The sequence below is a fragment of the Dermacentor variabilis genome, chromosome 1 (genome assembly GCF_050947875.1).
Source record: "Dermacentor variabilis isolate Ectoservices chromosome 1, ASM5094787v1, whole genome shotgun sequence".
Taxonomy (NCBI): domain Eukaryota; kingdom Metazoa; phylum Arthropoda; class Arachnida; order Ixodida; family Ixodidae; genus Dermacentor; species Dermacentor variabilis.
In genome coordinates this window covers 73,841,006-73,983,234 of record NC_134568.1, presented here as the reverse complement: position 1 = coordinate 73,983,234, position 142,229 = coordinate 73,841,006, and the positions used below count along the sequence as shown (strand labels likewise).

Below are 142,229 nucleotides of genomic sequence, written 5' to 3'. Positions count from 1 at the left end.
TGCGATAAAAGGGCAAAAAACGTGCAGTATTTATTCATTTCGCGTGACAAAAGTCTGTTATTTTCGTTTGATGCCGCAGCAGCCTAGCAACGACGACAAACTGCCTTAAGCTCAGCTAACACTCGCATGAGGCTGACGTATAATGTGCAGCTTCTGGCACTGTCGGGCCTGAATCGCCCGTGCTGTCGCTTTCTGTGTCGTGCTCATCACTGTCATTAGGCGACACTCTGGCAATAACAGAGGCAACAATAGCGAAAAGATTATCCTCGAAAAGTTGCACCTCGTAGCCGACATCTTTTCGCAGTTCCAGCAGCACTGCCAAGCATCTTCTTCTTTGCATTCGAAATGCCACACACCGTTGTCAAGAGCAGATTCCTCGTGCGTGCCAGCACCGATATTGTGCCACGCAAACGATTTATAATTTTTCTTTTATGCTGAGTGCCCGGGGTGTGTCTGAGCTCCGTGAGCTCCGGCAGGACGTGAGTTGTAGCTTGCACGACACCACAACACAGGCCACCACTAGCCATCCGCAACGCTCTCTGGCTCGGCACCGAAATGATGTTGTTGTTACGGTGGCTTCACCCTCCCAGGCGCCTTCTGCGTTTGTGCTTGGAGGCCGTTCTGATCTCTGAGGCTTGTTCTGCTTGGCTGACCTACTGCCGTGATTGTGCTACAAGTGCAAATACTACGTGTTAACCGATACATATGCAATAAGCTGGTACGGTTTATGCAAATACAAAACGCATCATCTTCAATAACCACTGAGTTTCGGACTTGACTTTACTACATTTAAAACGATACTGCTGTTTAAGCGGGTACAGGTTAACAAGGTTTTACTTTATCTGCATCAATATAAAATGCTTGTTCCAATAAAGAAACGTCAGTTGATACTCAGTGCACAGTGCTGTAGCTCCGTGTCTCCCCTTCATCTTCGTATTTTGCGCTTTAAAACTATGAATCAATACCTATTATTCCATTCACTATTCTGTGGCACTTATCTTGTCCCCAAGCAATAATCCTCATCCATCTTGCATGCATTTCCTCTCTTTAACACTGCTCATTATCCTTTCAACAATGCTACCGCTTGTTAATAGGCACTTGACGTTCCTGACCTGAAAGTAAAGGGCACACAACATTAAAAAAAGCCAAGCAAGGTAGACGGCATTTATTGGTTTGGGACAAGATAAGCCCCAAAGAGTGCTGACTTTTAGAGTGCAGTCACTGTTCCACATTTTTTTCAGAATCAGAATCTTTAAATTCGTTGTAAAATTTCAAGGTTATAGTATGGGTAGTAACATACAGACAGTGTAGGATTGATTATGAATAATGCGAACCTCATGAGACCTCTTGTTGTTTGTAATGCACATTGCCTGTAATACTTCTCAAAGTTAGCTCGGAAGAGATGTGGCATATTCGTCCAGGATATAAAGTCTGGCGCTTGCGCAACTGTGTGAAAGTGGTTCGAGCTCATTTGTGCCATCAGCTTTCCTAAAAATTGGCACTAGCTTGATCTATACCATTGCGTAGGCAGAAATGACAAAAAGCACCCATGAAGAATGTTTCAAATACCGCGAGTTGACGAGGGAAGCCATGGTGTTGAATGTTCATCTTTGTTTAAGCAGAGAAAAGCAGCTTTTACGACAAGAACATGAATTGACAGTCATTTCGTTATGTCTTGTATAGTGGACGATATAACAGTGGACTTTGTTAACGGAGGTTAACTGGGTTTATTAAGCATGTAGTGTACAGGAATTGATGTAGTTACATGGAGGTACAGAGAGAGTGTTTTGAGACGGGGCCGCCAACCAGCAGGAGAGGAGCGGGAGTGCCAGACGCAACTTAATATGTCGTCTGCTCAGAGTTCATGCAGGAGGAGGGCTGCCGTGACAATGGGAGCGGAGGTTACAGAAGGGGCGCGTGGCCAGTGTGCAACACTGCACTTGCAGGATGGTGGCACCATCTCTCGAGCCTTGTAACAAGAGTTACTTTCTCCGTGTGCGTGGAGATGCTGCGATCAGCATCTAACTGTGGTAATTAAACTAAAAAATGGGTTTTTCACGTTGCTAACACAGCAGTCAGTAAGAACCGAACTTGTGAAGCAATTAAACAGCTCACTTGTCTTTTAGTCTAAGGAGGATATGGTGTCCACGGCAAAGGAAAGTACCTCCTCGCCTGTCCTCATGCATTCGCTAATATTTTTTAATGTTGTGTTTCAGTAAGCGGCCCATCACTACCCTCGGGTCCTGCCACTGGCAATGTAAGTGGTAGGACAAGTGACTTTTGACCTCTGGGCACAATATTTTATTTTACAACATACAGATGGTTTGTAAAACAGACAGGGGACGAGGCAGTCAGAACACCAAAATGGAATAACAGCATACACTGGAATTTTGATATGTTAAAGAATGAGATGCTAGAAAGACGCATTTACAGCGTGCAAAATATGGATGAGAAATTTGAAAACTAGCGTGGAAAGCTCCTGCACTAGCATGTGCGAACAAGGACATGGACAAGAAAAAACATGAATTTACTTTGTCGTAGTGCATACTCATGCAAAAAAAAAAATTTAGAATAATGAGGAACAAAAATAAGTGTTCAGTTTTCTTTGTTCGTGTTTGTGTTACTGTTCTTATGCTTGCATAAGAAATGAGAAAAAAAATTATTTAAAATAAGGAGGAACAAGAATAAGTGTTCAGTCTTGTTTCTTCGTGTTTGTGTTGCTGTTCTTACGTTGGCGTAAGAGTCATGAAACTTCACCTACTAGCCTAGTTTCAAGTATCGCTGAAAGTTAACATGGTACGAGGCAGTAATGTATGTTTAAAAATGTTTGTTTTGGCACTAAAAAGAATCTAATGGTTAAGAGTGATTATTACCGATTGATTTTACTGTAAGGCTTTTATGATGGCGCTGTTAGGTCTTTCACAATTGGTTATTATTAATGAAAACGAAAGTAGAATTTCATTTTCTTGCTATCAGCACAAAGTGAAGTGGAAATGGGAACACCCTGATCACAATGCATGGTATACATCACTGCTCAGAGCTGTAGCCGATTTGTAAGCATGTATGTGCACGTTGGAACACAAGAAAAGTCATTGTTACTAATAGACTCTTTTGAACCTTGTTGAAAAATATTGCTCCTATTTTTATCGAATCTCGTTCTTGCCAAGTCTTATGTTCGGTTACTGCAACCACACAGCAAGATTTGCATGCTCAAGTTGTGTTAGGAAGCTATGGTCTAGGCCACGCATGGAAGACACATGTTGCTTTTTTCATCTGCTTCCCGTAAGCAGAGGCTGAGAGCCATGTATGACTACTTGCCACTGTGCTCGTACTTTGCTATGGTGTAATAGACTCTAACTGACGAGACAATATTGACATGAGCAATATTGATAAGAGCAATGTTGCATGTCCTATGATATTGGTTGTCACTGTTGTAACAGTGACAGCCATATGTGGATGGTACTATGACTGTTTTTGGGAGGAGAGGAAGGGTTCTTAAAGCATCACAAAACTGTAGTTGCAAAACCGTGGTACGTAGTTACAAATGTCACATCCTGCTATGCCAGTAGTTTGGCAGAACAGTGAACCTCAGTAGCACAGCATGCCAGCATAGCAGAGGTGAGGTGGACTGGTGGGACCACGAAAAGGGGCGTTACAGACAAAAGGCAAACATACACATCTGGCTTCAAAGGAAATTTGCAGATCCAATCCAGTGTTTGAACCTAAGTGTTGCAAACCTTGTTTGAGTTGGAGAAGTAGCAGCGGCGGTGAATGACACACATACAGCCTCAATATATATAGAGACATTTAGCGTGTCCACTATTCCGGCAAATGGGGGTGGTTTGGGTGGATTGCCGATAGATGAGGGCATACGCTTGAGGGGCCTGAGCGGTGCAGCCACCTGGTGGCATAGAGCTTAACGAGACAAACATAGAGCTAAAATTGCAGTAACTTACTATGTTCGGCTTTGCTGCTGGTGAAAATTTTTGACACCGGCGCAATCGTGAACACGATTACTGTTACGAGCTGTTAGCTTTTTGTGTCAAAGCATGTGTTGATAAGGGTCGTATGCACGGAGGAATATAACAGATATGCATGTAAATACATTTAAGGCTTCTGCGCCCCTTGCGTCACAGTGGCACATGTCCATTCTGGGGGATTGGCGAAGAATGGGCAACATACCCCATGGCACATATCCAGTTACCCAAGTTGTGTACTTGGCAAGGAAGCACCTGTAGTGTGGAAGAAATAGAGAAAGAAAACTGTAATTTAAAACTGATTGCTTTTCTTCACGGTTAATCTTGTTTCACAGTTCCTGTTCCATGTACGTCAAAATGCAAACACATGTTTTGCAGGCTACCATGAATGGGAAATCCACTGCAGCTGGGCCCCCCCTGGAGCCTAGTCTATGTCTTCTCGGGCAGAAAGGACACACTGGTGCAAGTCTTTGACTCTTCCGCCATGGTGGAAGCCAGAGAGGGGCAGACTATCTGGGAGGTGACGGTCGTTGTGGACTGCTTCTACAGGGACGGCAGGACGGCCGTGAGCAAACTCAACCAAGTTCTCCACAAGGGGGACATTGTCAACATCGACTACAGCCTAACGTTGATATATCGAACAACACAGTGACTGCGAAATAGTTTGTACGTAGCCCGAATTATATTTATAAAATCATGTAAAAACGCATAAGGAACTTGCACAAATCAATCAATGAAGTAATCGTGACACAGTAATACTTGCTTGAAACTTGACACAAAGTATTTGTTTCTTTGGCTGAAGTACTGCAGCACTGTAGCTTGCTTCTTACTGGTAGCGACGTGCTTAACCATGGCATCCACAACGTAGTCTGAACGATCCACAAGCAATAGGCCGGTGCCTTCTATTGTGCCGCAGTAGTGACGTAAAAGGGCCAAGGCAGCTACAGCCTCAGTTGAAGTGGGGAGCAGGCCAATATCAGCGCTTGCATGATCAACCTCAGCAACGTCTTCGTTTGGCTGCTACTTCTGCTGAGATCTCCACGTCCCGAGTGAAACGCCCCCCTCTACACCGCGCCACATCCTCGAACACCAGAGAGAGGACCGGAGGCAATATGATCACCCGCACCCAAATTTAAACAGTCAACAGGCGAGGAGTTGGCGCTGACTTCAAACACACACGCACTTAAACCTACATACACTTAACTGTATTCACCACACACAATACACTGATGAATGCCCGTGGCGCGGTGACAGCCCAAATTTACTGCACATCACTTGGATGTGCCCAAACAGAGCGACAGATATAAATTCCACACAACTGAAAACACAAGATTTTAACACGCAGTGGGACGCGTGGCTTACGGACAAGGATCAGGATAGCCAACTGGCTCTTCTAGACCAAGTCTAGCGAGCCGCTAAAGCAAGTGGAGCCCTGGACTAGGGGCCCCACGGAGCTACTCTACTAACTCTAGAGGACACGCTACCGATAGGGCCCATGCACTGAAATCGCCGTAGCCTCCTCGATAAACTTTCTGCCTGTCAAGACGCCAAGACAACAATTGAGAGGAGCTGTGGGCAGAGCTGCGAACTGCCGCCGCTCATTTCACCGAGTGCCACCGATGTAAAGTGCCTCCGCAACTCTTGTCTGTGTGGTGGCCGCAATTTCGGCTGTTTTTAATTGCTGCGATGGTAGAACACCAATCCACTATTTGACAAGAGCCTCGTTTATAACGCTGCAGAGTACTATAGTAGTGTTTCGAATGCAGTCTCTGCAGGGTCGGGCGCGTTTGCAGCAACTGTAGCGTGAAAGTGGGTTGTGCTTTGCACGTACATAGCAGAGACAAAAACATGAAAGTTTATTTACTGCTGTTGTAGCGTTTGCAGTGAATAATTCATTGGTTACCGTAGGAAAGTGCAGAAAACATGGAAGTCGGCAAGTGTTCTTACAGACGTGATATTTTGCCAAAAAATGCTTGCCAGGATGCTCTATATAAAGCTGGAATTTCTTAGTGTGAGCCGGCCTTCTGTGCACTGTGATAGCATACTATTTTTACGACTTTCAGACGAGTTTTCTCCAGTTCTTTTGCATCAGACGAGTGCTGTGGCCTATGTAAATATTCATACCCAGAAAGCTTTGGACCTTCTACCATGTCCGTGTGGCTTGGTGACCAGGAAATATAGAAACAATTATTTAATGACCAAGAAAATACCGCATGCCTTGAATGAGCGAGATGCGAGTAAATATCTTATTGCAAACACTTCATTGATACAGTTCAGACCTACAAAGTACTGAGGGCTCGTTTTCAATTTAACATATTTATCATTCTTGTTGGTGGCTGCACTAGCATAGTTCACAAACAGTGGTTTGATAAATTTGAAACACACAAACTCAACTACGGTAAGTCCTTGTGGTGCTGGCTGTGAGTGGTCCTGCACTGCAGAAGGCCTCATTTAATTACTGCTGGTACTGCCACATTCAGCAGAGTCTTCAAGGGCTTGTCCAGTGTTGGATGTTCCCGCAAGGCAATATCCACAAACATTCTCAACATCTCGAGAACATATAAATCAGACTGGTACAAAAGCCCACCTCTGTACTGATGTTTAAATGATATTGCGCGACATAAAAACGACACGGACGTGAAAGAAGACGACACACCAAGCGCAAACTTGGTGTGGAAAGTTTGCGCTTGGTGTGTCGTCTTCTTTCACGTCCGTGTCGTTTTTATGTCGCGCAATATCATTTAAGCAATGGATTACCAACTTGCCCGGAATGCTGCTCTCATTATGTACTGATGTCTTTGAATTGACAGGCTTTATCGTCGGAGAGCAACAGTCCTTTAACTCCACTTGTTCTCCGACCACGCGGGCTGCGTACGCGCCGACGTACACAGTTGCTGACACCTGTAGGCTTTGATATATGGGCACTGCATTTTGCTTCATGTGGTATGGCTCTTTTACAGCAATCTCTGTTCACTCCAAAGACTGCATGGGTAGTGAGGCTATTGGAGCTGGCAGTGCATCGACATGACCAAGCTCCTGCTTGTGCAAATCATTGGCGTTCTCCGAAGGAGTCGCAATTCCAGTCTTGTGGAGCTTTTTCAGCTCTGAAATGGCTGAACGCCCATCCAACTGGTCATCGCAACCAAGTAACCTTCTCAATGTCACAATCGCTCAATAGGGTCACTGCTGAACTTTTGTGTTAGCACAAAGCAGAAATCCTCTGAGCCAAGGAAGTAGTGTATGCACGCTACAGTGTAATATGTGGTGAGCAACAATGCTTCACAAATTTAATTTTTTAGGAACTGACAGGGTGAAGTAGAATTTTTCTTGAGCTCCTCGATGTACAATGGCAAAGTTACCTCCAACCATTCGAGAGGACTGTTATCAGCATCATCGTAGTGCCTAACATCGGGGCAGTCCTGGTGAGTGTACTGATGTCGGTAAATGTTCTTCATGAACAAAATTGATGGCCCTGCAGCAGCGAAGTAAGGGTGGCAGCCGTGACCTGCTTGCTCCTACAGGAAATCAAGAGCTGATGTCAGATCTGGAGCCAGCACTTCAACAGCTCACTTCACATTCATTTATTTTATATTGCTTGGAAACACATTTTTCCTGCTCAAATTTCTCACAGGCTTTACTATCCACGCCTTCTGCATCTTGTAGAGCTTCTTTAAATCAAATGATGAAATTTCATCATTTTTCCCAAAATCTCTTGGCAGAAAATGGGATCTTACGTTTTTCGATATGTGACAATAATCAAAGCTTAAAAACAGAAGCGTGTCACTGTCATTTGGATGTTCAATGCGGTACCTTAAAAAACTACTACACAAGACTCATTGCACTCACATTAAACTTGTGGTTGTCGGTTAACAAATAAACAACTTTGAAACGGGTGTCTTTAACCTCCTTCATAACATAGCAAACCAGTTCTGACAGCTGGAGGCCATTTGACTCTTGGTAAAAGAAGTAAGAAACTGGTATTCTGTATGCTGTAGAAGGTCCATTGATCAAAAAACAAAGCAAGGAATTTGCCAGTACAGGCTCACTTGGACTTCATTCTAATTCATGTCTACTTGGTAAACAAAGCAGCCTTCCAAGTTTATTATACTGTAGCTTTAGCTTAATCCTCATCTCGTCAACAATTACAGAGCAAACCCGGGACTGTGGTGCTTCAAGCTTATCACTCTCTGCCTTTTAACCGTGCTTTTATGAAGTCATTGAAGCCGGCATTTCCACAACTGCTCTCTGTGAAGTTCTGTAGTGTGTTTCTGCTGGGTAATTTAAGTAGCTTTTCTAGTCTAGCATGCTCGTAAGCTTTGCTTGACAGATGTCGACGCACTATGCAGTGTCTCACATCTTCTGTCCATGTTGGATTCTTGCGCTGAAAATTTGTAATTTGGTCTCGTAGGAAGACGTACGTGAGATATTTTTGCTTTGCTTGCTCTCTGACATAGGTGACGTCATTAAAATTGCAGTCTTGCATAACTTTACAGACTACACCATTACATCCCTGAGGTCTACGACAAGTCTTATTGCACCAATTGCAATAGATCCCTTAACGTATATCATCTACTCTGGCTGTGCTCGCAAGCTCACATAAACTACGAGCAAGACAAGCGCAAGTTTGAAGAAACAATCCGGAGCAAAGAACTTGCTCCCCAACTCTGGGCTGTCCAGCAGGTCCACGACGCCGCCAGGAAACTCAACCTCCCGGTTCCGTCGTGGGAGACGCCCACTGCAGGGGAGCCCAAAGCTCTCGTGGCCTGCAGGACCTCGAATAAAATTTATTTCCTTCCTTCCTTCCTTGCATAACTTTCTTTAGTTCCTTTTAATAGGAGTCTACTGTCTTATGGAGTCCTGTTCACTTCTTCAGGTCCCTGTGTTTTTGTCGTTACTGTATTTTGCCCTCTCTGTTGTAAGGAGGCTAACACGATGTTGCAACTTGTGTATCCTGGTCTGCAACTATTGCATGGTGATGAAATAATTCCTTGTGTGGAATGTGACTTCTCCACAATGCAAATTCTTGTTCAACCTCAAGAGGTGGACTGCCTTCATTTCCACGTGGTGGCTCTTCTGCTGACATAGGCTCCTGAGAATCTTGCGTACCAAGAACTAGGGTCGACGGTACTGCTCATGCGTAGACGTAGGGTTCTGCGCATGCGCATTACCATTGCCTCTAGTTCTTGTGTACGCAAGCCGCTTGCGTCCCCTAATCTAAAACTCTCTATTGTTGAATACAACTCAAGTCTCCAGTGAAGCCCCACCCACGTCTTCATAACCGCGTAGTACTGTTTCTTGGAGAGGCTTAGTTCGTACTTTGAATTTTCCCTGTTACCTAAATAAGGTAGTAACCACAAAAATTATAAGCGCGCAATTTTACACGTTTTCACCCGTCTAATATAGTGGAATGGTGAAAGCCTAATTTATTGAACTGAAATAAAATGCTTACTTTGCTGCAACTCTTTATTGTCAAGTTTCATGAGCAAAACGGGCTCAGCAGTGAAATGAACTGTACGGCAGACGGTTCAAGAAGGAAATGCTCCGTCTCCATACACTTTACCCATGTCTGTTGCATACCTGATCGCTTCCACCGATGAAAAGACTCTTCAAGGACAGCAGGCGCTCCGGAGGTATCAAGTATGAAGCCATTTGAAAAAATCGGATGACTACGTACGGCTTGTATGCTTCTGTGATTGGCTGGCAGAGTAGCACAAATCCGCGTAGTCCGTGTACCTTGGTTGCCAAGTGCGTTTTTAAAACAATTTTTGTCCCACTATAGACACATAGATTTGAAAATTTAGGCTTGTTGGTTCGTGATCATCGGGTTGTATAGCGCACAGGCTACAACCACAAAAAGAAGGAGAAGACGACGCACACAGCCTAAACTAGGCACTCATTGCCCTCGAGATGCGGCGGCATGTTGCCCAATCTCGGAGACGACAAGACTAAGGTGGTTTTGTCGGAATCCGCCATGAGCTGAGGCTTGAGTGTACACCTGTGCACATGTTGTGGTGTTAGCTGTGCCACTTGCAGCCATATTCTGAAACGATGCACTTTGGCGATAGTTCACACTCAGGTGCACGCTGATTGGTTGTTTTAGCCGAAGTGGATCGGTTAAGAATACGGCCCCCCTGCACTCTAGTATGGTGGTACGTAGTGGCACTATTAAAACCAAGGATCGAAACAGTTCATTGATCGAAACACCTTAACCGAGTGTGCCATACCTTTTCCTACTGTACAGATTTCCCTTCCTCCTTTTTGGTACTTTAAGAACCAACTTGAAGAAGAAAATCATCCCACCTGCGACTTCCATTCCCCAGACCTACCGGGATCTCAGTCAAGCAAGCATGAAACAGCAGCCGATCGCGTGTGGTCAGCCTAATAAGGAAGGAATCCCTGACCCAAGCCAACCTCCAGGTGACCTACATTGCCTTCAGAAGCTAAGCGCAGCGCTTATCGTGCCTTCATTCTTTAAGACTACATGCGTGGGCACACCACGAAGCCTTAACAAGAGCACTGCAAAAGGAAGCCTGGCTGGGGCTCTGTCTCTAATGGTGCTAGTCATCGACAGAAAATCATCACAAGCTGTCAGAAAGCAAACAACACAGTTGGCGAGACATGGAGATGAGTTCTCACACAAGCATATTTAAGATGGCAGTGGGAAGGGCTAGAAACGATTTTTGTAACAACCGTAGGGAAGGAAATGCGCGCAGAAAACTGTGCAATTTATCAAATACAGTGAGCCTTACCAGTGAGATAAAGGCTGAAGATGGTGCCCCATTGAGACGATCGGTAGCAAACACAACCAAGTGTAGTGCCCTGTGATAGAAAAGGATCATACGTAATACCAGCCAGCGATGGTGTGTACTACAGCACCAGATTCAACCGCATCTTCACCAACCAAGCCTGCAAAAGAAGCGTGTCAGACTGAGACGTATTTATTCAAGCAGTCTATTCCTCATTGTGTTGACCCACTGTCCTCAGCAGCACCACTATCTGGAAGTAGGCAGGCTCCCAAGCCCTGCAGCAACCTTGACAGACGAACACATCTGAACGCCTTCAGAGCAAAATCCCATGCAGCCAGCCCATGGTTCCTGAACTAACTGAACTGCCTACAAAAAAGCAAGTAGAGACAAGAATGCTAGCAAGTTCTACAGTATCCTTCTCAACTACACCCAAGACTGCACTGCAGAAGCCTTTAATTGAGCATGAACAATCGAGGCTTGATTCACTAAGGGAACAACTTTGTGTTAATTGGACCCTTGATTTAACAGGGATAGGCGCGCGCTAGTTGGTGATCGATATTGGAATGCATCATGTAACCGCACAAACAACAAGGGACAAAGAAGGAAGCTTACTGTATAAAAATGCAATCTGGCAGCTGCGTAATTAGCAGCTCTTCAGTGTCATTGAGCGATAAAGAGTTCAAATATTTACATGGAAATTTGTGCGCCACTCACGCCCGCATGCCAACGTCGGGTGATGGTTGTCTGATGATTAGCAAGTGTGATTATGATACATGTATAAATGTGGGATTTCCCGGAGTAAATCTCAGTTGAAGATCCGCGCCTGTCTTGTGTGTTTCCTTCTTTGTCCCTAATTGTTGTTTGCGCAGTTACATGATGCATTCCAAAATTTGGACCCTTGAGCGAGTGCACAGAAAATAGATTGGTGGGAAGCATGTATACAAGTCCAGCTGCATATTTGCATTCAGCAGCAGAGTCTACCAAGCCTTCAAAAAAGCTTTGGTGAAACCAGGCCAGCTCCGCTTTGATGCTTTCCGGCAGCGCGTTAACCTTGACTTCCTTGAGAAGCCGGATGGCAGTCTGCAGTGCCTTTGCAATTTGTACTTCGTGTTTGTTGACGTTTAGCGCGTCGTTATCATCGTGACATAGCATTCTCGACAGGAAGGTTACGAGTGCAGTGTTTTCGAGAAATCAAACGCGGGCAAGACAGATGACGATTATCGTTGTGGGAGTCCAAGATCAGCCCCCAAAGGGTGCAAACTTTTTTAAGAGTGTAGGCACGTGTAGTTGTCTGCGTATTTCTTTGTAGTCTCCGCCTGACGACATCGTCTCCCCTTGGAAAACCGAAGCCTCTTGTTAAAGCGAAAAGGCTTAGGTGGGTTAGGTTTTGAAACCGAAACCAGTACTCGTCGCAAATAACCTATCAGCATCGTCGTTGTGCACGCGCGCGGACGCACGCGCTTCAAGCGGGCCTGGGCCTGGGTCCACGCATTCCGTCTTCCGTGCCCTGCTGTTCGGACGCTGTTTCAGAGCTGTGTGCATCGCCGAGGGGCATTCATATATTGGTAAGCTAATCTTTTATTTCACACGCCTCTTGCACTTAGAGTGCTGCAGCTCTCCCCCCCTCCATGAAGTTAATCTAGGAAGTTCTGCTATTACCGCGAAACTTGAATTTATGGAAGCAGTGACAGTTTTGATTCTTTGTTCCTTCCGTGATCGATCGCCGGTGCCATGCTGAAGTATGATCCAGGGTATCGCCTTTGCCTTAAATTTACATATCTAGATGGTGTCATTCAGTGAGTGTAATTTTTCGCGATCGCACATGAATGTAATCTCCTGGCGAATGTGTAGTTTCGTGGTGTCTCTGACGCCGCGGTCTTAGTGTGCGTGTGCTGTCCACGCACGCGCACTTTGTTAAGGCGTAAACTGTCTGCGAAACGTTTTAGTCGCTTCAGTTCTCGGAAGGGTTTTAGTAGACATTCCAATCCGCCTAGCTGGCGCTAAATCGTCACCGCGTTGGGCAAAAAATATCCCTATATATTACTTGGGCAGATTGGCACTGGAACGCGTTCCTAAAGATGGCGTACGCTCTTTTGAGCACGATCTCAAAAGCTTCTTTCTCGTATTTGCCCGACCTTTGTGCGCATATGCGAGAGAAAAATATGGAGCCTCGGTGTATTTTCCTTCTTGATGCTTGATTGTGCGCGATCGAGCACGATCGGTGTTCCCTATCTCGGTCTCGATTGGGTCCTTTGCGCAAGCTCGAGCCATTGCTATCCAGGAATTCGAACGCGCTCGATCGAAAGTGCCTCTTATATCACTGGTGTGTAATTTGCACAGACGCAACACTTATCGAATGTATATATCTGTTGCGTCTCTAGATGCCGTGGTTGGCTGCCGACGATTTAATAGACTCAAGGAACAAGGAACATATTAACAGACAGGCGTTCAGGCGTCGGGGCGAGCGCTGGCGGAGGCGTTCGATCCGTGAGGCGAGTTCGTGCCAAAAGCGCCAGTGCCTTCGCGCGCGCACTTTCTTTCTTTACTTTTTTTCTTCTTTTATTCCGTTAGCTCGCCTTACAGCATCAAAAGGAAGTGCGCACCTCATCGTTGTCTTCTTCTGGCGACTTATCATTAACATAATCAACATTTAGATGCGTATCTTCTGGGAAAAAAAAAACCGAGGGCACCTAAGCATGCACTTATGACAGAAATGTGAATGTGAAGGCATTCATGTCCAGTTAAATGCCGCTGAGTGGTCCTTTGAGTTATGAACTCCTCGTGGGCAAGTGAAGACATTGAGGCACTTGGCCAATGGCTCCTAGCTTGGCAAAAGGCTGGTGTGCTTCGAACTGTGACATAATATGCAACCTTGCCCAACTGCCATAGAATCTAATGGGAATCTTGGGTTGGCACGTTATGATTTGGCCTTATAAACTGAGGCCATGCCGAGGCACAGTTAGAACGCAAGCGATAGCCAGCGTGGAGAAGGAACACGCGGATAACACAGGCGTCCAAGAGCAAGGGTGATGGGGCGTCGCGACGATGCCCTCTTCCCTCGCGCAACACCTGGCGCATTAATGTAGAAGCAGGTGTTCCCATGCCCGCTCTGATCCGCCGAGGTGCGCTCGTGATGAGGCATCATAGCCAGTGAGAATTTAGGTGCCGTTTTAACACATCGCATTAAGAGCCCCTTGTCGCAAGAAATCCGGTGCGTGCGTCAGACAGTGTTTTGCGAAAAATCATTCCGAACCACAACCATGTAGGCCCTCTGCATGGCTCGGAGGCGTTACTGTACTAATTGAATGCCTCAAAGTAAAGAGTCAGAAAAATCAAAAAGTGCAACCTAAACACAACCTACAGACATGATAGCGTCAGATTGTAATTTGAATATACCAGAAAACATAACTATGTTACGAGGAAACTCAAACACAAACCCCTTTTCCAGCATTTCTACCATTCATAGAGCAGTGCGGCCCGCTTGGTTCCTTGCAACAACACCATCCAGATGTCACTCACCTCCACGCATCCGCAAGAAATTTGTGGTTGCTGGGAAGTGTGACAAGCAGTCAGGGATCTTTGAGTGCTATCGCATACCACTCTTAAAGGCGAAGCTTAAAGGGCCCTGGAAACGGTTCGGAAAAATTTTGTAGATGCGTAGGATACAGCTAAAGTTAATTATTTGCACCACAATTCGTGTGAAGAGTCTCATATTAAGAGAGCTACGGACGATTACAAGTTACCTTCCACCATAGCCATGCATTTTGTACTCAACTCGTTCGCCTAGCGACCGGGGCTAAGCTCTGCCTTCACTGGCTCTGCATCGTGATGGCACGTCGTGTCGTCTACTTCCTGTTCTCTAGGAGTGAGTGCGTCAAGCCTCTCCAACCTCTCCACCAGTTGCTTGACAGTTGACCCCAAACGACAGCTATCAAAGCAGCGTGCATTACGAGGATTCTGTTGAAGTGCCGAACGTGTCTGGTATTCCGGTAACCACAGGCGAGCTGGGCGTTTCGATGGAACAGTGGAGGTATAAACTCAAGCTGGTGAAGGAACTTTAGCGTAGACGTACGTGAGCTGCCTGATCGGTCTCCACGGTCTAGCCACCCATTGGCGCAGAGCTGAACCAGCCAATTGAACAAAGCGTTTATATTGCTCTAACCAAGTGTAAAACATTTTAAACATTTACAAGAACAATGTGTTAATGATTACGCTCCTGCAAAAAATTTACACCAGCAGCAATGAAGAATGCGCTTCGTTACTACTACAGTGTTTGGTAGAGCTCTGTGCCACCAGGTGGCTGCACCATGCAGACCATTCATGTTTGCGCTTCTACTCATCTCGTGAAACAGCACGGTCAAATGGCCAGGCCCTGTCCCCTTGCTGTTGCGTTTACCCGAATACCGGACTCGCGAAACGCTGTTGTGGTAGTAATCTTCCGGTGTAAATTGACGGCCGCAAACGCGCAAATCCTGGCACCGATCAGGTAGCGACAGTACGATGCGCTGCAGCCACTGCGCTCGTCTGCTGCCTTGTAGAGGGACACGATGTCGCAGCTTGACATATTGCCAGTTGCTACGTTTGCAGCCCACAACGCAACAAAGTCGAATCATGGTGCTCGCGAAAAGACTGAGACCGACTCTGGTCGCGGAGCTCTTTTCAAAATGGAGCACGTTGTAACACAAGCAGACGATGCTTGCTGTGTGCCGGAAGCGCTTAAGTGTAGTGAGAAATTGTTCTTGTGCATTCTCTTTGTTATTTTCCTTTTATAGAAACATTAACTAACGTTCAAACTATTACAAACAACATTTGTTCACCATAAAGTTGGAAAAATTATTGATGACGCGCCCTGGGAAACCAGTCGGATATCTCGCCCTACTAATGTCATTAGGGAAAAGGACATCAAATGGGTAGGGGTGGCTTAAAATTCAGCAGAGTGATGTGCTGCGATCGGCAGCGATGTACATTTTTAAAATCTTATAATAAATTACATGCTTTTTGCGGAGCACTTAGATGCATCAATTAATGATCAGAAGGACCTACTCTAACAACTTCGTACATTTGTACAATATTGTCAAAATCGTTTCAGGGTCCCTTTTAGCGCCCTCCAAATTTTTTCGCTTGTCCAGACAGCAGACGCCGGCTTTTTCGCTCAAAGGGTCATTTGATGCTTTCGAATAAAAGAGAAAAAAAAATGCATGTACACATGCATTATTTAGTAGGCCAACTTTAATTGGAACTTGAATGGCCTCTATGAAATTATCTTACCTAATCCCCCCCCCCCCCCCCCCATTGGATTCGTTTAGAATCATGGCAAGTGCCTGGTTCATATGTGTTTGTTTGTGAAGTTATGGAGATATAGCTTCCCCGCGTGAAAGTTTTCAACTCCCTGCAGCGGGCCTTTCGTGCTCTTTCTTTAGATGTACCCCAATTTGTAGCAGAAAGTTATGAGTGCCATCTCGTCTAATTCGCCATCAGGCCCTTCCTGCACGATAATTTCGTATTTCCTCTCTCAGTGGCTCCCGTATATGTGTAATATGGTTGTGTGTTAAATGGATGTATTCATTTTGAATTTGATTTGATCATTGAAGTGCACCAAGTACCTAGAATTGAGAGAAAAATTACCATATTTACTCGATTATAACGAGCCTTCGATTATAATGTGCACGTTAAGTTTTCAGACTGAAATTGAATATTTAATGTGCTCTTGATTGTAATGTGCACGCAGGTTTTCGTATAATAGTACAAAGAAAAAAGTACCAACTGTAGTACCCTTAAATTGTTCTCCCGCAATATATTTTCATGGTAAGAGAGAAATAGTGATTTGTTGGCACTCAAAATAATTTTATTTCATTTTTGCCACAGGCACCTTTCGTCAACGCTGAGGTGGGGTTAACGCTGTTCGAGGTGCGATTTGAGATTTGGATCCACCACACGTTTCAGTTTTTGTTCATGCTAGATTTCAATGTGCACATAATGTTAGCTAATTTTTCTGAAAAAAGTGTGCTTTAGAATGGTGTAAAAAGGGTAGTTTGTGCAGATCGAATGCTTGTCAAATTTTTATGCTGTACATTGACTTCCTGGTACAGGCTACAGGGTGCATGTTTTTTTTATGCTATAAAGAATTTTTACTAATCAACTGTGGCAGATAACACAATTCTAGTCCTTGAGCTGAACTACTCAAAGAAATTACTTGCACAAGAAATCAAAATCTATAATCGGTTAAGAAAATTGAACTAATTAGGTTTTTATCTAATTACTTCAATACACGTATTTCAGTTTGCAAATTGTAGCCAGTGAGTTTGCAAAGTGTATCCACTTGGAACGAATTTTCGGGATGACACCAGTTTTGAGATATTAATTCCCAAAAATGTACAACAAAAAACATGAGTGTTCCATTTATTTTTGTGCTTCAGTGCATAAATGGCATGTTCCTTAAAAAGTGGGACAACAGTGCATTTTTCTGCAAGTTTGATGGTATGTGTATCTAAACCAATGCCATCCTCAGAATTATTTCCTAGCGGATATGCCTTGCAAACTCGCTACAATTCGTAAATTGCAATGCGCCATAATGTAATTAGTTCAAAACTTAAATTAGAGATGGTTTTTAATTGGTCAGTTATACATCTCAATGTTTCGTGCAAGCAGTGTTCACCTCAAGTAACCCAGCTCAATGACTAGAATTATTCTGTTGCCACAGATGTTTTCTAAAGAATTCTGTATAATTTAAAAAAAATGGCATCCTGTATACTTACCCATTGCGAAAAGTACTATCTGACATCTTTATTGCATATTACTTTATTAGTTTTTGTTCTGTCTCAGTAGTTACTTCCTTTTTTTTTACAATATTGCTATATCTTTCCTTTCTCTCTATTTCATTGCGCTGCACTTTTTTCACAGTTATTAGACATTTGAGGTGCTCCCAGGAAAGCGAGGAAGTTGCTATGTATGCGGCATTTTCATTCCCCCTTTGGTCCTCCTTTATTTATACAATAAATTGTGACTACTATGCTCTGCCTTTTACTTTCAGTTGTTTTCAAACTTGTAATGGCAAGAAGAAATGAATGGAAAAGCTGTTTGACGCACTATATATAATTAGCCTTTTTAAACTTTATAGCACTACTATTTTATTGTTTTATTCGATAATTGCTGGTCACGTTGCAACATTATGGTGCTGGATTTCCTTCAACATGCGACAAATCTTTGGTTATTATGAACTTTTTTGATGCAAACAGTTCAAAACGTGCCAAATGCAAGAGGAAAAAAACAAGACCATAGGAACGATGAGACACGAAGAAGAACAATCAATCAGTCCAGTCAACCAAGTTTATTCCACACAAGATTTTCATCATTCCTATCTAACTATCCATCCTAGCTGTCACCAAATGGAGCTTGGCTTCTTGGCGTAGGGAGTGGTTACGAGGGTTCCTTTACATGGTCACGAAAGTAAGGAGAGGAAGGGCGTCACAAACGGCTTTCACATTTGCCGGTCAGCCTGGTATACAATTGTTGCGAGTCACGCAGTGACCGTCTCACCGAAAGCTGGATGAGCAGCGCACCTGTCGTTCTTTCTGGTTTTACTCTGCGCTTCTCCACATTTGACACTGGGAGCTTGGTCCGGTCCTCTGCTGTTGCTTGTCTCGGAACATACCGCGACCTTCTCTCCTCTATTAACTCCTCTATTATCATGTAAAGCTTTTGGTGAGATGATCAAATTGCTGCTTTGATCTCCACACCCCCTCATTTTCGTATGGGACGGAACCCTTGTAAACACACTCTACGCCGAGAAGCAATGTTCCATTTAGCTTGCGCTTTAATTTATTTGCATTAAAAGTTTTTGTAACTTATGATTTCTTCTGAATCCGGGAAATTTATGCCTGATATACTATGATTGTGGACACTAACTACTAATAAAGCAAAGAATAAATAAATAAATAAATAAAAAGAAGTGCAAGACAAGTTGTTGCAGTTCCACTGTAAGGCTCAGTGACCACTCAATAAATTCTTCTGACTTTGATAACTACAGCTGAAGATAATGAAACTTTTAAAGAATATACTACCTAGTGGATCATCTGGATGCATATTTTTTATTGTTGGCATTGGTTGCATGATTGTAAAAAATTCTTCCTGCTGCAGTGTTCACCTGAAACCTCCTGCCAGCTGCCATGTCCACACAGGATGATGACACTGTGTTGGGCACTATGTGTGAGCACCTCAACGACGCCACGAGAGCCGACAAAGGCACACCTCTCACCAGGATCCAAGGCATTCTTTCCCAACTTCCACCATCAGTCCGGGGCCGGTTAGGTGCAACAACTGAAACCATACGGTTGGTCAAAAGTCCGCCAGGCCACAGAGCCAAGTATCAGGCCACTTGTATAGAACTACTAAGAGAAATGGCAAATACGAGCGATCCCACGCCAAAGGAGGCAGTGTACCGACCAGGTAGTGACGGCATAGGAAATGGACTTCGTGGTACAATCCAAGCCATCAATCTAAGCCATGCATATATATTATTCGGTGAAGGCAATGAAGAGCATGCCTACTTTTTTATTGATAACGTTGACATGTCCCTGCTTCAGCCAGAAAAGAGCCTGAATGACCTGTTTAGTGTCGGGGACAAGGTTCACTTTGATGCCCAGCCAAATCCAAAGCCGACCAGCTACACCAAGTGGTGGGCCACCAATGTCAACAAAGTGCAATGTGCCGAACTTGTCCAGGTCAGCGACAGCAGAAACGAGGCTTTTCTATCCAACAACGATATCGCCGAGCTTCTGCTTGACCCAAAGGAGTTCTTTGCGCGGAGGAAGCTGTTCGGCATCAAAGGCGCATTCTTCCCGAACTCCAAGATTACGGGTCTGGTGTCTGCTGTTGAACCCAACGTCATGGTGCTAATGCCAAACACAGCAGCATACTCCAACGGAAGGAAGATAAGGTCATTGAGTGAGCTGTTCAAGGAGAGTGCTGTCCTAGAAGATGTAGATGCCTTTGTAGACGCCATCGCAGTAGAATGCGACATGTGGGTAGCTATGTTCACGTGGACTGGTGAACGGCCCGAGCACTTCCCTGTCGAGCAGAGCGAAAGCGCGTTTCACAACGGCCTCGCTCTTGCCATGAGCGAAATGCCCACAGGCACTGGTGACCTGGAAGCGGGAGATCTCGGCATCTTCAACACACCTCCCAAGTTCTGCTCCGCTCCCAACATTGCCCATTCGATCGGGGTTTACCCGCACAGCAACCTCAAAGCTGTGAACGACAACAGCGCAATGTGCGAGGTGCAGGAGCCGGAGGGATGCAGGAATGTGGAGTTCTTCACATTCTACAAGAACGTGCACGTGCCCCTCCTAGGTAATTTCAAGAATATCCTCCGAGAAAACGACATCATTCGAATTGACATGGTCGGTACGGTTGGCGGGAAGGTAGAGGTGTGCTGCCGCTTTGTGTTGCAGGGCGAAAGGCCTTCAAACGTGCATCAAACGAGTCCCTCAGAGTCTGGCCCGCTGCTGAAGGCCAGGGTGGTGCAGCAAGTCATCCCTGTAGCACCTGGCAAGCTCAGCGCACTGCCGTAAGTTGTGGAAAGGTTGAATGTGTGGTTCAAACTGCATTTCTGTCGCCATTTTAAGTTATGTGAACCTAGTCTACTTGCACAAACCACGACCGAATGCTAAGCACAGCAGAGCACATTTCACACATAGCAGGCGAACGCTATGAAGGCTAGAGCAACTTGTCTCACTGCTCTATTCGTGACCAAAAAATAGTGCATCACACACGAAATAATTGATAAATATGATGCTACTATGTGACGTGGGTAGCATCGTAGATCGGAACCTCTTTAGCACCGCAGCGTTGCCTGCTAGGTGTGAACGTAGCATACCGAACATTTAACGTTTCATTTCTGCCGTTAGCATCTGACATGAAAATGCCTCGAATTGTCTGCACAGGCTATACCTTTGTCCTTCACCCCATGCATACGCAGTACATGGCTGGATGAACTGCAGTCATCGGAGAGCTTTAGCTGTGTTTTATGTGGCCTGTGAGGCAGGTTCTCTGGTGTGGGTGCTGTAATACAGGCCTAACATTTTGTTGTCTTTTCTGATATATCTAAACATCTTTGACTGAAATCTGTCTGTGAAATCTGAGTCTGTCTGTGAATATGTTCGGTGTGTGTTGAATCTGAAGGTGAGCTGTGAATCTGAGCGACAGAACCTATTTGAGTGAGACAATAATGGAGAAATATCTCCATCCAATTTCTAAAATCAGAGTCCTGTTGCGATGGCAATTCAGCTTCTTTCTCAGAAGCCAAATCGGCCTCGAGATATCGTAACTCTGATTTTTGAAACATGGATAGAGGCTTTGCTTGTGTTGTGTTACCTTTTTGCATACCCCCCTTTCCCTCTTTTTATTAAAATGTGCAATCGATCAGCACAGCAGGCCCACAGGTATAGAATTACGTAAACGGAATGAATAAAGTTGCATCTTTACATATAGCTGACTACACACAACCAAAAGCAGCTAGCTGCAATGCATATTTCTTTATTTGGGGCATGGCTGTATACGGTGAACCACTGTCTCACGGCTATGGACAAGGAGGGTTAGGCAGTATTCCAAGCTGCAACCTTGCTGACATCCAGAAATCGAAAGCTAGCAGTCTGCCTCCAGGACTCAGTTGCTCCAAATGGCCGTCGGCAGATTCGCTTGGAGAGAGATTGGTTGACAAGGAAGATGATGAGCTTGGCGTGTGTTTTGATTGGTGACATACTGTAGGGGTACATGAAAAAAATGCATGCTCTCTGGGGCGTCATAATTATTTCAGTGCAAAATATGAAGATGAAGGCAAGAAATGAACTGAGAGGACTATGCACTGGCTATTGACTGATGCTTTATTGAAAGAAGCATTTTATAAAGATGCCAAGCACCTTCTCACACATGCTCACCATAATGACACGCTATCACACCACTATATATCTAACAAACATACAGTGAAACCTCGTTAAACCGTAATTGGCCGGAGCTTGGAAAAAGTATGCATTAAACGGTAGTACTGCGTAACCGAAATAGCCTGAGATCGCCCTGTTACCTGCGAGAAACGAAACTCAGAGGGAGTGCGATAAAAGGGCAAAAAACGTGCAGTATTTATTCATTTCGCGTGACAAAAGTCTGTTATTTTCGTTTGATGCCGCAGCAGCCTAGCAACGACGACAAACTGCCTTAAGCTCAGCTAACACTCGCATGAGGCTGACGTATAATGTGCAGCTTCTGGCACTGTCGGGCCTGAATCGCCCGTGCTGTCGCTTTCTGTGTCGTGCTCATCACTGTCATTAGGCGACACTCTGGCAATAACAGAGGCAACAATAGCGAAAAGATTATCCTCGAAAAGTTGCACCTCGTAGCCGACATCTTTTCGCAGTTCCAGCAGCACTGCCAAGCATCTTCTTCTTTGCATTCGAAATGCCACACACCGTTGTCAAGAGCAGATTCCTCGTGCGTGCCAGCACCGATATTGTGCCACGCAAACGATTTATAATTTTTCTTTTATGCTGAGTGCCCGGGGTGTGTCTGAGCTCCGTGAGCTCCGGCAGGACGTGAGTTGTAGCTTGCACGACACCACAACACAGGCCACCACTAGCCATCCGCAACGCTCTCTGGCTCGGCACCGAAATGATGTTGTTGTTACGGTGGCTTCACCCTCCCAGGCGCCTTCTGCGTTTGTGCTTGGAGGCCGTTCTGATCTCTGAGGCTTGTTCTGCTTGGCTGACCTACTGCCGTGATTGTGCTACAAGTGCAAATACTACGTGTTAACCGATACATATGCAATAAGCTGGTACGGTTTATGCAAATACAAAACGCATCATCTTCAATAACCACTGAGTTTCGGACTTGACTTTACTACATTTAAAACGATACTGCTGTTTAAGCGGGTACAGGTTAACAAGGTTTTACTTTATCTGCATCAATATAAAATGCTTGTTCCAATAAAGAAACGTCAGTTGATACTCAGTGCACAGTGCTGTAGCTCCGTGTCTCCCCTTCATCTTCGTATTTTGCGCTTTAAAACTATGAATCAATACCTATTATTCCATTCACTATTCTGTGGCACTTATCTTGTCCCCAAGCAATAATCCTCATCCATCTTGCATGCATTTCCTCTCTTTTAACACTGCTCATTATCCTTTCAACAATGCTACCATAGGCACTTGACGTTCCTGACCTGAAAGTAAAGGGCACACAACATTAAAAAAAGCCAAGCAAGGTAGACGGCATTTATTGGTTTGGGACAAGATAAGCCCCAAAGAGTGCTGACTTTTAGAGTGCAGTCACTGTTCCACATTTTTTTCAGAATCAGAATCTTTAAATTCGTTGTAAAATTTCAAGGTTATAGTATAGGTAGTAACATACAGACAGTGTAGGATTGATTATGAATAATGCGAACCTCATGAGACCTCTTGTTGTTTGTAATGCACATTGCCTGTAATACTTCTCAAAGTTAGCTCGGAAGAGATGTGGCATATTCGTCCAGGATATAAAGTCTGGCGCTTGCGCAACTGTGTGAAAGTGGTTCGAGCTCATTTGTGCCATCAGCTTTCCTAAAAATTGGCACTAGCTTGATCTATACCATTGCGTAGGCAGAAATGACAAAAAGCACCCATGAAGAATGTTTCAAATACCGCGAGTTGACGAGGGAAGCCATGGTGTTGAATGTTCATCTTTGTTTAAGCAGAGAAAAGCAGCTTTTACGACAAGAACATGAATTGACAGTCATTTCGTTATGTCTTGTATAGTGGACGATATAACAGTGGACTTTGTTAACGGAGGTTAACTGGGTTTATTAAGCATGTAGTGTACATGAATTGATGTAGTTACATGGAGGTACAGAGAGAGTGTTTTGAGACGGGGCCGCCAACCAGCAGGAGAGGAGCGGGAGTGCCAGACGCAACTTAATATGTCGTCTGCTCAGAGTTCATGCAGGAGGAGGGCTGCCGTGACAATGGGAGCGGAGGTTACAGAAGGGGCGCGTGGCCAGTGTGCAACACTGCACTTGCAGGATGGTGGCACCTTCTCTCGAGCCTTGTAACAAGAGTTACTTTCTCCGTGTGCGTGGAGATGCTGCGATCAGCATCTAACTGTGGTAATTAAACTAAAAAATGGGTTTTTCACATTGCTAACACAGCAGTCAGTAAGAACCGAACTTGTGAAGCAATTAAACAGCTCACTTGTCTTTTAGTCTAAGGAGGATATGGTGTCCACGGCAAAGGAAAGTACCTCCTCGCCTGTCCTCATGCATTCTCTAATATTTTTTAATGTTGTGTTTCAGTAAGCGGCCCATCACTACCCTCGGGTCCTGCCACTGGCAATGTAAGTGGTAGGACAAGTGACTTTTGACCTCTGGGCACAATATTTTATTTTACAACATACAGATGGTTTGTAAAACAGACAGGGGACGAGGCAGTCAGAACACCAAAATGGAATAACAGCATACACTGGAATTTTGATATGTTAAAGAATGAGATGCTAGAAAGACGCATTTACAGCGTGCAAAATATGGATGAGAAATTTGAAAACTAGCGTGGAAAGCTCCTGCACTAGCATGTGCGAACAAGGACATGGACAAGAAAAAACATGAATTTACTTTGTCGTAGTGCATACTCATGCAAAAAAAAAAATTTAGAATAATGAGGAACAAAAATAAGTGTTCAGTTTTCTTTGTTCGTGTTTGTGTTGCTGTTCTTATGCTTGCATAAGAAATGAGAAAAAAAAATTATTTAAAATAAGGAGGAACAAGAATAAGTGTTCAGTCTTGTTTCTTCGTGTTTGTGTTGCTGTTCTTACGTTGGCGTAAGAGTCATGAAACTTCACCTACTAGCCTAGTTTCAAGTATCGCTGAAAGTTAACATGGTATGAGGCAGTAATGTATGTTTAAAAATGTTTGTTTTGGCACTAAAAAGAATCTAATGGTTAAGAGTGATTATTACCGATTGATTTTACTGTAAGGCTTTTATGATGGCGCTGTTAGGTCTTTCACAATTGGTTATTATTAATGAAAACGAAAGTAGAATTTCATTTTCTTGCTATCAGCACAAAGTGAAGTGGAAATGGGAACACCCTGATCACAATGCATGGTATACATCACTGCTCAGAGCTGTAGCCGATTTGTAAGCATGTATGTGCACGTTGGAACACAAGAAAAGTCATTGTTACTAATAGACTCTTTTGAACCTTGTTGAAAAATATTGCTCCTATTTTTATCGAATCTCGTTCTTGCCAAGTCTTATGTTCGGTTACTGCAACCACACAGCAAGATTTGCATGCTCAAGTTGTGTTAGGAAGCTATGGTCTAGGCCACGCATGGAAGACACATGTTGCTTTTTTCATCTGCTTCCCGTAAGCAGAGGCTGAGAGCCATGTATGACTACTTGCCACTGTGCTCGTACTTTGCTATGGTGTAATAGACTCTAACTGACGAGACAATATTGACATGAGCAATATTGATAAGAGCAATGTTGCATGTCCTATGATATTGGTTGTCACTGTTGTAACAGTGACAGCCATATGTGGATGGTACTATGACTGTTTTTGGGAGGAGAGGAAGGGTTCTTAAAGCATCACAAAACTGTAGTTGCAAAACCGTGGTACGTAGTTACAAATGTCACATCCTGCTATGCCAGTAGTTTGGCAGAACAGTGAACCTCAGTAGCACAGCATGCCAGCATAGCAGAGGTGAGGTGGACTGGTGGGACCACGAAAAGGGGCGTTACAGACAAAAGGCAAACATACACATCTGGCTTCAAAGGAAATTTGCAGATCCAATCCAGTGTTTGAACCTAAGTGTTGCAAACCTTGTTTGAGTTGGAGAAGTAGCAGCGGCGGTGAATGACACACATACAGCCTCAATATATATAGAGACATTTAGCGTGTCCACTATTCCGGCAAATGGGGGTGGTTTGGGTGGATTGCCGATAGATGAGGGCATAAGCTTGAGGGGCCTGAGCGGTGCAGCCACCTGGTGGCATAGAGCTTAACGAGACAAACATAGAGCTAAAATTGCAGTAACTTACTATGTTCGGCTTTGCTGCTGGTGAAAATTTTTGACACCGGCGCAATCGTGAACACGATTACTGTTACGAGCTGTTAGCTTTTTGTGTCAAAGCATGTGTTGATAAGGGTCGTATGCACGGAGGAATATAACAGATATGCATGTAAATACATTTAAGGCTTCTGCGCCCCTTGCGTCACAGTGGCACATGTCCATTCTGGGGGATTGGCGAAGAATGGGCAACATACCCCATGGCACATATCCAGTTACCCAAGTTGTGTACTTGGCAAGGAAGCACCTGTAGTGTGGAAGAAATAGAGAAAGAAAACTGTAATTTAAAACTGATTGCTTTTCTTCACGGTTAATCTTGTTTCACAGTTCCTGTTCCATGTACGTCAAAATGCAAACACATGTTTTGCAGGCTACCATGAATGGGAAATCCACTGCAGCTGGGCCCCCCCTGGAGCCTAGTCTATGTCTTCTCGGGCAGAAAGGACACACTGGTGCAAGTCTTTGACTCTTCCGCCATGGTGGAAGCCAGAGAGGGGCAGACTATCTGGGAGGTGACGGTCGTTGTGGACTGCTTCTACAGGGACGGCAGGACGGCCGTGAGCAAACTCAACCAAGTTCTCCACAAGGGGGACATTGTCAACATCGACTACAGCCTAACGTTGATATATCGAACAACACAGTGACTGCGAAATAGTTTGTACGTAGCCCGAATTATATTTATAAAATCATGTAAAAACGCATAAGGAACTTGCACAAATCAATCAATGAAGTAATCGTGACACAGTAATACTTGCTTGAAACTTGACACAAAGTATTTGTTTCTTTGGCTGAAGTACTGCAGCACTGTAGCTTGCTTCTTACTGGTAGCGACGTGCTTAACCATGGCATCCACAACGTAGTCTGAACGATCCACAAGCAATAGGCCGGTGCCTTCTATTGTGCCGCAGTAGTGACGTAAAAGGGCCAAGGCAGCTACAGCCTCAGTTGAAGTGGGGAGCAGGCCAATATCAGCGCTTGCATGATCAACCTCAGCAACGTCTTCGTTTGGCTGCTACTTCTGCTGAGATCTCCACGTCCCGAGTGAAACGCCCCCCTCTACACCGCGCCACATCCTCGAACACCAGAGAGAGGACCGGAGGCAATATGATCACCCGCACCCAAATTTAAACAGTCAACAGGCGAGGAGTTGGCGCTGACTTCAAACACACACGCACTTAAACCTACATACACTTAACTGTATTCACCACACACAATACACTGATGAATGCCCGTGGTGCGGTGACAGCCCAAATTTACTGCACATCACTTGGATGTGCCCAAACAGAGCGACAGATATAAATTCCACACAACTGAAAACACAAGATTTTAACACGCAGTGGGACGCGTGGCTTACGGACAAGGATCAGGATAGCCAACTGGCTCTTCTAGACCAAGTCTAGCGAGCCGCTAAAGCAAGTGGAGCCCTGGACTAGGGGCCCCACGGAGCTACTCTACTAACTCTAGAGGACACGCTACCGATAGGGCCCATGCACTGAAATCGCCGTAGCCTCCTCGATAAACTTTCTGCCTGTCAAGACGCCAAGACAACAATTGAGAGGAGCTGTGGGCAGAGCTGCGAACTGCCGCCGCTCATTTCACCGAGTGCCACCGATGTAAAGTGCCTCCGCAACTCTTGTCTGTGTGGTGGCCGCAATTGCGGCTGTTTTTAATTGCTGCGATGGTAGAACACCAATCCACTATTTGACAAGAGCCTCGTTTATAACGCTGCAGAGTACTATAGTAGTGTTTCGAATGCAGTCTCTGCAGGGTCGGGCGCGTTTGCAGCAACTGTAGCGTGAAAGTGGGTTGTGCTTTGCACGTACATAGCAGAGACAAAAACATGAAAGTTTATTTACTGCTGTTGTAGCGTTTGCAGTGAATAATTCATTGGTTACCGTAGGAAAGTGCAGAAAATATGGAAGTCGGCAAGTGTTCTTACAGACGTGATATTTTGCCAAAAAATGCTTGCCAGGATGCTCTATATAAAGCTGGAATTTCTTAGTGTGAGCCGGCCTTCTGTGCACTGTGATAGCATACTATTTTTACGACTTTCAGACGAGTTTTCTCCAGTTCTTTTGCATCAGACGAGTGCTGTGGCCTATGTAAATATTCATACCCAGAAAGCTTTGGACCTTCTACCATGTCCGTGTGGCTTGGTGACCAGGAAATATAGAAACAATTATTTAATGACCAAGAAAATACCGCATGCCTTGAATGAGCAAGATGCGAGTAAATATCTTATTGCAAACACTTCATTGATACAGTTCAGACCTACAAAGTACTGAGGGCTCGTTTTCAATTTAACATATTTATCATTCTTGTTGGTGGCTGCACTAGCATAGTTCACAAACAGTGGTTTGATAAATTTGAAACACACAAACTCAACTACGGTAAGTCCTTGTGGTGCTGGCTGTGAGTGGTCCTGCACTGCAGAAGGCCTCATTTAATTACTGCTGGTACTGCCACATTCAGCAGAGTCTTCAAGGGCTTGTCCAGTGTTGGATGTTCCCGCAAGGCAATATCCACAAACATTCTCAACATCTCGAGAACATATAAATCAGACTGGTACAAAAGCCCACCTCTGTACTGATGTTTAAATGATATTGCGCGACATAAAAACGACACGGACGTGAAAGAAGACGACACACCAAGCGCAAACTTGGTGTGGAAAGTTTGCGCTTGGTGTGTCGTCTTCTTTCACGTCCGTGTCGTTTTTATGTCGCGCAATATCATTTAAGCAATGGATTACCAACTTACCCGGAATGCTGCTCTCATTATGTACTGATGTCTTTGAATTGACAGGCTTTATCGTCGGAGAGCAACAGTCCTTTAACTCCACTTGTTCTCCGACCACGCGGGCTGCGTACGCGCCGACGTACACAGTTGCTGACACCTGTAGGCTTTGATATATGGGCACTGCATTTTGCTTCATGTGGTATGGCTCTTTTACAGCAATCTCTGTTCACTCCAAAGACTGCATGGGTAGTGAGGCTATTGGAGCTGGCAGTGCATCGACATGACCAAGCTCCTGCTTGTGCAAATCATTGGCGTTCTCCGAAGGAGTCGCAATTCCAGTCTTGTGGAGCTTTTTCAGCTCTGAAATGGCTGAACGCCCATCCAACTGGTCATCGCAACCAAGTAACCTTCTCAATGTCACAATCGCTCAATAGGGTCACTGCTGAACTTTTGTGTTAGCACAAAGCAGAAATCCTCTGAGCCAAGGAAGTAGTGTATGCACGCTACAGTGTAATATGTGGTGAGCAACAATGCTTCACAAATTTAATTTTTTAGGAACTGACAGGGTGAAGTAGAATTTTTCTTGAGCTCCTCGATGTACAATGGCAAAGTTACCTCCAACCATTCGAGAGGACTGTTATCAGCATCATCGTAGTGCCTAACATCGGGGCAGTCCTGGTGAGTGTACTGATGTCGGTAAATGTTCTTCATGAACAAAATTGATGGCCCTGCAGCAGCGAAGTAAGGGTGGCAGCCGTGACCTGCTTGCTCCTACAGGAAATCAAGAGCTGATGTCAGATCTGGAGCCAGCACTTCAACAGCTCACTTCACATTCATTTATTTTATATTGCTTGGAAACACATTTTTCCTGCTCAAATTTCTCACAGGCTTTACTATCCACGCCTTCTGCATCTTGTAGAGCTTCTTTAAATCAAATGATGAAATTTCATCATTTTTCCCAAAATCTCTTGGCAGAAAATGGGATCTTACGTTTTTCGATATGTGACAATAATCAAAGCTTAAAAACAGAAGCGTGTCACTGTCATTTGGATGTTCAATGCGGTACCTTAAAAAACTACTACACAAGACTCATTGCACTCACATTAAACTTGTGGTTGTCGGTTAACAAATAAACAACTTTGAAACGGGTGTCTTTAACCTCCTTCATAACATAGCAAACCAGTTCTGACAGCTGGAGGCCATTTGACTCTTGGTAAAAGAAGTAAGAAACTGGTATTCTGTATGCTGTAGAAGGTCCATTGATCAAAAAACAAAGCAAGGAATTTGCCAGTACAGGCTCACTTGGACTTCATTCTAATTCATGTCTACTTGGTAAACAAAGCAGCCTTCCAAGTTTATTATACTGTAGCTTTAGCTTAATCCTCATCTCGTCAACAATTACAGAGCAAACCCGGGACTGTGGTGCTTCAAGCTTATCACTCTCTGCCTTTTAACCGTGCTTTTATGAAGTCATTGAAGCCGGCATTTCCACAACTGCTCTCTGTGAAGTTCTGTAGTGTGTTTCTGCTGGGTAATTTAAGTAGCTTTTCTAGTCTAGCATGCTCGTAAGCTTTGCTTGACAGATGTCGACGCACTATGCAGTGTCTCACATCTTCTGTCCATGTTGGATTCTTGCGCTGAAAATTTGTAATTTGGTCTCGTAGGAAGACGTACGTGAGATATTTTTGCTTTGCTTGCTCTCTGACATAGGTGACGTCATTAAAATTGCAGTCTTGCATAACTTTACAGACTACACCATTACATCCCTGAGGTCTACGACAAGTCTTATTGCACCAATTGCAATAGATCCCTTAACGTATATCATCTACTCTGGCTGTGCTCGCAAGCTCACATAAACTACGAGCAAGACAAGCGCAAGTTTGAAGAAACAATCCGGAGCAAAGAACTTGCTCCCCAACTCTGGGCTGTCCAGCAGGTCCACGACGCCGCCAGGAAACTCAACCTCCCGGTTCCGTCGTGGGAGACGCCCACTGCAGGGGAGCCCAAAGCTCTCGTGGCCTGCAGGACCTCGAATAAAATTTATTTCCTTCCTTCCTTCCTTGCATAACTTTCTTTAGTTCCTTTTAATAGGAGTCTACTGTCTTATGGAGTCCTGTTCACTTCTTCAGGTCCCTGTGTTTTTGTCGTTACTGTATTTTGCCCTCTCTGTTGTAAGGAGGCTAACACGATGTTGCAACTTGTGTATCCTGGTCTGCAACTATTGCATGGTGATGAAATAATTCCATGTGTGGAATGTGACTTCTCCACAATGCAAATTCTTGTTCAACCTCAAGAGGTGGACTGCCTTCATTTCCACGTGGTGGCTCTTCTGCTGACATAGGCTCCTGAGAATCTTGCGTACCAAGAACTAGGGTCGACGGTACTGCTCATGCGTAGACGTAGGGTTCTGCGCATGCGCATTACCATTGCCTCTAGTTCTTGTGTACGCAAGCCGCTTGCGTCCCCTAATCTAAAACTCTCTATTGTTGAATACAACTCAAGTCTCCAGTGAAGCCCCACCCACGTCTTCATAACCGCGTAGTACTGTTTCTTGGAGAGGCTTAGTTCGTACTTTGAATTTTCCCTGTTACCTAAATAAGGTAGTAACCACAAAAATTATAAGCGCGCAATTTTACACGTTTTCACCCGTCTAATATAGTGGAATGGTGAAAGCCTAATTTATTGAACTGAAATAAAATGCTTACTTTGCTGCAACTCTTTATTGTCAAGTTTCATGAGCAAAACGGGCTCAGCAGTGAAATGAACTGTACGGCAGACGGTTCAAGAAGGAAATGCTCCGTCTCCATACACTTTACCCATGTCTGTTGCATACCTGATCGCTTCCACCGATGAAAAGACTCTTCAAGGACAGCAGGCGCTCCGGAGGTATCAAGTATGAAGCCATTTGAAAAAATCGGATGACTACGTACGGCTTGTATGCTTCTGTGATTGGCTGGCAGAGTAGCACAAATCCGCGTAGTCCGTGTACCTTGGTTGCCAAGTGCGTTTTTAAAACAATTTTTGTCCCACTATAGACACATAGATTTGAAAATTTAGGCTTGTTGGTTCGTGATCATCGGGTTGTATAGCGCACAGGCTACAACCACAAAAAGAAGGAGAAGACGACGCACACAGCCTAAACTAGGCACTCATTGCCCTCGAGATGCGGCGGCATGTTGCCCAATCTCGGAGACGACAAGACTAAGGTGGTTTTGTCGGAATCCGCCATGAGCTGAGGCTTGAGTGTACACCTGTGCACATGTTGTGGTGTTAGCTGTGCCACTTGCAGCCATATTCTGAAACGATGCACTTTGGCGATAGTTCGCACTCAGGTGCACGCTGATTGGTTGTTTTAGCCGAAGTGGATCGGTTAAGAATACGGCCCCCCTGCACTCTAGTATGGTGGTACGTAGTGGCACTATTAAAACCAAGGATCGAAACAGTTCATTGATCGAAACACCTTAACCGAGTGTGCCATACCTTTTCCTACTGTACAGATTTCCCTTCCTCCTTTTTGGTACTTTAAGAACCAACTTGAAGAAGAAAATCATCCCACCTGCGACTTCCATTCCCCAGACCTACCGGGATCTCAGTCAAGCAAGCATGAAACAGCAGCCGATCGCGTGTGGTCAGCCTAATAAGGAAGGAATCCCTGACCCAAGCCAACCTCCAGGTGACCTACATTGCCTTCAGAAGCTAAGCGCAGCGCTTATCGTGCCTTCATTCTTTAAGACTACATGCGTGGGCACACCACGAAGCCTTAACAAGAGCACTGCAAAAGGAAGCCTGGCTGGGGCTCTGTCTCTAATGGTGCTAGTCATCGACAGAAAATCATCACAAGCTGTCAGAAAGCAAACAACACAGTTGGCGAGACATGGAGATGAGTTCTCACACAAGCATATTTAAGATGGCAGTGGGAAGGGCTAGAAACGATTTTTGTAACAACCGTAGGGAAGGAAATGCGCGCAGAAAACTGTGCAATTTATCAAATACAGTGAGCCTTACCAGTGAGATAAAGGCTGAAGATGGTGCCCCATTGAGACGATCGGTAGCAAACACAACCAAGTGTAGTGCCCTGTGATAGAAAAGGATCATACGTAATACCAGCGATGGTGTGTACTACAGCACCAGATTCAACCGCATCTTCACCAACCAAGCCTGCAAAAGAAGCGTGTCAGACTGAGACGTATTTATTCAAGCAGTCTATTCCTCATTGTGTTGACCCACTGTCCTCAGCAGCACCACTATCTGGAAGTAGGCAGGCTCCCAAGCCCTGCAGCAACCTTGACAGACGAACACATCTGAACGCCTTCAGAGCAAAATCCCATGCAGCCAGCCCATGGTTCCTGAACTAACTGAACTGCCTACAAAAAAGCAAGTAGAGACAAGAATGCTAGCAAGTTCTACAGTATCCTTCTCAACTACACCCAAGACTGCACTGCAGAAGCCTTTAATTGAGCATGAACAATCGAGGCTTGATTCACTAAGGGAACAACTTTGTGTTAATTGGACCCTTGATTTAACAGGGATAGGCGCGCGCTAGTTGGTGATCGATATTGGAATGCATCATGTAACCGCACAAACAACAAGGGACAAAGAAGGAAGCTTACTGTATAAAAATGCAATCTGGCAGCTGCGTAATTAGCAGCTCTTCAGTGTCATTGAGCGATAAAGAGTTCAAATATTTACATGGAAATTTGTGCGCCACTCACGCCCGCATGCCAACGTCGGGTGATGGTTGTCTGATGATTAGCAAGTGTGATTATGATACATGTATAAATGTGGGATTTCCCGGAGTAAATCTCAGTTGAAGATCCGCGCCTGTCTTGTGTGTTTCCTTCTTTGTCCCTAATTGTTGTTTGCGCAGTTACATGATGCATTCCAAAATTTGGACCCTTGAGCGAGTGCACAGAAAATAGATTGGTGGGAAGCATGTATACAAGTCCAGCTGCATATTTGCATTCAGCAGCAGAGTCTACCAAGCCTTCAAAAAAGCTTTGGTGAAACCAGGCCAGCTCCGCTTTGATGCTTTCCGGCAGCGCGTTAACCTTGACTTCCTTGAGAAGCCGGATGGCAGTCTGCAGTGCCTTTGCAATTTGTACTTCGTGTTTGTTGACGTTTAGCGCGTCGTTATCATCGTGACATAGCATTCTCGACAGGAAGGTTACGAGTGCAGTGTTTTCGAGAAATCAAACGCGGGCAAGACAGATGACGATTATCGTTGTGGGAGTCCAAGATCAGCCCCCAAAGGGTGCAAACTTTTTTAAGAGTGTAGGCACGTGTAGTTGTCTGCGTATTTCTTTGTAGTCTCCGCCTGACGACATCGTCTCCCCTTGGAAAACCGAAGCCTCTTGTTAAAGCGAAAAGGCTTAGGTGGGTTAGGTTTTGAAACCGAAACCAGTACTCGTCGCAAATAACCTATCAGCATCGTCGTTGTGCACGCGCGCGGACGCACGCGCTTCAAGCGGGCCTGGGCCTGGGTCCACGCATTCCGTCTTCCGTGCCCTGCTGTTCGGACGCTGTTTCAGAGCTGTGTGCATCGCCGAGGGGCATTCATATATTGGTAAGCTAATCTTTTATTTCACACGCCTCTTGCACTTAGAGTGCTGCAGCTCTCCCCCCCTCCATGAAGTTAATCTAGGAAGTTCTGCTATTACCGCGAAACTTGAATTTATGGAAGCAGTGACAGTTTTGATTCTTTGTTCCTTCCGTGATCGATCGCCGGTGCCATGCTGAAGTATGATCCAGGGTATCGCCTTTGCCTTAAATTTACATATCTAGATGGTGTCATTCAGTGAGTGTAATTTTTCGCGATCGCACATGAATGTAATCTCCTGGCGAATGTGTAGTTTCGTGGTGTCTCTGACGCCGCGGTCTTAGTGTGCGTGTGCTGTCCACGCACGCGCACTTTGTTAAGGCGTAAACTGTCTGCGAAACGTTTTAGTCGCTTCAGTTCTCGGAAGGGTTTTAGTAGACATTCCAATCCGCCTAGCTGGCGCTAAATCGTCACCGCGTTGGGCAAAAAATATCCCTATATATTACTTGGGCAGATTGGCACTGGAACGCGTTCCTAAAGATGGCGTACGCTCTTTTGAGCACGATCTCAAAAGCTTCTTTCTCGTATTTGCCCGACCTTTGTGCGCATATGCGAGAGAAAAATATGGAGCCTCGGTGTATTTTCCTTCTTGATGCTTGATTGTGCGCGATCGAGCACGATCGGTGTTCCCTATCTCGGTCTCGATTGGGTCCTTTGCGCAAGCTCGAGCCATTGCTATCCAGGAATTCGAACGCGCTCGATCGAAAGTGCCTCTTATATCACTGGTGTGTAATTTGCACAGACGCAACACTTATCGAATGTATATATCTGTTGCGTCTCTAGATGCCGTGGTTGGCTGCCGACGATTTAATAGACTCAAGGAACAAGGAACATATTAACAGACAGGCGTTCAGGCGTCGGGGCGAGCGCTGGCGGAGGCGTTCGATCCGTGAGGCGAGTTCGTGCCAAAAGCGCCAGTGCCTTCGCGCGCGCACTTTCTTTCTTTACTTTTTTTCTTCTTTTATTCCGTTAGCTCGCCTTACAGCATCAAAAGGAAGTGCGCACCTCATCGTTGTCTTCTTCTGGCGACTTATCATTAACATAATCAACATTTAGATGCGTATCTTCTGGGAAAAAAAAAACCGAGGGCACCTAAGCATGCACTTATGACAGAAATGTGAATGTGAAGGCATTCATGTCCAGTTAAATGCCGCTGAGTGGTCCTTTGAGTTATGAACTCCTCGTGGGCAAGTGAAGACATTGAGGCACTTGGCCAATGGCTCCTAGCTTGGCAAAAGGCTGGTGTGCTTCGAACTGTGACATAATATGCAACCTTGCCCAACTGCCATAGAATCTAATGGGAATCTTGGGTTGGCACGTTATGATTTGGCCTTATAAACTGAGGCCATGCCGAGGCACAGTTAGAACGCAAGCGATAGCCAGCGTGGAGAAGGAACACGCGGATAACACAGGCGTCCAAGAGCAAGGGTGATGGGGCGTCGCGACGATGCCCTCTTCCCTCGCGCAACACCTGGCGCATTAATGTAGAAGCAGGTGTTCCCATGCCCGCTCTGATCCGCCGAGGTGCGCTCGTGATGAGGCATCATAGCCAGTGAGAATTTAGGTGCCGTTTTAACACATCGCATTAAGAGCCCCTTGTCGCAAGAAATCCGGTGCGTGCGTCAGACAGTGTTTTGCGAAAAATCATTCCGAACCACAACCATGTAGGCCCTCTGCATGGCTCGGAGGCGTTACTGTACTAATTGAATGCCTCAAAGTAAAGAGTCAGAAAAATCAAAAAGTGCAACCTAAACACAACCTACAGACATGATAGCGTCAGATTGTAATTTGAATATACCAGAAAACATAACTATGTTACGAGGAAACTCAAACACAAACCCCTTTTCCAGCATTTCTACCATTCATAGAGCAGTGCGGCCCGCTTGGTTCCTTGCAACAACACCATCCAGATGTCACTCACCTCCACGCATCCGCAAGAAATTTGTGGTTGCTGGGAAGTGTGACAAGCAGTCAGGGATCTTTGAGTGCTATCGCATACCACTCTTAAAGGCGAAGCTTAAAGGGCCCTGGAAACGGTTCGGAAAAATTTTGTAGATGCGTAGGATACAGCTAAAGTTAATTATTTGCACCACAATTCGTGTGAAGAGTCTCATATTAAGAGAGCTACGGACGATTACAAGTTACCTTCCACCATAGCCATGCATTTTGTACTCAACTCGTTCGCCTAGCGACCGGGGCTAAGCTCTGCCTTCACTGGCTCTGCATCGTGATGGCACGTCGTGTCGTCTACTTCCTGTTCTCTAGGAGTGAGTGCGTCAAGCCTCTCCAACCTCTCCACCAGTTGCTTGACAGTTGACCCCAAACGACAGCTATCAAAGCAGCGTGCATTACGAGGATTCTGTTGAAGTGCCGAACGTGTCTGGTATTCCGGTAACCACAGGCGAGCTGGGCGTTTCGATGGAACAGTGGAGGTATAAACTCAAGCTGGTGAAGGAACTTTAGCGTAGACGTACGTGAGCTGCCTGATCGGTCTCCACGGTCTAGCCACCCATTGGCGCAGAGCTGAACCAGCCAATTGAACAAAGCGTTTATATTGCTCTAACCAAGTGTAAAACATTTTAAACATTTACAAGAACAATGTGTTAATGATTACGCTCCTGCAAAAAATTTACACCAGCAGCAATGAAGAATGCGCTTCGTTACTACTACAGTGTTTGGTAGAGCTCTGTGCCACCAGGTGGCTGCACCATGCAGACCATTCATGTTTGCGCTTCTACTCATCTCGTGAAACAGCACGGTCAGATGGCCAGGCCCTGTCCCCTTGCTGTTGCGTTTACCCGAATACCGGACTCGCGAAACGCTGTTGTGGTAGTAATCTTCCGGTGTAAATTGACGGCCGCAAACGCGCAAATCCTGGCACCGATCAGGTAGCGACAGTACGATGCGCTGCAGCCACTGCGCTCGTCTGCTGCCTTGTAGAGGGACACGATGTCGCAGCTTGACATATTGCCAGTTGCTACGTTTGCAGCCCACAACGCAACAAAGTCGAATCATGGTGCTCGCGAAAAGACTGAGACCGACTCTGGTCGCGGAGCTCTTTTCAAAATGGAGCACGTTGTAACACAAGCAGACGATGCTTGCTGTGTGCCGGAAGCGCTTAAGTGTAGTGAGAAATTGTTCTTGTGCATTCTCTTTGTTATTTTCCTTTTATAGAAACATTAACTAACGTTCAAACTATTACAAACAACATTTGTTCACCATAAAGTTGGAAAAATTATTGATGACGCGCCCTGGGAAACCAGTCGGATATCTCGCCCTACTAATGTCATTAGGGAAAAGGACATCAAATGGGTAGGGGTGGCTTAAAATTCAGCAGAGTGATGTGCTGCGATCGGCAGCGATGTACATTTTTAAAATCTTATAATAAATTACATGCTTTTTGCGGAGCACTTAGATGCATCAATTAATGATCAGAAGGACCTACTCTAACAACTTCGTACATTTGTACAATATTGTCAAAATCGTTTCAGGGTCCCTTTTAGCGCCCTCCAAATTTTTTCGCTTGTCCAGACAGCAGACGCCGGCTTTTTCGCTCAAAGGGTCATTTGATGCTTTCGAATAAAAGAGAAAAAAAAAATGCATGTACACATGCATTATTTAGTAGGCCAACTTTAATTGGAACTTGAATGGCCTCTATGAAATTATCTTACCTAATCCCCCCCCCCCCCCCCCCCATTGGATTCGTTTAGAATCATGGCAAGTGCCTGGTTCATATGTGTTTGTTTGTGAAGTTATGGAGATATAGCTTCCCCGCGTGAAAGTTTTCAACTCCCTGCAGCGGGCCTTTCGTGCTCTTTCTTTAGATGTACCCCAATTTGTAGCAGAAAGTTATGAGTGCCATCTCGTCTAATTCGCCATCAGGCCCTTCCTGCACGATAATTTCGTATTTCCTCTCTCAGTGGCTCCCGTATATGTGTAATATGGTTGTGTGTTAAATGGATGTATTCATTTTGAATTTGATTTGATCATTGAAGTGCACCAAGTACCTAGAATTGAGAGAAAAATTACCATATTTACTCGATTATAACGAGCCTTCGATTATAATGTGCACGTTAAGTTTTCAGACTGAAATTGAATATTTAATGTGCTCTTGATTGTAATGTGCACGCAGGTTTTCGTATAATAGTACAAAGAAAAAAGTACCAACTGTAGTACCCTTAAATTGTTCTCCCGCAATATATTTTCATGGTAAGAGAGAAATAGTGATTTGTTGGCACTCAAAATAATTTTATTTCATTTTTGCCACAGGCACCTTTCGTCAACGCTGAGGTGGGGTTAACGCTGTTCGAGGTGCGATTTGAGATTTGGATCCACCACACGTTTCAGTTTTTGTTCATGCTAGATTTCAATGTGCACATAATGTTAGCTAATTTTTCTGAAAAAAGTGTGCTTTAGAATGGTGTAAAAAGGGTAGTTTGTGCAGATCGAATGCTTGTCAAATTTTTATGCTGTACATTGACTTCCTGGTACAGGCTACAGGGTGCATGTTTTTTTTATGCTATAAAGAATTTTTACTAATCAACTGTGGCAGATAACACAATTCTAGTCCTTGAGCTGAACTACTCAAAGAAATTACTTGCACAAGAAATCAAAATCTATAATCGGTTAAGAAAATTGAACTAATTAGGTTTTTATCTAATTACTTCAATACACGTATTTCAGTTTGCAAATTGTAGCCAGTGAGTTTGCAAAGTGTATCCACTTGGAACGAATTTTCGGGATGACACCAGTTTTGAGATATTAATTCCCAAAAATGTACAACAAAAAACATGAGTGTTCCATTTATTTTTGTGCTTCAGTGCATAAATGGCATGTTCCTTAAAAAGTGGGACAACAGTGCATTTTTACTGCAAGTTTGATGGTATGTGTATCTAAACCAATGCCATCCTCAGAATTATTTCCTAGCGGATATGCCTTGCAAACTCGCTACAATTCGTAAATTGCAATGCGCCATAATGTAATTAGTTCAAAACTTAAATTAGAGATGGTTTTTAATTGGTCAGTTATACATCTCAATGTTTCGTGCAAGCAGTGTTCACCTCAAGTAACCCAGCTCAATGACTAGAATTATTCTGTTGCCACAGATGTTTTCTAAAAAATTCTGTATAATTTAAAAAAAATGGCATCCTGTATACTTACCCATTGCGAAAAGTACTATCTGACATCTTTATTGCATATTACTTTATTAGTTTTTGTTCGGTCTCAGTAGTTACTTCCTATTTTTTTTACAATATTGCTATATCTTTCCTTTCTCTCTATTTCATTGCGCTGCACTTTTTTCACAGTTATTAGACATTTGAGGTGCTCCCAGGAAAGCGAGGAAGTTGCTATGTATGCGGCATTTTCATTCCCCCTTTGGTCCTCCTTTATTTATACAATAAATTGTGACTACTATGCTCTGCCTTTTACTTTCAGTTGTTTTCAAACTTGTAATGGCAAGAAGAAATGAATGGAAAAGCTGTTTGACGCACTATATATAAGTAGCCTTTTTAAACTTTATAGCACTACTATTTTATTGTTTTATTCGATAATTGCTGGTCACGTTGCAACATTATGGTGCTGGATTTCCTTCAACATGCGACAAATCTTTGGTTATTATGAACTTTTTTGATGCAAACAGTTCAAAACGTGCCAAATGCAAGAGGAAAAAAACAAGACCATAGGAACGATGAGACACGAAGAAGAACAATCAATCAGTCCAGTCAACCAAGTTTATTCCACACAAGATTTTCATCATTCCTATCTAACTATCCATCCTAGCTGTCACCAAATGGAGCTTGGCTTCTTGGCGTAGGGAGTGGTTACGAGGGTTCCTTTACATGGTCACGAAAGTAAGGAGAGGAAGGGCGTCACAAACGGCTTTCACATTTGCCGGTCAGCCTGGTATACAATTGTTGCGAGTCACGCAGTGACCGTCTCACCGAAAGCTGGATGAGCAGCGCACCTGTCGTTCTTTCTGGTTTTACTCTGCGCTTCTCCACATTTGACACTGGGAGCTTGGTCCGGTCCTCTGCTGTTGCTTGTCTCGGAACATACCGCGACCTTCTCTCCTCTATTAACTCCTCTATTATCATGTAAAGCTTTTGGTGAGATGATCAAATTGCTGCTTTGATCTCCACACCCCCTCATTTTCGTATGGGACGGAACCCTTGTAAACACACTCTACGCCGAGAAGCAATGTTCCATTTAGCTTGCGCTTTAATTTATTTGCATTAAAAGTTTTTGTAACTTATGATTTCTTCTGAATCCGGGAAATTTATGCCTGATATACTATGATTGTGGACACTAACTACTAATAAAGCAAAGAATAAATAAATAAATAAATAAAAAGAAGTGCAAGACAAGTTGTTGCAGTTCCACTGTAAGGCTCAGTGACCACTCAATAAATTCTTCTGACTTTGATAACTACAGCTGAAGATAATGAAACTTTTAAAGAATATACTACCTAGTGGATCATCTGGATGCATATTTTTTATTGTTGGCATTGGTTGCATGATTGTAAAAAATTCTTCCTGCTGCAGTGTTCACCTGAAACCTCCTGCCAGCTGCCATGTCCACACAGGATGATGACACTGTGTTGGGCACTATGTGTGAGCACCTCAACGACGCCACGAGAGCCGACAAAGGCACACCTCTCACCAGGATCCAAGGCATTCTTTCCCAACTTCCACCATCAGTCCGGGGCCGGTTAGGTGCAACAACTGAAACCATACGGTTGGTCAAAAGTCCGCCAGGCCACAGAGCCAAGTATCAGGCCACTTGTATAGAACTACTAAGAGAAATGGCAAATACGAGCGATCCCACGCCAAAGGAGGCAGTGTACCGACTAGGTAGTGACGGCATAGGAAATGGACTTCGTGGTACAATCCAAGCCATCAATCTAAGCCATGCATATATATTATTCGGTGAAGGCAATGAAGAGCATGCCAACTTTTTTATTGATAACGTTGACATGTCCCTGCTTCAGCCAGAAAAGAGCCTGAATGACCTGTTTAGTGTCGGGGACAAGGTTCACTTTGATGCCCAGCCAAATCCAAAGCCGACCAGCTACACCAAGTGGTGGGCCACCAATGTCAACAAAGTGCAATGTGCCGAACTTGTCCAGGTCAGCGACAGCAGAAACGAGGCTTTTCTATCCAACAACGATATCGCCGAGCTTCTGCTTGACCCAAAGGAGTTCTTTGCGCGGAGGAAGCTGTTTGGCATCAAAGGCGCATTCTTCCCGAACTCCAAGATTACGGGTCTGGTGTCTGCTGTTGAACCCAACGTCATGGTGCTAATGCCAAACACAGCAGCATACTCCAACAGAAGGAAGATAAGGTCATTGAGTGAGCTGTTCAAGGAGAGTGCTGTCCTAGAAGATGTAGATGCCTTTGTAGACGCCATCGCAGTAGAATGCGACATGTGGGTAGCTATGTTCACGTGGACTGGTGAACGGCCCGAGCACTTCCCTGTCGAGCAGAGCGAAAGCGCGTTTCACAACGGCCTCGCTCTTGCCATGAGCGAAATGCCCACAGGCACTGATGACCTGGAAGCGGGAGATCTCGGCATCTTCAACACACCTCCCAAGTTCTGCTCCGCTCCCAACATTGCCCATTCGATCGGGGTTTACCCGCACAGCAACCTCAAAGCTGTGAACGACAACAGCGCAATGTGCGAGGTGCAGGAGCCGGAGGGATGCAGGAATGTGGAGTTCTTCACATTCTACAAGAACGTGCACGTGCCCCTCCTAGGTAATTTCAAGAATATCCTCCGAGAAAACGACATCATTCGAATTGACATGGTCTGTACGGTTGGCGGGAAGGTAGAGGTGTGCTGCCGCTTTGTGTTGCAGGGCGAAAGGCCTTCAAACGTGCATCAAACGAGTCCCTCAGAGTCTGGCCCGCTGCTGAAGGCCAGGGTGGTGCAGCAAGTCATCCCTGTAGCACCTGGCAAGCTCAGCGCACTGCCGTAAGTTGTGGAAAGGTTGAATGTGTGGTTCAAACTGCATTTCTGTCGCCATTTTAAGTTATGTGAACCTAGTCTACTTGCACAAACCACGACCGAATGCTAAGCACAGCAGAGCACATTTCACACATAGCAGGCGAACGCTATGAAGGCTAGAGCAACTTGTCTCACTGCTCTATTCGTGACCAAAAAATAGTGCATCACACACGAAATAATTGATAAATATGATGCTACTATGTGACGTGGGTAGCATCGTAGATCGGAACCTCTTTAGCACCGCAGCGTTGCCTGCTAGGTGTGAACGTAGCATACCGAACATTTAACGTTTCATTTCTGCCGTTAGCATCTGACATGAAAATGCCTCGAATTGTCTGCACAGGCTATACCTTTGTCCTTCACCCCATGCATACGCAGTACATGGCTGGATGAACTGCAGTCATCGGAGAGCTTTAGCTGTGTTTTATGTGGCCTGTGAGGCAGGTTCTCTGGTGTGGGTGCTGTAATACAGGCCTAACATTTTGTTGTCTTTTCTGATATATCTAAACATCTTTGACTGAAATCTGTCTGTGAAATCTGAGTCTGTCTGTGAATATGTTCGGTGTGTGTTGAATCTGAAGGTGAGCTGTGAATCTGAGCGACAGAACCTATTTGAGTGAGACAATAATGGAGAAATATCTCCATCCAATTTTTAAAATCAGAGTCCTGTTGCGATGGCAATTCAGCTTCTTTCTCAGAAGCCAAATCGGCCTCGAGATATCGTAACTCTGATTTTTGAAACATGGATAGAGGCTTTGCTTGTGTTGTGTTACCTTTTTGCATACCCCCCTTTCCCTCTTTTTATTAAAATGTGCAATCGATCAGCACAGCAGGCCCACAGGTATAGAATTACGTAAACGGAATGAATAAAGTTGCATCTTTACATATAGCTGACTACACACAACCAAAAGCAGCTAGCTGCAATGCATATTTCTTTATTTGGGGCATGGCTGTATACGGTGAACCACTGTCTCACGGCTATGGACAAGGAGGGTTAGGCAGTATTCCAAGCTGCAACCTTGCTGACATCCAGAAATCGAAAGCTAGCAGTCTGCCTCCAGGACTCAGTTGCTCCAAATGGCCGTCGGCAGATTCGCTTGGAGAGAGATTGGTTGACAAGGAAGATGATGAGCTTGGCGTGTGTTTTGATTGGTGACATACTGTAGGGGTACATGAAAAAAATGCATGCTCTCTGGGGCGTCATAATTATTTCAGTGCAAAATATGAAGATGAAGGCAAGAAATGAACTGAGAGGACTATGCACTGGCTATTGACTGATGCTTTATTGAAAGAAGCATTTTATAAAGATGCCAAGCACCTTCTCACACATGCTCACCATAATGACACGCTATCACACCACTATATATCTAACAAACATACAGTGAAACCTCGTTAAACCGTAATTGGCCGGAGCTTGGAAAAAGTATGCATTAAACGGTAGTACTGCGTAACCGAAATAGCCTGAGATCGCCCTGTTACCTGCGAGAAACGAAACTCAGAGGGAGTGCGATAAAAGGGCAAAAAACGTGCAGTATTTATTCATTTCGCGTGACAAAAGTCTGTTATTTTCGTTTGATGCCGCAGCAGCCTAGCAACGACGACAAACTGCCTTAAGCTCAGCTAACACTCGCATGAGGCTGACGTATAATGTGCAGCTTCTGGCACTGTCGGGCCTGAATCGCCCGTGCTGTCGCTTTCTGTGTCGTGCTCATCACTGTCATTAGGCGACACTCTGGCAATAACAGAGGCAACAATAGCGAAAAGATTATCCTCGAAAAGTTGCACCTCGTAGCCGACATCTTTTCGCAGTTCCAGCAGCACTGCCAAGCATCTTCTTCTTTGCATTCGAAATGCCACACACCGTTGTCAAGAGCAGATTCCTCGTGCGTGCCAGCACCGATATTGTGCCACGCAAACGATTTATAATTTTTCTTTTATGCTGAGTGCCCGGGGTGTGTCTGAGCTCCGTGAGCTCCGGCAGGACGTGAGTTGTAGCTTGCACGACACCACAACACAGGCCACCACTAGCCATCCGCAACGCTCTCTGGCTCGGCACCGAAATGATGTTGTTGTTACGGTGGCTTCACCCTCCCAGGCGCCTTCTGCGTTTGTGCTTGGAGGCCGTTCTGATCTCTGAGGCTTGTTCTGCTTGGCTGACCTACTGCCGTGATTGTGCTACAAGTGCAAATACTACGTGTTAACCGATACATATGCAATAAGCTGGTACGGTTTATGCAAATACAAAACGCATCATCTTCAATAACCACTGAGTTTCGGACTTGACTTTACTACATTTAAATCGATACTGCTGTTTAAGCGGGTACAGGTTAACAAGGTTTTACTTTATCTGCATCAATATAAAATGCTTGTTCCAATAAAGAAACGTCAGTTGATACTCAGTGCACAGTGCTGTAGCTCCGTGTCTCCCCTTCATCTTCGTATTTTGCGCTTTAAAACTATGAATCAATACCTATTATTCCATTCACTATTCTGTGGCACTTATCTTGTCCCCAAGCAATAATCCTCATCCATCTTGCATGCATTTCCTCTCTTTTAACACTGCTCATTATCCTTTCAACAATGCTACCATAGGCACTTGACGTTCCTGACCTGAAAGTAAAGGGCACACAACATTAAAAAAAGCCAAGCAAGGTAGACGGCATTTATTGGTTTGGGACAAGATAAGCCCCAAAGAGTGCTGACTTTTAGAGTGCAGTCACTGTTCCACATTTTTTTCAGAATCAGAATCTTTAAATTCGTTGTAAAATTTCAAGGTTATAGTATAGGTAGTAACATACAGACAGTGTAGGATTGATTATGAATAATGCGAACCTCATGAGACCTCTTGTTGTTTGTAATGCACATTGCCTGTAATACTTCTCAAAGTTAGCTCGGAAGAGATGTGGCATATTCGTCCAGGATATAAAGTCTGGCGCTTGCGCAACTGTGTGAAAGTGGTTCGAGCTCATTTGTGCCATCAGCTTTCCTAAAAATTGGCACTAGCTTGATCTATACCATTGCGTAGGCAGAAATGACAAAAAGCACCCATGAAGAATGTTTCAAATACCGCGAGTTGACGAGGGAAGCCATGGTGTTGAATGTTCATCTTTGTTTAAGCAGAGAAAAGCAGCTTTTACGACAAGAACATGAATTGACAGTCATTTCGTTATGTCTTGTATAGTGGACGATATAACAGTGGACTTTGTTAACGGAGGTTAACTGGGTTTATTAAGCATGTAGTGTACATGAATTGATGTAGTTACATGGAGGTACAGAGAGAGTGTTTTGAGACGGGGCCGCCAACCAGCAGGAGAGGAGCGGGAGTGCCAGACGCAACTTAATATGTCGTCTGCTCAGAGTTCATGCAGGAGGAGGGCTGCCGTGACAATGGGAGCGGAGGTTACAGAAGGGGCGCGTGGCCAGTGTGCAACACTGCACTTGCAGGATGGTGGCACCATCTCTCGAGCCTTGTAACAAGAGTTACTTTCTCCGTGTGCGTGGAGATGCTGCGATCAGCATCTAACTGTGGTAATTAAACTAAAAAATGGGTTTTTCACGTTGCTAACACAGCAGTCAGTAAGAACCGAACTTGTGAAGCAATTAAACAGCTCACTTGTCTTTTAGTCTAAGGAGGATATGGTGTCCACGGCAAAGGAAAGTACCTCCTCGCCTGTCCTCATGCATTCTCTAATATTTTTTAATGTTGTGTTTCAGTAAGCGGCCCATCACTACCCTCGGGTCCTGCCACTGGCAATGTAAGTGGTAGGACAAGTGACTTTTGACCTCTGGGCACAATATTTTATTTTACAACATACAGATGGTTTGTAAAACAGACAGGGGACGAGGCAGTCAGAACACCAAAATGGAATAACAGCATACACTGGAATTTTGATATGTTAAAGAATGAGATGCTAGAAAGACGCATTTACAGCGTGCAAAATATGGATGAGAAATTTGAAAACTAGCGTGGAAAGCTCCTGCACTAGCATGTGCGAACAAGGACATGGACAAGAAAAAACATGAATTTACTTTGTCGTAGTGCATACTCATGCAAAAAAAAAAATTTAGAATAATGAGGAACAAAAATAAGTGTTCAGTTTTCTTTGTTCGTGTTTGTGTTGCTGTTCTTATGCTTGCATAAGAAATGAGAAAAAAAATTATTTAAAATAAGGAGGAACAAGAATAAGTGTTCAGTCTTGTTTCTTCGTGTTTGTGTTGCTGTTCTTACGTTGGCGTAAGAGTCATGAAACTTCACCTACTAGCCTAGTTTCAAGTATCGCTGAAAGTTAACATGGTATGAGGCAGTAATGTATGTTTAAAAATGTTTGTTTTGGCACTAAAAAGAATCTAATGGTTAAGAGTGATTATTACCGATTGATTTTACTGTAAGGCTTTTATGATGGCGCTGTTAGGTCTTTCACAATTGGTTATTATTAATGAAAACGAAAGTAGAATTTCATTTTCTTGCTATCAGCACAAAGTGAAGTGGAAATGGGAACACCCTGATCACAATGCATGGTATACATCACTGCTCAGAGCTGTAGCCGATTTGTAAGCATGTATGTGCACGTTGGAACACAAGAAAAGTCATTGTTACTAATAGACTCTTTTGAACCTTGTTGAAAAATATTGCTCCTATTTTTATCGAATCTCGTTCTTGCCAAGTCTTATGTTCGGTTACTGCAACCACACAGCAAGATTTGCATGCTCAAGTTGTGTTAGGAAGCTATGGTCTAGGCCACGCATGGAAGACACATGTTGCTTTTTTCATCTGCTTCCCGTAAGCAGAGGCTGAGAGCCATGTATGACTACTTGCCACTGTGCTCGTACTTTGCTATGGTGTAATAGACTCTAACTGACGAGACAATATTGACATGAGCAATATTGATAAGAGCAATGTTGCATGTCCTATGATATTGGTTGTCACTGTTGTAACAGTGACAGCCATATGTGGATGGTACTATGACTGTTTTTGGGAGGAGAGGAAGGGTTCTTAAAGCATCACAAAACTGTAGTTGCAAAACCGTGGTACGTAGTTACAAATGTCACATCCTGCTATGCCAGTAGTTTGGCAGAACAGTGAACCTCAGTAGCACAGCATGCCAGCATAGCAGAGGTGAGGTGGACTGGTGGGACCACGAAAAGGGGCGTTACAGACAAAAGGCAAACATACACATCTGGCTTCAAAGGAAATTTGCAGATCCAATCCAGTGTTTGAACCTAAGTGTTGCAAACCTTGTTTGAGTTGGAGAAGTAGCAGCGGCGGTGAATGACACACATACAGCCTCAATATATATAGAGACATTTAGCGTGTCCACTATTCCGGCAAATGGGGGTGGTTTGGGTGGATTGCCGATAGATGAGGGCATAAGCTTGAGGGGCCTGAGCGGTGCAGCCACCTGGTGGCATAGAGCTTAACGAGACAAACATAGAGCTAAAGTTGCAGTAACTTACTATGTTCGGCTTTGCTGCTGGTGAAAAATTTTGACACCGGCGCAATCGTGAACACGATTACTGTTACGAGCTGTTAGCTTTTTGTGTCAAAGCATGTGTTGATAAGGGTCGTATGCACGGAGGAATATAACAGATATGCATGTAAATACATTTAAGGCTTCTGCGCCCCTTGCGTCACAGTGGCACATGTCCATTCTGGGGGATTGGCGAAGAATGGGCAACATACCCCATGGCACATATCCAGTTACCCAAGTTGTGTACTTGGCAAGGAAGCACCTGTAGTGTGGAAGAAATAGAGAAAGAAAACTGTAATTTAAAACTGATTGCTTTTCTTCACGGTTAATCTTGTTTCACAGTTCCTGTTCCATGTACGTCAAAATGCAAACACATGTTTTGCAGGCTACCATGAATGGGAAATCCACTGCAGCTGGGCCCCCCCTGGAGCCTAGTCTATGTCTTCTCGGGCAGAAAGGACACACTGGTGCAAGTCTTTGACTCTTCCGCCATGGTGGAAGCCAGAGAGGGGCAGACTATCTGGGAGGTGACGGTCGTTGTGGACTGCTTCTACAGGGACGGCAGGACGGCCGTGAGCAAACTCAACCAAGTTCTCCACAAGGGGGACATTGTCAACATCGACTACAGCCTAACGTTGATATATCGAACAACACAGTGACTGCGAAATAGTTTGTACGTAGCCCGAATTATATTTATAAAATCATGTAAAAACGCATAAGGAACTTGCACAAATCAATCAATGAAGTAATCGTGACACAGTAATACTTGCTTGAAACTTGACACAAAGTATTTGTTTCTTTGGCTGAAGTACTGCAGCACTGTAGCTTGCTTCTTACTGGTAGCGACGTGCTTAACCATGGCATCCACAACGTAGTCTGAACGATCCACAAGCAATAGGCCGGTGCCTTCTATTGTGCCGCAGTAGTGACGTAAAAGGGCCAAGGCAGCTACAGCCTCAGTTGAAGTGGGGAGCAGGCCAATATCAGCGCTTGCATGATCAACCTCAGCAACGTCTTCGTTTGGCTGCTACTTCTGCTGAGATCTCCACGTCCCGAGTGAAACGCCCCCCTCTACACCGCGCCACATCCTCGAACACCAGAGAGAGGACCGGAGGCAATATGATCACCCGCACCCAAATTTAAACAGTCAACAGGCGAGGAGTTGGCGCTGACTTCAAACACACACGCACTTAAACCTACATACACTTAACTGTATTCACCACACACAATACACTGATGAATGCCCGTGGTGCGGTGACAGCCCAAATTTACTGCACATCACTTGGATGTGCCCAAACAGAGCGACAGATATAAATTCCACACAACTGAAAACACAAGATTTTAACACTCAGTGGGACGCGTGGCTTACGGACAAGGATCAGGATAGCCAACTGGCTCTTCTAGACCAAGTCTAGCGAGCCGCTAAAGCAAGTGGAGCCCTGGACTAGGGGCCCCACGGAGCTACTCTACTAACTCTAGAGGACACGCTACCGATAGGGCCCATGCACTGAAATCGCCGTAGCCTCCTCGATAAACTTTCTGCCTGTCAAGACGCCAAGACAACAATTGAGAGGAGCTGTGGGCAGAGCTGCGAACTGCCGCCGCTCATTTCACCGAGTGCCACCGATGTAAAGTGCCTCCGCAACTCTTGTCTGTGTGGTGGCCGCAATTTCGGCTGTTTTTAATTGCTGCGATGGTAGAACACCAATCCACTATTTGACAAGAGCCTCGTTTATAACGCTGCAGAGTACTATAGTAGTGTTTCGAATGCAGTCTCTGCAGGGTCGGGCGCGTTTGCAGCAACTGTAGCGTGAAAGTGGGTTGTGCTTTGCACGTACATAGCAGAGACAAAAACATGAAAGTTTATTTACTGCTGTTGTAGCGTTTGCAGTGAATAATTCATTGGTTACCGTAGGAAAGTGCAGAAAATATGGAAGTCGGCAAGTGTTCTTACAGACGTGATATTTTGCCAAAAAATGCTTGCCAGGATGCTCTATATAAAGCTGGAATTTCTTAGTGTGAGCCGGCCTTCTGTGCACTGTGATAGCATACTATTTTTACGACTTTCAGACGAGTTTTCTCCAGTTCTTTTGCATCAGACGAGTGCTGTGGCCTATGTAAATATTCATACCCAGAAAGCTTTGGACCTTCTACCATGTCCGTGTGGCTTGGTGACCAGGAAATATAGAAACAATTATTTAATGACCAAGAAAATACCGCATGCCTTGAATGAGCGAGATGCGAGTAAATATCTTATTGCAAACACTTCATTGATACAGTTCAGACCTACAAAGTACTGAGGGCTCGTTTTCAATTTAACATATTTATCATTCTTGTTGGTGGCTGCACTAGCATAGTTCACAAACAGTGGTTTGATAAATTTGAAACACACAAACTCAACTACGGTAAGTCCTTGTGGTGCTGGCTGTGAGTGGTCCTGCACTGCAGAAGGCCTCATTTAATTACTGCTGGTACTGCCACATTCAGCAGAGTCTTCAAGGGCTTGTCCAGTGTTGGATGTTCCCGCAAGGCAATATCCACAAACATTCTCAACATCTCGAGAACATATAAATCAGACTGGTACAAAAGCCCACCTCTGTACTGATGTTTAAATGATATTGCGCGACATAAAAACGACACGGACGTGAAAGAAGACGACACACCAAGCGCAAACTTGGTGTGGAAAGTTTGCGCTTGGTGTGTCGTCTTCTTTCACGTCCGTGTCGTTTTTATGTCGCGCAATATCATTTAAGCAATGGATTACCAACTTGCCCGGAATGCTGCTCTCATTATGTACTGATGTCTTTGAATTGACAGGCTTTATCGTCGGAGAGCAACAGTCCTTTAACTCCACTTGTTCTCCGACCACGCGGGCTGCGTACGCGCCGACGTACACAGTTGCTGACACCTGTAGGCTTTGATATATGGGCACTGCATTTTGCTTCATGTGGTATGGCTCTTTTACAGCAATCTCTGTTCACTCCAAAGACTGCATGGGTAGTGAGGCTATTGGAGCTGGCAGTGCATCGACATGACCAAGCTCCTGCTTGTGCAAATCATTGGCGTTCTCCGAAGGAGTCGCAATTCCAGTCTTGTGGAGCTTTTTCAGCTCTGAAATGGCTGAACGCCCATCCAACTGGTCATCGCAACCAAGTAACCTTCTCAATGTCACAATCGCTCAATAGGGTCACTGCTGAACTTTTGTGTTAGCACAAAGCAGAAATCCTCTGAGCCAAGGAAGTAGTGTATGCACGCTACAGTGTAATATGTGGTGAGCAACAATGCTTCACAAATTTAATTTTTTAGGAACTGACAGGGTGAAGTAGAATTTTTCTTGAGCTCCTCGATGTACAATGGCAAAGTTACCTCCAACCATTCGAGAGGACTGTTATCAGCATCATCGTAGTGCCTAACATCGGGGCAGTCCTGGTGAGTGTACTGATGTCGGTAAATGTTCTTCATGAACAAAATTGATGGCCCTGCAGCAGCGAAGTAAGGGTGGCAGCCGTGACCTGCTTGCTCCTACAGGAAATCAAGAGCTGATGTCAGATCTGGAGCCAGCACTTCAACAGCTCACTTCACATTCATTTATTTTATATTGCTTGGAAACACATTTTTCCTGCTCAAATTTCTCACAGGCTTTACTATCCACGCCTTCTGCATCTTGTAGAGCTTCTTTAAATCAAATGATGAAATTTCATCATTTTTCCCAAAATCTCTTGGCAGAAAATGGGATCTTACGTTTTTCGATATGTGACAATAATCAAAGCTTAAAAACAGAAGCGTGTCACTGTCATTTGGATGTTCAATGCGGTACCTTAAAAAACTACTACACAAGACTCATTGCACTCACATTAAACTTGTGGTTGTCGGTTAACAAATAAACAACTTTGAAACGGGTGTCTTTAACCTCCTTCATAACATAGCAAACCAGTTCTGACAGCTGGAGGCCATTTGACTCTTGGTAAAAGAAGTAAGAAACTGGTATTCTGTATGCTGTAGAAGGTCCATTGATCAAAAAACAAAGCAAGGAATTTGCCAGTACAGGCTCACTTGGACTTCATTCTAATTCATGTCTACTTGGTAAACAAAGCAGCCTTCCAAGTTTATTATACTGTAGCTTTAGCTTAATCCTCATCTCGTCAACAATTACAGAGCAAACCCGGGACTGTGGTGCTTGACAGATGTCGACGCACTATGCAGTGTCTCACATCTTCTGTCCATGTTGGATTCTTGCGCTGAAAATTTGTAATTTGGTCTCGTAGGAAGACGTACGTGAGATATTTTTGCTTTGCTTGCTCTCTGACATAGGTGACGTCATTAAAATTGCAGTCTTGCATAACTTTACAGACTACACCATTACATCCCTGAGGTCTACGACAAGTCTTATTGCACCAATTGCAATAGATCCCTTAACGTATATCATCTACTCTGGCTGTGCTCGCAAGCTCACATAAACTACGAGCAAGACAAGCGCAAGTTTGAAGAAACAATCCGGAGCAAAGAACTTGCTCCCCAACTCTGGGCTGTCCAGCAGGTCCACGACGCCGCCAGGAAACTCAACCTCCCGGTTCCGTCGTGGGAGACGCCCACTGCAGGGGAGCCCAAAGCTCTCGTGGCCTGCAGGACCTCGAATAAAATTTATTTCCTTCCTTCCTTCCTTGCATAACTTTCTTTAGTTCCTTTTAATAGGAGTCTACTGTCTTATGGAGTCCTGTTCACTTCTTCAGGTCCCTGTGTTTTTGTCGTTACTGTATTTTGCCCTCTCTGTTGTAAGGAGGCTAACACGATGTTGCAACTTGTGTATCCTGGTCTGCAACTATTGCATGGTGATGAAATAATTCCTTGTGTGGAATGTGACTTCTCCACAATGCAAATTCTTGTTCAACCTCAAGAGGTGGACTGCCTTCATTTCCACGTGGTGGCTCTTCTGCTGACATAGGCTCCTGAGAATCTTGCGTACCAAGAACTAGGGTCGACGGTACTGCTCATGCGTAGACGTAGGGTTCTGCGCATGCGCATTACCATTGCCTCTAGTTCTTGTGTACGCAAGCCGCTTGCGTCCCCTAATCTAAAACTCTCTATTGTTGAATACAACTCAAGTCTCCAGTGAAGCCCCACCCACGTCTTCATAACCGCGTAGTACTGTTTCTTGGAGAGGCTTAGTTCGTACTTTGAATTTTCCCTGTTACCTAAATAAGGTAGTAACCACAAAAATTATAAGCGCGCAATTTTACACGTTTTCACCCGTCTAATATAGTGGAATGGTGAAAGCCTAATTTATTGAACTGAAATAAAATGCTTACTTTGCTGCAACTCTTTATTGTCAAGTTTCATGAGCAAAACGGGCTCAGCAGTGAAATGAACTGTACGGCAGACGGTTCAAGAAGGAAATGCTCCGTCTCCATACACTTTACCCATGTCTGTTGCATACCTGATCGCTTCCACCGATGAAAAGACTCTTCAAGGACAGCAGGCGCTCCGGAGGTATCAAGTATGAAGCCATTTGAAAAAATCGGATGACTACGTACGGCTTGTATGCTTCTGTGATTGGCTGGCAGAGTAGCACAAATCCGCGTAGTCCGTGTACCTTGGTTGCCAAGTGCGTTTTTAAAAAAATTTTTGTCCCACTATAGACACATAGATTTGAAAATTTAGGCTTGTTGGTTCGTGATCATCGGGTTGTATAGCGCACAGGCTACAACCACAAAAAGAAGGAGAAGACGACGCACACAGCCTAAACTAGGCACTCATTGCCCTCGAGATGCGGCGGCATGTTGCCCAATCTCGGAGACGACAAGACTAAGGTGGTTTTGTCGGAATCCGCCATGAGCTGAGGCTTGAGTGTACACCTGTGCACATGTTGTGGTGTTAGCTGTGCCACTTGCAGCCATATTCTGAAACGATGCACTTTGGCGATAGTTCGCACTCAGGTGCACGCTGATTGGTTGTTTTAGCCGAAGTGGATCGGTTAAGAATACGGCCCCCCTGCACTCTAGTATGGTGGTACGTAGTGGCACTATTAAAACCAAGGATCGAAACAGTTCATTGATCGAAACACCTTAACCGAGTGTGCCATACCTTTTCCTACTGTACAGATTTCCCTTCCTCCTTTTTGGTACTTTAAGAACCAACTTGAAGAAGAAAATCATCCCACCTGCGACTTCCATTCCCCAGACCTACCGGGATCTCAGTCAAGCAAGCATGAAACAGCAGCCGATCGCGTGTGGTCAGCCTAATAAGGAAGGAATCCCTGACCCAAGCCAACCTCCAGGTGACCTACATTGCCTTCAGAAGCTAAGCGCAGCGCTTATCGTGCCTTCATTCTTTAAGACTACATGCGTGGGCACACCACGAAGCCTTAACAAGAGCACTGCAAAAGGAAGCCTGGCTGGGGCTCTGTCTCTAATGGTGCTAGTCATCGACAGAAAATCATCACAAGCTGTCAGAAAGCAAACAACACAGTTGGCGAGACATGGAGATGAGTTCTCACACAAGCATATTTAAGATGGCAGTGGGAAGGGCTAGAAACGATTTTTGTAACAACCGTAGGGAAGGAAATGCGCGCAGAAAACTGTGCAATTTATCAAATACAGTGAGCCTTACCAGTGAGATAAAGGCTGAAGATGGTGCCCCATTGAGACGATCGGTAGCAAACACAACCAAGTGTAGTGCCCTGTGATAGAAAAGGATCATACGTAATACCAGCGATGGTGTGTACTACAGCACCAGATTCAACCGCATCTTCACCAACCAAGCCTGCAAAAGAAGCGTGTCAGACTGAGACGTATTTATTCAAGCAGTCTATTCCTCATTGTGTTGACCCACTGTCCTCAGCAGCACCACTATCTGGAAGTAGGCAGGCTCCCAAGCCCTGCAGCAACCTTGACAGACGAACACATCTGAACGCCTTCAGAGCAAAATCCCATGCAGCCAGCCCATGGTTCCTGAACTAACTGAACTGCCTACAAAAAAGCAAGTAGAGACAAGAATGCTAGCAAGTTCTACAGTATCCTTCTCAACTACACCCAAGACTGCACTGCAGAAGCCTTTAATTGAGCATGAACAATCGAGGCTTGATTCACTAAGGGAACAACTTTGTGTTAATTGGACCCTTGATTTAACAGGGATAGGCGCGCGCTAGTTGGTGATCGATATTGGAATGCATCATGTAACCGCACAAACAACAAGGGACAAAGAAGGAAGCTTACTGTATAAAAATGCAATCTGGCAGCTGCGTAATTAGCAGCTCTTCAGTGTCATTGAGCGATAAAGAGTTCAAATATTTACATGGAAATTTGTGCGCCACTCACGCCCGCATGCCAACGTCGGGTGATGGTTGTCTGATGATTAGCAAGTGTGATTATGATACATGTATAAATGTGGGATTTCCCGGAGTAAATCTCAGTTGAAGATCCGCGCCTGTCTTGTGTGTTTCCTTCTTTGTCCCTAATTGTTGTTTGCGCAGTTACATGATGCATTCCAAAATTTGGACCCTTGAGCGAGTGCACAGAAAATAGATTGGTGGGAAGCATGTATACAAGTCCAGCTGCATATTTGCATTCAGCAGCAGAGTCTACCAAGCCTTCAAAAAAGCTTTGGTGAAACCAGGCCAGCTCCGCTTTGATGCTTTCCGGCAGCGCGTTAACCTTGACTTCCTTGAGAAGCCGGATGGCAGTCTGCAGTGCCTTTGCAATTTGTACTTCGTGTTTGTTGACGTTTAGCGCGTCGTTATCATCGTGACATAGCATTCTCGACAGGAAGGTTACGAGTGCAGTGTTTTCGAGAAATCAAACGCGGGCAAGACAGATGACGATTATCGTTGTGGGAGTCCAAGATCAGCCCCCAAAGGGTGCAAACTTTTTTAAGAGTGTAGGCACGTGTAGTTGTCTGCGTATTTCTTTGTAGTCTCCGCCTGACGACATCGTCTCCCCTTGGAAAACCGAAGCCTCTTGTTAAAGCGAAAAGGCTTAGGTGGGTTAGGTTTTGAAACCGAAACCAGTACTCGTCGCAAATAACCTATCAGCATCGTCGTTGTGCACGCGCGCGGACGCACGCGCTTCAAGCGGGCCTGGGCCTGGGTCCACGCATTCCGTCTTCCGTGCCCTGCTGTTCGGACGCTGTTTCAGAGCTGTGTGCATCGCCGAGGGGCATTCATATATTGGTAAGCTAATCTTTTATTTCACACGCCTCTTGCACTTAGAGTGCTGCAGCTCTCCCCCCCTCCATGAAGTTAATCTAGGAAGTTCTGCTATTACCGCGAAACTTGAATTTATGGAAGCAGTGACAGTTTTGATTCTTTGTTCCTTCCGTGATCGATCGCCGGTGCCATGCTGAAGTATGATCCAGGGTATCGCCTTTGCCTTAAATTTACATATCTAGATGGTGTCATTCAGTGAGTGTAATTTTTCGCGATCGCACATGAATGTAATCTCCTGGCGAATGTGTAGTTTCGTGGTGTCTCTGACGCCGCGGTCTTAGTGTGCGTGTGCTGTCCACGCACGCGCACTTTGTTAAGGCGTAAACTGTCTGCGAAACGTTTTAGTCGCTTCAGTTCTCGGAAGGGTTTTAGTAGACATTCCAATCCGCCTAGCTGGCGCTAAATCGTCACCGCGTTGGGCAAAAAATATCCCTATATATTACTTGGGCAGATTGGCACTGGAACGCGTTCCTAAAGATGGCGTACGCTCTTTTGAGCACGATCTCAAAAGCTTCTTTCTCGTATTTGCCCGACCTTTGTGCGCATATGCGAGAGAAAAATATGGAGCCTCGGTGTATTTTCCTTCTTGATGCTTGATTGTGCGCGATCGAGCACGATCGGTGTTCCCTATCTCGGTCTCGATTGGGTCCTTTGCGCAAGCTCGAGCCATTGCTATCCAGGAATTCCCCAGACCTACCGGGATCTCAGTCAAGCAAGCATGAAACAGCAGCCGATCGCGTGTGGTCAGCCTAATAAGGAAGGAATCCCTGACCCAAGCCAACCTCCAGGTGACCTACATTGCCTTCAGAAGCTAAGCGCAGCGCTTATCGTGCCTTCATTCTTTAAGACTACATGCGTGGGCACACCACGAAGCCTTAACAAGAGCACTGCAAAAGGAAGCCTGGCTGGGGCTCTGTCTCTAATGGTGCTAGTCATCGACAGAAAATCATCACAAGCTGTCAGAAAGCAAACAACACAGTTGGCGAGACATGGAGATGAGTTCTCACACAAGCATATTTAAGATGGCAGTGGGAAGGGCTAGAAACGATTTTTGTAACAACCGTAGGGAAGGAAATGCGCGCAGAAAACTGTGCAATTTATCAAATACAGTGAGCCTTACCAGTGAGATAAAGGCTGAAGATGGTGCCCCATTGAGACGATCGGTAGCAAACACAACCAAGTGTAGTGCCCTGTGATAGAAAAGGATCATACGTAATACCAGCGATGGTGTGTACTACAGCACCAGATTCAACCGCATCTTCACCAACCAAGCCTGCAAAAGAAGCGTGTCAGACTGAGACGTATTTATTCAAGCAGTCTATTCCTCATTGTGTTGACCCACTGTCCTCAGCAGCACCACTATCTGGAAGTAGGCAGGCTCCCAAGCCCTGCAGCAACCTTGACAGACGAACACATCTGAACGCCTTCAGAGCAAAATCCCATGCAGCCAGCCCATGGTTCCTGAACTAACTGAACTGCCTACAAAAAAGCAAGTAGAGACAAGAATGCTAGCAAGTTCTACAGTATCCTTCTCAACTACACCCAAGACTGCACTGCAGAAGCCTTTAATTGAGCATGAACAATCGAGGCTTGATTCACTAAGGGAACAACTTTGTGTTAATTGGACCCTTGATTTAACAGGGATAGGCGCGCGCTAGTTGGTGATCGATATTGGAATGCATCATGTAACCGCACAAACAACAAGGGACAAAGAAGGAAGCTTACTGTATAAAAATGCAATCTGGCAGCTGCGTAATTAGCAGCTCTTCAGTGTCATTGAGCGATAAAGAGTTCAAATATTTACATGGAAATTTGTGCGCCACTCACGCCCGCATGCCAACGTCGGGTGATGGTTGTCTGATGATTAGCAAGTGTGATTATGATACATGTATAAATGTGGGATTTCCCGGAGTAAATCTCAGTTGAAGATCCGCGCCTGTCTTGTGTGTTTCCTTCTTTGTCCCTAATTGTTGTTTGCGCAGTTACATGATGCATTCCAAAATTTGGACCCTTGAGCGAGTGCACAGAAAATAGATTGGTGGGAAGCATGTATACAAGTCCAGCTGCATATTTGCATTCAGCAGCAGAGTCTACCAAGCCTTCAAAAAAGCTTTGGTGAAACCAGGCCAGCTCCGCTTTGATGCTTTCCGGCAGCGCGTTAACCTTGACTTCCTTGAGAAGCCGGATGGCAGTCTGCAGTGCCTTTGCAATTTGTACTTCGTGTTTGTTGACGTTTAGCGCGTCGTTATCATCGTGACATAGCATTCTCGACAGGAAGGTTACGAGTGCAGTGTTTTCGAGAAATCAAACGCGGGCAAGACAGATGACGATTATCGTTGTGGGAGTCCAAGATCAGCCCCCAAAGGGTGCAAACTTTTTTAAGAGTGTAGGCACGTGTAGTTGTCTGCGTATTTCTTTGTAGTCTCCGCCTGACGACATCGTCTCCCCTTGGAAAACCGAAGCCTCTTGTTAAAGCGAAAAGGCTTAGGTGGGTTAGGTTTTGAAACCGAAACCAGTACTCGTCGCAAATAACCTATCAGCATCGTCGTTGTGCACGCGCGCGGACGCACGCGCTTCAAGCGGGCCTGGGCCTGGGTCCACGCATTCCGTCTTCCGTGCCCTGCTGTTCGGACGCTGTTTCAGAGCTGTGTGCATCGCCGAGGGGCATTCATATATTGGTAAGCTAATCTTTTATTTCACACGCCTCTTGCACTTAGAGTGCTGCAGCTCTCCCCCCCTCCATGAAGTTAATCTAGGAAGTTCTGCTATTACCGCGAAACTTGAATTTATGGAAGCAGTGACAGTTTTGATTCTTTGTTCCTTCCGTGATCGATCGCCGGTGCCATGCTGAAGTATGATCCAGGGTATCGCCTTTGCCTTAAATTTACATATCTAGATGGTGTCATTCAGTGAGTGTAATTTTTCGCGATCGCACATGAATGTAATCTCCTGGCGAATGTGTAGTTTCGTGGTGTCTCTGACGCCGCGGTCTTAGTGTGCGTGTGCTGTCCACGCACGCGCACTTTGTTAAGGCGTAAACTGTCTGCGAAACGTTTTAGTCGCTTCAGTTCTCGGAAGGGTTTTAGTAGACATTCCAATCCGCCTAGCTGGCGCTAAATCGTCACCGCGTTGGGCAAAAAATATCCCTATATATTACTTGGGCAGATTGGCACTGGAACGCGTTCCTAAAGATGGCGTACGCTCTTTTGAGCACGATCTCAAAAGCTTCTTTCTCGTATTTGCCCGACCTTTGTGCGCATATGCGAGAGAAAAATATGGAGCCTCGGTGTATTTTCCTTCTTGATGCTTGATTGTGCGCGATCGAGCACGATCGGTGTTCCCTATCTCGGTCTCGATTGGGTCCTTTGCGCAAGCTCGAGCCATTGCTATCCAGGAATTCGAACGCGCTCGATCGAAAGTGCCTCTTATATCACTGGTGTGTAATTTGCACAGACGCAACACTTATCGAATGTATATATCTGTTGCGTCTCTAGATGCCGTGGTTGGCTGCCGACGATTTAATAGACTCAAGGAACAAGGAACATATTAACAGACAGGCGTTCAGGCGTCGGGGCGAGCGCTGGCGGAGGCGTTCGATCCGTGAGGCGAGTTCGTGCCAAAAGCGCCAGTGCCTTCGCGCGCGCACTTTCTTTCTTTACTTTTTTTCTTCTTTTATTCCGTTAGCTCGCCTTACAGCATCAAAAGGAAGTGCGCACCTCATCGTTGTCTTCTTCTGGCGACTTATCATTAACATAATCAACATTTAGATGCGTATCTTCTGGGAAAAAAAAAACCGAGGGCACCTAAGCATGCACTTATGACAGAAATGTGAATGTGAAGGCATTCATGTCCAGTTAAATGCCGCTGAGTGGTCCTTTGAGTTATGAACTCCTCGTGGGCAAGTGAAGACATTGAGGCACTTGGCCAATGGCTCCTAGCTTGGCAAAAGGCTGGTGTGCTTCGAACTGTGACATAATATGCAACCTTGCCCAACTGCCATAGAATCTAATGGGAATCTTGGGTTGGCACGTTATGATTTGGCCTTATAAACTGAGGCCATGCCGAGGCACAGTTAGAACGCAAGCGATAGCCAGCGTGGAGAAGGAACACGCGGATAACACAGGCGTCCAAGAGCAAGGGTGATGGGGCGTCGCGACGATGCCCTCTTCCCTCGCGCAACACCTGGCGCATTAATGTAGAAGCAGGTGTTCCCATGCCCGCTCTGATCCGCCGAGGTGCGCTCGTGATGAGGCATCATAGCCAGTGAGAATTTAGGTGCCGTTTTAACACATCGCATTAAGAGCCCCTTGTCGCAAGAAATCCGGTGCCTGCGTCAGACAGTGTTTTGCGAAAAATCATTCCGAACCACAACCATGTAGGCCCTCTGCATGGCTCGGAGGCGTTACTGTACTAATTGAATGCCTCAAAGTAAAGAGTCAGAAAAATCAAAAAGTGCAACCTAAACACAACCTACAGACATGATAGCGTCAGATTGTAATTTGAATATACCAGAAAACATAACTATGTTACGAGGAAACTCAAACACAAACCCCTTTTCCAGCATTTCTACCATTCATAGAGCAGTGCGGCCCGCTTGGTTCCTTGCAACAACACCATCCAGATGTCACTCACCTCCACGCATCCGCAAGAAATTTGTGGTTGCTGGGAAGTGTGACAAGCAGTCAGGGATCTTTGAGTGCTATCGCATACCACTCTTAAAGGCGAAGCTTAAAGGGCCCTGGAAACGGTTCGGAAAAATTTTGTAGATGCGTAGGATACAGCTAAAGTTAATTATTTGCACCACAATTCGTGTGAAGAGTCTCATATTAAGAGAGCTACGGACGATTACAAGTTACCTTCCACCATAGCCATGCATTTTGTACTCAACTCGTTCGCCTAGCGACCGGGGCTAAGCTCTGCCTTCACTGGCTCTGCATCGTGATGGCACGTCGTGTCGTCTACTTCCTGTTCTCTAGGAGTGAGTGCGTCAAGCCTCTCCAACCTCTCCACCAGTTGCTTGACAGTTGACCCCAAACGACAGCTATCAAAGCAGCGTGCATTACGAGGATTCTGTTGAAGTGCCGAACGTGTCTGGTATTCCGGTAACCACAGGCGAGCTGGGCGTTTCGATGGAACAGTGGAGGTATAAACTCAAGCTGGTGAAGGAACTTTAGCGTAGACGTACGTGAGCTGCCTGATCGGTCTCCACGGTCTAGCCACCCATTGGCGCAGAGCTGAACCAGCCAATTGAACAAAGCGTTTATATTGCTCTAACCAAGTGTAAAACATTTTAAACATTTACAAGAACAATGTGTTAATGATTACGCTCCTGCAAAAAATTTACACCAGCAGCAATGAAGAATGCGCTTCGTTACTACTACAGTGTTTGGTAGAGCTCTGTGCCACCAGGTGGCTGCACCATGCAGACCATTCATGTTTGCGCTTCTACTCATCTCGTGAAACAGCACGGTCAGATGGCCAGGCCCTGTCCCCTTGCTGTTGCGTTTACCCGAATACCGGACTCGCGAAACGCTGTTGTGGTAGTAATCTTCCGGTGTAAATTGACGGCCGCAAACGCGCAAATCCTGGCACCGATCAGGTAGCGACAGTACGATGCGCTGCAGCCACTGCGCTCGTCTGCTGCCTTGTAGAGGGACACGATGTCGCAGCTTGACATATTGCCAGTTGCTACGTTTGCAGCCCACAACGCAACAAAGTCGAATCATGGTGCTCGCGAAAAGACTGAGACCGACTCTGGTCGTGGAGCTCTTTTCAAAATGGAGCACGTTGTAACACAAGCAGACGATGCTTGCTGTGTGCCGGAAGCGCTTAAGTGTAGTGAGAAATTGTTCTTGTGCATTCTCTTTGTTATTTTCCTTTTATAGAAACATTAACTAACGTTCAAACTATTACAAACAACATTTGTTCACCATAAAGTTGGAAAAATTATTGATGACGCGCCCTGGGAAACCAGTCGGATATCTCGCCCTACTAATGTCATTAGGGAAAAGGACATCAAATGGGTAGGGGTGGCTTAAAATTCAGCAGAGTGATGTGCTGCGATCGGCAGCGATGTACATTTTTAAAATCTTATAATAAATTACATGCTTTTTGCGGAGCACTTAGATGCATCAATTAATGATCAGAAGGACCTACTCTAACAACTTCGTACATTTGTACAATATTGTCAAAATCGTTTCAGGGTCCCTTTTAGCGCCCTCCAAATTTTTTCGCTTGTCCAGACAGCAGACGCCGGCTTTTTCGCTCAAAGGGTCATTTGATGCTTTCGAATAAAAGAGAAAAAAAAATGCATGTACACATGCATTATTTAGTAGGCCAACTTTAATTGGAACTTGAATGGCCTCTATGAAATTATCTTACCTAATCCCCCCCCCCCCCCCCCCCATTGGATTCGTTTAGAATCATGGCAAGTGCCTGGTTCATATGTGTTTGTTTGTGAAGTTATGGAGATATAGCTTCCCCGCGTGAAAGTTTTCAACTCCCTGCAGCGGGCCTTTCGTGCTCTTTCTTTAGATGTACCCCAATTTGTAGCAGAAAGTTATGAGTGCCATCTCGTCTAATTCGCCATCAGGCCCTTCCTGCACGATAATTTCGTATTTCCTCTCTCAGTGGCTCCCGTATATGTGTAATATGGTTGTGTGTTAAATGGATGTATTCATTTTGAATTTGATTTGATCATTGAAGTGCACCAAGTACCTAGAATTGAGAGAAAAATTACCATATTTACTCGATTATAACGAGCCTTCGATTATAATGTGCACGTTAAGTTTTCAGACTGAAATTGAATATTTAATGTGCTCTTGATTGTAATGTGCACGCAGGTTTTCGTATAATAGTACAAAGAAAAAAGTACCAACTGTAGTACCCTTAAATTGTTCTCCCGCAATATATTTTCATGGTAAGAGAGAAATAGTGATTTGTTGGCACTCAAAATAATTTTATTTCATTTTTGCCACAGGCACCTTTCGTCAACGCTGAGGTGGGGTTAACGCTGTTCGAGGTGCGATTTGAGATTTGGATCCACCACACGTTTCAGTTTTTGTTCATGCTAGATTTCAATGTGCACATAATGTTAGCTAATTTTTCTGAAAAAAGTGTGCTTTAGAATGGTGTAAAAAGGGTAGTTTGTGCAGATCGAATGCTTGTCAAATTTTTATGCTGTACATTGACTTCCTGGTACAGGCTACAGGGTGCATGTTTTTTTTATGCTATAAAGAATTTTTACTAATCAACTGTGGCAGATAACACAATTCTAGTCCTTGAGCTGAACTACTCAAAGAAATTACTTGCACAAGAAATCAAAATCTATAATCGGTTAAGAAAATTGAACTAATTAGGTTTTTATCTAATTACTTCAATACACGTATTTCAGTTTGCAAATTGTAGCCAGTGAGTTTGCAAAGTGTATCCACTTGGAACGAATTTTCGGGATGACACCAGTTTTGAGATATTAATTCCCAAAAATGTACAACAAAAAACATGAGTGTTCCATTTATTTTTGTGCTTCAGTGCATAAATGGCATGTTCCTTAAAAAGTGGGACAACAGTGCATTTTTCTGCAAGTTTGATGGTATGTGTATCTAAACCAATGCCATCCTCAGAATTATTTCCTAGCGGATATGCCTTGCAAACTCGCTACAATTCGTAAATTGCAATGCGCCATAATGTAATTAGTTCAAAACTTAAATTAGAGATGGTTTTTAATTGGTCAGTTATACATCTCAATGTTTCGTGCAAGCAGTGTTCACCTCAAGTAACCCAGCTCAATGACTAGAATTATTCTGTTGCCACAGATGTTTTCTAAAAAATTCTGTATAATTTAAAAAAAATGGCATCCTGTATACTTACCCATTGCGAAAAGTACTATCTGACATCTTTATTGCATATTACTTTATTAGTTTTTGTTCTGTCTCAGTAGTTACTTCCTTTTTTTTTTACAATATTGCTATATCTTTCCTTTCTCTCTATTTCATTGCGCTGCACTTTTTTCACAGTTATTAGACATTTGAGGTGCTCCCAGGAAAGCGAGGAAGTTGCTATGTATGCGGCATTTTCATTCCCCCTTTGGTCCTCCTTTATTTATACAATAAATTGTGACTACTATGCTCTGCCTTTTACTTTCAGTTGTTTTCAAACTTGTAATGGCAAGAAGAAATGAATGGAAAAGCTGTTTGACGCACTATATATAAGTAGCCTTTTTAAACTTTATAGCACTACTATTTTATTGTGTTATTCGATAATTGCTGGTCACGTCGCAACATTATGGTGCTGGATTTCCTTCAACATGCGACAAATCTTTGGTTATTATGAACTTTTTTTATGCAAACAGTTCAAAACGTGCCAAATGCAAGAGGAAAAAAACAAGACCATAGGAACGATGAGACACGAAGAAGAACAATCAATCAGTCCAGTCAACCAAGTTTATTCCACACAAGATTGTCATCATTCCTATCTAACTATCCATCCTAGCTGTCACCAAATGGAGCTTGGCTTCTTGGCGTAGGGAGTGGTTACGAGGGTTCCTTTACATGGTCACGAAAGTAAGGAGAGGAAGGGCGTCACAAACGGCTTTCACATTTGCCGGTCAGCCTGGTATACAATTGTTGCGAGTCACGCAGTGACCGTCTCACCGAAAGCTGGATGAGCAGCGCACCTGTCGTTCTTTCTGGTTTTACTCTGCGCTTCTCCACATTTGACACTGGGAGCTTGGTCCGGTCCTCTGCTGTTGCTTGTCTCGGAACATACCGCGACCTTCTCTCCTCTATTAACTCCCCTATTATCATGTAAAGCTTTTGGTGAGATGATCAAATTGCTGCTTTGATCTCCACACCCCCTCATTTTCGTATGGGACGGAACCCTTGTAAACACACTCTACGCCGAGAAGCAATGTTCCATTTAGCTTGCGCTTTAATTTATTTGCATTAAAAGTTTTTGTAACTTATGATTTCTTCTGAATCCGGGAAATTTATGCCTGATATACTATGATTGTGGACACTAACTACTAATAAAGCAAAGAATAAATAAATAAATAAATAAAAAGAAGTGCAAGACAAGTTGTTGCAGTTCCACTGTAAGGCTCAGTGACCACTCAATAAATTCTTCTGACTTTGATAACTACAGCTGAAGATAATGAAACTTTTAAAGAATATACTACCTAGTGGATCATCTGGATGCATATTTTTTATTGTTGGCATTGGTTGCATGATTGTAAAAAATTCTTCCTGCTGCAGTGTTCACCTGAAACCTCCTGCCAGCTGCCATGTCCACACAGGATGATGACACTGTGTTGGGCACTATGTGTGAGCACCTCAACGACGCCACGAGAGCCGACAAAGGCACACCTCTCACCAGGATCCAAGGCATTCTTTCCCAACTTCCACCATCAGTCCGGGGCCGGTTAGGTGCAACAACTGAAACCATACGGTTGGTCAAAAGTCCGCCAGGCCACAGAGCCAAGTATCAGGCCACTTGTATAGAACTACTAAGAGAAATGGCAAATACGAGCGATCCCACGCCAAAGGAGGCAGTGTACCGACCAGGTAGTGACGGCATAGGAAATGGACTTCGTGGTACAATCCAAGCCATCAATCTAAGCCATGCATATATATTATTCGGTGAAGGCAATGAAGAGCATGCCTACTTTTTTATTGATAACGTTGACATGTCCCTGCTTCAGCCAGAAAAGAGCCTGAATGACCTGTTTAGTGTCGGGGACAAGGTTCACTTTGATGCCCAGCCAAATCCAAAGCCGACCAGCTACACCAAGTGGTGGGCCACCAATGTCAACAAAGTGCAATGTGCCGAACTTGTCCAGGTCAGCGACAGCAGAAACGAGGCTTTTCTATCCAACAACGATATCGCCGAGCTTCTGCTTGACCCAAAGGAGTTCTTTGCGCGGAGGAAGCTGTTTGGCATCAAAGGCGCATTCTTCCCGAACTCCAAGATTACGGGTCTGGTGTCTGCTGTTGAACCCAACGTCATGGTGCTAATGCCAAACACAGCAGCATACTCCAACGGAAGGAAGATAAGGTCATTGAGTGAGCTGTTCAAGGAGAGTGCTGTCCTAGAAGATGTAGATGCCTTTGTAGACGCCATCGCAGTAGAATGCGACATGTGGGTAGCTATGTTCACGTGGACTGGTGAACGGCCCGAGCACTTCCCTGTCGAGCAGAGCGAAAGCGCGTTTCACAACGGCCTCGCTCTTGCCATGAGCGAAATGCCCACAGGCACTGATGACCTGGAAGCGGGAGATCTCGGCATCTTCAACACACCTCCCAAGTTCTGCTCCGCTCCCAACATTGCCCATTCGATCGGGGTTTACCCGCACAGCAACCTCAAAGCTGTGAACGACAACAGCGCAATGTGCGAGGTGCAGGAGCCGGAGGGATGCAGGAATGTGGAGTTCTTCACATTCTACAAGAACGTGCACGTGCCCCTCCTAGGTAATTTCAAGAATATCCTCCGAGAAAACGACATCATTCGAATTGACATGGTCTGTACGGTTGGCGGGAAGGTAGAGGTGTGCTGCCGCTTTGTGTTGCAGGGCGAAAGGCCTTCAAACGTGCATCAAACGAGTCCCTCAGAGTCTGGCCCGCTGCTGAAGGCCAGGGTGGTGCAGCAAGTCATCCCTGTAGCACCTGGCAAGCTCAGCGCACTGCCGTAAGTTGTGGAAAGGTTGAATGTGTGGTTCAAACTGCATTTCTGTCGCCATTTTAAGTTATGTGAACCTAGTCTACTTGCACAAACCACAACCGAATGCTAAGCACAGCAGAGCACATTTCACACATAGCAGGCGAACGCTATGAAGGCTAGAGCAACTTGTCTCACTGCTCTATTCGTGACCAAAAAATAGTGCATCACACACGAAATAATTGATAAATATGATGCTACTATGTGACGTGGGTAGCATCGTAGATCGGAACCTCTTTAGCACCGCAGCGTTGCCTGCTAGGTGTGAACGTAGCATACCGAACATTTAACGTTTCATTTCTGCCGTTAGCATCTGACATGAAAATGCCTCGAATTGTCTGCACAGGCTATACCTTTGTCCTTCACCCCATGCATACGCAGTACATGGCTGGATGAACTGCAGTCATCGGAGAGCTTTAGCTGTGTTTTATGTGGCCTGTGAGGCAGGTTCACTGGTGTGGGTGCTGTAATACAGGCCTAACATTTTGTTGTCTTTTCTGATATATCTAAACATCTTTGACTGAAATCTGTCTGTGAAATCTGAGTCTGTCTGTGAATATGTTCGGTGTGTGTTGAATCTGAAGGTGAGCTGTGAATCTGAGCGACAGAACCTATTTGAGTGAGACAATAATGGAGAAATATCTCCATCCAATTTCTAAAATCAGAGTCCTGTTGCGATGGCAATTCAGCTTCTTTCTCAAAAGCCAAATCGGCCTCGAGATATCGTAACTCTGATTTTTGAAACATGGATAGAGGCTTTGCTTGTGTTGTGTTACCTTTTTGCATACCCCCCTTTCCCTCTTTTTATTAAAATGTGCAATCGATCAGCACAGCAGGCCCACAGGTATAGAATTACGTAAACGGAATGAATAAAGTTGCATCTTTACATATAGCTGACTACACACAACCAAAAGCAGCTAGCTGCAATGCATATTTCTTTATTTGGGGCATGGCTGTATACGGTGAACCACTGTCTCACGGCTATGGACAAGGAGGGTTAGGCAGTATTCCAAGCTGCAACCTTGCTGACATCCAGAAATCGAAAGCTAGCAGTCTGCCTCCAGGACTCAGTTGCTCCAAATGGCCGTCGGCAGATTCGCTTGGAGAGAGATTGGTTGACAAGGAAGATGATGAGCTTGGCGTGTGTTTTGATTGGTGACATACTGTAGGGGTACATGAAAAAAATGCATGCTCTCTGGGGCGTCATAATTATTTCAGTGCAAAATATGAAGATGAAGGCAAGAAATGAACTGAGAGGACTATGCACTGGCTATTGACTGATGCTTTATTGAAAGAAGCATTTTATAAAGATGCCAAGCACCTTCTCACACATGCTCACCATAATGACATGCTATCACACCACTATATATCTAACAAACATACAGTGAAACCTCGTTAAACCGTAATTGGCCGGAGCTTGGAAAAAGTATGCATTAAACGGTAGTACTGCGTAACCGAAATAGCCTGAGATCGCCCTGTTACCTGCGAGAAACGAAACTCAGAGGGAGTGCGATAAAAGGGCAAAAAACGTGCAGTATTTATTCATTTCGCGTGACAAAAGTCTGTTATTTTCGTTTGATGCCGCAGCAGCCTAGCAACGACGACAAACTGCCTTAAGCTCAGCTAACACTCGCATGAGGCTGACGTATAATGTGCAGCTTCTGGCACTGTCGGGCCTGAATCGCCCGTGCTGTCGCTTTCTGTGTCGTGCTCATCACTGTCATTAGGCGACACTCTGGCAATAACAGAGGCAACAATAGCGAAAAGATTATCCTCGAAAAGTTGAACCTCGTAGCCGACATCTTTTCGCAGTTCCAGCAGCACTGCCAAGCATCTTCTTCTTTGCATTCGAAATGCCACACACCGTAGTCAAGAGCAGATTCCTCGTGCGTGCCAGCACCGATATTGTGCCACGCAAACGATTTATAATTTTTCTTTTATGCTGAGTGCCCGGGGTGTGTCTGAGCTCCGTGAGCTCCGGCAGGACGTGAGTTGTAGCTTGCACGACACCACAACACAGGCCACCACTAGCCATCCGCAACGCTCTCTGGCTCGGCACCGAAATGATGTTGTTGTTACGGTGGCTTCACCCTCCCAGGCGCCTTCTGCGTTTGTGCTTGGAGGCCGTTCTGATCTCTGAGGCTTGTTCTGCTTGGCTGACCTACTGCCGTGATTGTGCTACAAGTGCAAATACTACGTGTTAACCGATACATATGCAATAAGCTGGTACGGTTTATGCAAATACAAAACGCATCATCTTCAATAACCACTGAGTTTCGGACTTGACTTTACTACATTTAAAACGATACTGCTGTTTAAGCGGGTACAGGTTAACAAGGTTTTACTTTATCTGCATCAATATAAAATGCTTGTTCCAATAAAGAAACGTCAGTTGATACTCAGTGCACAGTGCTGTAGCTCCGTGTCTCCCCTTCATCTTCGTATTTTGCGCTTTAAAACTATGAATCAATACCTATTATTCCATTCATTATTCTGTGGCACTTATCTTGTCCCCAAGCAATAATCCTCATCCATCTTGCATGCATTTCCTCTCTTTAACACTGCTCATTATCCTTTCAACAATGCTACCGCTTGTTAATAGGCACTTGACGTTCCTGACCTGAAAGTAAAGGGCACACAACATTAAAAAAAGCCAAGCAAGGTAGACGGCATTTATTGGTTTGGGACAAGATAAGCCCCAAAGAGTGCTGACTTTTAGAGTGCAGTCACTGTTCCACATTTTTTTCAGAATCAGAATCTTTAAATTCGTTGTAAAATTTCAAGGTTATAGTATAGGTAGTAACATACAGACAGTGTAGGATTGATTATGAATAATGCGAACCTCATGAGACCTCTTGTTGTTTGTAATGCACATTGCCTGTAATACTTCTCAAAGTTAGCTCGGAAGAGATGTGGCATATTCGTCCAGGATATAAAGTCTGGCGCTTGCGCAACTGTGTGAAAGTGGTTCGAGCTCATTTGTGCCATCAGCTTTCCTAAAAATTGGCACTAGCTTGATCTATACCATTGCGTAGGCAGAAATGACAAAAAGCACCCATGAAGAATGTTTCAAATACCGCGAGTTGACGAGGGAAGCCATGGTGTTGAATGTTCATCTTTGTTTAAGCAGAGAAAAGCAGCTTTTACGACAAGAACATGAATTGACAGTCATTTCGTTATGTCTTGTATAGTGGACGATATAACAGTGGACTTTGTTAACGGAGGTTAACTGGGTTTATTAAGCATGTAGTGTACATGAATTGATGTAGTTACATGGAGGTACAGAGAGAGTGTTTTGAGACGGGGCCGCCAACCAGCAGGAGAGGAGCGGGAGTGCCAGACGCAACTTAATATGTCGTCTGCTCAGAGTTCATGCAGGAGGAGGGCTGCCGTGACAATGGGAGCGGAGGTTACAGAAGGGGCGCGTGGCCAGTGTGCAACACTGCACTTGCAGGATGGTGGCACCATCTCTCGAGCCTTGTAACAAGAGTTACTTTCTCCGTGTGCGTGGAGATGCTGCGATCAGCATCTAACTGTGGTAATTAAACTAAAAAATGGGTTTTTCACGTTGCTAACACAGCAGTCAGTAAGAACCGAACTTGTGAAGCAATTAAACAGCTCACTTGTCTTTTAGTCTAAGGAGGATATGGTGTCCACGGCAAAGGAAAGTACCTCCTCGCCTGTCCTCATGCATTCGCTAATATTTTTTAATGTTGTGTTTCAGTAAGCGGCCCATCACTACCCTCGGGTCCTGCCACTGGCAATGTAAGTGGTAGGACAAGTGACTTTTGACCTCTGGGCACAATATTTTATTTTACAACATACAGATGGTTTGTAAAACAGACAGGGGACGAGGCAGTCAGAACACCAAAATGGAATAACAGCATACACTGGAATTTTGATATGTTAAAGAATGAGATGCTAGAAAGACGCATTTACAGCGTGCAAAATATGGATGAGAAATTTGAAAACTAGCATGGAAAGCTCCTGCACTAGCATGTGCGAACAAGGACATGGACAAGAAAAAACATGAATTTACTTTGTCGTAGTGCATACTCATGCAAAAAAAAAAATTTAGAATAATGAGGAACAAAAATAAGTGTTCAGTTTTCTTTGTTCGTGTTTGTGTTGCTGTTCTTATGCTTGCATAAGAAATGAGAAAAAAAATTATTTAAAATAAGGAGGAACAAGAATAAGTGTTCAGTCTTGTTTCTTCGTGTTTGTGTTGCTGTTCTTACGTTGGCGTAAGAGTCATGAAACTTCACCTACTAGCCTAGTTTCAAGTATCGCTGAAAGTTAACATGGTATGAGGCAGTAATGTATGTTTAAAAATGTTTGTTTTGGCACTAAAAAGAATCTAATGGTTAAGAGTGATTATTACCGATTGATTTTACTGTAAGGCTTTTATGATGGCGCTGTTAGGTCTTTCACAATTGGTTATTATTAATGAAAACGAAAGTAGAATTTCATTTTCTTGCTATCAGCACAAAGTGAAGTGGAAATGGGAACACCCTGATCACAATGCATGGTATACATCACTGCTCAGAGCTGTAGCCGATTTGTAAGCATGTATGTGCACGTTGGAACACAAGAAAAGTCATTGTTACTAATAGACTCTTTTGAACCTTGTTGAAAAATATTGCTCCTATTTTTATCGAATCTCGTTCTTGCCAAGTCTTATGTTCGGTTACTGCAACCACACAGCAAGATTTGCATGCTCAAGTTGTGTTAGGAAGCTATGGTCTAGGCCACGCATGGAAGACACATGTTGCTTTTTTCATCTGCTTCCCGTAAGCAGAGGCTGAGAGCCATGTATGACTACTTGCCACTGTGCTCGTACTTTGCTATGGTGTAATAGACTCTAACTGACGAGACAATATTGACATGAGCAATATTGATAAGAGCAATGTTGCATGTCCTATGATATTGGTTGTCACTGTTGTAACAGTGACAGCCATATGTGGATGGTACTATGACTGTTTTTGGGAGGAGAGGAAGGGTTCTTAAAGCATCACAAAACTGTAGTTGCAAAACCGTGGTACGTAGTTACAAATGTCACATCCTGCTATGCCAGTAGTTTGGCAGAACAGTGAACCTCAGTAGCACAGCATGCCAGCATAGCAGAGGTGAGGTGGACTGGTGGGACCACGAAAAGGGGCGTTACAGACAAAAGGCAAACATACACATCTGGCTTCAAAGGAAATTTGCAGATCCAATCCAGTGTTTGAACCTAAGTGTTGCAAACCTTGTTTGAGTTGGAGAAGTAGCAGCGGCGGTGAATGACACACATACAGCCTCAATATATATAGAGACATTTAGCGTGTCCACTATTCCGGCAAATGGGGGTGGTTTGGGTGGATTGCCGATAGATGAGGGCATAAGCTTGAGGGGCCTGAGCGGTGCAGCCACCTGGTGGCATAGAGCTTAACGAGACAAACATAGAGCTAAAATTGCAGTAACTTACTATGTTCGGCTTTGCTGCTGGTGAAAATTTTTGACACCGGCGCAATCGTGAACACGATTACTGTTACGAGCTGTTAGCTTTTTGTGTCAAAGCATGTGTTGATAAGGGTCGTATGCACGGAGGAATATAACAGATATGCATGTAAATACATTTAAGGCTTCTGCGCCCCTTGCGTCACAGTGGCACATGTCCATTCTGGGGGATTGGCGAAGAATGGGCAACATACCCCATGGCACATATCCAGTTACCCAAGTTGTGTACTTGGCAAGGAAGCACCTGTAGTGTGGAAGAAATAGAGAAAGAAAACTGTAATTTAAAACTGATTGCTTTTCTTCACGGTTAATCTTGTTTCACAGTTCCTGTTCCATGTACGTCAAAATGCAAACACATGTTTTGCAGGCTACCATGAATGGGAAATCCACTGCAGCTGGGCCCCCCCTGGAGCCTAGTCTATGTCTTCTCGGGCAGAAAGGACACACTGGTGCAAGTCTTTGACTCTTCCGCCATGGTGGAAGCCAGAGAGGGGCAGACTATCTGGGAGGTGACGGTCGTTGTGGACTGCTTCTACAGGGACGGCAGGACGGCCGTGAGCAAACTCAACCAAGTTCTCCACAAGGGGGACATTGTCAACATCGACTACAGCCTAACGTTGATATATCGAACAACACAGTGACTGCGAAATAGTTTGTACGTAGCCCGAATTATATTTATAAAATCATGTAAAAACGCATAAGGAACTTGCACAAATCAATCAATGAAGTAATCGTGACACAGTAATACTTGCTTGAAACTTGACACAAAGTATTTGTTTCTTTGGCTGAAGTACTGCAGCACTGTAGCTTGCTTCTTACTGGTAGCGACGTGCTTAACCATGGCATCCACAACGTAGTCTGAACGATCCACAAGCAATAGGCCGGTGCCTTCTATTGTGCCGCAGTAGTGACGTAAAAGGGCCAAGGCAGCTACAGCCTCAGTTGAAGTGGGGAGCAGGCCAATATCAGCGCTTGCATGATCAACCTCAGCAACGTCTTCGTTTGGCTGCTACTTCTGCTGAGATCTCCACGTCCCGAGTGAAACGCCCCCCTCTACACCGCGCCACATCCTCGAACACCAGAGAGAGGACCGGAGGCAATATGATCACCCGCACCCAAATTTAAACAGTCAACAGGCGAGGAGTTGGCGCTGACTTCAAACACACACGCACTTAAACCTACATACACTTAACTGTATTCACCACACACAATACACTGATGAATGCCCGTGGTGCGGTGACAGCCCAAATTTACTGCACATCACTTGGATGTGCCCAAACAGAGCGACAGATATAAATTCCACACAACTGAAAACACAAGATTTTAACACTCAGTGGGACGCGTGGCTTACGGACAAGGATCAGGATAGCCAACTGGCTCTTCTAGACCAAGTCTAGCGAGCCGCTAAAGCAAGTGGAGCCCTGGACTAGGGGCCCCACGGAGCTACTCTACTAACTCTAGAGGACACGCTACCGATAGGGCCCATGCACTGAAATCGCCGTAGCCTCCTCGATAAACTTTCTGCCTGTCAAGACGCCAAGACAACAATTGAGAGGAGCTGTGGGCAGAGCTGCGAACTGCCGCCGCTCATTTCACCGAGTGCCACCGATGTAAAGTGCCTCCGCAACTCTTGTCTGTGTGGTGGCCGCAATTTCGGCTGTTTTTAATTGCTGCGATGGTAGAACACCAATCCACTATTTGACAAGAGCCTCGTTTATAACGCTGCAGAGTACTATAGTAGTGTTTCGAATGCAGTCTCTGCAGGGTCGGGCGCGTTTGCAGCAACTGTAGCGTGAAAGTGGGTTGTGCTTTGCACGTACATAGCAGAGACAAAAACATGAAAGTTTATTTACTGCTGTTGTAGCGTTTGCAGTGAATAATTCATTGGTTACCGTAGGAAAGTGCAGAAAATATGGAAGTCGGCAAGTGTTCTTACAGACGTGATATTTTGCCAAAAAATGCTTGCCAGGATGCTCTATATAAAGCTGGAATTTCTTAGTGTGAGCTGGCCTTCTGTGCACTGTGATAGCATACTATTTTTACGACTTTCAGACGAGTTTTCTCCAGTTCTTTTGCATCAGACGAGTGCTGTGGCCTATGTAAATATTCATACCCAGAAAGCTTTGGACCTTCTACCATGTCCGTGTGGCTTGGTGACCAGGAAATATAGAAACAATTATTTAATGACCAAGAAAATACCGCATGCCTTGAATGAGCAAGATGCGAGTAAATATCTTATTGCAAACACTTCATTGATACAGTTCAGACCTACAAAGTACTGAGGGCTCGTTTTCAATTTAACATATTTATCATTCTTGTTGGTGGCTGCACTAGCATAGTTCACAAACAGTGGTTTGATAAATTTGAAACACACAAACTCAACTACGGTAAGTCCTTGTGGTGCTGGCTGTGAGTGGTCCTGCACTGCAGAAGGCCTCATTTAATTACTGCTGGTACTGCCACATTCAGCAGAGTCTTCAAGGGCTTGTCCAGTGTTGGATGTTCCCGCAAGGCAATATCCACAAACATTCTCAACATCTCGAGAACATATAAATCAGACTGGTACAAAAGCCCACCTCTGTACTGATGTTTAAATGATATTGCGCGACATAAAAACGACACGGACGTGAAAGAAGACGACACACCAAGCGCAAACTTGGTGTGGAAAGTTTGCGCTTGGTGTGTCGTCTTCTTTCACGTCCGTGTCGTTTTTATGTCGCGCAATATCATTTAAGCAATGGATTACCAACTTGCCCGGAATGCTGCTCTCATTATGTACTGATGTCTTTGAATTGACAGGCTTTATCGTCGGAGAGCAACAGTCCTTTAACTCCACTTGTTCTCCGACCACGCGGGCTGCGTACGCGCCGACGTACACAGTTGCTGACACCTGTAGGCTTTGATATATGGGCACTGCATTTTGCTTCATGTGGTATGGCTCTTTTACAGCAATCTCTGTTCACTCCAAAGACTGCATGGGTAGTGAGGCTATTGGAGCTGGCAGTGCATCGACATGACCAAGCTCCTGCTTGTGCAAATCATTGGCGTTCTCCGAAGGAGTCGCAATTCCAGTCTTGTGGAGCTTTTTCAGCTCTGAAATGGCTGAACGCCCATCCAACTGGTCATCGCAACCAAGTAACCTTCTCAATGTCACAATCGCTCAATAGGGTCACTGCTGAACTTTTGTGTTAGCACAAAGCAGAAATCCTCTGAGCCAAGGAAGTAGTGTATGCACGCTACAGTGTAATATGTGGTGAGCAACAATGCTTCACAAATTTAATTTTTTAGGAACTGACAGGGTGAAGTAGAATTTTTCTTGAGCTCCTCGATGTACAATGGCAAAGTTACCTCCAACCATTCGAGAGGACTGTTATCAGCATCATCGTAGTGCCTAACAACGGGGCAGTCCTGGTGAGTGTACTGATGTCGGTAAATGTTCTTCATGAACAAAATTGATGGCCCTGCAGCAGCGAAGTAAGGGTGGCAGCCGTGACCTGCTTGCTCCTACAGGAAATCAAGAGCTGATGTCAGATCTGGAGCCAGCACTTCAACAGCTCACTTCACATTCATTTATTTTATATTGCTTGGAAACACATTTTTCCTGCTCAAATTTCTCACAGGCTTTACTATCCACGCCTTCTGCATCTTGTAGAGCTTCTTTAAATAAAATGATGAAATTTCATCATTTTTCCCAAAATCTCTTGGCAGAAAATGGGATCTTACGTTTTTCGATATGTGACAATAATCAAAGCTTAAAAACAGAAGCGTGTCACTGTCATTTGGATGTTCAATGCGGTACCTTAAAAAACTACACAAGACTCATTGCACTCACATTAAACTTGTGGTTGTCGGTTAACAAATAAACAACTTTGAAACGGGTGTCTTTAACCTCCTTCATAACATAGCAAACCAGTTCTGACAGTTGGAGGCCATTTGACTCTTGGTAAAAGAAGTAAGAAACTGGTATTCTGTATGCTGTAGAAGGTCCATTGATCAAAAAACAAAGCAAGGAATTTGCCAGTACAGGCTCACTTGGACTTCATTCTAATTCATGTCTACTTGGTAAACAAAGCAGCCTTCCAAGTTTATTATACTGTAGCTTTAGCTTAATCCTCATCTCGTCAACAATTACAGAGCAAACCCGGGACTGTGGTGCTTCAAGCTTATCACTCTCTGCCTTTTAACCGTGCTTTTATGAAGTCATTGAAGCCGGCATTTCCACAACTGCTCTCTGTGAAGTTCTGTAGTGTGTTTCTGCTGGGTAATTTAAGTAGCTTTTCTAGTCTAGCATGCTCGTAAGCTTTGCTTGACAGATGTCGACGCACTATGCAGTGTCTCACATCTTCTGTCCATGTTGGATTCTTGCGCTGAAAATTTGTAATTTGGTCTCGTAGGAAGACGTACGTGAAATATTTTTGCTTTGCTTGCTCTCTGACATAGGTGACGTCATTAAAATTGCAGTCTTGCATAACTTTACAGACTACACCATTACATCCCTGAGGTCTACGACAAGTCTTATTGCACCAATTGCAATAGATCCCTTAACGTATATCATCTACTCTGGCTGTGCTCGCAAGCTCACATAAACTACGAGCAAGACAAGCGCAAGTTTGAAGAAACAATCCGGAGCAAAGAACTTGCTCCCCAACTCTGGGCTGTCCAGCAGGTCCACGACGCCGCCAGGAAACTCAACCTCCCGGTTCCGTCGTGGGAGACGCCCACTGCAGGGGAGCCCAAAGCTCTCGTGGCCTGCAGGACCTCGAATAAAATTTATTTCCTTCCTTCCTTCCTTGCATAACTTTCTTTAGTTCCTTTTAATAGGAGTCTACTGTCTTATGGAGTCCTGTTCACTTCTTCAGGTCCCTGTGTTTTTGTCGTTACTGTATTTTGCCCTCTCTGTTGTAAGGAGGCTAACACGATGTTGCAACTTGTGTATCCTGGTCTGCAACTATTGCATGGTGATGAAATAATTCCTTGTGTGGAATGTGACTTCTCCACAATGCAAATTCTTGTTCAACCTCAAGAGGTGGACTGCCTTCATTTCCACGTGGTGGCTCTTCTGCTGACATAGGCTCCTGAGAATCTTGCGTACCAAGAACTAGGGTCGACGGTACTGCTCATGCGTAGACGTAGGGTTCTGCGCATGCGCATTACCATTGCCTCTAGTTCTTGTGTACGCAAGCCGCTTGCGTCCCCTAATCTAAAACTCTCTATTGTTGAATACAACTCAAGTCTCCAGTGAAGCCCCACCCACGTCTTCATAACCGCGTAGTACTGTTTCTTGGAGAGGCTTAGTTCGTACTTTGAATTTTCCCTGTTACCTAAATAAGGTAGTAACCACAAAAATTATAAGCGCGCAATTTTACACGTTTTCACCCGTCTAATATAGTGGAATGGTGAAAGCCTAATTTATTGAACTGAAATAAAATGCTTACTTTGCTGCAACTCTTTATTGTCAAGTTTCATGAGCAAAACGGGCTCAGCAGTGAAATGAACTGTACGGCAGACGGTTCAAGAAGGAAATGCTCCGTCTCCATACACTTTACCCATGTCTGTTGCATACCTGATCGCTTCCACCGATGAAAAGACTCTTCAAGGACAGCAGGCGCTCCGGAGGTATCAAGTATGAAGCCATTTGAAAAAATCGGATGACTACGTACGGCTTGTATGCTTCTGTGATTGGCTGGCAGAGTAGCACAAATCCGCGTAGTCCGTGTACCTTGGTTGCCAAGTGCGTTTTTAAAAAAATTTTTGTCCCACTATAGACACATAGATTTGAAAATTTAGGCTTGTTGGTTCGTGATCATCGGGTTGTATAGCGCACAGGCTACAACCACAAAAAGAAGGAGAAGACGACGCACACAGCCTAAACTAGGCACTCATTGCCCTCGAGATGCGGCGGCATGTTGCCCAATCTCGGAGACGACAAGACTAAGGTGGTTTTGTCGGAATCCGCCATGAGCTGAGGCTTGAGTGTACACCTGTGCACATGTTGTGGTGTTAGCTGTGCCACTTGCAGCCATATTCTGAAACGATGCACTTTGGCGATAGTTCGCACTCAGGTGCACGCTGATTGGTTGTTTTAGCCGAAGTGGATCGGTTAAGAATACGGCCCCCCTGCACTCTAGTATGGTGGTACGTAGTGGCACTATTAAAACCAAGGATCGAAACAGTTCATTGATCGAAACACCTTAACCGAGTGTGCCATACCTTTTCCTACTGTACAGATTTCCCTTCCTCCTTTTTGGTACTTTAAGAACCAACTTGAAGAAGAAAATCATCCCACCTGCGACTTCCATTCCCCAGACCTACCGGGATCTCAGTCAAGCAAGCATGAAACAGCAGCCGATCGCGTGTGGTCAGCCTAATAAGGAAGGAATCCCTGACCCAAGCCAACCTCCAGGTGACCTACATTGCCTTCAGAAGCTAAGCGCAGCGCTTATCGTGCCTTCATTCTTTAAGACTACATGCGTGGGCACACCACGAAGCCTTAACAAGAGCACTGCAAAAGGAAGCCTGGCTGGGGCTCTGTCTCTAATGGTGCTAGTCATCGACAGAAAATCATCACAAGCTGTCAGAAAGCAAACAACACAGTTGGCGAGACATGGAGATGAGTTCTCACACAAGCATATTTAAGATGGCAGTGGGAAGGGCTAGAAACGATTTTTGTAACAACCGTAGGGAAGGAAATGCGCGCAGAAAACTGTGCAATTTATCAAATACAGTGAGCCTTACCAGTGAGATAAAGGCTGAAGATGGTGCCCCATTGAGACGATCGGTAGCAAACACAACCAAGTGTAGTGCCCTGTGATAGAAAAGGATCATACGTAATACCAGCGATGGTGTGTACTACAGCACCAGATTCAACCGCATCTTCACCAACCAAGCCTGCAAAAGAAGCGTGTCAGACTGAGACGTATTTATTCAAGCAGTCTATTCCTCATTGTGTTGACCCACTGTCCTCAGCAGCACCACTATCTGGAAGTAGGCAGGCTCCCAAGCCCTGCAGCAACCTTGACAGACGAACACATCTGAACGCCTTCAGAGCAAAATCCCATGCAGCCAGCCCATGGTTCCTGAACTAACTGAACTGCCTACAAAAAAGCAAGTAGAGACAAGAATGCTAGCAAGTTCTACAGTATCCTTCTCAACTACACCCAAGACTGCACTGCAGAAGCCTTTAATTGAGCATGAACAATCGAGGCTTGATTCACTAAGGGAACAACTTTGTGTTAATTGGACCCTTGATTTAACAGGGATAGGCGCGCGCTAGTTGGTGATCGATATTGGAATGCATCATGTAACCGCACAAACAACAAGGGACAAAGAAGGAAGCTTACTGTATAAAAATGCAATCTGGCAGCTGCGTAATTAGCAGCTCTTCAGTGTCATTGAGCGATAAAGAGTTCAAATATTTACATGGAAATTTGTGCGCCACTCACGCCCGCATGCCAACGTCGGGTGATGGTTGTCTGATGATTAGCAAGTGTGATTATGATACATGTATAAATGTGGGATTTCCCGGAGTAAATCTCAGTTGAAGATCCGCGCCTGTCTTGTGTGTTTCCTTCTTTGTCCCTAATTGTTGTTTGCGCAGTTACATGATGCATTCCAAAATTTGGACCCTTGAGCGAGTGCACAGAAAATAGATTGGTGGGAAGCATGTATACAAGTCCAGCTGCATATTTGCATTCAGCAGCAGAGTCTACCAAGCCTTCAAAAAAGCTTTGGTGAAACCAGGCCAGCTCCGCTTTGATGCTTTCCGGCAGCGCGTTAACCTTGACTTCCTTGAGAAGCCGGATGGCAGTCTGCAGTGCCTTTGCAATTTGTACTTCGTGTTTGTTGACGTTTAGCGCGTCGTTATCATCGTGACATAGCATTCTCGACAGGAAGGTTACGAGTGCAGTGTTTTCGAGAAATCAAACGCGGGCAAGACAGATGACGATTATCGTTGTGGGAGTCCAAGATCAGCCCCCAAAGGGTGCAAACTTTTTTAAGAGTGTAGGCACGTGTAGTTGTCTGCGTATTTCTTTGTAGTCTCCGCCTGACGACATCGTCTCCCCTTGGAAAACCGAAGCCTCTTGTTAAAGCGAAAAGGCTTAGGTGGGTTAGGTTTTGAAACCGAAACCAGTACTCGTCGCAAATAACCTATCAGCATCGTCGTTGTGCACGCGCGCGGACGCACGCGCTTCAAGCGGGCCTGGGCCTGGGTCCACGCATTCCGTCTTCCGTGCCCTGCTGTTCGGACGCTGTTTCAGAGCTGTGTGCATCGCCGAGGGGCATTCATATATTGGTAAGCTAATCTTTTATTTCACACGCCTCTTGCACTTAGAGTGCTGCAGCTCTCCCCCCCTCCATGAAGTTAATCTAGGAAGTTCTGCTATTACCGCGAAACTTGAATTTATGGAAGCAGTGACAGTTTTGATTCTTTGTTCCTTCCGTGATCGATCGCCGGTGCCATGCTGAAGTATGATCCAGGGTATCGCCTTTGCCTTAAATTTACATATCTAGATGGTGTCATTCAGTGAGTGTAATTTTTCGCGATCGCACATGAATGTAATCTCCTGGCGAATGTGTAGTTTCGTGGTGTCTCTGACGCCGCGGTCTTAGTGTGCGTGTGCTGTCCACGCACGCGCACTTTGTTAAGGCGTAAACTGTCTGCGAAACGTTTTAGTCGCTTCAGTTCTCGGAAGGGTTTTAGTAGACATTCCAATCCGCCTAGCTGGCGCTAAATCGTCACCGCGTTGGGCAAAAAATATCCCTATATATTACTTGGGCAGATTGGCACTGGAACGCGTTCCTAAAGATGGCGTACGCTCTTTTGAGCACGATCTCAAAAGCTTCTTTCTCGTATTTGCCCGACCTTTGTGCGCATATGCGAGAGAAAAATATGGAGCCTCGGTGTATTTTCCTTCTTGATGCTTGATTGTGCGCGATCGAGCACGATCGGTGTTCCCTATCTCGGTCTCGATTGGGTCCTTTGCGCAAGCTCGAGCCATTGCTATCCAGGAATTCGAACGCGCTCGATCGAAAGTGCCTCTTATATCACTGGTGTGTAATTTGCACAGACGCAACACTTATCGAATGTATATATCTGTTGCGTCTCTAGATGCCGTGGTTGGCTGCCGACGATTTAATAGACTCAAGGAACAAGGAACATATTAACAGACAGGCGTTCAGGCGTCGGGGCGAGCGCTGGCGGAGGCGTTCGATCCGTGAGGCGAGTTCGTGCCAAAAGCGCCAGTGCCTTCGCGCGCGCACTTTCTTTCTTTACTTTTTTTCTTCTTTTATTCCGTTAGCTCGCCTTACAGCATCAAAAGGAAGTGCGCACCTCATCGTTGTCTTCTTCTGGCGACTTATCATTAACATAATCAACATTTAGATGCGTATCTTCTGGGAAAAAAAAAACCGAGGGCACCTAAGCATGCACTTATGACAGAAATGTGAATGTGAAGGCATTCATGTCCAGTTAAATGCCGCTGAGTGGTCCTTTGAGTTATGAACTCCTCGTGGGCAAGTGAAGACATTGAGGCACTTGGCCAATGGCTCCTAGCTTGGCAAAAGGCTGGTGTGCTTCGAACTGTGACATAATATGCAACCTTGCCCAACTGCCATAGAATCTAATGGGAATCTTGGGTTGGCACGTTATGATTTGGCCTTATAAACTGAGGCCATGCCGAGGCACAGTTAGAACGCAAGCGATAGCCAGCGTGGAGAAGGAACACGCGGATAACACAGGCGTCCAAGAGCAAGGGTGATGGGGCGTCGCGACGATGCCCTCTTCCCTCGCGCAACACCTGGCGCATTAATGTAGAAGCAGGTGTTCCCATGCCCGCTCTGATCCGCCGAGGTGCGCTCGTGATGAGGCATCATAGCCAGTGAGAATTTAGGTGCCGTTTTAACACATCGCATTAAGAGCCCCTTGTCGCAAGAAATCCGGTGCCTGCGTCAGACAGTGTTTTGCGAAAAATCATTCCGAACCACAACCATGTAGGCCCTCTGCATGGCTCGGAGGCGTTACTGTACTAATTGAATGCCTCAAAGTAAAGAGTCAGAAAAATCAAAAAGTGCAACCTAAACACAACCTACAGACATGATAGCGTCAGATTGTAATTTGAATATACCAGAAAACATAACTATGTTACGAGGAAACTCAAACACAAACCCCTTTTCCAGCATTTCTACCATTCATAGAGCAGTGCGGCCCGCTTGGTTCCTTGCAACAACACCATCCAGATGTCACTCACCTCCACGCATCCGCAAGAAATTTGTGGTTGCTGGGAAGTGTGACAAGCAGTCAGGGATCTTTGAGTGCTATCGCATACCACTCTTAAAGGCGAAGCTTAAAGGGCCCTGGAAACGGTTCGGAAAAATTTTGTAGATGCGTAGGATACAGCTAAAGTTAATTATTTGCACCACAATTCGTGTGAAGAGTCTCATATTAAGAGAGCTACGGACGATTACAAGTTACCTTCCACCATAGCCATGCATTTTGTACTCAACTCGTTCGCCTAGCGACCGGGGCTAAGCTCTGCCTTCACTGGCTCTGCATCGTGATGGCACGTCGTGTCGTCTACTTCCTGTTCTCTAGGAGTGAGTGCGTCAAGCCTCTCCAACCTCTCCACCAGTTGCTTGACAGTTGACCCCAAACGACAGCTATCAAAGCAGCGTGCATTACGAGGATTCTGTTGAAGTGCCGAACGTGTCTGGTATTCCGGTAACCACAGGCGAGCTGGGCGTTTCGATGGAACAGTGGAGGTATAAACTCAAGCTGGTGAAGGAACTTTAGCGTAGACGTACGTGAGCTGCCTGATCGGTCTCCACGGTCTAGCCACCCATTGGCGCAGAGCTGAACCAGCCAATTGAACAAAGCGTTTATATTGCTCTAACCAAGTGTAAAACATTTTAAACATTTACAAGAACAATGTGTTAATGATTACGCTCCTGCAAAAAATTTACACCAGCAGCAATGAAGAATGCGCTTCGTTACTACTACAGTGTTTGGTAGAGCTCTGTGCCACCAGGTGGCTGCACCATGCAGACCATTCATGTTTGCGCTTCTACTCATCTCGTGAAACAGCACGGTCAGATGGCCAGGCCCTGTCCCCTTGCTGTTGCGTTTACCCGAATACCGGACTCGCGAAACGCTGTTGTGGTAGTAATCTTCCGGTGTAAATTGACGGCCGCAAACGCGCAAATCCTGGCACCGATCAGGTAGCGACAGTACGATGCGCTGCAGCCACTGCGCTCGTCTGCTGCCTTGTAGAGGGACACGATGTCGCAGCTTGACATATTGCCAGTTGCTACGTTTGCAGCCCACAACGCAACAAAGTCGAATCATGGTGCTCGCGAAAAGACTGAGACCGACTCTGGTCGCGGAGCTCTTTTCAAAATGGAGCACGTTGTAACACAAGCAGACGATGCTTGCTGTGTGCCGGAAGCGCTTAAGTGTAGTGAGAAATTGTTCTTGTGCATTCTCTTTGTTATTTTCCTTTTATAGAAACATTAACTAACGTTCAAACTATTACAAACAACATTTGTTCACCATAAAGTTGGAAAAATTATTGATGACGCGCCCTGGGAAACCAGTCGGATATCTCGCCCTACTAATGTCATTAGGGAAAAGGACATCAAATGGGTAGGGGTGGCTTAAAATTCAGCAGAGTGATGTGCTGCGATCGGCAGCGATGTACATTTTTAAAATCTTATAATAAATTACATGCTTTTTGCGGAGCACTTAGATGCATCAATTAATGATCAGAAGGACCTACTCTAACAACTTCGTACATTTGTACAATATTGTCAAAATCGTTTCAGGGTCCCTTTTAGCGCCCTCCAAATTTTTTCGCTTGTCCAGACAGCAGACGCCGGCTTTTTCGCTCAAAGGGTCATTTGATGCTTTCGAATAAAAGAGAAAAAAAAAATGCATGTACACATGCATTATTTAGTAGGCCAACTTTAATTGGAACTTGAATGGCCTCTATGAAATTATCTTACCTAATCCCCCCCCCCCCCCCCCCATTGGATTCGTTTAGAATCATGGCAAGTGCCTGGTTCATATGTGTTTGTTTGTGAAGTTATGGAGATATAGCTTCCCCGCGTGAAAGTTTTCAACTCCCTGCAGCGGGCCTTTCGTGCTCTTTCTTTAGATGTACCCCAATTTGTAGCAGAAAGTTATGAGTGCCATCTCGTCTAATTCGCCATCAGGCCCTTCCTGCACGATAATTTCGTATTTCCTCTCTCAGTGGCTCCCGTATATGTGTAATATGGTTGTGTGTTAAATGGATGTATTCATTTTGAATTTGATTTGATCATTGAAGTGCACCAAGTACCTAGAATTGAGAGAAAAATTACCATATTTACTCGATTATAACGAGCCTTCGATTATAATGTGCACGTTAAGTTTTCAGACTGAAATTGAATATTTAATGTGCTCTTGATTGTAATGTGCACGCAGGTTTTCGTATAATAGTACAAAGAAAAAAGTACCAACTGTAGTACCCTTAAATTGTTCTCCCGCAATATATTTTCATGGTAAGAGAGAAATAGTGATTTGTTGGCACTCAAAATAATTTTATTTCATTTTTGCCACAGGCACCTTTCGTCAACGCTGAGGTGGGGTTAACGCTGTTCGAGGTGCGATTTGAGATTTGGATCCACCACACGTTTCAGTTTTTGTTCATGCTAGATTTCAATGTGCACATAATGTTAGCTAATTTTTCTGAAAAAAGTGTGCTTTAGAATGGTGTAAAAAGGGTAGTTTGTGCAGATCGAATGCTTGTCAAATTTTTATGCTGTACATTGACTTCCTGGTACAGGCTACAGGGTGCATGTTTTTTTTATGCTATAAAGAATTTTTACTAATCAACTGTGGCAGATAACACAATTCTAGTCCTTGAGCTGAACTACTCAAAGAAATTACTTGCACAAGAAATCAAAATCTATAATCGGTTAAGAAAATTGAACTAATTAGGTTTTTATCTAATTACTTCAATACACGTATTTCAGTTTGCAAATTGTAGCCAGTGAGTTTGCAAAGTGTATCCACTTGGAACGAATTTTCGGGATGACACCAGTTTTGAGATATTAATTCCCAAAAATGTACAACAAAAAACATGAGTGTTCCATTTATTTTTGTGCTTCAGTGCATAAATGGCATGTTCCTTAAAAAGTGGGACAACAGTGCATTTTTACTGCAAGTTTGATGGTATGTGTATCTAAACCAATGCCATCCTCAGAATTATTTCCTAGCGGATATGCCTTGCAAACTCGCTACAATTCGTAAATTGCAATGCGCCATAATGTAATTAGTTCAAAACTTAAATTAGAGATGGTTTTTAATTGGTCAGTTATACATCTCAATGTTTCGTGCAAGCAGTGTTCACCTCAAGTAACCCAGCTCAATGACTAGAATTATTCTGTTGCCACAGATGTTTTCTAAAAAATTCTGTATAATTTAAAAAAAATGGCATCCTGTATACTTACCCATTGCGAAAAGTACTATCTGACATCTTTATTGCATATTACTTTATTAGTTTTTGTTCTGTCTCAGTAGTTACTTCCTTTTTTTTTTACAATATTGCTATATCTTTCCTTTCTCTCTATTTCATTGCGCTGCACTTTTTTCACAGTTATTAGACATTTGAGGTGCTCCCAGGAAAGCGAGGAAGTTGCTATGTATGCGGCATTTTCATTCCCCCTTTGGTCCTCCTTTATTTATACAATAAATTGTGACTACTATGCTCTGCCTTTTACTTTCAGTTGTTTTCAAACTTGTAATGGCAAGAAGAAATGAATGGAAAAGCTGTTTGACGCACTATATATAAGTAGCCTTTTTAAACTTTATAGCACTACTATTTTATTGTGTTATTCGATAATTGCTGGTCACGTCGCAACATTATGGTGCTGGATTTCCTTCAACATGCGACAAATCTTTGGTTATTATGAACTTTTTTGATGCAAACAGTTCAAAACGTGCCAAATGCAAGAGGAAAAAAACAAGACCATAGGAACGATGAGACACGAAGAAGAACAATCAATCAGTCCAGTCAACCAAGTTTATTCCACACAAGATTGTCATCATTCCTATCTAACTATCCATCCTAGCTGTCACCAAATGGAGCTTGGCTTCTTGGCGTAGGGAGTGGTTACGAGGGTTCCTTTACATGGTCAGGAAAGTAAGGAGAGGAAGGGCGTCACAAACGACTTTCACATTTGCCGGTCAGCCTGGTATACAATTGTTGCGAGTCACGCAGTGACCGTCTCACCGAAAGCTGGATGAGCAGCGCACCTGTCGTTCTTTCTGGTTTTACTCTGCGCTTCTCCACATTTGACACTGGGAGCTTGGTCCGGTCCTCTGCTGTTGCTTGTCTCGGAACATACCGCGACCTTCTCTCCTCTATTAACTCCCCTATTATCATGTAAAGCTTTTGGTGAGATGATCAAATTGCTGCTTTGATCTCCACACCCCCTCATTTTCGTATGGGACGGAACCCTTGTAAACACACTCTACGCCGAGAAGCAATGTTCCATTTAGCTTGCGCTTTAATTTATTTGCATTAAAAGTTTTTGTAACTTATGATTTCTTCTGAATCCGGGAAATTTATGCCTGATATACTATGATTGTGGACACTAACTACTAATAAAGCAAAGAATAAATAAATAAATAAATAAAAAGAAGTGCAAGACAAGTTGTTGCAGTTCCACTGTAAGGCTCAGTGACCACTCAATAAATTCTTCTGACTTTGATAACTACAGCTGAAGATAATGAAACTTTTAAAGAATATACTACCTAGTGGATCATCTGGATGCATATTTTTTATTGTTGGCATTGGTTGCATGATTGTAAAAAATTCTTCCTGCTGCAGTGTTCACCTGAAACCTCCTGCCAGCTGCCATGTCCACACAGGATGATGACACTGTGTTGGGCACTATGTGTGAGCACCTCAACGACGCCACGAGAGCCGACAAAGGCACACCTCTCACCAGGATCCAAGGCATTCTTTCCCAACTTCCACCATCAGTCCGGGGCCGGTTAGGTGCAACAACTGAAACCATACGGTTGGTCAAAAGTCCGCCAGGCCACAGAGCCAAGTATCAGGCCACTTGTATAGAACTACTAAGAGAAATGGCAAATACGAGCGATCCCACGCCAAAGGAGGCAGTGTACCGACCAGGTAGTGACGGCATAGGAAATGGACTTCGTGGTACAATCCAAGCCATCAATCTAAGCCATGCATATATATTATTCGGTGAAGGCAATGAAGAGCATGCCTACTTTTTTATTGATAACGTTGACATGTCCCTGCTTCAGCCAGAAAAGAGCCTGAATGACCTGTTTAGTGTCGGGGACAAGGTTCACTTTGATGCCCAGCCAAATCCAAAGCCGACCAGCTACACCAAGTGGTGGGCCACCAATGTCAACAAAGTGCAATGTGCCGAACTTGTCCAGGTCAGCGACAGCAGAAACGAGGCTTTTCTATCCAACAACGATATCGCCGAGCTTCTGCTTGACCCAAAGGAGTTCTTTGCGCGGAGGAAGCTGTTTGGCATCAAAGGCGCATTCTTCCCGAACTCCAAGATTACGGGTCTGGTGTCTGCTGTTGAACCCAACGTCATGGTGCTAATGCCAAACACAGCAGCATACTCCAACGGAAGGAAGATAAGGTCATTGAGTGAGCTGTTCAAGGAGAGTGCTGTCCTAGAAGATGTAGATGCCTTTGTAGACGCCATCGCAGTAGAATGCGACATGTGGGTAGCTATGTTCACGTGGACTGGTGAACGGCCCGAGCACTTCCCTGTCGAGCAGAGCGAAAGCGCGTTTCACAACGGCCTCGCTCTTGCCATGAGCGAAATGCCCACAGGCACTGATGACCTGGAAGCGGGAGATCTCGGCATCTTCAACACACCTCCCAAGTTCTGCTCCGCTCCCAACATTGCCCATTCGATCGGGGTTTACCCGCACAGCAACCTCAAAGCTGTGAACGACAACAGCGCAATGTGCGAGGTGCAGGAGCCGGAGGGATGCAGGAATGTGGAGTTCTTCACATTCTACAAGAACGTGCACGTGCCCCTCCTAGGTAATTTCAAGAATATCCTCCGAGAAAACGACATCATTCGAATTGACATGGTCTGTACGGTTGGCGGGAAGGTAGAGGTGTGCTGCCGCTTTGTGTTGCAGGGCGAAAGGCCTTCAAACGTGCATCAAACGAGTCCCTCAGAGTCTGGCCCGCTGCTGAAGGCCAGGGTGGTGCAGCAAGTCATCCCTGTAGCACCTGGCAAGCTCAGCGCACTGCCGTAAGTTGTGGAAAGGTTGAATGTGTGGTTCAAACTGCATTTCTGTCGCCATTTTAAGTTATGTGAACCTAGTCTACTTGCACAAACCACAACCGAATGCTAAGCACAGCAGAGCACATTTCACACATAGCAGGCGAACGCTATGAAGGCTAGAGCAACTTGTCTCACTGCTCTATTCGTGACCAAAAAATAGTGCATCACACACGAAATAATTGATAAATATGATGCTACTATGTGACGTGGGTAGCATCGTAGATCGGAACCTCTTTAGCACCGCAGCGTTGCCTGCTAGGTGTGAACGTAGCATACCGAACATTTAACGTTTCATTTCTGCCGTTAGCATCTGACATGAAAATGCCTCGAATTGTCTGCACAGGCTATACCTTTGTCCTTCACCCCATGCATACGCAGTACATGGCTGGATGAACTGCAGTCATCGGAGAGCTTTAGCTGTGTTTTATGTGGCCTGTGAGGCAGGTTCTCTGGTGTGGGTGCTGTAATACAGGCCTAACATTTTGTTGTCTTTTCTGATATATCTAAACATCTTTGACTGAAATCTGTCTGTGAAATCTGAGTCTGTCTGTGAATATGTTCGGTGTGTGTTGAATCTGAAGGTGAGCTGTGAATCTGAGCGACAGAACCTATTTGAGTGAGACAATAATGGAGAAATATCTCCATCCAATTTCTAAAATCAGAGTCCTGTTGCGATGGCAATTCAGCTTCTTTCTCAGAAGCCAAATCGGCCTCGAGATATCGTAACTCTGATTTTTGAAACATGGATAGAGGCTTTGCTTGTGTTGTGTTACCTTTTTGCATACCCCCCTTTCCCTCTTTTTATTAAAATGTGCAATCGATCAGCACAGCAGGCCCACAGGTATATAATTACGTAAACGGAATGAATAAAGTTGCATCTTTACATATAGCTGACTACACACAACCAAAAGCAGCTAGCTGCAATGCATATTTCTTTATTTGGGGCATGGCTGTATACGGTGAACCACTGTCTCACGGCTATGGACAAGGAGGGTTAGGCAGTATTCCAAGCTGCAACCTTGCTGACATCCAGAAATCGAAAGCTAGCAGTCTGCCTCCAGGACTCAGTTGCTCCAAATGGCCGTCGGCAGATTCGCTTGGAGAGAGATTGTTTGACAAGGAAGATGATGAGCTTGGCGTGTGTTTTGATTGGTGACATACTGTAGGGGTACATGAAAAAAATGCATGCTCTCTGGGGCGTCATAATTATTTCAGTGCAAAATATGAAGATGAAGGCAAGAAATGAACTGAGAGGACTATGCACTGGCTATTGACTGATGCTTTATTGAAAGAAGCATTTTATAAAGATGCCAAGCACCTTCTCACACATGCTCACCATAATGACACGCTATCACACCACTATATATCTAACAAACATACAGTGAAACCTCGTTAAACCGTAATTGGCCGGAGCTTGGAAAAAGTATGCATTAAACGGTAGTACTGCGTAACCGAAATAGCCTGAGATCGCCCTGTTACCTGCGAGAAACGAAACTCAGAGGGAGTGCGATAAAAGGGCAAAAAACGTGCAGTATTTATTCATTTCGCGTGACAAAAGTCTGTTATTTTCGTTTGATGCCGCAGCAGCCTAGCAACGACGACAAACTGCCTTAAGCTCAGCTAACACTCGCATGAGGCTGACGTATAATGTGCAGCTTCTGGCACTGTCGGGCCTGAATCGCCCGTGCTGTCGCTTTCTGTGTCGTGCTCATCACTGTCATTAGGCGACACTCTGGCAATAACAGAGGCAACAATAGCGAAAAGATTATCCTCGAAAAGTTGCACCTCGTAGCCGACATCTTTTCGCAGTTCCAGCAGCACTGCCAAGCATCTTCTTCTTTGCATTCGAAATGCCACACACCGTTGTCAAGAGCAGATTCCTCGTGCGTGCCAGCACCGATATTGTGCCACGCAAACGATTTATAATTTTTCTTTTATGCTGAGTGCCCGGGGTGTGTCTGAGCTCCGTGAGCTCCGGCAGGACGTGAGTTGTAGCTTGCACGACACCACAACACAGGCCACCACTAGCCATCCGCAACGCTCTCTGGCTCGGCACCGAAATGATGTTGTTGTTACGGTGGCTTCACCCTCCCAGGCGCCTTCTGCGTTTGTGCTTGGAGGCCGTTCTGATCTCTGAGGCTTGTTCTGCTTGGCTGACCTACTGCCGTGATTGTGCTACAAGTGCAAATACTACGTGTTAACCGATACATATGCAATAAGCTGGTACGGTTTATGCAAATACAAAACGCATCATCTTCAATAACCACTGAGTTTCGGACTTGACTTTACTACATTTAAAACGATACTGCTGTTTAAGCGGGTACAGGTTAACAAGGTTTTACTTTATCTGCATCAATATAAAATGCTTGTTCCAATAAAGAAACGTCAGTTGATACTCAGTGCACAGTGCTGTAGCTCCGTGTCTCCCCTTCATCTTCGTATTTTGCGCTTTAAAACTATGAATCAATACCTATTATTCCATTCACTATTCTGTGGCACTTATCTTGTCCCCAAGCAATAATCCTCATCCATCTTGCATGCATTTCCTCTCTTTTAACACTGCTCATTATCCTTTCAACAATGCTACCATAGGCACTTGACGTTCCTGACCTGAAAGTAAAGGGCACACAACATTAAAAAAAGCCAAGCAAGGTAGACGGCATTTATTGGTTTGGGACAAGATAAGCCCCAAAGAGTGCTGACTTTTAGAGTGCAGTCACTGTTCCACATTTTTTTCAGAATCAGAATCTTTAAATTCGTTGTAAAATTTCAAGGTTATAGTATAGGTAGTAACATACAGACAGTGTAGGATTGATTATGAATAATGCGAACCTCATGAGACCTCTTGTTGTTTGTAATGCACATTGCCTGTAATACTTCTCAAAGTTAGCTCGGAAGAGATGTGGCATATTCGTCCAGGATATAAAGTCTGGCGCTTGCGCAACTGTGTGAAAGTGGTTCGAGCTCATTTGTGCCATCAGCTTTCCTAAAAATTGGCACTAGCTTGATCTATACCATTGCGTAGGCAGAAATGACAAAAAGCACCCATGAAGAATGTTTCAAATACCGCGAGTTGACGAGGGAAGCCATGGTGTTGAATGTTCATCTTTGTTTAAGCAGAGAAAAGCAGCTTTTACGACAAGAACATGAATTGACAGTCATTTCGTTATGTCTTGTATAGTGGACGATATAACAGTGGACTTTGTTAACGGAGGTTAACTGGGTTTATTAAGCATGTAGTGTACAGGAATTGATGTAGTTACATGGAGGTACAGAGAGAGTGTTTTGAGACGGGGCTGCCAACCAGCAGGAGAGGAGCGGGAGTGCCAGACGCAACTTAATATGTCGTCTGCTCAGAGTTCATGCAGGAGGAGGGCTGCCGTGACAATGGGAGCGGAGGTTACAGAAGGGGCGCGTGGCCAGTGTGCAACACTGCACTTGCAGGATGGTGGCACCATCTCTCGAGCCTTGTAACAAGAGTTACTTTCTCCGTGTGCGTGGAGATGCTGCGATCAGCATCTAACTGTGGTAATTAAACTAAAAAATGGGTTTTTCACGTTGCTAACACAGCAGTCAGTAAGAACCGAACTTGTGAAGCAATTAAACAGCTCACTTGTCTTTTAGTCTAAGGAGGATATGGTGTCCACGGCAAAGGAAAGTACCTCCTCGCCTGTCCTCATGCATTCGCTAATATTTTTTAATGTTGTGTTTCAGTAAGCGGCCCATCACTACCCTCGGGTCCTGCCACTGGCAATGTAAGTGGTAGGACAAGTGACTTTTGACCTCTGGGCACAATATTTTATTTTACAACATACAGATGGTTTGTAAAACAGACAGGGGACGAGGCAGTCAGAACACCAAAATGGAATAACAGCATACTCTGGAATTTTGATATGTTAAAGAATGAGATTCTAGAAAGACGCATTTACAGCGTGCAAAATATGGATGAGAAATTTGAAAACTAGCGTGGAAAGCTCCTGCACTAGCATGTGCGAACAAGGACATGGACAAGAAAAAACATGAATTTACTTTGTCGTAGTGCATACTCATGCAAAAAAAAAAATTTAGAATAATGAGGAACAAAAATAAGTGTTCAGTTTTCTTTGTTCGTGTTTGTGTTGCTGTTCTTATGCTTGCATAAGAAATGAGAAAAAAAATTATTTAAAATAAGGAGGAACAAGAATAAGTGTTCAGTCTTGTTTCTTCGTGTTTGTGTTGCTGTTCTTACGTTGGCGTAAGAGTCATGAAACTTCACCTACTAGCCTAGTTTCAAGTATCGCTGAAAGTTAACATGGTATGAGGCAGTAATGTATGTTTAAAAATGTTTGTTTTGGCACTAAAAAGAATCTAATGGTTAAGAGTGATTATTACCGATTGATTTTACTGTAAGGCTTTTATGATGGCGCTGTTAGGTCTTTCACAATTGGTTATTATTAATGTAAACGAAAGTAGAATTTCATTTTCTTGCTATCAGCACAAAGTGAAGTGGAAATGGGAACACCCTGATCACAATGCATGGTATACATCACTGCTCAGAGCTGTAGCCGATTTGTAAGCATGTATGTGCACGTTGGAACACAAGAAAAGTCATTGTTACTAATAGACTCTTTTGAACCTTGTTGAAAAATATTGCTCCTATTTTTATCGAATCTCGTTCTTGCCAAGTCTTATGTTCGGTTACTGCAACCACACAGCAAGATTTGCATGCTCAAGTTGTGTTAGGAAGCTATGGTCTAGGCCACGCATGGAAGACACATGTTGCTTTTTTCATCTGCTTCCCGTAAGCAGAGGCTGAGAGCCATGTATGACTACTTGCCACTGTGCTCGTACTTTGCTATGGTGTAATAGACTCTAACTGACGAGACAATATTGACATGAGCAATATTGATAAGAGCAATGTTGCATGTCCTATGATATTGGTTGTCACTGTTGTAACAGTGACAGCCGTATGTGGATGGTACTATGACTGTTTTTGGGAGGAGAGGAAGGGTTCTTAAAGCATCACAAAACTGTAGTTGCAAAACCGTGGTACGTAGTTACAAATGTCACATCCTGCTATGCCAGTAGTTTGGCAGAACAGTGAACCTCAGTAGCACAGCATGCCAGCATAGCAGAGGTGAGGTGGACTGGTGGGACCACGAAAAGGGGCGTTACAGACAAAAGGCAAACATACACATCTGGCTTCAAAGGAAATTTGCAGATCCAATCCAGTGTTTGAACCTAAGTGTTGTAAACCTTGTTTGAGTTGGAGAAGTAGCAGCGGCGGTGAATGACACACATACAGCCTCAATATATATAGAGACATTTAGCGTGTCCACTATTCCGGCAAATGGGGGTGGTTTGGGTGGATTGCCGATAGATGAGGGCATAAGCTTGAGGGGCCTGAGCGGTGCAGCCACCTGGTGGCATAGAGCTTAACGAGACAAACATAGAGCTAAAATTGCAGTAACTTACTATGTTCGGCTTTGCTGCTGGTGAAAATTTTTGACACCGGCGCAATCGTGAACACGATTACTGTTACGAGCTGTTAGCTTTTTGTGTCAAAGCATGTGTTGATAAGGGTCGTATGCACGGAGGAATATAACAGATATGCATGTAAATACATTTAAGGCTTCTGCGCCCCTTGCGTCACAGTGGCACATGTCCATTCTGGGGGATTGGCGAAGAATGGGCAACATACCCCATGGCACATATCCAGTTACCCAAGTTGTGTACTTGGCAAGGAAGCACCTGTAGTGTGGAAGAAATAGAGAAAGAAAACTGTAATTTAAAACTGATTGCTTTTCTTCACGGTTAATCTTGTTTCACAGTTCCTGTTCCATGTACGTCAAAATGCAAACACATGTTTTGCAGGCTACCATGAATGGGAAATCCACTGCAGCTGGGCCCCCCCTGGAGCCTAGTCTATGTCTTCTCGGGCAGAAAGGACACACTGGTGCAAGTCTTTGACTCTTCCGCCATGGTGGAAGCCAGAGAGGGGCAGACTATCTGGGAGGTGACGGTCGTTGTGGACTGCTTCTACAGGGACGGCAGGACGGCCGTGAGCAAACTCAACCAAGTTCTCCACAAGGGGGACATTGTCAACATCGACTACAGCCTAACGTTGATATATCGAACAACACAGTGACTGCGAAATAGTTTGTACGTAGCCCGAATTATATTTATAAAATCATGTAAAAACGCATAAGGAACTTGCACAAATCAATCAATGAAGTAATCGTGACACAGTAATACTTGCTTGAAACTTGACACAAAGTATTTGTTTCTTTGGCTGAAGTACTGCAGCACTGTAGCTTGCTTCTTACTGGTAGCGACGTGCTTAACCATGGCATCCACAACGTAGTCTGAACGATCCACAAGCAATAGGCCGGTGCCTTCTATTGTGCCGCAGTAGTGACGTAAAAGGGCCAAGGCAGCTACAGCCTCAGTTGAAGTGGGGAGCAGGCCAATATCAGCGCTTGCATGATCAACCTCAGCAACGTCTTCGTTTGGCTGCTACTTCTGCTGAGATCTCCACGTCCCGAGTGAAACGCCCCCCTCTACACCGCGCCACATCCTCGAACACCAGAGAGAGGACCGGAGGCAATATGATCACCCGCACCCAAATTTAAACAGTCAACAGGCGAGGAGTTGGCGCTGACTTCAAACACACACGCACTTAAACCTACATACACTTAACTGTATTCACCACACACAATACACTGATGAACGCCCGTGGTGCGGTGACAGCCCAAATTTACTGCACATCACTTGGATGTGCCCAAACAGAGCGACAGATATAAATTCCACACAACTGAAAACACAAGATTTTAACACGCAGTGGGACGCGTGGCTTACGGACAAGGATCAGGATAGCCAACTGGCTCTTCTAGACCAAGTCTAGCGAGCCGCTAAAGCAAGTGGAGCCCTGGACTAGGGGCCCCACGGAGCTACTCTACTAACTCTAGAGGACACGCTACCGATAGGGCCCATGCACTGAAATCGCCGTAGCCTCCTCGATAAACTTTCTGCCTGTCAAGACGCCAAGACAACAATTGAGAGGAGCTGTGGGCAGAGCTGCGAACTGCCGCCGCTCATTTCACCGAGTGCCACCGATGTAAAGTGCCTCCGCAACTCTTGTCTGTGTGGTGGCCGCAATTTCGGCTGTTTTTAATTGCTGCGATGGTAGAACACCAATCCACTATTTGACAAGAGCCTCGTTTATAACGCTGCAGAGTACTATAGTAGTGTTTCGAATGCAGTCTCTGCAGGGTCGGGCGCGTTTGCAGCAACTGTAGCGTGAAAGTGGGTTGTGCTTTGCACGTACATAGCAGAGACAAAAACATGAAAGTTTATTTACTGCTGTTGTAGCGTTTGCAGTGAATAATTCATTGGTTACCGTAGGAAAGTGCAGAAAATATGGAAGTCGGCAAGTGTTCTTACAGACGTGATATTTTGCCAAAAAATGCTTGCCAGGATGCTCTATATAAAGCTGGAATTTCTTAGTGTGAGCCGGCCTTCTGTGCACTGTGATAGCATACTATTTTTACGACTTTCAGACGAGTTTTCTCCAGTTCTTTTGCATCAGACGAGTGCTGTGGCCTATGTAAATATTCATACCCAGAAAGCTTTGGACCTTCTACCATGTCCGTGTGGCTTGGTGACCAGGAAATATAGAAACAATTATTTAATGACCAAGAAAATACCGCATGCCTTGAATGAGCAAGATGCGAGTAAATATCTTATTGCAAACACTTCATTGATACAGTTCAGACCTACAAAGTACTGAGGGCTCGTTTTCAATTTAACATATTTATCATTCTTGTTGGTGGCTGCACTAGCATAGTTCACAAACAGTGGTTTGATAAATTTGAAACACACAAACTCAACTACGGTAAGTCCTTGTGGTGCTGGCTGTGAGTGGTCCTGCACTGCAGAAGGCCTTATTTAATTACTGCTGGTACTGCCACATTCAGCAGAGTCTTCAAGGGCTTGTCCAGTGTTGGATGTTCCCGCAAGGCAATATCCACAAACATTCTCAACATCTCGAGAACATATAAATCAGACTGGTACAAAAGCCCACCTCTGTACTGATGTTTAAATGATATTGCGCGACATAAAAACGACACGGACGTGAAAGAAGACGACACACCAAGCGCAAACTTGGTGTGGAAAGTTTGCGCTTGGTGTGTCGTCTTCTTTCACGTCCGTGTCGTTTTTATGTCGCGCAATATCATTTAAGCAATGGATTACCAACTTGCCCGTAATGCTGCTCTCATTATGTACTGATGTCTTTGAATTGACAGGCTTTATCGTCGGAGAGCAACAGTCCTTTAACTCCACTTGTTCTCCGACCACGCGGGCTGCGTACGCGCCGACGTACACAGTTGCTGACACCTGTAGGCTTTGATATATGGGCACTGCATTTTGCTTCATGTGGTATGGCTCTTTTACAGCAATCTCTGTTCACTCCAAAGACTGCATGGGTAGTGAGGCTATTGGAGCTGGCAGTGCATCGACATGACCAAGCTCCTGCTTGTGCAAATCATTGGCGTTCTCCGAAGGAGTCGCAATTCCAGTCTTGTGGAGCTTTTTCAGCTCTGAAATGGCTGAACGCCCATCCAACTGGTCATCGCAACCAAGTAACCTTCTCAATGTCACAATCGCTCAATAGGGTCACTGCTGAACTTTTGTGTTAGCACAAAGCAGAAATCCTCTGAGCCAAGGAAGTAGTGTATGCACGCTACAGTGTAATATGTGGTGAGCAACAATGCTTCACAAATTTAATTTTTTAGGAACTGACAGGGTGAAGTAGAATTTTTCTTGAGCTCCTCGATGTACAATGGCAAAGTTACCTCCAACCATTCGAGAGGACTGTTATCAGCATCATCGTAGTGCCTAACATCGGGGCAGTCCTGGTGAGTGTACTGATGTCGGTAAATGTTCTTCATGAACAAAATTGATGGCCCTGCAGCAGCGAAGTAAGGGTGGCAGCCGTGACCTGCTTGCTCCTACAGGAAATCAAGAGCTGATGTCAGATCTGGAGCCAGCACTTCAACAGCTCACTTCACATTCATTTATTTTATATTGCTTGGAAACACATTTTTCCTGCTCAAATTTCTCACAGGCTTTACTATCCACGCCTTCTGCATCTTGTAGAGCTTCTTTAAATCAAATGATGAAATTTCATCATTTTTCCCAAAATCTCTTGGCAGAAAATGGGATCTTACGTTTTTCGATATGTGACAATAATCAAAGCTTAAAAACAGAAGCGTGTCACTGTCATTTGGATGTTCAATGCGGTACCTTAAAAAACTACTACACAAGACTCATTGCACTCACATTAAACTTGTGGTTGTCGGTTAACAAATAAACAACTTTGAAACGGGTGTCTTTAACCTCCTTCATAACATAGCAAACCAGTTCTGACAGCTGGAGGCCATTTGACTCTTGGTAAAAGAAGTAAGAAACTGGTATTCTGTATGCTGTAGAAGGTCCATTGATCAAAAAACAAAGCAAGGAATTTGCCAGTACAGGCTCACTTGGACTTCATTCTAATTCATGTCTACTTGGTAAACAAAGCAGCCTTCCAAGTTTATTATACTGTAGCTTTAGCTTAATCCTCATCTCGTCAACAATTACAGAGCAAACCCGGGACTGTGGTGCTTCAAGCTTATCACTCTCTGCCTTTTAACCGTGCTTTTATGAAGTCATTGAAGCCGGCATTTCCACAACTGCTCTCTGTGAAGTTCTGTAGTGTGTTTCTGCTGGGTAATTTAAGTAGCTTTTCTAGTCTAGCATGCTCGTAAGCTTTGCTTGACAGATGTCGACGCACTATGCAGTGTCTCACATCTTCTGTCCATGTTGGATTCTTGCGCTGAAAATTTGTAATTTGGTCTCGTAGGAAGACGTACGTGAGATATTTTTGCTTTGCTTGCTCTCTGACATAGGTGACGTCATTAAAATTGCAGTCTTGCATAACTTTACAGACTACACCATTACATCCCTGAGGTCTACGACAAGTCTTATTGCACCAATTGCAATAGATCCCTTAACGTATATCATCTACTCTGGCTGTGCTCGCAAGCTCACATAAACTACGAGCAAGACAAGCGCAAGTTTGAAGAAACAATCCGGAGCAAAGAACTTGCTCCCCAACTCTGGGCTGTCCAGCAGGTCCACGACGCCGCCAGGAAACTCAACCTCCCGGTTCCGTCGTGGGAGACGCCCACTGCAGGGGAGCCCAAAGCTCTCGTGGCCTGCAGGACCTCGAATAAAATTTATTTCCTTCCTTCCTTCCTTGCATAACTTTCTTTAGTTCCTTTTAATAGGAGTCTACTGTCTTATGGAGTCCTGTTCACTTCTTCAGGTCCCTGTGTTTTTGTCGTTACTGTATTTTGCCCTCTCTGTTGTAAGGAGGCTAACACGATGTTGCAACTTGTGTATCCTGGTCTGCAACTATTGCATGGTGATGAAATAATTCCTTGTGTGGAATGTGACTTCTCCACAATGCAAATTCTTGTTCAACCTCAAGAGGTGGACTGCCTTCATTTCCACGTGGTGGCTCTTCTGCTGACATAGGCTCCTGAGAATCTTGCGTACCAAGAACTAGGGTCGACGGTACTGCTCATGCGTAGACGTAGGGTTCTGCGCATGCGCATTACCATTGCCTCTAGTTCTTGTGTACGCAAGCCGCTTGCGTCCCCTAATCTAAAACTCTCTATTGTTGAATACAACTCAAGTCTCCAGTGAAGCCCCACCCACGTCTTCATAACCGCGTAGTACTGTTTCTTGGAGAGGCTTAGTTCGTACTTTGAATTTTCCCTGTTACCTAAATAAGGTAGTAACCACAAAAATTATAAGCGCGCAATTTTACACGTTTTCACCCGTCTAATATAGTGGAATGGTGAAAGCCTAATTTATTGAACTGAAATAAAATGCTTACTTTGCTGCAACTCTTTATTGTCAAGTTTCATGAGCAAAACGGGCTCAGCAGTGAAATGAACTGTACGGCAGACGGTTCAAGAAGGAAATGCTCCGTCTCCATACACTTTACCCATGTCTGTTGCATACCTGATCGCTTCCACCGATGAAAAGACTCTTCAAGGACAGCAGGCGCTCCGGAGGTATCAAGTATGAAGCCATTTGAAAAAATCGGATGACTACGTACAGCTTGTATGCTTCTGTGATTGGCTGGCAGAGTAGCACAAATCCGCGTAGTCCGTGTACCTTGGTTGCCAAGTGCGTTTTTAAAAAAATTTTTGTCCCACTATAGACACATAGATTTGAAAATTTAGGCTTGTTGGTTCGTGATCATCGGGTTGTATAGCGCACAGGCTACAACCACAAAAAGAAGGAGAAGACGACGCACACAGCCTAAACTAGGCACTCATTGCCCTCGAGATGCGGCGGCATGTTGCCCAATCTCGGAGACGACAAGACTAAGGTGGTTTTGTCGGAATCTGCCATGAGCTGAGGCTTGAGTGTACACCTGTGCACATGTTGTGGTGTTAGCTGTGCCACTTGCAGCCATATTCTGAAACGATGCACTTTGGCGATAGTTCGCACTCAGGTGCACGCTGATTGGTTGTTTTAGCCGAAGTGGATCGGTTAAGAATACGGCCCCCCTGCACTCTAGTATGGTGGTACGTAGTGGCACTATTAAAACCAAGGATCGAAACAGTTCATTGATCGAAACACCTTAACCGAGTGTGCCATACCTTTTCCTACTGTACAGATTTCCCTTCCTCCTTTTTGGTACTTTAAGAACCAACTTGAAGAAGAAAATCATCCCACCTGCGACTTCCATTCCCCAGACCTACCGGGATCTCAGTCAAGCAAGCATGAAACAGCAGCCGATCGCGTGTGGTCAGCCTAATAAGGAAGGAATCCCTGACCCAAGCCAACCTCCAGGTGACCTACATTGCCTTCAGAAGCTAAGCGCAGCGCTTATCGTGCCTTCATTCTTTAAGACTACATGCGTGGGCACACCACGAAGCCTTAACAAGAGCACTGCAAAAGGAAGCCTGGCTGGGGCTCTGTCTCTAATGGTGCTAGTCATCGACAGAAAATCATCACAAGCTGTCAGAAAGCAAACAACACAGTTGGCGAGACATGGAGATCAGTTCTCACACAAGCATATTTAAGATGGCAGTGGGAAGGGCTAGAAACGATTTTTGTAACAACCGTAGGGAAGGAAATGCGCGCAGAAAACTGTGCAATTTATCAAATACAGTGAGCCTTACCAGTGAGATAAAGGCTGAAGATGGTGCCCCATTGAGACGATCGGTAGCAAACACAACCAAGTGTAGTGCCCTGTGATAGAAAAGGATCATACGTAATACCAGCGATGGTGTGTACTACAGCACCAGATTCAACCGCATCTTCACCAACCAAGCCTGCAAAAGAAGCGTGTCAGACTGAGACGTATTTATTCAAGCAGTCTATTCCTCATTGTGTTGACCCACTGTCCTCAGCAGCACCACTATCTGGAAGTAGGCAGGCTCCCAAGCCCTGCAGCAACCTTGACAGACGAACACATCTGAACGCCTTCAGAGCAAAATCCCATGCAGCCAGCCCATGGTTCCTGAACTAACTGAACTGCCTACAAAAAAGCAAGTAGAGACAAGAATGCTAGCAAGTTCTACAGTATCCTTCTCAACTACACCCAAGACTGCACTGCAGAAGCCTTTAATTGAGCATGAACAATCGAGGCTTGATTCACTAAGGGAACAACATTGTGTTAATTGGACCCTTGATTTAACAGGGATAGGCGCGCGCTAGTTGGTGATCGATATTGGAATGCATCATGTAACCGCACAAACAACAAGAGACAAAGAAGGAAGCTTACTGTATAAAAATGCAATCTGGCAGCTGCGTAATTAGCAGCTCTTCAGTGTCATTGAGCGATAAAGAGTTCAAATATTTACATGGAAATTTGTGCGCCACTCACGCCCGCATGCCAACGTCGGGTGATGGTTGTCTGATGATTAGCAAGTGTGATTATGATACATGTATAAATGTGGGATTTCCCGGAGTAAATCTCAGTTGAAGATCCGCGCCTGTCTTGTGTGTTTCCTTCTTTGTCCCTAATTGTTGTTTGCGCAGTTACATGATGCATTCCAAAATTTGGACCCTTGAGCGAGTGCACAGAAAATAGATTGGTGGGAAGCATGTATACAAGTCCAGCTGCATATTTGCATTCAGCAGCAGAGTCTACCAAGCCTTCAAAAAAGCTTTGGTGAAACCAGGCCAGCTCCGCTTTGATGCTTTCCGGCAGCGCGTTAACCTTGACTTCCGTGAGAAGCCGGATGGCAGTCTGCAGTGCCTTTGCAATTTGTACTTCGTGTTTGCTGACGTTTAGCGCGTCGTTATCATCGTGACATAGCATTCTCGACAGGAAGGTTACGAGTGCAGTGTTTTCGAGAAATCAAACGCGGGCAAGACAGATGACGATTATCGTTGTGGGAGTCCAAGATCAGCCCCCAAAGGGTGCAAACTTTTTTAAGAGTGTAGGCACGTGTAGTTGTCTGCGTATTTCTTTGTAGTCTCCGCCTGACGACATCGTCTCCCCTTGGAAAACCGAAGCCTCTTGTTAAAGCGAAAAGGCTTAGGTGGGTTAGGTTTTGAAACCGAAACCAGTACTCGTCGCAAATAACCTATCAGCATCGTCGTTGTGCACGCGCGCGGACGCACGCGCTTCAAGCGGGCCTGGGCCTGGGTCCACGCATTCCGTCTTCCGTGCCCTGCTGTTCGGACGCTGTTTCAGAGCTGTGTGCATCGCCGAGGGGCATTCATATATTGGTAAGCTAATCTTTTATTTCACACGCCTCTTGCACTTAGAGTGCTGCAGCTCTCCCCCCCTCCATGAAGTTAATCTAGGAAGTTCTGCTATTACCGCGAAACTTGAATTTATGGAAGCAGTGACAGTTTTGATTCTTTGTTCCTTCCGTGATCGATCGCCGGTGCCATGCTGAAGTATGATCCAGGGTATCGCCTTTGCCTTAAATTTACATATCTAGATGGTGTCATTCAGTGAGTGTAATTTTTCGCGATCGCACATGAATGTAATCTCCTGGCGAATGTGTAGTTTCGTGGTGTCTCTGACGCCGCGGTCTTAGTGTGCGTGTGCTGTCCACGCACGCGCACTTTGTTAAGGCGTAAACTGTCTGCGAAACGTTTTAGTCGCTTCAGTTCTCGGAAGGGTTTTAGTAGACATTCCAATCCGCCTAGCTGGCGCTAAATCGTCACCGCGTTGGGCAAAAAATATCCCTATATATTACTTGGGCAGATTGGCACTGGAACGCGTTCCTAAAGATGGCGTACGCTCTTTTGAGCACGATCTCAAAAGGTTCTTTCTCGTACTTGTCCGACCTTTGTGCGCATATGCGAGAGAAAAATATGGAGCCTCGGTGTATTTTCCTTCTTGATGCTTGATTGTGCGCGATCGAGCACGATCGGTGTTCCCTATCTCGGTCTCGATTGGGTCCTTTGCGCAAGCTCGAGCCATTGCTATCCAGGAATTCGAACGCGCTCGATCGAAAGTGCCTCTTATATCACTAGTGTGTAATTTGCACAGACGCAACACTTATCGAATGTATATATCTGTTGCGTCTCTAGATGCCGTGGTTGGCTGCCGACGATTTAATAGACTCAAGGAACAAGGAACATATTAACAGACAGGCGTTCAGGCGTCGGGGCGAGCGCTGGCGGAGGCGTTCGATCCGTGAGGCGAGTTCGTGCCAAAAGCGCCAGTGCCTTCGCGCGCGCACTTTCTTTCTTTACTTTTTTTCTTCTTTTATTCCGTTAGCTCGCCTTACAGCATCAAAAGGAAGTGCGCACCTCATCGTTGTCTTCTTCTGGCGACTTATCATTAACATAATCAACATTTAGATGCGTATCTTCTGGGAAAAAAAAAACCGAGGGCACCTAAGCATGCACTTATGACAGAAATGTGAATGTGAAGGCATTCATGTCCAGTTAAATGCCGCTGAGTGGTCCTTTGAGTTATGAACTCCTCGTGGGCAAGTGAAGACATTGAGGCACTTGGCCAATGGCTCCTAGCTTGGCAAAAGGCTGGTGTGCTTCGAACTGTGACATAATATGCAACCTTGCCCAACTGCCATAGAATCTAATGGGAATCTTGGGTTGGCACGTTATGATTTGGCCTTATAAACTGAGGCCATGCCGAGGCACAGTTAGAACGCAAGCGATAGCCAGCGTGGAAAAGGAACACGCGGATAACACAGGCGTCCAAGAGCAAGGGTGATGGGGCGTCGCGACGATGCCCTCTTCCCTCGCGCAACACCTGGCGCATTAATGTAGAAGCAGGTGTTCCCATGCCCGCTCTGATCCGCCGAGGTGCGCTCGTGATGAGGCATCATAGCCAGTGAGAATTTAGGTGCCGTTTTAACACATCGCATTAAGAGCCCCTTGTCGCAAGAAATCCGGTGCCTGCGTCAGACAGTGTTTTGCGAAAAATCATTCCGAACCACAACCATGTAGGCCCTCTGCATGGCTCGGAGGCGTTACTGTACTAATTGAATGCCTCAAAGTAAAGAGTCAGAAAAATCAAAAAGTGCAACCTAAACACAACCTACAGACATGATAGCGTCAGATTGTAATTTGAATATACCAGAAAACATAACTATGTTACGAGGAAACTCAAACACAAACCCCTTTTCCAGCATTTCTACCATTCATAGAGCAGTGCGGCCCGCTTGGTTCCTTGCAACAACACCATCCAGATGTCACTCACCTCCACGCATCCGCAAGAAATTTGTGGTTGCTGGGAAGTGTGACAAGCAGTCAGGGATCTTTGAGTGCTATCGCATACCACTCTTAAAGGCGAAGCTTAAAGGGCCCTGGAAACGGTTCGGAAAAATTTTGTAGATGCGTAGGATACAGCTAAAGTTAATTATTTGCACCACAATTCGTGTGAAGAGTCTCATATTAAGAGAGCTACGGACGATTACAAGTTACCTTCCACCATAGCCATGCATTTTGTACTCAACTCGTTCGCCTAGCGACCGGGGCTAAGCTCTGCCTTCACTGGCTCTGCATCGTGATGGCACGTCGTGTCGTCTACTTCCTGTTCTCTAGGAGTGAGTGCGTCAAGCCTCACCAACCTCTCCACCAGTTGCTTGACAGTTGACCCCAAACGACAGCTATCAAAGCAGCGTGCATTACGAGGATTCTGTTGAAGTGCCGAACGTGTCTGGTATTCCGGTAACCACAGGCGAGCTGGGCGTTTCGATGGAACAGTGGAGGTATAAACTCAAGCTGGTGAAGGAACTTTAGCGTAGACGTACGTGAGCTGCCTGATCGGTCTCCACGGTCTAGCCACCCATTGGCGCAGAGCTGAACCAGCCAATTGAACAAAGCGTTTATATTGCTCTAACCAAGTGTAAAACATTTTAAACATTTACAAGAACAATGTGTTAATGATTACGCTCCTGCAAAAAATTTACACCAGCAGCAATGAAGAATGCGCTTCGTTACTACTACAGTGTTTGGTAGAGCTCTGTGCCACCAGGTGGCTGCACCATGCAGACCATTCATGTTTGCGCTTCTACTCATCTCGTGAAACAGCACGGTCAAATGGCCAGGCCCTGTCCCCTTGCTGTTGCGTTTACCCGAATACCGGACTCGCGAAACGCTGTTGTGGTAGTAATCTTCCGGTGTAAATTGACGGCCGCAAACGCGCAAATCCTGGCACCGATCAGGTAGCGACAGTACGATGCGCTGCAGCCACTGCGCTCGTCTGCTGCCTTGTAGAGGGACACGATGTCGCAGCTTGACATATTGCCAGTTGCTACGTTTGCAGCCCACAACGCAACAAAGTCGAATCATGGTGCTCGCGAAAAGACTGAGACCGACTCTGGTCGCGGAGCTCTTTTCAAAATGGAGCACGTTGTAACACAAGCAGACGATGCTTGCTGTGTGCCGGAAGCGCTTAAGTGTAGTGAGAAATTGTTCTTGTGCATTCTCTTTGTTATTTTCCTTTTATAGAAATATTAACTAACGTTCAAACTATTACAAACAACATTTGTTCACCATAAAGTTGGAAAAATTATTGATGACGCGCCCTGGGAAACCAGTCGGATATCTCGCCCTACTAATGTCATTAGGGAAAAGGACATCAAATGGGTAGGGGTGGCTTAAAATTCAGCAGAGTGATGTGCTGCGATCGGCAGCGATGTACATTTTTAAAATCTTATAATAAATTACATGCTTTTTGCGGAGCACCTAGATGCATCAATTAATGATCAGAAGGACCTACTCTAACAACTTCGTACATTTGTACAATATTGTCAAAATCGTTTCAGGGTCCCTTTTAGCGCCCTCCAAATTTTTTCGCTTGTCCAGACAGCAGACGCCGGCTTTTTCGCTCAAAGGGTCATTTGATGCTTTCGAATAAAAGAGAAAAAAAATGCATGTACACATGCATTATTTAGTAGGCCAACTTTAATTGGAACTTGAATGGCCTCTATGAAATTATCTTACCTAATCCCCCCCCCCCCCCATTGGATTCGTTTAGAATCATGGCAAGTGCCTGGTTCATATGTATTTGTTTGTGAAGTTATGGAGATATATCTTCCCCGCGTGAAAGTTTTCAACTCCCTGCAGCGGGCCTTTCGTGCTCTTTCTTTAGATGTACCCCAATTTGTAGCAGAAAGTTATGAGTGCCATCTCGTCTAATTCGCCATCAGGCCCTTCCTGCACGATAATTTCGTATTTCCTCTCTCAGTGGCTCCCGTATATGTGTAATATGGTTGTGTGTTAAATGGATGTATTCATTTTGAATTTGATTTGATCATTGAAGTGCACCAAGTACCTAGAATTGAGAGAAAAATTACCATATTTACTCGATTATAACGAGCCTTCGATTATAATGTGCACGTTAAGTTTTCAGACTGAAATTGAATATTTAATGTGCTCTTGATTGTAATGTGCACGCAGGTTTTCGTATAATAGTACAAAGAAAAAAGTACCAACTGTAGTACCCTTAAATTGTTCTCCCGCAATATATTTTCATGGTAAGAGAGAAATAGTGATTTGTTGGCACTCAAAATAATTTTATTTCATTTTTGCCACAGGCACCTTTCGTCAACGCTGTTCGAGGTGCGATTTGAGATTTGGATCCACCACACGTTTCAGTTTTTGTTCATGCTAGATTTCAATGTGCACATAATGTTAGCTAATTTTTCTGAAAAAAGTGTGCTTTAGAATGGTGTAAAAAGGGTAGTTTGTGCAGATCGAATGCTTGTCAAATTTTTATGCTGTACATTGACTTCCTGGTACAGGCTACAGGGTGCATGTTTTTTTTATGCTATAAAGAATTTTTACTAATCAACTGTGGCAGATAACACAATTCTAGTCCTTGAGCTGAACTACTCAAAGAAATTACTTGCACAAGAAATCAAAATCTATAATCGGTTAAGAAAATTGAACTAATTAGGTTTTTATCTAATTACTTCAATACACGTATTTCAGTTTGCAAATTGTAGCCAGTGAGTTTGCAAAGTGTATCCACTTGGAACGAATTTTCGGGATGACACCAGTTTTGAGATATTAATTCCCAAAAATGTACAAAAAAAAACATGAGTGTTCCATTTATTTTTGTGCTTCAGTGCATAAATGGCATGTTCCTTAAAAAGTGGGACAACAGTGCATTTTTACTGCAAGTTTGATGGTATGTGTATCTAAACCAATGCCATCCTCAGAATTATTTCCTAGCGGATATGCCTTGCAAACTCGCTACAATTCGTAAATTGCAATGCGCCATAATGTAATTAGTTCAAAACTTAAATTAGAGATGGTTTTTAATTGGTCAGTTATACATCTCAATGTTTCGTGCAAGCAGTGTTCACCTCAAGTAACCCAGCTCAATGACTAGAATTATTCTGTTGCCACAGATGTTTTCTAAAAAATTCTGTATAATTTAAAAAAAAATGGCATCCTGTATACTTACCCATTGCGAAAAGTACTATCTGACATCTTTATTGCATATTACTTTATTAGTTTTTGTTCTGTCTCAGTAGTTACTTCCTTTTTTTTTTACAATATTGCTATATCTTTCCTTTCTCTCTATTTCATTGCGCTGCACTTTTTTCACAGTTATTAGACATTTGAGGTGCTCCCAGGAAAGCGAGGAAGTTGCTATGTATGCGGCATTTTCATTCCCCCTTTGGTCCTCCTTTATTTATACAATAAATTGTGACTACTATGCTCTGCCTTTTACTTTCAGTTGTTTTCAAACTTGTAATGGCAAGAAGAAATGAATGGAAAAGCTGTTTGACGCACTATATATAAGTAGCCTTTTTAAACTTTATAGCACTACTATTTTATTGTGTTATTCGATAATTGCTGGTCACGTCGCAACATTATGGTGCTGGATTTCCTTCAACATGCGACAAATCTTTGGTTATTATGAACTTTTTTGATGCAAACAGTTCAAAACGTGCCAAATGCAAGAGGAAAAAAACAAGACCATAGGAACGATGAGACACGAAGAAGAACAATCAATCAGTCCAGTCAACCAAGTTTATTCCACACAAGATTGTCATCATTCCTATCTAACTATCCATCCTAGCTGTCACCAAATGGAGTTTGGCTTCTTGGCGTAGGGAGTGGTTACGAGGGTTCCTTTACATGGTCAGGAAAGTAAGGAGAGGAAGGGCGTCACAAACGACTTTCACATTTGCCGGTCAGCCTGGTATACAATTGTTGCGAGTCACGCAGTGACCGTCTCACCGAAAGCTGGATGAGCAGCGCACCTGTCATTCTTTCTGGTTTTACTCTGCGCTTCTCCACATTTGACACTGGGAGCTTGGTCCGGTCCTCTGCTGTTGCTTGTCTCGGAACATACCGCGACCTTCTCTCCTCTATTAACTCCTCTATTATCATGTAAAGCTTTTGGTGAGATGATCAAATTGCTGCTTTGATCTCCACACCCCCTCATTTTCGTATGGGACGGAACCCTTGTAAACACACTCTACGCCGAGAAGCAATGTTCCATTTAGCTTGCGCTTTAATTTATTTGCATTAAAAGTTTTTGTAACTTATGATTTCTTTTGAATCCGGGAAATTTATGCCTGATATACTATGATTGTGGACACTAACTACTAATAAAGCAAAGAATAAATAAATAAATAAATAAAAAGAAGTGCAAGACAAGTTGTTGCAGTTCCACTGTAAGGCTCAGTGACCACTCAATAAATTCTTCTGACTTTGATAACTACAGCTGAAGATAATGAAACTTTTAAAGAATATACTACCTAGTGGATCATCTGGATGCATATTTTTTATTGTTGGCATTGGTTGCATGATTGTAAAAAATTCTTCCTGCTGCAGTGTTCACCTGAAACCTCCTGCCAGCTGCCATGTCCACACAGGATGATGACACTGTGTTGGGCACTATGTGTGAGCACCTCAACGACGCCACGAGAGCCGACAAAGGCACACCTCTCACCAGGATCCAAGGCATTCTTTCCCAACTTCCACCATCAGTCCGGGGCCGGTTAGGTGCAACAACTGAAACCATACGGTTGGTCAAAAGTCCGCCAGGCCACAGAGCCAAGTATCAGGCCACTTGTATAGAACTACTAAGAGAAATGGCAAATACGAGCGATCCCACGCCAAAGGAGGCAGTGTACCGACCAGGTAGTGACGGCATAGGAAATGGACTTCGTGGTACAATCCAAGCCATCAATCTAAGCCATGCATATATATTATTCGGTGAAGGCAATGAAGAGCATGCCTACTTTTTTATTGATAACGTTGACATGTCCCTGCTTCAGCCAGAAAAGAGCCTGAATGACCTGTTTAGTGTCGGGGACAAGGTTCACTTTGATGCCCAGCCAAATCCAAAGCCGACCAGCTACACCAAGTGGTGGGCCACCAATGTCAACAAAGTGCAATGTGCCGAACTTGTCCAGGTCAGCGACAGCAGAAACGAGGCTTTTCTATCCAACAACGATATCGCCGAGCTTCTGCTTGACCCAAAGGAGTTCTTTGCGCGGAGGAAGCTGTTTGGCATCAAAGGCGCATTCTTCCCGAACTCCAAGATTACGGGTCTGGTGTCTGCTGTTGAACCCAACGTCATGGTGCTAATGCCAAACACAGCAGCATACTCCAACGGAAGGAAGATAAGGTCATTGAGTGAGCTGTTCAAGGAGAGTGCTGTCCTAGAAGATGTAGATGCCTTTGTAGACGCCATCGCAGTAGAATGCGACATGTGGGTAGCTATGTTCACGTGGACTGGTGAACGGCCCGAGCACTTCCCTGTCGAGCAGAGCGAAAGCGCGTTTCACAACGGCCTCGCTCTTGCCATGAGCGAAATGCCCACAGGCACTGATGACCTGGAAGCGGGAGATCTCGGCATCTTCAACACACCTCCCAAGTTCTGCTCCGCTCCCAACATTGCCCATTCGATCGGGGTTTACCCGCACAGCAACCTCAAAGCTGTGAACGACAACAGCGCAATGTGCGAGGTGCAGGAGCCGGAGGGATGCAGGAATGTGGAGTTCTTCACATTCTACAAGAACGTGCACGTGCCCCTCCTAGGTAATTTCAAGAATATCCTCCGAGAAAACGACATCATTCGAATTGACATGGTCGGTACGGTTGGCGGGAAGGTAGAGGTGTGCTGCCGCTTTGTGTTGCAGGGCGAAAGGCCTTCAAACGTGCATCAAACGAGTCCCTCAGAGTCTGGCCCGCTGCTGAAGGCCAGGGTGGTGCAGCAAGTCATCCCTGTAGCACCTGGCAAGCTCAGCGCACTGCCGTAAGTTGTGGAAAGGTTGAATGTGTGGTTCAAACTGCATTTCTGTCGCCATTTTAAGTTATGTGAACCTAGTCTACTTGCACAAACCACGACCGAATGCTAAGCACAGCAGAGCACATTTCACACATAGCAGGCGAACGCTATGAAGGCTAGAGCAACTTGTCTCACTGCTCTATTCGTGACCAAAAAATAGTGCATCACACACGAAATAATTGATAAATATGATGCTACTATGTGACGTGGGTAGCATCGTAGATCGGAACCTCTTTAGCACCGCAGCGTTGCCTGCTAGGTGTGAACGTAGCATACCGAACATTTAACGTTTCATTTCTGCCGTTAGCATCTGACATGAAAATGCCTCGAATTGTCTGCACAGGCTATACCTTTGTCCTTCACCCCATGCATACGCAGTACATGGCTGGATGAACTGCAGTCATCGGAGAGCTTTAGCTGTGTTTTATGTGGCCTGTGAGGCAGGTTCTCTGGTGTGGGTGCTGTAATACAGGCCTAACATTTTGTTGTCTTTTCTGATATATCTAAACATCTTTGACTGAAATCTGTCTGTGAAATCTGAGTCTGTCTGTGAATATGTTCGGTGTGTGTTGAATCTGAAGGTGAGCTGTGAATCTGAGCGACAGAACCTATTTGAGTGAGACAATAATGGAGAAATATCTCCATCCAATTTCTAAAATCAGAGTCCTGTTGCGATGGCAATTCAGCTTCTTTCTCAGAAGCCAAATCGGCCTCGAGATATCGTAACTCTGATTTTTGAAACATGGATAGAGGCTTTGCTTGTGTTGTGTTACCTTTTTGCATACCCCCCTTTCCCTCTTTTTATTAAAATGTGCAATCGATCAGCACAGCAGGCCCACAGGTATAGAATTACGTAAACGGAATGAATAAAGTTGCATCTTTACATATAGCTGACTACACACAACCAAAAGCAGCTAGCTGCAATGCATATTTCTTTATTCGGGGCATGGCTGTATACGGTGAACCACTGTCTCACGGCTATGGACAAGGAGGGTTAGGCAGTATTCCAAGCTGCAACCTTGCTGACATCCAGAAATCGAAAGCTAGCAGTCTGCCTCCAGGACTCAGTTGCTCCAAATGGCCGTCGGCAGATTCGCTTGGAGAGAGATTGTTTGACAAGGAAGATGATGAGCTTGGCGTGTGTTTTGATTGGTGACATACTGTAGGGGTACATGAAAAAAATGCATGCTCTCTGGGGCGTCATAATTATTTCAGTGCAAAATATGAAGATGAAGGCAAGAAATGAACTGAGAGGACTATGCACTGGCTATTGACTGATGCTTTATTGAAAGAAGCATTTTATAAAGATGCCAAGCACCTTCTCACACATGCTCACCATAATGACACGCTATCACACCACTATATATCTAACAAACATACAGTGAAACCTCGTTAAACCGTAATTGGCCGGAGCTTGGAAAAAGTATGCATTAAACGGTAGTACTGCGTAACCGAAATAGCCTGAGATCGCCCTGTTACCTGCGAGAAACGAAACTCAGAGGGAGTGCGATAAAAGGGCAAAAAACGTGCAGTATTTATTCATTTCGCGTGACAAAAGTCTGTTATTTTCGTTTGATGCCGCAGCAGCCTAGCAACGACGACAAACTGCCTTAAGCTCAGCTAACACTCGCATGAGGCTGACGTATAATGTGCAGCTTCTGGCACTGTCGGGCCTGAATCGCCCGTGCTGTCGCTTTCTGTGTCGTGCTCATCACTGTCATTAGGCGACACTCTGGCAATAACAGAGGCAACAATAGCGAAAAGATTATCCTCGAAAAGTTGAACCTCGTAGCCGACATCTTTTCGCAGTTCCAGCAGCACTGCCAAGCATCTTCTTCTTTGCATTCGAAATGCCACACACCGTAGTCAAGAGCAGATTCCTCGTGCGTGCCAGCACCGATATTGTGCCACGCAAACGATTTATAATTTTTCTTTTATGCTGAGTGCCCGGGGTGTGTCTGAGCTCCGTGAGCTCCGGCAGGACGTGAGTTGTAGCTTGCACGACACCACAACACAGGCCACCACTAGCCATCCGCAACGCTCTCTGGCTCGGCACCGAAATGATGTTGTTGTTACGGTGGCTTCACCCTCCCAGGCGCCTTCTGCGTTTGTGCTTGGAGGCCGTTCTGATCTCTGAGGCTTGTTCTGCTTGGCTGACCTACTGCCGTGATTGTGCTACAAGTGCAAATACTACGTGTTAACCGATACATATGCAATAAGCTGGTACGGTTTATGCAAATACAAAACGCATCATCTTCAATAACCACTGAGTTTCGGACTTGACTTTACTACATTTAAAACGATACTGCTGTTTAAGCGGGTACAGGTTAACAAGGTTTTACTTTATCTGCATCAATATAAAATGCTTGTTCCAATAAAGAAACGTCAGTTGATACTCAGTGCACAGTGCTGTAGCTCCGTGTCTCCCCTTCATCTTCGTATTTTGCGCTTTAAAACTATGAATCAATACCTATTATTCCATTCATTATTCTGTGGCACTTATCTTGTCCCCAAGCAATAATCCTCATCCATCTTGCATGCATTTCCTCTCTTTAACACTGCTCATTATCCTTTCAACAATGCTACCGCTTGTTAATAGGCACTTGACGTTCCTGACCTGAAAGTAAAGGGCACACAACATTAAAAAAAGCCAAGCAAGGTAGACGGCATTTATTGGTTTGGGACAAGATAAGCCCCAAAGAGTGCTGACTTTTAGAGTGCAGTCACTGTTCCACATTTTTTTCAGAATCAGAATCTTTAAATTCGTTGTAAAATTTCAAGGTTATAGTATAGGTAGTAACATACAGACAGTGTAGGATTGATTATGAATAATGCGAACCTCATGAGACCTCTTGTTGTTTGTAATGCACATTGCCTGTAATACTTCTCAAAGTTAGCTCGGAAGAGATGTGGCATATTCGTCCAGGATATAAAGTCTGGCGCTTGCGCAACTGTGTGAAAGTGGTTCGAGCTCATTTGTGCCATCAGCTTTCCTAAAAATTGGCACTAGCTTGATCTATACCATTGCGTAGGCAGAAATGACAAAAAGCACCCATGAAGAATGTTTCAAATACCGCGAGTTGACGAGGGAAGCCATGGTGTTGAATGTTCATCTTTGTTTAAGCAGAGAAAAGCAGCTTTTACGACAAGAACATGAATTGACAGTCATTTCGTTATGTCTTGTATAGTGGACGATATAACAGTGGACTTTGTTAACGGAGGTTAACTGGGTTTATTAAGCATGTAGTGTACAGGAATTGATGTAGTTACATGGAGGTACAGAGAGAGTGTTTTGAGACGGGGCCGCCAACCAGCAGGAGAGGAGCGGGAGTGCCAGACGCAACTTAATATGTCGTCTGCTCAGAGTTCATGCAGGAGGAGGGCTGCCGTGACAATGGGAGCGGAGGTTACAGAAGGGGCGCGTGGCCAGTGTGCAACACTGCACTTGCAGGATGGTGGCACCATCTCTCGAGCCTTGTAACAAGAGTTACTTTCTCCGTGTGCGTGGAGATGCTGCGATCAGCATCTAACTGTGGTAATTAAACTAAAAAATGGGTTTTTCACGTTGCTAACACAGCAGTCAGTAAGAACCGAACTTGTGAAGCAATTAAACAGCTCACTTGTCTTTTAGTCTAAGGAGGATATGGTGTCCACGGCAAAGGAAAGTACCTCCTCGCCTGTCCTCATGCATTCGCTAATATTTTTTAATGTTGTGTTTCAGTAAGCGGCCCATCACTACCCTCGGGTCCTGCCACTGGCAATGTAAGTGGTAGGACAAGTGACTTTTGACCTCTGGGCACAATATTTTATTTTACAACATACAGATGGTTTGTAAAACAGACAGGGGACGAGGCAGTCAGAACACCAAAATGGAATAACAGCATACACTGGAATTTTGATATGTTAAAGAATGAGATGCTAGAAAGACGCATTTACAGCGTGCAAAATATGGATGAGAAATTTGAAAACTAGCCTGGAAAGCTCCTGCACTAGCATGTGCGAACAAGGACATGGACAAGAAAAAACATGAATTTACTTTGTCGTAGTGCATACTCATGCAAAAAAAAAAATTTAGAATAATGAGGAACAAAAATAAGTGTTCAGTTTTCTTTGTTCGTGTTTGTGTTGCTGTTCTTATGCTTGCATAAGAAATGAGAAAAAAAATTATTTAAAATAAGGAGGAACAAGAATAAGTGTTCAGTCTTGTTTCTTCGTGTTTGTGTTGCTGTTCTTACGTTGGCGTAAGAGTCATGAAACTTCACCTACTAGCCTAGTTTCAAGTATCGCTGAAAGTTAACATGGTATGAGGCAGTAATGTATGTTTAAAAATGTTTGTTTTGGCACTAAAAAGAATCTAATGGTTAAGAGTGATTATTACCGATTGATTTTACTGTAAGGCTTTTATGATGGCGCTGTTAGGTCTTTCACAATTGGTTATTATTAATGTAAACGAAAGTAGAATTTCATTTTCTTGCTATCAGCACAAAGTGAAGTGGAAATGGGAACACCCTGATCACAATGCATGGTATACATCACTGCTCAGAGCTGTAGCCGATTTGTAAGCATGTATGTGCACGTTGGAACACAAGAAAAGTCATTGTTACTAATAGACTCTTTTGAACCTTGTTGAAAAATATTGCTCCTATTTTTATCGAATCTCGTTCTTGCCAAGTCTTATGTTCGGTTACTGCAACCACACAGCAAGATTTGCATGCTCAAGTTGTGTTAGGAAGCTATGGTCTAGGCCACGCATGGAAGACACATGTTGCTTTTTTCATCTGCTTCCCGTAAGCAGAGGCTGAGAGCCATGTATGACTACTTGCCACTGTGCTCGTACTTTGCTATGGTGTAATAGACTCTAACTGACGAGACAATATTGACATGAGCAATATTGATAAGAGCAATGTTGCATGTCCTATGATATTGGTTGTCACTGTTGTAACAGTGACAGCCGTATGTGGATGGTACTATGACTGTTTTTGGGAGGAGAGGAAGGGTTCTTAAAGCATCACAAAACTGTAGTTGCAAAACCGTGGTACGTAGTTACAAATGTCACATCCTGCTATGCCAGTAGTTTGGCAGAACAGTGAACCTCAGTAGCACAGCATGCCAGCATAGCAGAGGTGAGGTGGACTGGTGGGACCACGAAAAGGGGCGTTACAGACAAAAGGCAAACATACACATCTGGCTTCAAAGGAAATTTGCAGATCCAATCCAGTGTTTGAACCTAAGTGTTGTAAACCTTGTTTGAGTTGGAGAAGTAGCAGCGGCGGTGAATGACACACATACAGCCTCAATATATATAGAGACATTTAGCGTGTCCACTATTCCGGCAAATGGGGGTGGTTTGGGTGGATTGCCGATAGATGAGGGCATAAGCTTGAGGGGCCTGAGCGGTGCAGCCACCTGGTGGCATAGAGCTTAACGAGACAAACATAGAGCTAAAATTGCAGTAACTTACTATGTTCGGCTTTGCTGCTGGTGAAAATTTTTGACACCGGCGCAATCGTGAACACGATTACTGTTACGAGCTGTTAGCTTTTTGTGTCAAAGCATGTGTTGATAAGGGTCGTATGCACGGAGGAATATAACAGATATGCATGTAAATACATTTAAGGCTTCTGCGCCCCTTGCGTCACAGTGGCACATGTCCATTCTGGGGGATTGGCGAAGAATGGGCAACATACCCCATGGCACATATCCAGTTACCCAAGTTGTGTACTTGGCAAGGAAGCACCTGTAGTGTGGAAGAAATAGAGAAAGAAAACTGTAATTTAAAACTGATTGCTTTTCTTCACGGTTAATCTTGTTTCACAGTTCCTGTTCCATGTACGTCAAAATGCAAACACATGTTTTGCAGGCTACCATGAATGGGAAATCCACTGCAGCTGGGCCCCCCCTGGAGCCTAGTCTATGTCTTCTCGGGCAGAAAGGACACACTGGTGCAAGTCTTTGACTCTTCCGCCATGGTGGAAGCCAGAGAGGGGCAGACTATCTGGGAGGTGACGGTCGTTGTGGACTGCTTCTACAGGGACGGCAGGACGGCCGTGAGCAAACTCAACCAAGTTCTCCACAAGGGGGACATTGTCAACATCGACTACAGCCTAACGTTGATATATCGAACAACACAGTGACTGCGAAATAGTTTGTACGTAGCCCGAATTATATTTATAAAATCATGTAAAAACGCATAAGGAACTTGCACAAATCAATCAATGAAGTAATCGTGACACAGTAATACTTGCTTGAAACTTGACACAAAGTATTTGTTTCTTTGGCTGAAGTACTGCAGCACTGTAGCTTGCTTCTTACTGGTAGCGACGTGCTTAACCATGGCATCCACAACGTAGTCTGAACGATCCACAAGCAATAGGCCGGTGCCTTCTATTGTGCCGCAGTAGTGACGTAAAAGGGCCAAGGCAGCTACAGCCTCAGTTGAAGTGGGGAGCAGGCCAATATCAGCGCTTGCATGATCAACCTCAGCAACGTCTTCGTTTGGCTGCTACTTCTGCTGAGATCTCCACGTCCCGAGTGAAACGCCCCCCTCTACACCGCGCCACATCCTCGAACACCAGAGAGAGGACCGGAGGCAATATGATCACCCGCACCCAAATTTAAACAGTCAACAGGCGAGGAGTTGGCGCTGACTTCAAACACACACGCACTTAAACCTACATACACTTAACTGTATTCACCACACACAATACACTGATGAACGCCCGTGGTGCGGTGACAGCCCAAATTTACTGCACATCACTTGGATGTGCCCAAACAGAGCGACAGATATAAATTCCACACAACTGAAAACACAAGATTTTAACACGCAGTGGGACGCGTGGCTTACGGACAAGGATCAGGATAGCCAACTGGCTCTTCTAGACCAAGTCTAGCGAGCCGCTAAAGCAAGTGGAGCCCTGGACTAGGGGCCCCACGGAGCTACTCTACTAACTCTAGAGGACACGCTACCGATAGGGCCCATGCACTGAAATCGCCGTAGCCTCCTCGATAAACTTTCTGCCTGTCAAGACGCCAAGACAACAATTGAGAGGAGCTGTGGGCAGAGCTGCGAACTGCCGCCGCTCATTTCACCGAGTGCCACCGATGTAAAGTGCCTCCGCAACTCTTGTCTGTGTGGTGGCCGCAATTTCGGCTGTTTTTAATTGCTGCGATGGTAGAACACCAATCCACTATTTGACAAGAGCCTCGTTTATAACGCTGCAGAGTACTATAGTAGTGTTTCGAATGCAGTCTCTGCAGGGTCGGGCGCGTTTGCAGCAACTGTAGCGTGAAAGTGGGTTGTGCTTTGCACGTACATAGCAGAGACAAAAACATGAAAGTTTATTTACTGCTGTTGTAGCGTTTGCAGTGAATAATTCATTGGTTACCGTAGGAAAGTGCAGAAAATATGGAAGTCGGCAAGTGTTCTTACAGACGTGATATTTTGCCAAAAAATGCTTGCCAGGATGCTCTATATAAAGCTGGAATTTCTTAGTGTGAGCCGGCCTTCTGTGCACTGTGATAGCATACTATTTTTACGACTTTCAGACGAGTTTTCTCCAGTTCTTTTGCATCAGACGAGTGCTGTGGCCTATGTAAATATTCATACCCAGAAAGCTTTGGACCTTCTACCATGTCCGTGTGGCTTGGTGACCAGGAAATATAGAAACAATTATTTAATGACCAAGAAAATACCGCATGCCTTGAATGAGCAAGATGCGAGTAAATATCTTATTGCAAACACTTCATTGATACAGTTCAGACCTACAAAGTACTGAGGGCTCGTTTTCAATTTAACATATTTATCATTCTTGTTGGTGGCTGCACTAGCATAGTTCACAAACAGTGGTTTGATAAATTTGAAACACACAAACTCAACTACGGTAAGTCCTTGTGGTGCTGGCTGTGAGTGGTCCTGCACTGCAGAAGGCCTTATTTAATTACTGCTGGTACTGCCACATTCAGCAGAGTCTTCAAGGGCTTGTCCAGTGTTGGATGTTCCCGCAAGGCAATATCCACAAACATTCTCAACATCTCGAGAACATATAAATCAGACTGGTACAAAAGCCCACCTCTGTACTGATGTTTAAATGATATTGCGCGACATAAAAACGACACGGACGTGAAAGAAGACGACACACCAAGCGCAAACTTGGTGTGGAAAGTTTGCGCTTGGTGTGTCGTCTTCTTTCACGTCCGTGTCGTTTTTATGTCGCGCAATATCATTTAAGCAATGGATTACCAACTTGCCCGGAATGCTGCTCTCATTATGTACTGATGTCTTTGAATTGACAGGCTTTATCGTCGGAGAGCAACAGTCCTTTAACTCCACTTGTTCTCCGACCACGCGGGCTGCGTACGCGCCGACGTACACAGTTGCTGACACCTGTAGGCTTTGATATATGGGCACTGCATTTTGCTTCATGTGGTATGGCTCTTTTACAGCAATCTCTGTTCACTCCAAAGACTGCATGGGTAGTGAGGCTATTGGAGCTGGCAGTGCATCGACATGACCAAGCTCCTGCTTGTGCAAATCATTGCCGTTCTCCGAAGGAGTCGCAATTCCAGTCTTGTGGAGCTTTTTCAGCTCTGAAATGGCTGAACGCCCATCCAACTGGTCATCGCAACCAAGTAACCTTCTCAATGTCACAATCGCTCAATAGGGTCACTGCTGAACTTTTGTGTTAGCACAAAGCAGAAATCCTCTGAGCCAAGGAAGTAGTGTATGCACGCTACAGTGTAATATGTGGTGAGCAACAATGCTTCACAAATTTAATTTTTTAGGAACTGACAGGGTGAAGTAGAATTTTTCTTGAGCTCCTCGATGTACAATGGCAAAGTTACCTCCAACCATTCGAGAGGACTGTTATCAGCATCATCGTAGTGCCTAACATCGGGGCAGTCCTGGTGAGTGTACTGATGTCGGTAAATGTTCTTCATGAACAAAATTGATGGCCCTGCAGCAGCGAAGTAAGGGTGGCAGCCGTGACCTGCTTGCTCCTACAGGAAATCAAGAGCTGATGTCAGATCTGGAGCCAGCACTTCAACAGCTCACTTCACATTCATTTATTTTATATTGCTTGGAAACACATTTTTCCTGCTCAAATTTCTCACAGGCTTTACTATCCACGCCTTCTGCATCTTGTAGAGCTTCTTTAAATCAAATGATGAAATTTCATCATTTTTCCCAAAATCTCTTGGCAGAAAATGGGATCTTACGTTTTTCGATATGTGACAATAATCAAAGCTTAAAAACAGAAGCGTGTCACTGTCATTTGGATGTTCAATGCGGTACCTTAAAAAACTACTACACAAGACTCATTGCACTCACATTAAACTTGTGGTTGTCGGTTAACAAATAAACAACTTTGAAACGGGTGTCTTTAACCTCCTTCATAACATAGCAAACCAGTTCTGACAGCTGGAGGCCATTTGACTCTTGGTAAAAGAAGTAAGAAACTGGTATTCTGTATGCTGTAGAAGGTCCATTGATCAAAAAACAAAGCAAGGAATTTGCCAGTACAGGCTCACTTGGACTTCATTCTAATTCATGTCTACTTGGTAAACAAAGCAGCCTTCCAAGTTTATTATACTGTAGCTTTAGCTTAATCCTCATCTCGTCAACTATTACAGAGCAAACCCGGGACTGTGGTGCTTCAAGCTTATCACTCTCTGCCTTTTAACCGTGCTTTTATGAAGTCATTGAAGCCGGCATTTCCACAACTGCTCTCTGTGAAGTTCTGTAGTGTGTTTCTGCTGGGTAATTTAAGTAGCTTTTCTAGTCTAGCATGCTCGTAAGCTTTGCTTGACAGATGTCGACACACTATGCAGTGTCTCACATCTTCTGTCCATGTTGGATTCTTGCGCTGAAAATTTGTAATTTGGTCTCGTAGGAAGACGTACGTGAGATATTTTTGCTTTGCTTGCTCTCTGACATAGGTGACGTCATTAAAATTGCAGTCTTGCATAACTTTACAGACTACACCATTACATCCCTGAGGTCTACGACAAGTCTTATTGCACCAATTGCAATAGATCCCTTAACGTATATCATCTACTCTGGCTGTGCTCGCAAGCTCACATAAACTACGAGCAAGACAAGCGCAAGTTTGAAGAAACAATCCGGAGCAAAGAACTTGCTCCCCAACTCTGGGCTGTCCAGCAGGTCCACGACGCCGCCAGGAAACTCAACCTCCCGGTTCCGTCGTGGGAGACGCCCACTGCAGGGGAGCCCAAAGCTCTCGTGGCCTGCAGGACCTCGAATAAAATTTATTTCCTTCCTTCCTTCCTTGCATAACTTTCTTTAGTTCCTTTTAATAGGAGTCTACTGTCTTATGGAGTCCTGTTCACTTCTTCAGGTCCCTGTGTTTTTGTCGTTACTGTATTTTGCCCTCTCTGTTGTAAGGAGGCTAACACGATGTTGCAACTTGTGTATCCTGGTCTGCAACTATTGCATGGTGATGAAATAATTCCTTGTGTGGAATGTGACTTCTCCACAATGCAAATTCTTGTTCAACCTCAAGAGGTGGACTGCCTTCATTTCCACGTGGTGGCTCTTCTGCTGACATAGGCTCCTGAGAATCTTGCGTACCAAGAACTAGGGTCGACGGTACTGCTCATGCGTAGACGTAGGGTTCTGCGCATGCGCATTACCATTGCCTCTAGTTCTTGTGTACGCAAGCCGCTTGCGTCCCCTAATCTAAAACTCTCTATTGTTGAATACAACTCAAGTCTCCAGTGAAGCCCCACCCACGTCTTCATAACCGCGTAGTACTGTTTCTTGGAGAGGCTTAGTTCGTACTTTGAATTTTCCCTGTTACCTAAATAAGGTAGTAACCACAAAAATTATAAGCGCGCAATTTTACACGTTTTCACCCGTCTAATATAGTGGAATGGTGAAAGCCTAATTTATTGAACTGAAATAAAATGCTTACTTTGCTGCAACTCTTTATTGTCAAGTTTCATGAGCAAAACGGGCTCAGCAGTGAAATGAACTGTACGGCAGACGGTTCAAGAAGGAAATGCTCCGTCTCCATACACTTTACCCATGTCTGTTGCATACCTGATCGCTTCCACCGATGAAAAGACTCTTCAAGGACAGCAGGCGCTCCGGAGGTATCAAGTATGAAGCCATTTGAAAAAATCGGATGACTACGGCTTGTATGCTTCTGTGATTGGCTGGCAGAGTAGCACAAATCCGCGTAGTCCGTGTACCTTGGTTGCCAAGTGCGTTTTTAAAAAAATTTTTGTCCCACTATAGACACATAGATTTGAAAATTTAGGCTTGTTGGTTCGTGATCATCGGGTTGTATAGCGCACAGGCTACAACCACAAAAAGAAGGAGAAGACGACGCACACAGCCTAAGCTAGGCACTCATTGCCCTCGAGATGCGGCGGCATGTTGCCCAATCTCTGAGACGACAAGACTAAGGTGGTTTTGTCGGAATCCGCCATGAGCTGAGGCTTGAGTGTACACCTGTGCACATGTTGTGGTGTTAGCTGTGCCACTTGCAGCCATATTCTGAAACGATGCACTTTGGCGATAGTTCGCACTCAGGTGCACGCTGATTGGTTGTTTTAGCCGAAGTGGATCGGTTAAGAATACGGCCCCCCTGCACTCTAGTATGGTGGTACGTAGTGGCACTATTAAAACCAAGGATCGAAACAGTTCATTGATCGAAACACCTTAACCGAGTGTGCCATACCTTTTCCTACTGTACAGATTTCCCTTCCTCCTTTTTGGTACTTTAAGAACCAACTTGAAGAAGAAAATCATCCCACCTGCGACTTCCATTCCCCAGACCTACCGGGATCTCAGTCAAGCAAGCATGAAACAGCAGCCGATCGCGTGTGGTCAGCCTAATAAGGAAGGAATCCCTGACCCAAGCCAACCTCCAGGTGACCTACATTGCCTTCAGAAGCTAAGCGCAGCGCTTATCGTGCCTTCATTCTTTAAGACTACATGCGTGGGCACACCACGAAGCCTTAACAAGAGCACTGCAAAAGGAAGCCTGGCTGGGGCTCTGTCTCTAATGGTGCTAGTCATCGACAGAAAATCATCACAAGCTGTCAGAAAGCAAACAACACAGTTGGCGAGACATGGAGATGAGTTCTCACACAAGCATATTTAAGATGGCAGTGGGAAGGGCTAGAAACGATTTTTGTAACAACCGTAGGGAAGGAAATGCGCGCAGAAAACTGTGCAATTTATCAAATACAGTGAGCCTTACCAGTGAGATAAAGGCTGAAGATGGTGCCCCATTGAGACGATCGGTAGCAAACACAACCAAGTGTAGTGCCCTGTGATAGAAAAGGATCATACGTAATACCAGCGATGGTGTGTACTACAGCACCAGATTCAACCGCATCTTCACCAACCAAGCCTGCAAAAGAAGCGTGTCAGACTGAGACGTATTTATTCAAGCAGTCTATTCCTCATTGTGTTGACCCACTGTCCTCAGCAGCACCACTATCTGGAAGTAGGCAGGCTCCCAAGCCCTGCAGCAACCTTGACAGACGAACACATCTGAACGCCTTCAGAGCAAAATCCCATGCAGCCAGCCCATGGTTCCTGAACTAACTGAACTGCCTACAAAAAAGCAAGTAGAGACAAGAATGCTAGCAAGTTCTACAGTATCCTTCTCAACTACACCCAAGACTGCACTGCAGAAGCCTTTAATTGAGCATGAACAATCGAGGCTTGATTCACTAAGGGAACAACATTGTGTTAATTGGACCCTTGATTTAACAGGGATAGGCGCGCGCTAGTTGGTGATCGATATTGGAATGCATCATGTAACCGCACAAACAACAAGAGACAAAGAAGGAAGCTTACTGTATAAAAATGCAATCTGGCAGCTGCGTAATTAGCAGCTCTTCAGTGTCATTGAGCGATAAAGAGTTCAAATATTTACATGGAAATTTGTGCGCCACTCACGCCCGCATGCCAACGTCGGGTGATGGTTGTCTGATGATTAGCAAGTGTGATTATGATACATGTATAAATGTGGGATTTCCCGGAGTAAATCTCAGTTGAAGATCCGCGCCTGTCTTGTGTGTTTCCTTCTTTGTCCCTAATTGTTGTTTGCGCAGTTACATGATGCATTCCAAAATTTGGACCCTTGAGCGAGTGCACAGAAAATAGATTGGTGGGAAGCATGTATACAAGTCCAGCTGCATATTTGCATTCAGCAGCAGAGTCTACCAAGCCTTCAAAAAAGCTTTGGTGAAACCAGGCCAGCTCCGCTTTGATGCTTTCCGGCAGCGCGTTAACCTTGACTTCCGTGAGAAGCCGGATGGCAGTCTGCAGTGCCTTTGCAATTTGTACTTCGTGTTTGCTGACGTTTAGCGCGTCGTTATCATCGTGACATAGCATTCTCGACAGGAAGGTTACGAGTGCAGTGTTTTCGAGAAATCAAACGCGGGCAAGACAGATGACGATTATCGTTGTGGGAGTCCAAGATCAGCCCCCAAAGGGTGCAAACTTTTTTAAGAGTGTAGGCACGTGTAGTTGTCTGCGTATTTCTTTGTAGTCTCCGCCTGACGACATCGTCTCCCCTTGGAAAACCGAAGCCTCTTGTTAAAGCGAAAAGGCTTAGGTGGGTTAGGTTTTGAAACCGAAACCAGTACTCGTCGCAAATAACCTATCAGCATCGTCGTTGTGCACGCGCGCGGACGCACGCGCTTCAAGCGGGCCTGGGCCTGGGTCCACGCATTCCGTCTTCCGTGCCCTGCTGTTCGGACGCTGTTTCAGAGCTGTGTGCATCGCCGAGGGGCATTCATATATTGGTAAGCTAATCTTTTATTTCACACGCCTCTTGCACTTAGAGTGCTGCAGCTCTCCCCCCCTCCATGAAGTTAATCTAGGAAGTTCTGCTATTACCGCGAAACTTGAATTTATGGAAGCAGTGACAGTTTTGATTCTTTGTTCCTTCCGTGATCGATCGCCGGTGCCATGCTGAAGTATGATCCAGGGTATCGCCTTTGCCTTAAATTTACATATCTAGATGGTGTCATTCAGTGAGTGTAATTTTTCGCGATCGCACATGAATGTAATCTCCTGGCGAATGTGTAGTTTCGTGGTGTCTCTGACGCCGCGGTCTTAGTGTGCGTGTGCTGTCCACGCACGCGCACTTTGTTAAGGCGTAAACTGTCTGCGAAACGTTTTAGTCGCTTCAGTTCTCGGAAGGGTTTTAGTAGACATTCCAATCCGCCTAGCTGGCGCTAAATCGTCACCGCGTTGGGCAAAAAATATCCCTATATATTACTTGGGCAGATTGGCACTGGAACGCGTTCCTAAAGATGGCGTACGCTCTTTTGAGCACGATCTCAAAAGCTTCTTTCTCGTATTTGCCCGACCTTTGTGCGCATATGCGAGAGAAAAATATGGAGCCTCGGTGTATTTTCCTTCTTGATGCTTGATTGTGCGCGATCGAGCACGATCGGTGTTCCCTATCTCGGTCTCGATTGGGTCCTTTGCGCAAGCTCGAGCCATTGCTATCCAGGAATTCGAACGCGCTCGATCGAAAGTGCCTCTTATATCACTGGTGTGTAATTTGCACAGACGCAACACTTATCGAATGTATATATCTGTTGCGTCTCTAGATGCCGTGGTTGGCTGCCGACGATTTAATAGACTCAAGGAACAAGGAACATATTAACAGACAGGCGTTCAGGCGTCGGGGCGAGCGCTGGCGGAGGCGTTCGATCCGTGAGGCGAGTTCGTGCCAAAAGCGCCAGTGCCTTCGCGCGCGCACTTTCTTTCTTTACTTTTTTTCTTCTTTTATTCCGTTAGCTCGCCTTACAGCATCAAAAGGAAGTGCGCACCTCATCGTTGTCTTCTTCTGGCGACTTATCATTAACATAATCAACATTTAGATGCGTATCTTCTGGGAAAAAAAAAACCGAGGGCACCTAAGCATGCACTTATGACAGAAATGTGAATGTGAAGGCATTCATGTCCAGTTAAATGCCGCTGAGTGGTCCTTTGAGTTATGAACTCCTCGTGGGCAAGTGAAGACATTGAGGCACTTGGCCAATGGCTCCTAGCTTGGCAAAAGGCTGGTGTGCTTCGAACTGTGACATAATATGCAACCTTGCCCAACTGCCATAGAATCTAATGGGAATCTTGGGTTGGCACGTTATGATTTGGCCTTATAAACTGAGGCCATGCCGAGGCACAGTTAGAACGCAAGCGATAGCCAGCGTGGAGAAGGAACACGCGGATAACACAGGCGTCCAAGAGCAAGGGTGATGGGGCGTCGCGACGATGCCCTCTTCCCTCGCGCAACACCTGGCGCATTAATGTAGAAGCAGGTGTTCCCATGCCCGCTCTGATCCGCCGAGGTGCGCTCGTGATGAGGCATCATAGCCAGTGAGAATTTAGGTGCCGTTTTAACACATCGCATTAAGAGCCCCTTGTCGCAAGAAATCCGGTGCCTGCGTCAGACAGTGTTTTGCGAAAAATCATTCCGAACCACAACCATGTAGGCCCTCTGCATGGCTCGGAGGCGTTACTGTACTAATTGAATGCCTCAAAGTAAAGAGTCAGAAAAATCAAAAAGTGCAACCTAAACACAACCTACAGACATGATAGCGTCAGATTGTAATTTGAATATACCAGAAAACATAACTATGTTACGAGGAAACTCAAACACAAACCCCTTTTCCAGCATTTCTACCATTCATAGAGCAGTGCGGCCCGCTTGGTTCCTTGCAACAACACCATCCAGATGTCACTCACCTCCACGCATCCGCAAGAAATTTGTGGTTGCTGGGAAGTGTGACAAGCAGTCAGGGATCTTTGAGTGCTATCGCATACCACTCTTAAAGGCGAAGCTTAAAGGGCCCTGGAAACGGTTCGGAAAAATTTTGTAGATGCGTAGGATACAGCTAAAGTTAATTATTTGCACCACAATTCGTGTGAAGAGTCTCATATTAAGAGAGCTACGGACGATTACAAGTTACCTTCCACCATAGCCATGCATTTTGTACTCAACTCGTTCGCCTAGCGACCGGGGCTAAGCTCTGCCTTCACTGGCTCTGCATCGTGATGGCACGTCGTGTCGTCTACTTCCTGTTCTCTAGGAGTGAGTGCGTCAAGCCTCTCCAACCTCTCCACCAGTTGCTTGACAGTTGACCCCAAACGACAGCTATCAAAGCAGCGTGCATTACGAGGATTCTGTTGAAGTGCCGAACGTGTCTGGTATTCCGGTAACCACAGGCGAGCTGGGCGTTTCGATGGAACAGTGGAGGTATAAACTCAAGCTGGTGAAGGAACTTTAGCGTAGACGTACGTGAGCTGCCTGATCGGTCTCCACGGTCTAGCCACCCATTGGCGCAGAGCTGAACCAGCCAATTGAACAAAGCGTTTATATTGCTCTAACCAAGTGTAAAACATTTTAAACATTTACAAGAACAATGTGTTAATGATTACGCTCCTGCAAAAAATTTACACCAGCAGCAATGAAGAATGCGCTTCGTTACTACTACAGTGTTTGGTAGAGCTCTGTGCCACCAGGTGGCTGCACCATGCAGACCATTCATGTTTGCGCTTCTACTCATCTCGTGAAACAGCACGGTCAAATGGCCAGGCCCTGTCCCCTTGCTGTTGCGTTTACCCGAATACCGGACTCGCGAAACGCTGTTGTGGTAGTAATCTTCCGGTGTAAATTGACGGCCGCAAACGCGCAAATCCTGGCACCGATCAGGTAGCGACAGTACGATGCGCTGCAGCCACTGCGCTCGTCTGCTGCCTTGTAGAGGGACACGATGTCGCAGCTTGACATATTGCCAGTTGCTACGTTTGCAGCCCACAACGCAACAAAGTCGAATCATGGTGCTCGCGAAAAGACTGAGACCGACTCTGGTCGCGGAGCTCTTTTCAAAATGGAGCACGTTGTAACACAAGCAGACGATGCTTGCTGTGTGCCGGAAGCGCTTAAGTGTAGTGAGAAATTGTTCTTGTGCATTCTCTTTGTTATTTTCCTTTTATAGAAACATTAACTAACGTTCAAACTATTACAAACAACATTTGTTCACCATAAAGTTGGAAAAATTATTGATGACGCGCCCTGGGAAACCAGTCGGATATCTCGCCCTACTAATGTCATTAGGGAAAAGGACATCAAATGGGTAGGGGTGGCTTAAAATTCAGCAGAGTGATGTGCTGCGATCGGCAGCGATGTACATTTTTAAAATCTTATAATAAATTACATGCTTTTTGCGGAGCACTTAGATGCATCAATTAATGATCAGAAGGACCTACTCTAACAACTTCGTACATTTGTACAATATTGTCAAAATCGTTTCAGGGTCCCTTTTAGCGCCCTCCAAATTTTTTCGCTTGTCCAGACAGCAGACGCCGGCTTTTTCGCTCAAAGGGTCATTTGATGCTTTCGAATAAAAGAGAAAAAAAATGCATGTACACATGCATTATTTAGTAGGCCAACTTTAATTGGAACTTGAATTGCCTCTATGAAATTATCTTACCTAATCACCCCCCCCCCCCCCCATTGGATTCGTTTAGAATCGTGGCAAGTGCCTGGTTCATATGTATTTGTTTGTGAAGTTATGGAGATATAGCTTCCCCGCGTGAAAGTTTTCAACTCCCTGCAGCGGGCCTTTCGTGCTCTTTCTTTAGATGTACCCCAATTTGTAGCAGAAAGTTATGAGTGCCATCTCGTCTAATTCGCCATCAGGCCCTTCCTGCACGATAATTTCATATTTCCTCTCTCAGTGGCTCCCGTATATGTGTAATATGGTTGTGTGTTAAATGGATGTATTCATTTTGAATTTGATTTGATCATTGAAGTGCACCAAGTACCTAGAATTGAGAGAAAAATTACCATATTTACTCGATTATAACGAGCCTTCGATTATAATGTGCACGTTAAGTTTTCAGACTGAAATTGAATATTTAATGTGCTCTTGATTGTAATGTGCACGCTGGTTTTCGTATAACAGTACAAAGAAAAAAGTACCAACTGTAGTACCCTTAAATTGTTCTCCCGCAATATATTTTCATGGTAAGAGAGAAATAGTGATTTGTTGGCACTCAAAATAATTTTATTTCATTTTTGCCACAGGCACCTTTCGTCAACGCTGTTCGAGGTGCGATTTGAGATTTGGATCCACCACACGTTTCAGTTTTTGTTCATGCTAGATTTCAATGTGCACATAATGTTAGCTAATTTTTCTGAAAAAAGTGTGCTTTAGAATGGTGTAAAAAGGGTAGTTTGTGCAGATCGAATGCTTGTCAAATTTTTATGCTGTACATTGACTTCCTGGTACAGGCTACAGGGTGCATGTTTTTTTTATGCTATAAAGAATTTTTACTAATCAACTGTGGCAGATAACACAATTCTAGTCCTTGAGCTGAACTACTCAAAGAAATTACTTGCACAAGAAATCAAAATCTATAATCGGTTAAGAAAATTGAACTAATTAGGTTTTTATCTAATTACTTCAATACACGTATTTCAGTTTGCAAATTGTAGCCAGTGAGTTTGCAAAGTGTATCCACTTGGAACGAATTTTCGGGATGACACCAGTTTTGAGATATTAATTCCCAAAAATGTACAACAAAAAACATGAGTGTTCCATTTATTTTTGTGCTTCAGTGCATAAATGGCATGTTCCTTAAAAAGTGGGACAACAGTGCATTTTTACTGCAAGTTTGATGGTATGTGTATCTAAACCAATGCCATCCTCAGAATTATTTCCTAGCGGATATGCCTTGCAAACTCGCTACAATTCGTAAATTGCAATGCGCCATAATGTAATTAGTTCAAAACTTAAATTAGAGATGGCTTTTAATTGGTCAGTTATACATCTCAATGTTTCGTGCAAGCAGTGTTCACCTCAAGTAACCCAGCTCAATGACTAGAATTATTCTGTTGCCACAGATGTTTTCTAAAAAATTCTGTATAATTTAAAAAAAATGGCATCCTGTATACTTACCCATTGCGAAAAGTACTATCTGACATCTTTATTGCATATTACTTTATTAGTTTTTGTTCTGTCTCAGTAGTTACTTCCTTTTTTTTTTACAATATTGCTATATCTTTCCTTTCTCTCTATTTCATTGCGCTGCACTTTTTTCACAGTTATTAGACATTTGAGGTGCTCCCAGGAAAGCGAGGAAGTTGCTATGTATGCGGCATTTTCATTCCCCCTTTGGTCCTCCTTTATTTATACAATAAATTGTGACTACTATGCTCTGCCTTTTACTTTCAGTTGTTTTCAAACTTGTAATGGCAAGAAGAAATGAATGGAAAAGCTGTTTGACGCACTATATATAAGTAGCCTTTTTAAACTTTATAGCACTACTATTTTATTGTGTTATTCGATAATTGCTGGTCACGTCGCAACATTATGGTGCTGGATTTCCTTCAACATGCGACAAATCTTTGGTTATTATGAACTTTTTTGATGCAAACAGTTCAAAACGTGCCAAATGCAAGAGGAAAAAAACAAGACCATAGGAACGATGAGACACGAAGAAGAACAATCAATCAGTCCAGTCAACCAAGTTTATTCCACACAAGATTGTCATCATTCCTATCTAACTATCCATCCTAGCTGTCACCAAATGGAGCTTGGCTTCTTGGCGTAGGGAGTGGTTACGAGGGTTCCTTTACATGGTCAGGAAAGTAAGGAGAGGAAGGGCGTCACAAACGACTTTCACATTTGCCGGTCAGCCTGGTATACAATTGTTGCGAGTCACGCAGTGACCGTCTCACCGAAAGCTGGATGAGCAGCGCACCTGTCATTCTTTCTGGTTTTACTCTGCGCTTCTCCACATTTGACACTGGGAGCTTGGTCCGGTCCTCTGCTGTTGCTTGTCTCGGAACATACCGCGACCTTCTCTCCTCTATTAACTCCTCTATTATCATGTAAAGCTTTTGGTGAGATGATCAAATTGCTGCTTTGATCTCCACACCCCCTCATTTTCGTATGGGACGGAACCCTTGTAAACACACTCTACGCCGAGAAGCAATGTTCCATTTAGGTTGCGCTTTAATTTATTTGCATTAAAAGTTTTTGTAACTTATGATTTCTTTTGAATCCGGGAAATTTATGCCTGATATACTATGATTGTGGACACTAACTACTAATAAAGCAAAGAATAAATAAATAAATAAATAAAAAGAAGTGCAAGACAAGTTGTTGCAGTTCCACTGTAAGGCTCAGTGACCACTCAATAAATTCTTCTGACTTTGATAACTACAGCTGAAGATAATGAAACTTTTAAAGAATATACTACCTAGTGGATCATCTGGATGCATATTTTTTATTGTTGGCATTGGTTGCATGATTGTAAAAAATTCTTCCTGCTGCAGTGTTCACCTGAAACCTCCTGCCAGCTGCCATGTCCACACAGGATGATGACACTGTGTTGGGCACTATGTGTGAGCACCTCAACGACGCCACGAGAGCCGACAAAGGCACACCTCTCACCAGGATCCAAGGCATTCTTTCCCAACTTCCACCATCAGTCCGGGGCCGGTTAGGTGCAACAACTGAAACCATACGGTTGGTCAAAAGTCCGCCAGGCCACAGAGCCAAGTATCAGGCCACTTGTATAGAACTACTAAGAGAAATGGCAAATACGAGCGATCCCACGCCAAAGGAGGCAGTGTACCGACTAGGTAGTGACGGCATAGGAAATGGACTTCGTGGTACAATCCAAGCCATCAATCTAAGCCATGCATATATATTATTCGGTGAAGGCAATGAAGAGCATGCCAACTTTTTTATTGATAACGTTGACATGTCCCTGCTTCAGCCAGAAAAGAGCCTGAATGACCTGTTTAGTGTCGGGGACAAGGTTCACTTTGATGCCCAGCCAAATCCAAAGCCGACCAGCTACACCAAGTGGTGGGCCACCAATGTCAACAAAGTGCAATGTGCCGAACTTGTCCAGGTCAGCGACAGCAGAAACGAGGCTTTTCTATCCAACAACGATATCGCCGAGCTTCTGCTTGACCCAAAGGAGTTCTTTGCGCGGAGGAAGCTGTTTGGCATCAAAGGCGCATTCTTCCCGAACTCCAAGATTACGGGTCTGGTGTCTGCTGTTGAACCCAACGTCATGGTGCTAATGCCAAACACAGCAGCATACTCCAACGGAAGGAAGATAAGGTCATTGAGTGAGCTGTTCAAGGAGAGTGCTGTCCTAGAAGATGTAGATGCCTTTGTAGACGCCATCGCAGTAGAATGCGACATGTGGGTAGCTATGTTCACGTGGACTGGTGAACGGCCCGAGCACTTCCCTGTCGAGCAGAGCGAAAGCGCGTTTCACAACGGCCTCGCTCTTGCCATGAGCGAAATGCCCACAGGCACTGATGACCTGGAAGCGGGAGATCTCGGCATCTTCAACACACCTCCCAAGTTCTGCTCCGCTCCCAACATTGCCCATTCGATCGGGGTTTACCCGCACAGCAACCTCAAAGCTGTGAACGACAACAGCGCAATGTGCGAGGTGCAGGAGCCGGAGGGATGCAGGAATGTGGAGTTCTTCACATTCTACAAGAACGTGCACGTGCCCCTCCTAGGTAATTTCAAGAATATCCTCCGAGAAAACGACATCATTCGAATTGACATGGTCGGTACGGTTGGCGGGAAGGTAGAGGTGTGCTGCCGCTTTGTGTTGCAGGGCGAAAGGCCTTCAAACGTGCATCAAACGAGTCCCTCAGAGTCTGGCCCGCTGCTGAAGGCCAGGGTGGTGCAGCAAGTCATCCCTGTAGCACCTGGCAAGCTCAGCGCACTGCCGTAAGTTGTGGAAAGGTTGAATGTGTGGTTCAAACTGCATTTCTGTCGCCATTTTAAGTTATGTGAACCTAGTCTACTTGCACAAACCACGACCGAATGCTAAGCACAGCAGAGCACATTTCACACTTAGCAGGCGAACGCTATGAAGGCTAGAGCAACTTGTCTCACTGCTCTATTCGTGACCAAAAAATAGTGCATCACACACGAAATAATTGATAAATATGATGCTACTATGTGACGTGGGTAGCATCGTAGATCGGAACCTCTTTAGCACCGCAGCGTTGCCTGCTAGGTGTGAACGTAGCATACCGAACATTTAACGTTTCATTTCTGCCGTTAACATCTGACATGAAAATGCCTCGAATTGTCTGCACAGGCTATACCTTTGTCCTTCACCCCATGCATACGCAGTACATGGCTGGATGAACTGCAGTCATCGGAGAGCTTTAGCTGTGTTTTATGTGGCCTGTGAGGCAGGTTCTCTGGTGTGGGTGCTGTAATACAGGCCTAACATTTTGTTGTCTTTTCTGATATATCTAAACATCTTTGACTGAAATCTGTCTGTGAAATCTGAGTCTGTCTGTGAATATGTTCGGTGTGTGTTGAATCTGAAGGTGAGCTGTGAATCTGAGCGACAGAACCTATTTGAGTGAGACAATAATGGAGAAATATCTCCATCCAATTTCTAAAATCAGAGTCCTGTTGCGATGGCAATTCAGCTTCTTTCTCAGAAGCCAAATCGGCCTCGAGATATCGTAACTCTGATTTTTGAAACATGGATAGAGGCTTTGCTTGTGTTGTGTTACCTTTTTGCATACCCCCCTTTCCCTCTTTTTATTAAAATGTGCAATCGATCAGCACAGCAGGCCCACAGGTATAGAATTACGTAAACGGAATGAATAAAGTTGCATCTTTACATATAGCTGACTACACACAACCAAAAGCAGCTAGCTGCAATGCATATTTCTTTATTTGGGGCATGGCTGTATACGGTGAACCACTGTCTCACGGCTATGGACAAGGAGGGTTAGGCAGTATTCCAAGCTGCAACCTTGCTGACATCCAGAAATCGAAAGCTAGCAGTCTGCCTCCAGGACTCAGTTGCTCCAAATGGCCGTCGGCAGATTCGCTTGGAGAGAGATTGGTTGACAAGGAAGATGATGAGCTTGGCGTGTGTTTTGATTGGTGACATACTGTAGGGGTACATGAAAAAAATGCATGCTCTCTGGGGCGTCATAATTATTTCAGTGCAAAATATGAAGATGAAGGCAAGAAATGAACTGAGGGGACTATGCACTGGCTATTGACTGATGCTTTATTGAAAGAAGCATTTTATAAAGATGCCAAGCACCTTCTCACACATGCTCACCATAATGACACGCTATCACACCACTATATATCTAACAAACATACAGTGAAACCTCGTTAAACCGTAATTGGCCGGAGCTTGGAAAAAGTATGCATTAAACGGTAGTACTGCGTAACCGAAATAGCCTGAGATCGCCCTGTTACCTGCGAGAAACGAAACTCAGAGGGAGTGCGATAAAAGGGCAAAAAACGTGCAGTATTTATTCATTTCGCGTGACAAAAGTCTGTTATTTTCGTTTGATGCCGCAGCAGCCTAGCAACGACGACAAACTGCCTTAAGCTCAGCTAACACTCGCATGAGGCTGACGTATAATGTGCAGCTTCTGGCACTGTCGGGCCTGAATCGCCCGTGCTGTCGCTTTCTGTGTCGTGCTCATCACTGTCATTAGGCGACACTCTGGCAATAACAGAGGCAACAATAGCGAAAAGATTATCCTCGAAAAGTTGCACCTCGTAGCCGACATCTTTTCGCAGTTCCAGCAGCACTGCCAAGCATCTTCTTCTTTGCATTCGAAATGCCACACACCGTTGTCAAGAGCAGATTCCTCGTGCGTGCCAGCACCGATATTGTGCCACGCAAACGATTTATAATTTTTCTTTTATGCTGAGTGCCCGGGGTGTGTCTGAGCTCCGTGAGCTCCGGCAGGACGTGAGTTGTAGCTTGCACGACACCACAACACAGGCCACCACTAGCCATCCGCAACGCTCTCTGGCTCGGCACCGAAATGATGTTGTTGTTACGGTGGCTTCACCCTCCCAGGCGCCTTCTGCGTTTGTGCTTGGAGGCCGTTCTGATCTCTGAGGCTTGTTCTGCTTGGCTGACCTACTGCCGTGATTGTGCTACAAGTGCAAATACTACGTGTTAACCGATACATATGCAATAAGCTGGTACGGTTTATGCAAATACAAAACGCATCATCTTCAATAACCACTGAGTTTCGGACTTGACTTTACTACATTTAAAACGATACTGCTGTTTAAGCGGGTACAGGTTAACAAGGTTTTACTTTATCTGCATCAATATAAAATGCTTGTTCCAATAAAGAAACGTCAGTTGATACTCAGTGCACAGTGCTGTAGCTCCGTGTCTCCCCTTCATCTTCGTATTTTGCGCTTTAAAACTATGAATCAATACCTATTATTCCATTCACTATTCTGTGGCACTTATCTGGTCCCCAAGCAATAATCCTCATCCATCTTGCATGCATTTCCTCTCTTTTAACACTGCTCATTATCCTTTCAACAATGCTACCATAGGCACTTGACGTTCCTGACCTGAAAGTAAAGGGCACACAACATTAAAAAAAGCCAAGCAAGGTAGACGGCATTTATTGGTTTGGGACAAGATAAGCCCCAAAGAGTGCTGACTTTTAGAGTGCAGTCACTGTTCCACATTTTTTTCAGAATCAGAATCTTTAAATTCGTTGTAAAATTTCAAGGTTATAGTATAGGTAGTAACATACAGACAGTGTAGGATTGATTATGAATAATGCGAACCTCATGAGACCTCTTGTTGTTTGTAATGCACATTGCCTGTAATACTTCTCAAAGTTAGCTCGGAAGAGATGTGGCATATTCGTCCAGGATATAAAGTCTGGCGCTTGCGCAACTGTGTGAAAGTGGTTCGAGCTCATTTGTGCCATCAGCTTTCCTAAAAATTGGCACTAGCTTGATCTATACCATTGCGTAGGCAGAAATGACAAAAAGCACCCATGAAGAATGTTTCAAATACCGCGAGTTGACGAGGGAAGCCATGGTGTTGAATGTTCATCTTTGTTTAAGCAGAGAAAAGCAGCTTTTACGACAAGAACATGAATTGACAGTCATTTCGTTATGTCTTGTATAGTGGACGATATAACAGTGGACTTTGTTAACGGAGGTTAACTGGGTTTATTAAGCATGTAGTGTACAGGAATTGATGTAGTTACATGGAGGTACAGAGAGAGTGTTTTGAGACGGGGCCGCCAACCAGCAGGAGAGGAGCGGGAGTGCCAGACGCAACTTAATATGTCGTCTGCTCAGAGTTCATGCAGGAGGAGGGCTGCCGTGACAATGGGAGCGGAGGTTACAGAAGGGGCGCGTGGCCAGTGTGCAACACTGCACTTGCAGGATGGTGGCACCATCTCTCGAGCCTTGTAACAAGAGTTACTTTCTCCGTGTGCGTGGAGATGCTGCGATCAGCATCTAACTGTGGTAATTAAACTAAAAAATGGGTGTTTCACGTTGCTAACACAGCAGTCAGTAAGAACCGAACTTGTGAAGCAATTAAACAGCTCACTTGTCTTTTAGTCTAAGGAGGATATGGTGTCCACGGCAAAGGAAAGTACCTCCTCGCCTGTCCTCATGCATTCGCTAATATTTTTTAATGTTGTGTTTCAGTAAGCGGCCCATCACTACCCTCGGGTCCTGCCACTGGCAATGTAAGTGGTAGGACAAGTGACTTTTGACCTCTGGGCACAATATTTTATTTTACAACATACAGATGGTTTGTAAAACAGACAGGGGACGAGGCAGTCAGAACACCAAAATGGAATAACAGCATACACTGGAATTTTGATATGTTAAAGAATGAGATGCTAGAAAGACGCATTTACAGCGTGCAAAATATGGATGAGAAATTTGAAAACTAGCGTGGAAAGCTCCTGCACTAGCATGTGCGAACAAGGACATGGACAAGAAAAAACATGAATTTACTTTGTCGTAGTGCATACTCATGCAAAAAAAAAAATTTAGAATAATGAGGAACAAAAATAAGTGTTCAGTTTTCTTTGTTCGTGTTTGTGTTGCTGTTCTTATGCTTGCATAAGAAATGAGAAAAAAAATTATTTAAAATAAGGAGGAACAAGAATAAGTGTTCAGTCTTGTTTCTTCGTGTTTGTGTTGCTGTTCTTACGTTGGCGTAAGAGTCATGAAACTTCACCTACTAGCCTAGTTTCAAGTATCGCTGAAAGTTAACATGGTACGAGGCAGTAATGTATGTTTAAAAATGTTTGTTTTGGCACTAAAAAGAATCTAATGGTTAAGAGTGATTATTACCGATTGATTTTACTGTAAGGCTTTTATGATGGCGCTGTTAGGTCTTTCACAATTGGTTATTATTAATGAAAACGAAAGTAGAATTTCATTTTCTTGCTATCAGCACAAAGTGAAGTGGAAATGGGAACACCCTGATCACAATGCATGGTATACATCACTGCTCAGAGCTGTAGCCGATTTGTAAGCATGTATGTGCACGTTGGAACACAAGAAAAGTCATTGTTACTAATAGACTCTTTTGAACCTTGTTGAAAAATATTGCTCCTATTTTTATCGAATCTCGTTCTTGCCAAGTCTTATGTTCGGTTACTGCAACCACACAGCAAGATTTGCATGCTCAAGTTGTGTTAGGAAGCTATGGTCTAGGCCACGCATGGAAGACACATGTTGCTTTTTTCATCTGCTTCCCGTAAGCAGAGGCTGAGAGCCATGTATGACTACTTGCCACTGTGCTCGTACTTTGCTATGGTGTAATAGACTCTAACTGACGAGACAATATTGACATGAGCAATATTGATAAGAGCAATGTTGCATGTCCTATGATATTGGTTGTCACTGTTGTAACAGTGACAGCCATATGTGGATGGTACTATGACTGTTTTTGGGAGGAGAGGAAGGGTTCTTAAAGCATCACGAAACTGTAGTTGCAATACCGTGGTACGTAGTTACAAATGTCACATCCTGCTATGCCAGTAGTTTGGCAGAACAGTGAACCTCAGTAGCACAGCATGCCAGCATAGCAGAGGTGAGGTGGACTGGTGGGACCACGAAAAGGGGCGTTACAGACAAAAGGCAAACATACACATCTGGCTTCAAAGGAAATTTGCAGATCCAATCCAGTGTTTGAACCTAAGTGTTGCAAACCTTGTTTGAGTTGGAGAAGTAGCAGCGGCGGTGAATGACACACATACAGCCTCAATATATATAGAGACATTTAGCGTGTCCACTATTCCGGCAAATGGGGGTGGTTTGGGTGGATTGCCGATAGATGAGGGCATAAGCTTGAGGGGCCTGAGCGGTGCAGCCACCTGGTGGCATAGAGCTTAACGAGACAAACATAGAGCTAAAATTGCAGTAACTTACTATGTTCGGCTTTGCTGCTGGTGAAAATTTTTGACACCGGCGCAATCGTGAACACGATTACTGTTACGAGCTGTTAGCTTTTTGTGTCAAAGCATGTGTTGATAAGGGTCGTATGCACGGAGGAATATAACAGATATGCATGTAAATACATTTAAGGCTTCTGCGCCCCTTGCGTCACAGTGGCACATGTCCATTCTGGGGGATTGGCGAAGAATGGGCAACATACCCCATGGCACATATCCAGTTACCCAAGTTGTGTACTTGGCAAGGAAGCACCTGTAGTGTGGAAGAAATAGAGAAAGAAAACTGTAATTTAAAACTGATTGCTTTTCTTCACGGTTAATCTTGTTTCACAGTTCCTGTTCCATGTACGTCAAAATGCAAACACATGTTTTGCAGGCTACCATGAATGGGAAATCCACTGCAGCTGGGCCCCCCCTGGAGCCTAGTCTATGTCTTCTCGGGCAGAAAGGACACACTGGTGCAAGTCTTTGACTCTTCCGCCATGGTGGAAGCCAGAGAGGGGCAGACTATCTGGGAGGTGACGGTCGTTGTGGACTGCTTCTACAGGGACGGCAGGACGGCCGTGAGCAAACTCAACCAAGTTCTCCACAAGGGGGACATTGTCAACATCGACTACAGCCTAACGTTGATATATCGAACAACACAGTGACTGCGAAATAGTTTGTACGTAGCCCGAATTATATTTATAAAATCATGTAAAAATGCATAAGGAACTTGCACAAATCAATCAATGAAGTAATCGTGACACAGTAATACTTGCTTGAAACTTGACACAAAGTATTTGTTTCTTTGGCTGAAGTACTGCAGCACTGTAGCTTGCTTCTTACTGGTAGCGACGTGCTTAACCATGGCATCCACAACGTAGTCTGAACGATCCACAAGCAATAGGCCGGTGCCTTCTATTGTGCCGCAGTAGTGACGTAAAAGGGCCAAGGCAGCTACAGCCTCAGTTGAAGTGGGGAGCAGGCCAATATCAGCGCTTGCATGATCAACCTCAGCAACGTCTTCGTTTGGCTGCTACTTCTGCTGAGATCTCCACGTCCCGAGTGAAACGCCCCCCTCTACACCGCGCCACATCCTCGAACACCAGAGAGAGGACCGGAGGCAATATGATCACCCGCACCCAAATTTAAACAGTCAACAGGCGAGGAGTTGGCGCTGACTTCAAACACACACGCACTTAAACCTACATACACTTAACTGTATTCACCACACACAATACACTGATGAATGCCCGTGGTGCGGTGACAGCCCAAATTTACTGCACATCACTTGGATGTGCCCAAACAGAGCGACAGATATAAATTCCACACAACTGAAAACACAAGATTTTAACACGCAGTGGGACGCGTGGCTTACGGACAAGGATCAGGATAGCCAACTGGCTCTTCTAGACCAAGTCTAGCGAGCCGCTAAAGCAAGTGGAGCCCTGGACTAGGGGCCCCACGGAGCTACTCTACTAACTCTAGAGAACACGCTACCGATAGGGCCCATGCACTGAAATTGCCGTAGCCTCCTCGATAAACTTTCTGCCTGTCAAGACGCAAAGACAACAATTGAGAGGAGCTGTGGGCAGAGCTGCGAACTGCCGCCGCTCATTTCACCGAGTGCCACCGATGTAAAGTGCCTCCGCAACTCTTGTCTGTGTGGTGGCCGCAATTTCGGCTGTTTTTAATTGCTGCGATGGTAGAACACCAATCCACTATTTGACAAGAGCCTCGTTTATAACGCTGCAGAGTACTATAGTAGTGTTTCGAATGCAGTCTCTGCAGGGTCGGGCGCGTTTGCAGCAACTGTAGCGTGAAAGTGGGTTGTGCTTTGCACGTACATAGCAGAGACAAAAACATGAAAGTTTATTTACTGCTGTTGTAGCGTTTGCAGTGAATAATTCATTGGTTACCGTAGGAAAGTGCAGAAAATATGGAAGTCGGCAAGTGTTCTTACAGACGTGATATTTTGCCAAAAAATGCTTGCCAGGATGCTCTATATAAAGCTGGAATTTCTTAGTGTGAGCCGGCCTTCTGTGCACTGTGATAGCATACTATTTTTACGACTTTCAGACGAGTTTTCTCCAGTTCTTTTGCATCAGACGAGTGCTGTGGCCTATGTAAATATTCATACCCAGAAAGCTTTGGACCTTCTACCATGTCCGTGTGGCTTGGTGACCAGGAAATATAGAAACAATTATTTAATGACCAAGAAAATACCGCATGCCTTGAATGAGCAAGATGCGAGTAAATATCTTATTGCAAACACTTCATTGATACAGTTCAGACCTACAAAGTACTGAGGGCTCGTTTTCAATTTAACATATTTATCATTCTTGTTGGTGGCTGCACTAGCATAGTTCACAAACAGTGGTTTGATAAATTTGAAACACACAAACTCAACTACGGTAAGTCCTTGTGGTGCTGGCTGTGAGTGGTCCTGCACTGCAGAAGGCCTTATTTAATTACTGCTGGTACTGCCACATTCAGCAGAGTCTTCAAGGGCTTGTCCAGTGTTGGATGTTCCCGCAAGGCAATATCCACAAACATTCTCAACATCTCGAGAACATATAAATCAGACTGGTACAAAAGCCCACCTCTGTACTGATGTTTAAATGATATTGCGCGACATAAAAACGACACGGACGTGAAAGAAGACGACACACCAAGCGCAAACTTGGTGTGGAAAGTTTGCGCTTGGTGTGTCGTCTTCTTTCACGTCCGTGTCGTTTTTATGTCGCGCAATATCATTTAAGCAATGGATTACCAACTTGCCCGGAATGCTGCTCTCATTATGTACTGATGTCTTTGAATTGACAGGCTTTATCGTCGGAGAGCAACAGTCCTTTAACTCCACTTGTTCTCCGACCACGCGGGCTGCGTACGCGCCGACGTACACAGTTGCTGACACCTGTAGGCTTTGATATATGGGCACTGCATTTTGCTTCATGTGGTATGGCTCTTTTACAGCAATCTCTGTTCACTCCAAAGACTGCATGGGTAGTGAGGCTATTGGAGCTGGCAGTGCATCGACATGACCAAGCTCCTGCTTGTGCAAATCATTGGCGTTCTCCGAAGGAGTCGCAATTCCAGTCTTGTGGAGCTTTTTCAGCTCTGAAATGGCTGAACGCCCATCCAACTGGTCATCGCAACCAAGTAACCTTCTCAATGTCACAATCGCTCAATAGGGTCACTGCTGAACTTTTGTGTTAGCACAAAGCAGAAATCCTCTGAGCCAAGGAAGTAGTGTATGCACGCTACAGTGTAATATGTGGTGAGCAACAATGCTTCACAAATTTAATTTTTTAGGAACTGACAGGGTGAAGTAGAATTTTTCTTGAGCTCCTCGATGTACAATGGCAAAGTTACCTCCAACCATTCGAGAGGACTGTTATCAGCATCATCGTAGTGCCTAACATCGGGGCAGTCCTGGTGAGTGTACTGATGTCGGTAAATGTTCTTCATGAACAAAATTGATGGCCCTGCAGCAGCGAAGTAAGGGTGGCAGCCGTGACCTGCTTGCTCCTACAGGAAATCAAGAGCTGATGTCAGATCTGGAGCCAGCACTTCAACAGCTCACTTCACATTCATTTATTTTATATTGCTTGGAAACACATTTTTCCTGCTCAAATTTCTCACAGGCTTTACTATCCACGCCTTCTGCATCTTGTAGAGCTTCTTTAAATCAAATGATGAAATTTCATCATTTTTCCCAAAATCTCTTGGCAGAAAATGGGATCTTACGTTTTTCGATATGTGACAATAATCAAAGCTTAAAAACAGAAGCGTGTCACTGTCATTTGGATGTTCAATGCGGTACCTTAAAAAACTACTACACAAGACTCATTGCACTCACATTAAACTTGTGGTTGTCGGTTAACAAATAAACAACTTTGAAACGGGTGTCTTTAACCTCCTTCATAACATAGCAAACCAGTTCTGACAGCTGGAGGCCATTTGACTCTTGGTAAAAGAAGTAAGAAACTGGTATTCTGTATGCTGTAGAAGGTCCATTGATCAAAAAACAAAGCAAGGAATTTGCCAGTACAGGCTCACTTGGACTTCATTCTAATTCATGTCTACTTGGTAAACAAAGCAGCCTTCCAAGTTTATTATACTGTAGCTTTAGCTTAATCCTCATCTCGTCAACTATTACAGAGCAAACCCGGGACTGTGGTGCTTCAAGCTTATCACTCTCTGCCTTTTAACCGTGCTTTTATGAAGTCATTGAAGCCGGCATTTCCACAACTGCTCTCTGTGAAGTTCTGTAGTGTGTTTCTGCTGGGTAATTTAAGTAGCTTTTCTAGTCTAGCATGCTCGTAAGCTTTGCTTGACAGATGTCGACGCACTATGCAGTGTCTCACATCTTCTGTCCATGTTGGATTCTTGCGCTGAAAATTTGTAATTTGGTCTCGTAGGAAGACGTACGTGAGATATTTTTGCTTTGCTTGCTCTCTGACATAGGTGACGTCATTAAAATTGCAGTCTTGCATAACTTTACAGACTACACCATTACATCCCTGAGGTCTACGACAAGTCTTATTGCACCAATTGCAATAGATCCCTTAACGTATATCATCTACTCTGGCTGTGCTCGCAAGCTCACATAAACTACGAGCAAGACAAGCGCAAGTTTGAAGAAACAATCCGGAGCAAAGAACTTGCTCCCCAACTCTGGGCTGTCCAGCAGGTCCACGACGCCGCCAGGAAACTCAACCTCCCGGTTCCGTCGTGGGAGACGCCCACTGCAGGGGAGCCCAAAGCTCTCGTGGCCTGCAGGACCTCGAATAAAATTTATTTCCTTCCTTCCTTCCTTGCATAAC

General features: G+C 44.7%; 7 protein-coding genes across 32 annotated transcripts in view; all 7 read left to right on the top strand.

Annotated features, from left to right (window-relative positions):
* Window positions 1-4,689, top strand: part of LOC142579524 (uncharacterized) — a 14,274-nt gene extending 9,585 nt beyond the window's left edge. For 2 of the 5 annotated variants that reach the window (XM_075689834.1, XM_075689843.1), the window contains 2 exons: window positions 2,217-2,257; window positions 4,356-4,689. In XM_075689834.1, the coding sequence (XP_075545949.1) occupies window positions 2,217-2,257; window positions 4,356-4,405 (91 nt within the window). In that variant the 3' untranslated portion in view covers window positions 4,406-4,689. The remainder of the gene's footprint in view (window positions 1-2,216; window positions 2,258-4,355) is intronic. The other 3 variants (XM_075689868.1, XM_075689860.1, XM_075689852.1) reach the window with 3 other exon arrangements.
* A 7,144-nt stretch (window positions 4,690-11,833) lies between these two features.
* Window positions 11,834-26,509, top strand: LOC142579507 (uncharacterized). 5 transcript variants are annotated; one of them, XM_075689790.1, is made up of 5 exons: window positions 11,839-12,288; window positions 14,587-14,722; window positions 18,860-20,288; window positions 24,036-24,076; window positions 26,176-26,509. In XM_075689790.1, exons 3-5 carry the CDS (start codon window positions 18,889-18,891, stop codon window positions 26,223-26,225), a joined length of 1,491 nt encoding a protein of 496 aa, XP_075545905.1. In that variant the 5' UTR covers window positions 11,839-12,288; window positions 14,587-14,722; window positions 18,860-18,888; the 3' UTR covers window positions 26,226-26,509. The 5 variants fall into 5 exon arrangements, with proteins under 5 accessions (XP_075545916.1, XP_075545905.1, XP_075545897.1 ...); XM_075689821.1 differs by lacking the exon at window positions 14,587-14,722 and having other exon boundaries at window positions 11,847-12,288; window positions 18,860-20,071; window positions 20,173-20,288; window positions 26,176-26,246; XM_075689782.1 differs by lacking the exon at window positions 14,587-14,722 and having other exon boundaries at window positions 11,843-12,288.
* A 7,138-nt stretch (window positions 26,510-33,647) lies between these two features.
* Window positions 33,648-48,328, top strand: LOC142579495 (uncharacterized). 4 transcript variants are annotated; one of them, XM_075689751.1, is made up of 5 exons: window positions 33,648-34,104; window positions 36,403-36,538; window positions 40,680-41,891; window positions 41,993-42,108; window positions 47,995-48,328. In XM_075689751.1, exons 3-5 carry the CDS (start codon window positions 40,709-40,711, stop codon window positions 48,088-48,090), a joined length of 1,395 nt encoding a protein of 464 aa, XP_075545866.1. In that variant the 5' UTR covers window positions 33,648-34,104; window positions 36,403-36,538; window positions 40,680-40,708; the 3' UTR covers window positions 48,091-48,328. The 4 variants fall into 4 exon arrangements, with proteins under 4 accessions (XP_075545866.1, XP_075545856.1, XP_075545884.1 ...); XM_075689769.1 differs by lacking the exon at window positions 36,403-36,538 and adding an exon at window positions 45,856-45,896 and having other exon boundaries at window positions 33,651-34,104; XM_075689741.1 differs by lacking the exon at window positions 36,403-36,538 and having other exon boundaries at window positions 33,650-34,104.
* A 10,007-nt stretch (window positions 48,329-58,335) lies between these two features.
* On the top strand, window positions 58,336-72,716 carry LOC142579477 (uncharacterized). 4 transcript variants are annotated; one of them, XM_075689729.1, is made up of 5 exons: window positions 58,336-58,487; window positions 65,061-66,272; window positions 66,374-66,489; window positions 70,244-70,284; window positions 72,383-72,716. In XM_075689729.1, exons 2-4 carry the CDS (start codon window positions 65,090-65,092, stop codon window positions 70,244-70,246), a joined length of 1,302 nt encoding a protein of 433 aa, XP_075545844.1. In that variant the 5' UTR covers window positions 58,336-58,487; window positions 65,061-65,089; the 3' UTR covers window positions 70,247-70,284; window positions 72,383-72,716. The 4 variants fall into 4 exon arrangements, with proteins under 4 accessions (XP_075545844.1, XP_075545818.1, XP_075545828.1 ...); XM_075689713.1 differs by lacking the exon at window positions 70,244-70,284 and adding an exon at window positions 60,786-60,921 and having other exon boundaries at window positions 58,338-58,487; XM_075689703.1 differs by lacking the exon at window positions 70,244-70,284.
* A 7,440-nt stretch (window positions 72,717-80,156) lies between these two features.
* On the top strand, window positions 80,157-94,531 carry LOC142579464 (uncharacterized). 4 transcript variants are annotated; one of them, XM_075689689.1, is made up of 5 exons: window positions 80,157-80,308; window positions 86,883-88,094; window positions 88,196-88,311; window positions 92,059-92,099; window positions 94,198-94,531. In XM_075689689.1, exons 2-4 carry the CDS (start codon window positions 86,912-86,914, stop codon window positions 92,059-92,061), a joined length of 1,302 nt encoding a protein of 433 aa, XP_075545804.1. In that variant the 5' UTR covers window positions 80,157-80,308; window positions 86,883-86,911; the 3' UTR covers window positions 92,062-92,099; window positions 94,198-94,531. The 4 variants fall into 4 exon arrangements, with proteins under 4 accessions (XP_075545804.1, XP_075545776.1, XP_075545786.1 ...); XM_075689671.1 differs by lacking the exon at window positions 92,059-92,099 and adding an exon at window positions 82,607-82,742 and having other exon boundaries at window positions 80,159-80,308; XM_075689661.1 differs by lacking the exon at window positions 92,059-92,099.
* A 7,434-nt stretch (window positions 94,532-101,965) lies between these two features.
* LOC142579444 (uncharacterized) lies at window positions 101,966-116,334 on the top strand. 5 transcript variants are annotated; one of them, XM_075689648.1, is made up of 5 exons: window positions 101,975-102,126; window positions 108,679-109,890; window positions 109,992-110,107; window positions 113,862-113,902; window positions 116,001-116,071. In XM_075689648.1, exons 2-4 carry the CDS (start codon window positions 108,708-108,710, stop codon window positions 113,862-113,864), a joined length of 1,302 nt encoding a protein of 433 aa, XP_075545763.1. In that variant the 5' UTR covers window positions 101,975-102,126; window positions 108,679-108,707; the 3' UTR covers window positions 113,865-113,902; window positions 116,001-116,071. The 5 variants fall into 5 exon arrangements, with proteins under 5 accessions (XP_075545746.1, XP_075545763.1, XP_075545754.1 ...); XM_075689639.1 differs by lacking the exon at window positions 113,862-113,902 and having other exon boundaries at window positions 116,001-116,334; XM_075689612.1 differs by having other exon boundaries at window positions 108,679-110,107; window positions 116,001-116,334.
* Window positions 116,335-123,550: 7,216 nt separating this feature from the next.
* LOC142579416 (uncharacterized) lies at window positions 123,551-138,853 on the top strand. Of its 5 annotated transcripts, none has more exons than XM_075689581.1 (5): window positions 123,557-123,925; window positions 126,224-126,359; window positions 130,480-131,908; window positions 135,656-135,696; window positions 137,795-138,853. In XM_075689581.1, the coding sequence occupies exons 3-5, from the start codon at window positions 130,509-130,511 to the stop codon at window positions 137,842-137,844; spliced, it is 1,491 nt and encodes a 496-aa protein (XP_075545696.1). In that variant the 5' UTR covers window positions 123,557-123,925; window positions 126,224-126,359; window positions 130,480-130,508; the 3' UTR covers window positions 137,845-138,853. The 5 variants fall into 5 exon arrangements, with proteins under 5 accessions (XP_075545700.1, XP_075545696.1, XP_075545689.1 ...); XM_075689601.1 differs by lacking the exon at window positions 126,224-126,359 and having other exon boundaries at window positions 123,574-123,925; window positions 130,480-131,691; window positions 131,793-131,908; window positions 137,795-137,865; XM_075689574.1 differs by lacking the exon at window positions 126,224-126,359 and having other exon boundaries at window positions 123,560-123,925.
* The last annotated feature ends 3,376 nt before the right edge of the window (window positions 138,854-142,229 follow it).

Coding starts and splice junctions, on each gene's coding strand:
- LOC142579507 (XM_075689790.1), top strand. CDS start 18,889: ATGTCCACACAGGATGATGACACTGTGTTGGGCACTATGTGTGAGCAC. Junction 20,289..24,035: donor GGCAAGCTCAGCGCACTGCC/GTAAGTTGTGGA, acceptor GTTGTGTTTCAG/TAAGCGGCCCATCACTACCC. Junction 24,077..26,175: donor CGGGTCCTGCCACTGGCAAT/GTAAGTGGTAGG, acceptor CATGTTTTGCAG/GCTACCATGAATGGGAAATC.
- LOC142579495 (XM_075689751.1), top strand. CDS start 40,709: ATGTCCACACAGGATGATGACACTGTGTTGGGCACTATGTGTGAGCAC. Junction 41,892..41,992: donor CGTGCACGTGCCCCTCCTAG/GTAATTTCAAGA, acceptor TTTGTGTTGCAG/GGCGAAAGGCCTTCAAACGT. Junction 42,109..47,994: donor GGCAAGCTCAGCGCACTGCC/GTAAGTTGTGGA, acceptor CATGTTTTGCAG/GCTACCATGAATGGGAAATC.
- LOC142579477 (XM_075689703.1), top strand. CDS start 65,090: ATGTCCACACAGGATGATGACACTGTGTTGGGCACTATGTGTGAGCAC. Junction 66,273..66,373: donor CGTGCACGTGCCCCTCCTAG/GTAATTTCAAGA, acceptor TTTGTGTTGCAG/GGCGAAAGGCCTTCAAACGT. Junction 66,490..72,382: donor GGCAAGCTCAGCGCACTGCC/GTAAGTTGTGGA, acceptor CATGTTTTGCAG/GCTACCATGAATGGGAAATC.
- LOC142579464 (XM_075689661.1), top strand. CDS start 86,912: ATGTCCACACAGGATGATGACACTGTGTTGGGCACTATGTGTGAGCAC. Junction 88,095..88,195: donor CGTGCACGTGCCCCTCCTAG/GTAATTTCAAGA, acceptor TTTGTGTTGCAG/GGCGAAAGGCCTTCAAACGT. Junction 88,312..94,197: donor GGCAAGCTCAGCGCACTGCC/GTAAGTTGTGGA, acceptor CATGTTTTGCAG/GCTACCATGAATGGGAAATC.
- LOC142579444 (XM_075689612.1), top strand. CDS start 108,708: ATGTCCACACAGGATGATGACACTGTGTTGGGCACTATGTGTGAGCAC. Junction 110,108..113,861: donor GGCAAGCTCAGCGCACTGCC/GTAAGTTGTGGA, acceptor GTTGTGTTTCAG/TAAGCGGCCCATCACTACCC. Junction 113,903..116,000: donor CGGGTCCTGCCACTGGCAAT/GTAAGTGGTAGG, acceptor CATGTTTTGCAG/GCTACCATGAATGGGAAATC.
- LOC142579416 (XM_075689581.1), top strand. CDS start 130,509: ATGTCCACACAGGATGATGACACTGTGTTGGGCACTATGTGTGAGCAC. Junction 131,909..135,655: donor GGCAAGCTCAGCGCACTGCC/GTAAGTTGTGGA, acceptor GTTGTGTTTCAG/TAAGCGGCCCATCACTACCC. Junction 135,697..137,794: donor CGGGTCCTGCCACTGGCAAT/GTAAGTGGTAGG, acceptor CATGTTTTGCAG/GCTACCATGAATGGGAAATC.